The sequence below is a fragment of the Pyrus communis genome, chromosome 17 (genome assembly GCF_041283825.1).
Source record: "Pyrus communis isolate YQ-2024b chromosome 17, ASM4128382v1, whole genome shotgun sequence".
Taxonomy (NCBI): Eukaryota; Viridiplantae; Streptophyta; class Magnoliopsida; order Rosales; family Rosaceae; genus Pyrus; species Pyrus communis.
The window spans coordinates 20,042,224-20,183,520 of record NC_142581.1 but is presented as its reverse complement, the minus strand read 5'-3'; the positions used below and the strand labels follow the sequence as shown (position 1 = coordinate 20,183,520).

Sequence of the window (141,297 nt, the reverse complement as noted above, 5' to 3'; positions counted from 1 at the left end):
TTTTCTTTCTAATTATAGGAAGTTTGGAATGCAAAATAAAATTTTTGGAATGCCAATAAGAAATTCCAAAAATTAATACAACAATTAGTAATCATAAGAATATTCATCATCATCATTTGCTTGACTTGCACCTTAACTTGGGGTATAGGCATGAGATGGTGGACTTAGAATATAGGCATGAGATGGATATCACCTTGAAGGATATTCCTTATTGCATTCTTTCGCATATTTTCCTTTTGATCACAGAAGAACTTCATCCTATTTTGAGTGTATTGGTTGAGGTCCTCCCTCATTATATCAAAATCGAACATTCCTTGCTCCAATTCTCATTGCTTCTCAAAGACCAAGTGCATTCAGACCATCTATTCCTCCCGAGTCTCTCGGCGTTTAGCTAATTTTTCAAATTCGGAAGAAATTGTTACACGAATCGGATTTTGCATCTTCTCTTTTCTTTTGCTTCGTTTTGCTTATCTTCTTTCTAAGGGCTTGTATAAGAAGAAGTTGGGGTCACCGAATTGTTACCTTGATTGCTAACATTTGCGTTTGAGGCTTCATTAGTAAATAATTTTCCCCATTGTTGGTTCGCATCGGTTCCCCACCTTAGACATTCTTTGAGGACATCTCAAGCATGATGCAACTTAAAAGTTTGGTTTTTGGGTGTAGTTCGTCTTGTAAATCATCATTGCTTTGTCACCCAAGGCAAGGAATACATAAATACAATTAGCTACAAAATAAGAGTGTGTAAATGAAAAATAAACTATGAACGGAGAAACTCACCACTTCTACGGCGCTCCTCTAACTAGCCATGTCAACCATGGCTCTCTCCAAGCTTCATTTTCACAAAGTGCACGATTTGTTGATAACTTCCCTTCGATTGGTGTTGGAGTATGAATGAACTTATCAACGATTTTAGCCCAAAAAACTCTTTTAGTTTGATTCATGCCAACGGCATCATCTTCGCTAGTACAAACCTATACTAAGCACAAAGTAACATCTTCCTCATTTAACCAATTACGACTTCTAATATGATCTTTTGCCATCTGGAAAAATTGGGAAATGGGAAGAAATGGTTTTGGAAGATGGTAGAAAGAAAAATTGGAAGAATTGTATGAGAAAAATGAATTTTGTGTGGATGTTGAACAAATACATAGGTATTATAGAGTTTTTGTATAAATTTTGATTTAAATAATTTTTATAATTATTTCAGTCGTTGGATTTAATTTTGAGCCATTAGGTCTATTTTCTACCATTAGATTTAATAATATTACATCACAGCCATTGGATTCAATGAATTTATAAATAAATGAATAAATTAAATAAATTTGAATCTGGACCGTTGGTTCACTCTAGTTAACCATAGTCATTGGATGAAATAAGGAGTTGTTGGGCTCATATGAGGGGCCAACACGCCCACATGTGTGGGACCCATGTCAGCGCCTCGCCATGCAATGCGTTGGGCGAGTGAAGCTTGCATGTCTTGGGAAAAGTTGCGTGTGTCCACTTTAATCTATGGGCTAGCCCACTAACCTAGTAGGGGATCCTGGTTGGAATTGGCCCCAAAATTGAGTTTTGGGTTAAAACTCATTTTTAGCCCAAGGGTTGGAACAAGTTGGGGTGGTTTGAGATGCCAAATCTTGAGTTTTACTCTAAGGATTATAATAGGTCTAATAATCTTATCAAATGCATAAATAATAATTTTTCTTGAAATTTTTAAGATCCAGCAAATATATCAATTGTGGCACACCTAATCATATGATGACTTGTTTTAAATGCCCTGATGCCATTATTAAGGTTATTGATAAGAAAAACATAATGTTTATGTGCGGTGAGGATAATAAGCTATGCCTTGTAACTATGCCCCGAAGGTATAGCCTCCATGCTTCTAGTGTGGTAGTAGCAGAGGCTTTGGCTATTCTCTGGGGATGCGAAATGGGCATCTTTTTGGGTTTTAATTCGGTGATTATAGAGTCCGATTCGTTGGAGTTTATCTCGTCCGAGGGATGGACTGACAAATGAAAGTTGGGAGGCCTTTCTTGCTTTGATCAAAAGCAAGAAACTTGGAGAGTCCCTTCAAGACTATCGCTGGTTTTGGATCCCAAGATTAGCCAACATGACGGCGGACCATCTAGGGTGGCAACAAAGTCGGGAGATGTGCGACTTCACTTGGGTCGATCGGCCCTCACCTTCCTTGTTCATGTGCTTAACAATGATGGGTTTCCCTGCCCTCCTTAATCTTTTGTAATGGTAGTGCAAGGGGTGACGCTTTAGCATTGGTTGCAGCTGTTGAAAATTTAATTAGATATTTCAAAATACAACTCTTCGTTAGTAACTTTAATATTATTCAATTGGTTTAAAAGTCTTTATTTCAGTTTTTTATTTGTACAACTAAAAACTGAAGCATTAACTAATTTATAATTTTTGTGGCTATAATGGCCAACGTTTTAGGCCTTGTTAAATGGCCTTCCTGTATAGCCTATTTGTTAAATGACCTCGTTTTAAAGTCTTTTCTTTCCTTCAACGGACAAACCCCACCTAGTTAAAAACAATCCTATCATCCTCTCCTCTTCTAATCTCTTGTATTATATCAAATGCTATTATAATTTCCACCTCTTATATGTCAAAGGAAAGAATCGAGTTGTTCACTCGATCCAAGTATTGTGAGTGTACGCTTACAAGGATCATAGGTTGTTGTATCCTAAAGAGTAGGGCGTTATAACTTGCTACACCGAGACATTGTCTTGAAGGGACAAAATCTACTCTTAAGGATAGTGACTACACGCCTCAACCTAAAATCTTGTTCTAATCAAGGATCAACGAAGAGCGTTCTCTAACTATAAAGATAAGTATTTTGTTGTTAATATATTAGTTTTATCTATTTTATTATTTCGATGTGACATAATATTTACTAATATTTATATTATGTGATTTGTTGTAGGAGAAGTAGCATCCATATCGCCAATATTTCCAATAGCAGCGTCCTTTCAAATTGTGCCCCCTTGCATTGCCCGGCTTTACTTTTTAGCTAGTATTGGCTTGCCTCTCTGCAGGCTTCATTTGTAAGTTTTTTTGGCATGCCAACCACAATGTGTTGCGGAACTAAGAATTAGGAAAAGTTATCATTGTCTTGCAAAACTTGGATGGAAAGTTCTTACTGTAGATCAAAATTGGTGGTTTCAAATAGCAAAACAAAAGTATTTGAGACAGGAATTTTTTTTTGGAAGCAAAGGTGATTCAAAACCATCCTACTGTTTGGAAGGGGATACGTAATACAAGGAAAATTATTGAAAAAAGCATGAGATAGAATGTGGGAAAGGATCACAACATGTCGTTCTAGACCCATAACTGGATTTTTCCTTTTCCATTTTTCCATCTCATACAGGAAGATCAATAAAGCAGTATAGATTGGAACTTGAAAGTTTGTCATTTTACTTCAATATCTACTTGCATAAATCTCTTATGCTAAATTTTGTCAATATTTATATTGCTAATAAAATTTGTCTTACCATGTTCTCAATGTTTAATATAAATGATTCTATCTGTTGGAGCATGAATGCCAAGTCGATTTACTGTCAAACTTGCAACTTGAATTCAAAATAATGTAACAACAAAAAACATAAAAATAGAGTTAGCTAAATAGAATGTGGAAGTTTAATATTCCTTATGAGATTAGAATTTTTAGTTGGCTTTTGATTTTGGATAGGTTACAAACTAGATATAAACTGCATAAATATGTTAACTCTATCTGTGATGTTTGCCCCATGTGTGATGTAGATATAGAAAAGTAGGATCACCTGTTTATTAGTTGTGTTTTTGCTAGGCAAGTATGGACTACTACTTTAGGATTAAATTGGTTGTCTTCTCTTGATTTCAAGTGATAATGATAACTTATCAAAATTAAGTATTACCCTCCTTATTTGCTGGAAATTTTGGAAGGAAAGAAATCAAGTAGTGTTTCAAAATGTTAAGGCGGTTCCCACCAGAGTTCTTATGCTTGCTATGAATGTGCGTAAAGACTTCTTAAATGCAAATGGTAAGAGTAAGATCACTAGTAAGACGAGTCGTCATATTAGATGGAATCCCCCATGTAGGGGCTTCCAAAAAATACACTTTGATGGATCTATGGTAAACTCTAAAGCAGCAGCTGGCTTCATAATCAAGTATGAGGATGGAGACTCAATTATTGATAGAAGCATATTTATGCGACTTAGTTAGCTTGTTTTCTTACATTTATGTTGCTAGTTCTTAGTTATTTTAGCATTTTAAGATATTTTCGTGTGTTTGTAGGTCCAATTGGTTAATGTGGCAAGAAAGTGCAATTTGGAGCAATTTGGAGCAGTTTTGGGCTTGGAATGGTTAGCACATGCTTGGAGCAAGGTGGATGGAAAAAATTGAAGACCAAAGGAGACTAGGAATCTACTAAAGAGAAGGAAGAAATTAATTCAAGACTTGGAAGAAAAGGAATCAACCACAAAGAAGGAAACATGAGTCAAACTTCCTTGTTTTGACTTAGTCAATCCTAATCTTTTCCTACTTATGTTCCAGCTATCAAAGGGGTTCCTAATCAATTTAGGACACCTAAATATAAGTTCTAGAAGCCTTAATCCTAGCCAAAGAGGGATGCCGCACCTCCTTGCCCTTTCTTCCTTCCTTGCCGTGCAAGGGAAACACATTCCCTTTCCTATTTTCCTTGCCGCAAATCCCTTCCCTTTTCCCTTGGGATTCTGACTTTAATTCTCCTTTTCCTTGTGGATTTGGGGTCCAATTCTTTCCTAAAATAATTAATTAAAGTCATGATCCTTGCCCTAGAATATATACACTTTGCCGCGCCCATACACACATCCATTCAGTCATATACATAATTCAACCATCATTCATCCTTACACACCCCCATCCACAGCCTTCATCACCCTTCCTACACAATTCCGCACCCTATCCTCCATCATACTTCCCTGCCATTCATCAATCCTTCACCATAGCACACCACAACCCAATTTCATACCTTTACACTCTTGTGCCACAGCCTAGCAAGGAAGAAGGAGAGGAGAAGCAACCTTGGACCTTTGTGCATTCAAGTTGGATTGTTGGAGCGTTTTTAGGTGTAATCTATATTTTGTTTTCAATGTTTAATTTAAATTCTCTGTGTTTTGCTGTGAAGATGGCAAGCTAAACTTGTTTTAGCTAGAGGAGACTTTGAAACCATGATTATATTTGCGATATGAATTGATTAATTCCAGTTATGATTTCATAAATTGTGAATGCAATTTACTTAACTGTTTGATTAAGAACTTATTCTTGTATGTTGATCAAGGAGGCCTACTTAGTTTGTATGCATGAATTTGATGCTAGAATATAAGGGAGTTTCACATAATCGTTACAAATTTATATTCACAAGTAGTAAAGGTTGCTTGTCACAATCATGTTAAGTTAAATTCCTAGCATGAGTATCATGATGTCATAGTTACGAATGCTTTGTCAATGCTTATGATTTTCACGAAGCTTAATGATCTTTGACGATGCGTTGTCCATCCAATTCAATGACTTAAGGAAAATCAGAGGGTTAATTAGTGATGTCACGGTTAATCTAGGGTGTTGAGGTTCGTGGTTTATTGAAAAAGCAACTAGAAATCAATTTGTATGCAAGTGTGTCCTGTGTGGAAAATGACCCTTTAGCTAGCTTATCACCCATCCATTCACCCAATTTCATGCCCAACTTTGTTTAAGTCTTTAAGTTACTTTTTTTTACTTTAAATTCGTCAAAAACCCAATCCCCTTTACTTTGTTGTGTCAAATTACCTAGAATCTGTCCACTTTGTGTTTTTAAGTGTTTTGAGTCAAGTTAAAGTTAGAATTTGTCCAAATTAAGTCCTAGTGTCTAATTTGAGTCTCTTTGATTGTTTTGTGCTGTTTGAGTCATTTTAGTTTGTTTTGAGTTCTTTGAATCTAGTTAAGTGTTTTCAAGCCTAGTTTTATGTTTTTGAATCAATTTTAAGTAGATTAGCAATCCCTCCTAATCCCCGGCCTTGAACAATCCCTACTTACATCTATAAGAGGGTTTAATTTGAGTGCTATCTTTTATCACATCAAATTTTTGGCGCCATTGCCGGGGATTAGCAACTTTGCTAATCCCCCGTTGTTTCTTTTTCGTGTGTTTTTGTATTAGTTGCTGACCTTGCTTTCTTTTCTTGTTTTTAGGTACTAGTTTATGACTCGCCTCAACCTGTTCGTGCAAATATCTTGGACTTAGACGACGATTTTGAGCGGACTTTGAGAAGGAAAAGGAAGGAGCCAGAACCTAATCCACCTAGTTCTAGCTTAGAATCTGATTTTGAGGAAGAAGAAGAGGCCACGGCTCAGGTAGAAGGAGAAGCACAAGTCATGGCAATGAATAATTGAACACTTAAAGAACTTTCAGCCTCGGGATTGGATAATGTCGCACCTCTATGCATTCAATATCTTAGGGCAGCTCAAGACAAGACCGATGAGTTCGAATTGAAGTATAGCTTGTTACATCACATTCCTAAGTACCATGGGCTGTCCATGGAGGATCCAAACAAGCATTTGAAGGAATTTGAAGTGGTTTGTTCAAGCATGACTCCAATCAACGTGGATGCCAACATTTTGAAGATGAAAGCTTTTCCATTCTCTATTTTGCAAAAAAGCTAAGGATTGGTTATGTGAATTAGCACCTGGCACTGTCACATCTTGGGAAAGTATGAAGAGAGCATTCTTAGAAAAAAATTTCCCCATGTCAAGAGTCATTATCTTGAGGAAAAAGATTAGTGGAATTCAACAAAATCAAGGGGAGTCATTTCCAGCATATTATGAGCATTTCAAGACTCTTGTTGCATCATGTCCTCAACATCAAATGAAAGAAGAGCTTCTAATTCAATATTTTTACGAAGGACTTTTTCCAATTGAGAGACAAATGCTAGATGCATCAATGGGAGAAGCTTTGGTTGAAAAAACCCCAATTGATGCCAAGACTTTGATTGCAAACCGAGCCTTGAATGCACAACAATATGAAGAAGTTGGATAGAGAGAGATACCACGGTAGCAACATGTGAATGAGGTAAGTGCAATCTCTGAAATTCAATCTCAATTGGCTAATTTCACTCTTCTTGTGTCACAGGTTGTTGAGAACCCCAAAATGCAAGAAAACACAATCTGTGGTGTATGCTCTATCCAAGGACTTCAATCTGAAAAATGCCCTCAATTGATTGAGAATGAAGGATGGGAAAGTGTCAATGCCGTGAGCTATCAAGGACAAAATCAGCCAAGGCATGATCCATACTCCAACATTTACAATCCGGGATGGAGAGATCACCCAAACATGAGGTGGAGGGAGCCTCAACAACCTCAACAACAAAGAGGATTTCGTCCAACACCCCTGGGATATATCAAAAGCCATTCACACCAATGCAACCTCAACCACCTCTGGTTCAACAAAGCTCAGGTACATCTTTGGATAATGATAAAGTTATTCAATTACTTACCTCTTTGACGCATGGGGTACAAAATCAAGCTAAAGAGGTGGATGAATTGAAGAAGCAAATGGGGCAAATGGTAGAATTCATGGGACAGTTTAGAGACCAAGGCAAATTGTCTAGTTCAACCATTATCAACCCGAATGGAGGATTTGAATCTGCCAAAGCCATCACATTGAGAAGTGGCAAAGAAGTTGGAACTAACCCAAGACCATCCAAATCAATTTAAAAAGAGGATAAGAAGCTGCAATTTGAGGAAGAGGGATAAGGCCAAGCTATGGCAAGGGTAGAGACACCCTTGCCGCAGCCACTTAGAGACCCCAATGCATCCAATTCGTCCACTACAGGTAAGTTAGGTCCAAATTCACTTATTTCTAACCCTATTCCACCCAATGTACCTTTCCCTCGCAGATTTATACAATCAAAGAAAGAAGAGAATGACAAGGACATTCTTGAGACATTTAGGAAGGTGCAAGTCAATATTCCACTCCTTGATGCAATCAAACAAGTTCCAAAATATGCCAAGTTCTTGAAAGAGCTTTGCACAACAAGAAAGAGGATTTCGAATAAAGAAGTGGTATGGGTAAGTGAGAATGTTTCAACGGTTTTACAAATGAAATTGTCTCCTAAATGCAAAGATCCAGGTAGTTTCACAATCCTTTGTGTTATTGGCAATGCTAAGTTTGAACATGCCATGTTAGACTTAGGTGTATCCATTAATGTCATGCCATACTCTATTTATGCATCTATGAACTTAGGAGAGCTAAAAAGTGATGATGTTATTATTCAATCAGCCGATCGTTCTAATGCATATCCAAAAGGAGTTTTGGAAGAAGTTTTGGTGCAAGTTAATAATTTGATTTTCCTGGCTGATTTCTATGTGCTTAAGATGGAAGATTCGGACCATTCCACACCCTTGTCGATCTTAGTTGGGAGACCATTCATGAAAACAGCCCGCACCAAGATAGATGTGTTCAAAGGGACATTAACAATGGAATTTGATGGTGAGATTATTGATTTTAACATTTCTAAAACTATGAGATATCCTAGTGGTGATCATTCATGTTTTTCTATTGATATTATTGATTCATTGGCCCAAGAACATCTTGAAAAATTACATGAGGATGCACTTGAAAAGGTAATTACAAGTGGAATGGAACTCAAAAACCAAGAAGCAGCACCAAATCACACCCACGGCACCAATGAGGAATTCCATGTCGTGCCCCATTTTGAAGATGTATCTGAGATGGTGGTTGCTCTAGAGTCATTGCCACGACAAAATGGTAAGTCTCTAATCCCAATTCCAATTCTCGTTTCTACTAATAAGTTGCTTCCTTCAGTGATACAGCCACCTTCCCTTAAGCTTAAACCATTACCAAACCACTTGAAGTATGTTTTCTTGGGAGAACAAGAAACTTTGCCCGTCATTGTGGCTTCCTCATTCTCGACACAAGAAGAAGACAAGTTGGTGAAGGTGCTAAAGGAGTACAAAGCAGCCATTGGATGGACCTTGGCCGACATTAAGGGGATAAGTCCTACAACTTGCATGCATCGAACACTCTTGGAGGAGGGGGCTAAACCATCTCGAGAAGCTCAACACCGACTCAACCCTCCAATGATGGAAGTCGTGAAAAATGAGATTATCAAGCTACTTCATTTGTGGAGTGATCTATCCAATCCCTGATAGTTGTTGGGTTTCACCGGTCCAAGTTGTTCCAAAGAAATCCGGAGTTACTGTGGTGAAGAATGTAGAGAATGAGCTTGTGCCCACACATATCCAAACAGGTTGAAGAATTTGTATCGATTATAGGAAGCTCAACACCACTACAAGGAAAGATCACTTCTCTTGGCCATTCATTGATCAAATGCTTGAAAGGTTAGCCAGTCATTCTTTTTATTGTTTTCTTGATGGTTATTCGGGATATAATCAAATTGTTATAGCTCTAGATGACCAAGAAAATACCACATTCACGTGTCCTTTTGGTACCTTTGCCTATCGTCGAATGCCATTTGGTTTGTGCAATGCACCAACCACATTTCAAAGATGCATGGTGAGAATATTTTCAGATTATGTTGAAAATATCATTAAGGTATTCATGGATGATTTTAGTGTTTTTGGTGATTTGTTTAATGATTGTTTACATAATCTCACTTTAATCTTGAAAATATGCATTAAAACTAACCTTGTTTTAAATTGGGAAAATTGTCATTTCATGGTAAAACAAGGCATAGTTTTGGGTCACATAATCTCTGAAAAAGGAATTGAGGTTGATAAATCAAAAATAGATCTTGTACGCTATTTACCCTCTCCTACTTTGGTGAGAGAGATTCGTTCTTTTCTTGGACATGCAGGATTCTATAGACGATTCATCAAGGACTTTTCAAAGATTGCACAACCTCTTTACCCTCTCCTCCAAAAGGAAGTGTCATTTATGTTCAATGAAGCATGTGAGAAGGCCTTCAAACACCTTAAGGAGATGCTTACCTCGGCCCCAATCATAGTTCCACCAGATTGGAGCATACCTTTTGAACTCATGTGTGATGCCTCAGATTATGCAATAGGGGCTGTTTTAGGCCAAAGGAAGAACAAGCAGCCACATGTCATCTATTATGCATCCTGGAACTTGAATGATGCTCAATTGAACTACTCTACCACTGAAAAAGAACTTCTTGGTGTTGTGTTTGCTTTACATAAGTTTCGTTCTTATTTATTTGGCACTAAAGTTGTTGTTTATTCTGACCATGCAGCGTTAAGTACTTATTCACCAAAAATGAGGCCGAACCAAGGCTAATTCGCTGGATGCTACTCCTCCAAGAGTTCAATATTGAAATTAGAGACAAGAAATGAAGTGAAAACGTGGTGGCTGACCACTTGAGTCGTTTGGTGCACAATGAGGAGTCCTTACCCATCCAAGAGACGTTCCCAGATTAGCAATTGTTGTCCATTGAAATAAGTGAGCCATGGTATGCAGATTTGGTAAATTATTTGGTGTCTAAACAAGTTCCAAGCACCCTAAACAAACACCAACGTGATAAACTCAAAAAGGATGCACGATTTTATGTGTGGGATGACCCATATTTGTGGAAATATTGCTCTAATCAGATTCTTCGTAGGTGTGTGCATGATTCTGAGTTTAATTCAATTTTAACTTTTTGTCACACTTATGCATGTGGGGGACATTTTGGCACACAACAAACAGCCCTTAAGGTGTTAGAATGTGGATTTCATTGGCCTACAATCTTTAAAGATGCTAGAACTTTTTGTATGACTTGTGATCGTTGTCAAAGAATGGGCAACATAGGTGTTAAGGATCAAATGTCGCAGACCCCTATTTTCAATGTTGAAATTTTTGATGTTTGGGGCATTGATTTCATGGGTCTTTTTCCTTCTTCATTTGGTTTCACTTATATTTTGCTTGCAATTGATTATGTCTTGAAATGGGTGGAAGCAAAAGCCACATGTACTAATGATTCTAAAGTGGTTGCAGATTTTATCAAAACTAACATCTTCTCAAGATTTGGGATGCCTAGAGTGCTCATAAGTGATGAAGGGTCTTATTTTTGTAATCGCACCATTGAGGCGCTACTCAAGAAATATAATGTCACACATAAGGTTTCCACACCTTATCACCCTCAAACAAATGGCCAAGTCGAGGTTTCAAATAGAGAAATCAAGCAGATTTTAGAGAAGACCGTTGGGCCAACAAGAAAGGATTGGAGCTTGCGTTTGGAGGATGCACTGTGGCCATATCGTACAGCCTACAAAACACCCATTGGCAAGTCTCCATTTCGGCTTATCTATGGCAAACCATGCCATTTTCCCATGGAATTAGAGCACAAGGTACATTGGGCTGTCAAAACATTCAACATGGACATAGATGCGGTTGGAATGCATAGGAAGCTTCAATTAAATGAACTTGAAGAGATTAGGCATGAAGCTTATGAGAATGCTAGAATTTACAAGGAGAAAACAAAGGCATTCCATGACAAGATGATTCGTAGCAAGACATTCTCCATTGTGCAGAAAGTGTTACTTTTCAACTCTCGCCTACGTTTGTTTCCCGGTAAGTTACGTTCTACATGGATTGGTCCTTTTGTTATTACTAATGTTTTTCCTTATGGTGCAGTCCAAATTCAAAGCTTAAGGAATGGCCAAGAATTCAAGGTGAATGGGCATTATTTGAAGCCATATTATGAGAATGTCGAGGGGCCCCCTCCATGCCGTGGGCTCCAATAGAGGTTAAAAAGCGGTATCGTCTGGCTGGAAGACGTTAAAGTAAGCGCTTCTTGGGAGGCAACCCATGCATTCAAACAAAGAAGACTTAGGCAATCCAACAATCCACAACCAGATTTGCATTCCTACACCTTTCTCTTTATTGCTTTTACTTTGCCATGTTAGTTGTGTTTGTTTGTTGTGTTGTTTGCTTGTTTGAGTGTGAGTCTTTCTTTGAAACATTGAGGACAATGTTTGATTTAAGTGTGGGGTAAACAAAGTGTTTTTCATGAAAACTTCGTCAGATTTTATCACCTATCACATCTAATGTTGTTTCTCACTGTTTTAAGTGTTTTTAGTGTGTTTTGAAGTGTTTTTATGTATCTTAAACAGAAAATACGAAAATTTGAACAAAAATTTGAAAAACAGTTCTGAAAAACCCAAAAAGAGTTGTTTTATAGTTGTTTTTGTGTGTTTGTTTATGTCTTAGGGTACCTTCCAACACAATGATGAGGATTTGGTTTGTAAATGCATGACTATTAAAGGAAGTTACAAACATGGATGGAAGTTTGATTTTTTCTTTGGTTTATGCTTAGTTGTAGTTGTTGTTTACAAATTCACATGTAATCACAAAGAAAAAAAATTAGTTTTTGTAGCATGCTTGAAGGAAGGAACTCAAACTAACGCTACAACCCTGAGAGACTTGAGCCTAAACTTTGTTTGGAGAGTTATAAATTTGTGGATTATTGTTTTCTAAAGTCGTTGCATGATCTTATCGTTTCTTTGCTTGGTTGCTACTTAGAATACGTTTTCATCATTATAGTTCCAAATACTATAACTCTGCCCATTCCATTCAAAGCATGATATTGATTGTATAAAATACAATAAGATGAAGTTGTTTAGTTAAACCAAAGCCAAAAAGCCTTATCCCTTTGCATATGTATTGTAGGTTTAACCCTTTTGAGCCTTATTTAGCCTATTTTCTTTGTTAACCACATTATCCTCATCTAGCCTAGATTAGGACTATCCATACCCTTGTTCTTAAAGAATATTGAAGCATGACTTAAAAGGAATTCCTTTTCATCAACATATTGCAGAAAATAAGTGTGGGGAAATGTAAAAGGGCACGGCAAAAGAAAAGAAAAAAAAAAAGAGAAGAAAAAGTTGTGAAAAGAAAGAAAAAGAGTTGAGAAATAAGTGAGAATGAACTCACAAGTATTAGTTGTTGAAGAAAGGGTCCAAAAGTTTGAATTTGACCCTAAGTTTTGTGTGAATCTTCCTTTGGTGTTTAAAAGTTTATTTCTACATCAAAAGTGAATTCTAAGTGTCAATTTCATTACTTCGCTTCCTATTGCTTAAGAACCTTTGTTTTTCCTTACCTTTCTTTGTTAACCAATACCTTAGCCCCATTACAACCCTTAGACTTCTATCTTGATGTTATGTATTCAATATGTGGAGTTTGAAATTTGTATGAGCATATGAAACCCTTGGTTCTCGTTCTAAGTAGTGACATTTCATTCATGAGATCATATACATGTTCATATTAATAATTCCAGAAAATGCTTTCTTTGTCATAACATATGTGAGTATTAGTCTACATGTTTACATCAATCTTCTCACATATACATAGTGTAGGGAGTCTAGTCAGAAAATCTGTGTGAAAATAAAGAGTACATCTAGTGAGGAGTTGAGGGAATTCTCTAAGGCATGTTACTACATTCAAAATGTTGTTTTAATTGATTAAATGTGAGCTAGTAAGTGGTAATTGTGGTTAAGTGTTTGCTTAAGTGTAAAGAGAGCTAAAATCTGTGGGAGTAGTGTTCTTTAATATGCCATGTTCATTGGAAATCCTTGAGACAATTGTTGAAAGGTCTAGATTGTGTTTTGTTTGTTTTGTTTTGCTCGAGGACTAGCAAAACCTAAGTGTGGGGGAATTTGATAGGAGCATATTTATGCAACTTAGTTAGCTTGTTTTCTTACATTTATGTTGTTAGTTCTTAGTTATTTTAGCATTTTAAGATATTTTTGTATGTTTGTAGGTCCAATTGGTTAATGTGGCAAGAAAGTGCAATTTGGAGCATTTTGGAGCAGTTTTGGGCTTGGAATGGTTAACAAATGCTTGAAGCAAGGTGGATGGACGAAATTGACGACCAAATGAGGCTAGGAATCTGCTAAAGACAAGGAAGAAATTAATTCAAGATTTGGAAGAAAAGGAATCAACCACAAAGAAGGAAACATGAGTCAAACTTCCTTGTTTTGACTTAGTCAATCCTAATCTTTTCCTATTTATGTTCCAGCTATCAAAGGGGTTCCTAATCAATTTAGGACACCTAAATATAAGTTCTAGAAGCCTTAATCCCAGCCAAAGAGGGATGATGCACCTCCTTGCCCTTTCTTCTTTCCTTGCCTTGCAAGGGAAACACATTCCCTTTCCAATTTTCCTTGCCGCAAATCCCTTCCCTTTTCCCTTGGGATTCTAACTTTAATTTTCCATTTCCTTGTGGATTTGGGGTCCAATTCTTTCCTAAAACAATTAATTAAAGTCATGATCCTTGCCCTAGAATATATACACTTTGCCGCACCCATACACATATCCATTCAGTCATATACACAATTCAGCCATCATTCATCCTTACACACTCCCATCCACAGCCTTCATCACCCTTCCTACACAATTCCGCACCCTATCCTCCATCATACTTCCCTGCCACCATTCATTAATCCTTCACTATAACACACAACAACCCAATTTCACACCCTTACACCCATGTGCTGCAGCCTAGCAAGGAAAAAGGAGAGGAGAGGCAACCTTGGACCTTTTTGCATTCAAGTTGGATTGTTGGAGCGTTTTTAGGTGTAATCTATCTTTTGTTTTCAATGTTTAATTTAAATTCTCTTTGTTTTGCTATGAACATGACAGGCTAAACTTGTTTTAGCGAGAGAAGACTTTGAAACCATGATTATATTTGTGATATGAATTGATTAATTCGAGTTGTGATTTCATAAATTGTGAATGCAATTTACTTAACCATTTGATTAAGAACTTATTCTTGTATGTTGATTAAGGAGACCTACTTAGTTTGCATGCATGAATTTGATGCTAGAATATAAGGGAGTTTCACATAATCGTTACAAACTTATATTCACAAGTAGTAAAGGTTGCTTGTCACAATCATGTTAAGTTAAATTCCTGGTATGAGTATCATGATGTCATAGTTACGAATGCTTTGTCAATGCTTATGCTTTTCACGAAGCTTAATGATCTTTGCTTGTGTCTCTATTGTGCAGTTCATGTAGGGAACTTGGGAAGAATAATTTGGTTGCCGATGCGTTGTCCATCCAATTCAATGACTTAAGGAAAATCTGAGGGTTAATTAGTGATGTCACAGTTAATCTGGGGTGTTGAGGTTCATGGTTTATTGAAAAAGCAATTGGAAATCAATTTGTATCCAAGTGTGTCATGTGTGGAAAATGACCCTCTAGCTAGCTTATCACCCATCCATTCACCCAATTTCGTGCCAAACTTTGTTTTAAGTCTTTAAGTTACTTGTTTTTACTTTAAATTCGTCAAAAACCCAATCCGTTTTACTTTGTTGTGTCAAATTACCTAGAATCTGTCCAATTTGTGTTTTTAAGTGTTTTGAGTCAAGTTAAAGTTAGAATTCGTCCAAATTAAGTCCTAGTGTCTAATTTGAGTCTATTTGATTGTTTTGTGTTGTTTTGAGTCTTTTTAGTTTGTTTTGAGTTCTTTGAGTCTAGTTAAGTGTTTTCAAGCCTAGTTTTATGTTTTTGAATCAATTTTAAGTAGATTAGCGATCCCTCCTAATTCCCGGCCTAGAACAATCCCTACTTACATCTTTACTACAATTGTCAATAAGAAGGTTTAATTTGAGTGCTATCTTTTATCACATCAATTATTGCTGGTGCTAGATACTTAGGGGGAAATTCAATAGTTGTTGTTGAATGTCTGCTTTAAGGGATGTACTTTGGATGGCAAGAAGTAGAGGTTTTAAGAAAATTAGTGTGGAGGGAAACTCTAAGCTTGTGATTGATTCAATCTTACGGTCTTGCAATATTCCTTGGATTTTGAAGTTTATCATTGAAGATATCAAAGGCTTAGCTGCCTCCTTTGATTTCGTCTCCTGGGCGCACGTTTATAGAGAAGCAAACTTCCTAACGGATGTTATTACTAGTTCTTGCTTTCAATTTAACGACCTTCATGTTTAGGATAGAACGTTACCTAATGTTGCTTCCAAAGCTTATTTCTTTGGTTGTATGATAACTAGTTGTGACCATGGTCAGTCATACAGGAGTGTGTTTTTCACAATATTTTTTTTACCTAATAGCGCATAAAATTATGTAAACTCGGACATAAATCGAATTGTGCATGCCTCCAAGGGTAAGGACAATTTCGTATTCACAAATAATTTTTTTTTTTTTTTTTTAATGTTTTGTGCCTTATAATGTGTATTTAAAAAGCTTGTTCTTTGAAAATAAACTCCGGGGTAATGTGTAGACACAGTGGGTGTGGGTGGATACAATGGTGGTGGGTGGGGAGGTGTATGATGGGGTATGGGAGTGGTTTTAGGTGGTGGCGTGGTGTTGGCTCACGATGGTGGCTTTAGGTAGTGGGGTGGGTATGGTGGTGGTTTTAGGTGGCATTTATACACCAGAATCCATCCCTAGTATCTGGACCTTGGCCTAAGCTTCCCTCTCTCGAATTTGCGGGCATTTTGATCATTTATGATATGGTCATCTGCAACCTAACCCCTGTTGTTGTTAGACTCATCACCTATTACAAGTTATTAAATCAATGGTACCAGTCAAGCTTTCTAGGGCAAGATCAAATGCCACTTGCATGTAAATCAAACTTTCGTCAATCAAAAAACGACATGTCATCTTGATGAGTCAACTAAACTTCATCAAGCCTCTATAACATTCTATAAATAAACAACACACTAGAATACTTCGGAATACTTTGACTAAAAAGTCTATTTTTTGCAATGCATGCACCACATTTGAAAGACCTTTTTGAAAAAATAGTTGGTACAGCACAACTATTATCTGGATCATTATCATGTTTGGTAGGCGTATTCATCACCGTTCCATCTCTTCATCTGTTGGAGATTCCATTACTCTATCATTTTGAAACACCATCTTCTAGGGCATTCAATTTTGAAAATAACTTGATCTTCTAGAATTATCATCAAAATTTGAAGTAATACATGTATCTTTGCTAAAAAATAATAAACGAACAAAACATAATTAATAAATTATTTACTTTCAATATAATAATAACAGTTGAATATCAGAGTGTGCGACAAATGAGATTAAAAAATAGAATATTATTAAACAAACGAGAATGCCGAAACGGCTACAAAAACTCCAAGAGGCTACATCGTGACTAACGTGTTTCTCAAACTAAGTTACAAACTATATTTATAGAGAACTAAACTTAAGAAACCCTAACTCGGATGGGCTAGGCCCAAATCCTAAACTAACAAGCAAAACCCAAATACTAAAATAAACCTAAACACTAATATTTTCCAACACCCTTCGTCAAACTTATTGCGGTAAACGACATGAGTTTGCCAACAAGTAGATTCGGATGAAAGCTCCATTATGCTAATTTTTTATGCCAATTCCAATATGAAATTTCACCAGTGCAAGTGCAAGTTTCCAATGCCAGTGCTAGTGTAAGGTTTCATGCCAGTGCCAGTGCAAGATTCCATGCCAATACTAGTGCTAGTACAAGATTCCAATGCCAGTGCCAGTGCAAGATTACATACCAATGCCAGTGCAACATTGCTAGTGCAAGATAAATACCAATGCTAGTACAAACTTTCCCAATGCCAATTGTGAGCACTCGAGCAATCGTTGCGATGAGCAACAACAGACAAGCCAAACAACATCAATAAACTCATTGTGGGCCTGCAACTTCAAACAACAAGTAGACCCTAAAGACTTCTAACCAAATTTCTTTTCCTTGCCTGTGTAGGGCTTTTTTTTTTATTTTATTATTTTTTTTCCTTCTTTTCCTCTTCTTCCTCTTTTTCCTTTCTGTGGTTCCTTTTTTCTTTTTTCTTTTCCTTCTTTTCTCCTTCGTCCCTCTTTTCCATTCCGTATCAACAAGGGCAGGAACTCTAGTGCAAAACGCGCGGGGTGCAAAGGGTGCACATTGCAGGAAACGATGTGGTGAGATGGTGGTGGTTTCAAATCAGTGGACAACTGCAGATACGTGTTTATTAAATCTGCTTTGCAGGAACTAGGAGTTCAAGTGGAGACGAACTCGATCCGATTGGTTCTCGGGTCTAGGCTTTTTATACACGTGCGGGTGATCAGGAAAAATACAGACTGCGGGAAAGGAGCAGAAGGCCATCAGATGCAAACTGAACTTTTTCTAAAACAAACTTTTTTTTTTCTCTTTTGCAAACTATAAATCAACTAACAAATCTAAAACAAAAATGTAAACAAAGGAAGATGATGGAAACAAAATTGATACAAACAAATTGGCACCCATCAACCACAGATTAAATCCCGAAGGATCTAACCTACTTTGATACCAAGTTGAATATCAGAGTGCACGACGAATAAGATTACAAAATAGAATATTATTAAACAAATAAGAATGCCAAAACGATTACAAAAACTCCAAGAGACTACATCGCGACTAACTTGTTTCTCAAACTAAATTACAAACTATATTTATAGAGAACTAAACTTAAGAAACCCTAACTCGGATGAGCTAGGTCCAAATCCTAAACTAACAAGCAAAATCCAAATACTAAAATAAACCTAAATACTAATATTTTCCAACAATAACCTGTTTTTTTTTTTTTGGTCAAATGATAGATTCTATTAGATTAGATGTTAGATTTGTTGACGGAATTTGAACTCATGTTGTCCTACAAATGCTCAACATATTTTTACTACTGTGGTAAAAGGCCACTTGCATATAATAATAATCTCTCTAAAATAATAAATTTTCTTAGTCCCAATAGCATTTCCTTTGAATAGAAGAATTGGTACGATTGGCTTTGTGGTCAACACTTTTTGAACCTATTGGGTATGGGGTTCCAACTCTCTCTTCAGTTTGATATAAACTAAAATGATAATACCTCTTGTAATAAAAAGGGAAAAAAAGTTCATGCAACTAAAACCAATTTTAATGCATACTCATAACGGTAAACAACACTAATGCACATGAGAATTGAGTTAGAAACACCTTAAACTCATCGAGCAAATGTTCAATATTCTGTCTTTAAAATAAGTGTGCGCCTCCTACGGTGTTTAGGTTGATCGACACTTGTCTCCCAGGGTACAATGATCATGCTTTTGTAATAGTTACACTCCAAATTACAAGGCTTCTATAAACCACGATTGTGTTGAAAATTCTGCTATGAACTCAATGAGATACTCTATTATTTAGTGGACTATATATAAGATTATATTAATAATGAAAAGTGACTCATGCAAATGAGAGAGAGACATTATAGAAAGACACCGCATCGGGATAGGTAACTTTTGGACTTTGAACTTTATTTAGTGAATTAATATCGGATTTACTTAGCTGATGATCATTGAGCACGATTTCTTGAACTATTCAACATTTGTGTAAACCAAGACAATAATAACTACACAATCGGTCGATTGTATTCATTTCGATAGCGAACATTTTCTGATTTCTCATATATAGTGCTCTAAAGAACAAAGACCTTCAAAAACATTCTCATAGGAACAGCTCTATTCTATTTATTCCTTACTGAACTTAATTTATAACAAATTTTTTTTTTCTATAACTTAGTTTCAAATATAACTCCATAACCCTAATTGTTAATTTGCTAAATTTGTGTCATGTGGATTTTGAGGTGATTTGATACGAAGAAAAATCTTGTTTTTTGTTTTGTTTATGGAGCATGCTCCCAAAAGGTGTACCTCTATGGCGTTTCATATGGATTATGATAAAATTACGAGTAGGATTTAAATAGGGTAGTGTAAATAACACATCTTTTTACTTCTTACACACTTTTGTTAAGTTTTGTCTATTAATCATCTTCAATCATTCAATTTAATAGTTGAAAATTAAGATAGGTGTGAGAGAAAAAATGGATGCATGAATAGCACTACCTTTTGAATATGTCGAATTTTAACAAGTTAAAAATGAAACATTATATTGATAATTAAACAGTCACTTACCTTCGATACGAATAAGTAACTTAAAAGTAGAGTAGTTGCCAACAGATCAGAGTGGCGCAGCGGAAGCGTGGTGGGCCCATAACCCACAGGTCCCAGGATCGAAACCTGGCTCTGATAAGAGAAGGCTTCCTCTGCTCTTTTTTTCTGCTTTTTTCTTTTTTGCATAGTTGGACTCGATGCTTGCTGGACCATTTCCTTACAGTTCACTATTGGGCTTCTTCGGTAGTAATGGGCTGAATATCTATTTGCCCACCTAATGGGGTTGATCCTTGACCACCATAAATTGCTTATCATATTTTGTTTTCCGTTACTTGATGATCGACTCTGCGGGATATAACAAGGAAAATCGATAGATGTTCTTTTAGCAAACCCTAGAATTTACTTTACAGGAGGTTTTGATATAGGTGCCAATAAACGTACTAATCAATATTTTTAACAAATTCAAACGTACCCATTGATAATATACACATAATATGTTGTACCTAATAATAGTTTGTCAAAAACTATAAGTAAAAAAAAAAAAAAAAAAAAAAAAAAAAAGACAAAGGAAAATAGTTTGACAAAAAAATATGAAAAAAATTACAGGGCTTTTTATGTTGGATCACCAACCATTTGGAAAAAAAAAAAAAAGTCAATAAACAAATTATTTGGAAAATGAGATAATATTAATGTTTGTAGAACAAAAAAATTAATTTGATCGAAAAAATATAATTAGAAAAAGATATAATAGAGTTAATAATTAATATCCCACTAATAAAAAAAATTGTTGTGGAAAGGAGTTAAGCCCTTGCATGACGGCGTGAGTTTGAAACCGGTCGGTGACTAATCTAATATTTAATATAACAAAAGCTATCGTTTGACAAAATAATAATAATTAATATCCCACTAATTAAGGGAAAAAACGCATTAAAAACTAAGGGGATAAATTCAAAAATTAGTAATTAACATTCTATTCTAAAGAAGTACAATAATGACATGTAATTTAATTTAATGTTGAGGTGTCGATTGGTGAAAGCACTTTAATCAAATCTTGAAAAGTCACAAATGTTTAGTCTAAAAGATTAAAAAAAAAACAAAAAAAAGTGTTAGGGGATTTCCTCTTTACTAAAAGAAAGAGAGAAAACTCATGCTTATTAAATAATAGTTGAAAATTACAAACATAAAGCCAAGATGAACTATACCTAAAATCCCTCAACCATTAAGTGTCATTCCAAATTGGTCTCAACATTTTTAAACATTTCATATAAGTACCCAACCTATTGAAAATGTCACATCCTTTAAGCCCCAGTTAAAAATCTATGAAATTAACTAGGTTTACTTTGTCTCCAAAATCAATAAAATATCATGGAAGCATAGCCTTCACCAATTAACAGTTACCACCACGCTCATCATGTCATCATCATCAAACCCAACACAAAACCACCAACTCGACTTTACAAATCAAGCTGCTAATATCCAGAAGAAGGTCATGGAGGTTGCTGAAAGGAAATCACAAGGGCAGAGACAAACTCCTTGAAACCCTATTTTATTTTAAGAGATTGCCTTCCTGATGTAATTTCAATTTGGATCCATTTCAATTCAATTCAACTCAATACCTGTTTGATCATTGGGTTCCATATTATATAATTTATGTTTGAAATTTAGATTTTAAGGCAACTAATATTAATATTGTCCATGATATACCCAGTTGGTGGATTTTGAATATAATCTATGTTTGAAAAATTAATTGAGGCTCAACTGATGTAACATTTTTAATAGGTTGGGTACTTGTTTGGAACGTTTAGAAAGGTTGAGACCAATTTGGATTGACACTAAAATGTTGGGGGTTTTAGGTCTTAATCCACCTATTTATAATGTAAATTAACATTGGAACCCTAATAATCCAAATAGGAAAGAATTAGACAAACAACAAATTAAAAAAAAGGCTTAATTGAATTAATAGTCCTTGTGGTGATAGGGTAGTTGGAAGATAACCCATGTGGTAAAAACAATTAGGATTTAAGCCCCTATGGTGAAGTCTGTTAGGATTTAGGCCCAAAATTGAAAGTTTCGTTAACTATCCGTTAATTGTTAGCCCATGAGGCTCACATGTGAGACTAAAAAGATAAAGTTAGCCTCATATGTAAGCCCACGTGCTAACAATTAATAGAAAGTTCCATTTAGCCTAATATGTGTAGCTCACGTGCTAATAGTTAATAGAGAGTTGACGGAATTTTCAATTTTAGGCATAAATCCTAACAGACTTCACCATGGGGGCTTAAACCTAGTTTTTTAACCACATGGGCAATCTTCCAATTATCATATCACCACGAGGACTAATAATCTAATTAGGCCTAAAAAATTCTAAAATATTAAAATCCAAATTAAACATGGTAAACAGTCAATCAATTTCTGACTGACATCGTTGCTCTTACATACCTCGTCGTTCTCTTTGAATCCATACATTACGAGCCCAAAATAGACATACCATATCAAAGTTGTGTCAATTTGAACATGAAAAGTCAAAAACATATACTTTCGGGATATGACAACAAAAAATAACATATTAACACGTGAATTATCAATTCTTTAATCACTTTAATTAATTGCTCACCGTTTCTTTGTTTTAATTTTATTGCATTTGAAATAACCTAATTTTTGTTCTATATCAAATAAGATTCTTTCTTAAAATGTTCCATTGTTTTCTGTTTACATACAATGGTTAGACATAACTTTCGAGCATTATCAACCAAAAGAAAAGTCTCACCTTCTCACGCAATAACAAAGAAACTAGTCTAAACCCTCATTATAAAAGTCTAAAACTAAATATAATATAGGCTATAGCACTATTATTGTAGCAAAATTGAAAATACCGACAACATATCAATATTTTTTGTTGATCCATCTTTCTTTAGAATGCCAAAAAACAAATACATAAAAACAAGAAGATTCACGAGCGACAATATGAATAATGTTGCAGTCATATTTACAATAGGAATGTGATTGTGTAAATCATAGTAAACCTAGGAATATCTCTTATATTCCTATTAGGAGTTGATTACCTATTAAGAGTTGTAATCCTAAAAGGGTAAGGTTTTTACCTATCCTACTACTATAAATAAAGGTACAATGAGGTGATACAACACACACCTCACAATTAAATCTCTCTCTTATCCCTCTTGCTACCGCCGGCCCCTTCTCTCTCTAATCCCTTAGATAGCTCAGTTAAATAGGCCTACAACATGTTATCAGCACGTTCTTGCCAGAAGCTGAGGAATTAACGGATCGTAGGAGGAGGCTATCTTCCACAAAATTCAAAGGCTCTTCCTTGTTTTCTGCTAATTAGGTACGCTTCAAATAAAGGAAGATATTTGAAACGTCCACAAAGCATGAAAACATTCCCTATGATGCATGAACCCCTCTATGTTTATTTTTTCCTTATGATATATATTGTATATGTTTCATATGATTGTCAATATATATATATATATATATATATGTATGTATGTTTCATGCATTACGCAATTAAATTACTATGTGGAATTGTGAGTCAAAGCATATAAATAAAAGCAATTCTAGTTTTTTTTTTTTTTAACCCTAATTCTGTTGGGAAAAAAAAAAAAAGGAAATTTTTTTTGTTGGGCACTGTGTGGCACCACAGCTGCACCCTCACCGTGGTACCATTAGACCATCACTAGCCTGAAGCCCAGTTGTATGGACCACACAACAGCAACTTTTTGGCTTGCTACACTGACCTAAACATCCCAAGGCATTTGGCCTGATTAAACTAATGGGCCTAAAGTCCTTTAGCCCAACCAAAAGCCTGCAGCTTTTTTGCCCGATGTCCCGCGAGTCCTTAGTCCTCTGGGTTGTGCCATAAAGCCCTGGCCCACTCGCCTGCAACCTTTGTTGTTGGGCTTCACTTGCCTTGTTCCGAACCCAACCTCAGCTGGGCCTCCCACGCCAACCCAAAGCCAACGTTCCACTAGGCTTGGCATGTGGCCCCTATTCGGCCTGAAAGCCAGCAGCTGCTGTTGCTAGGCTCACCTATCTCAGCCCGTGGCCTGTAGCCACATATGCATTGCTTTTACAGCCAAACCTAAGCCCATTTACCCCTAGGGCTTTGCCCTACTCTCAGACCCTAGCCCAAACCCGTTTTGGGCTATGCTTTTTCGACCCAATGCTAATTTTCGGCATTATTTTGCTTCCATGATCGACCCTATTTGGTCCCGGTCTATTGAATTAATTAAAAGTGACATGCAGTCCATTAATCTGATAATGAATTCAAAATTATTGACCTGAAGATCACTTTTTGGACATTAATGATTCAATAATTGATTTTTATACTTTGAACCGTTGACATACTTTCATAGTAACGAAGCTCTCACATTTGAGTTCCCGAAGAAACTTAAATCCATTACACTTAAATCAGCATATTGCATTCTGTGCTTCTTGTAGGAACCTCTCCTTTATGAATTAATCGTTCATAAAACTAAATTGAAGTTGTAGTTTCATATTTAGTGCATTTGAAACCTAAAGTTTACATTCAAAACTTACCATATGAAACCTGTAGTTTTCATGCATAAATTAAACTAATACATGTCTATAGAACCTGAATGTTCTACGATATACGTCTATGGATCACCATATGACTAATCACGTTTTTGTTGTACCCTCCATTTTAGGGACATGTCAGCTTGATTTCATCACTTTGGAAGTATTTGAAAGAAACTACCTGAAGTGGGTTCAAGACGTGAAGCTCTATCTTACTGGAAAGGTTATTAGAGCCACCATTGAGACACCTACCGACGACAAAATTGTCAACAAAGCTCAAAAAGCTACTGCAATGATCTTCATTCAAAGACACATCCATGATGCTCTGCAGACCGAGTACCTCGCTAAGGAGGACCCACGCACCCTCTTTCTTTGCTCTACCCAACCGTTTCGATTACTGGAAAGACATATCCTTGCTTGAAGCAAGACACGACTGGCAGCATCTTCGTTTCCAAGACTTTAAGTCAGTGAATGAATACAACTCTAAAGTTTGTAGAATCCAATGACTGCTGAAGTTTTATAAAGTGGAACTAACCAATTCTAGCAGCCACAAACAACGAAAGAATCGTTGTGATCATGGCAATGGGCGGCAAGCCCCACCACGGGCCCACGGTCCACAAAATCAAGGCCTACCCAAATGAGAAAATGTGACCCAGCAGCGTCTACCCTTTGCCTCTAAGGCCTCGAACTTCAAGAACAAAGGAAAAGCTACCGCTCAACCAGTTTCCATTGAAATGGACATGTGCTACCACTGTGGATCAAATGATCATTGGTCATGCGTATGCCGAGCTAACCCCGAGGCTATTGCCAAGTATCATTCCAATCATGAGTCTAACTTTGCATATGTGGATCATTCGGAAGATGCTACTACATCCATGGAGAAATCGGATTTTCAGGAGGCGTCAGAACCAATGGACAAATAAATTAGACATGTTTTTAGGGTTTTTAACCCCTAATGGTCGAACCCACTAGAAGTGGCTAGCCCCTCTCCCCTATTTTTCTTGGTTTATGGTTTAATTTTGAACAATTTAAGTCTTTGGAATAATTTGTTTGGTTTTGGTTTGTTTTGAATTATGGATTGTTATTTGATGGATATTATTTCTCGAATTGCTTAATTGAATGAATGGAATTATATTTATGCATGTGACCAATTCAATCAATTTATTTCTAGGTATGTTTAGTGGGGAAGTTAGTTGTCTGGCTGATAATGCTACCACGCACACCATCTTGCGTGAGCGACACTATTTTACTAACTTTATACCCAAAAAAAGCACCTCTGACAACTCCTTGAGGCCCATCTAACCTGATTGAAGGATACGAAAAGGCTTGTATCATGCGTCCAATAGTATAGTCTTAATCATTAAAGAAGCACTTTATTCTCCACGTTCCGGAAGAACGTTGCTGAGTTTTAGAGATATTCGAGATAATCAATATCATGTTGAAACCAGTGACTTAATGGTTATGAATTTCTTTGTATCACTAATATGGCCAGAAGCGTATTCACGAGAAGTTGTATCACTAATATGGCCAGAAGCGTATTAACCCTCAATTACAAAGATTATTCACAACCCCCCTAAGTTTCTTCAGAGGATTCAAGGGGATATTTGTGGACATATCCAACCAACCTGCAGACCATTTAGATATTTTATGGTGTTAGTTGATGCATCAACCCCGCATACGTCACAATCCCACCTGGGAAGGCCTGACCATCCCCGAAGGTGGGGAGGCCGCACCTTCCACATGGCCCGGTACATTAACGGCTAGCCAATCATCTGCTCTGACCCTGAAGCGTGGCAAACCCCTTGGTTTAAAGGATTTACAACCCCAGAAAAGGAAATCGACACCAACTAGTGACTTTAGTTTGAATCCGAACATCGCTCACTCATCCGTTCCAACGTATGAGGTTATTCTAGATTACGATGATGTTTTAGACCAGACAAACCGACCTCCCGAGAATCGTGAGATTTCAGTTCACAACGCAGTATTGGATGATGTTTGGAATTGGAATAAGATGATCGTCAATGATGCATTTGCGTACATAATAGATATTGACATCATGCTTAATGATGACATTGAACCGCATTCCGTTGATGAATGACAACGTAGAACATATTGGTCAAACTGGAAACAAGCAATCCAAGTCGAACTCGATTCGTTTATGAGACGTAAAGTGTTTGGACCTATTGTTCCTACACCACCACACATAAAGCCTGTTGGCTACAAGTGGGCTTTTGTGATAAAGCATAATGAGAAGAATGAAATAGTGCGATACAAAGAACGCCTCATAGCGTAAGGCTTCTCTCAGCACCCTAGGATTAATTACGAGGAGACGTATTCCCCCATAATGGACGTTATAACGTTTCGTTACCTAATCAGTTTGGTAGTTTCCAAAATGAATATGCAGCTTATGGACGTGGTAATCGCGTATCTCTATAAGGATCTAGATACAAAAATATACATGAAAGCTCCAGAATGACTTTCATTGACTGGTTCAAATAGTTCTAGACCACAGAACACTATCTCAATTAGGTTAAGGAGGTCACTCTACGAATTGAAACAATCTGGGCGGATGTGGTATAACGGTCTGAGTGAATATTTGACAAGTCAAGGTTATATGAACAACGAATTATGATAATGCGTGTTCATAAAGAAGTCACATTGTGGATTTGTAGTCGTTGCAGTTTATGTCGACGACATGAACCTCATTGGAACACCTGCAGAGCCTAAGGAAATTGTTGCTCACTTGAAATCGGAATTTGAGATGAATGATGTGGGGAAAACTCGATATTATCTTGGCCTGCAGATTGAGCATTGTTCGGTTGGAATCCTAGTACATCAATCGAACTACACCCAAAAGGTGTTACGACGTTTTAATAAGGATAAAGCGAAGCCTTCGAGTACACCTATGGTCATTCAGACTCTAGATGCTAAATGAGAATCCTTTCCTTCCAAATAAGGATGAGGAAAAGATTTTGTAACTTAAAGTTCCATACCTAAGTGCAATTAGGGCTTTATTGTACTTGGCTCAATGCACTAGACCTGACATCTTCTTCACTGTTAATCTATTAGCTAGATACAGCAATGCGCCTACACCCAGTCACTGGAATGGTGTTAAAGACATTTTCCGCTACCTCAAGGGTGCGACGGATTTGGGCTTGTTTTATACCCATGAATCTTTGAGTGTTACCACCCTCTATGGTTCTCGAATTAATCCTCACCTTGTTGGTTACGCAAATGTTGAATATCTGTCTGACCCACATAGGGCACGTTCTTAAACGAGCTATGCCTTTACCGTTAGAGACACTGCTAATCTTAGAGGTTTACCAAGCAAAAGCTAGTTGTGACTTCTTAAAACCATGCTGAGATTCTCACCCTACATGAAGTATTGCGTGAGTGCTTTTGGCTGAGAGCAATTATGGAACATATTCAAAGAACTTGTGGTTTTGCTTCCATCGTTGACCTTCTTACGACGATCTTTGAAGACAATGCAACATGTATCGAGCAGTTAAAGAAAAGATACATCAAATGAGTCAATACCAAACACATAGCACTGAAGTTTTTTTACTCTCACCAGCAACAACAGAATCAGAACATTGAAGTCAAGCAAATCCGTTCCCAGGACAACCTGGCCGATCTCTTCACCAAGTCATTGTCCAAGTCTACCTTTCAGAAACTCGTCCAAGGAATCGATATGCGTAAATTATCTTAATTGAATTGCTTTTAGTTTTCTTATTTGGAAGTTATGTCTAACTCAAGGGGAGTATCCATAAGCACACTCGCTTGATCTTAATGTACTCTTTTTCCTACGATTAGGAGCATTTTTCCCACTGGGTTTTTGCTACCTAACGAGGTTTTGATGAGGCACCCATCCTGGGATGATCATACTCTGTCGAGTTCATTACTTTCGTCCTATTTGACGTTTGTTTTAGACATTATGCATACTTCTCACTTTTCTCCTTAGTCTATGGGGTTTTCCCCATGCCTTAGGTTTTACCATATCAAGGTTTTGTGAGTTTTACTACCAATGCATACTTTCCCTAATTTGAGATTTGCATTCACCCATTGTGCTGATGACTTCATCAATTATTCTACCTTATCTGCTGAAGATCTGATGCGATGGTTTGTTTGAGTATTTACACACTCAAGGGGGAGTGTTGCAGTCATATTTAGAATTGGAATGTGATTGTGTAAATCCTAGTAGATCTAGGAATATCTCTTATATTCCTATTAGAAGTTGATTACCTATTAAGAGTTGTAATCCTAAAAGGGTAAGATTTTTACCTATCCTACTACTATAAATAAATGCATAATGGGGTGATACAACACACACCTCACAATTAAATCTCTCTCTTCTCCCCTTATTACCACCGGCCCCCTCTCTCTCTAATCCCTTAGATAGCTTAGTTAAATAAGCCCACAAGAAATAATATATTAATTTGTGTCAAGACTAGTTGAGATTATTTTCTATTAATAAATGAGATTATATCAACAATATCTACTACATATTAAGATGAATATCATTATAATACTCCTAATAAGAATCCTATTTAAAATTATTTTGAAATTTGAAATCACCTCCCTTTCATATTCTTTGCTTCTAGTAACCAGTGAGAATTACCTACTAACTTTCCACTTCTTCATTGCCACTCAACCGTAGCTAGGCCTGGCAATTCTTGACATGACCTGATAACCCGACTGATGCGAAAATTAACTTAACACACAAATTAACCCTCTTTTGACAATTGTAGCATATAAATAAGTAGGGATCGTTCTTAAACCGGGGATTAGGAGGGATTGCTAAACACTTTAAACTGACACAAATAAATAAAACAAAGCTTTTAAACACTTAACTCAACTCAAAAGACTCACAACAAGTTCACAAGACTCAAAATAAGCTAAAAACACTCAAAACTGCCTAAAAAACACAAACTGGGCAGATTTGACTCTAAACACCAAATTGGACGAAAATTAGTTCTAACTTGACCCAAAACACTCAAAAACACAATCTAAAACATATTTTAACTAATTAGGCACTCTAGAATAAATGGGGGTTTGGTTTTGGACGAAAATAAAATAAACAAAACAAGACTTTAAACTAGGCAGATTTGGACGAATTTGATGGAATTAAGTGGATGGTGGGATAGCTAGGAGGTTTTTCTCCACACATGGCATACTTGCATACAAAACAATCTCCAGTTGCTTATTCAATGAATCATGAACCTCAACACCCCAAGTTAATTAGGTATGCTTAAATTAACTCTCAGATTTCCCTTAGGTCATTAAATTGAATGGAATTAGCGCATTGCAATCAAATTATTCCTCAAAAGTTATCTATATGAAAGCGCATAATAGAAAAACAATCAAAGATCATTAGATTCTATGGAAATCATAAGTGTTGACGAGGCATTCGTAACTATGAAAGCGCATGATACTTATGCCAAGAATTTACTTAACATGATTGTGATCAACAATCTTAACTACTCATGGTTATAAGTTCCCAACGATTAGGTGAAGTTTCCTTATACCCTAGCATCAGATTTATGCATGCAAATTAAGTGTGCACTCTCAATTCATATACATAAACAAGTTTTAATTCAAATAGATAAGTAAATTGAATTCACCATTCATGAAATCACAACTGGAAGTAATCAAATCATAATGCAAATATAGCCATGGTTTCGAAATTCCCCCTAGCCAAAAAGGGGATTAGTTCCTCATACTCGCAAAACAAAGATTATTGAATTTAAACATTGAAATCATAAGAAAGATTACACCTAAACGTTTCAGCAATTCCAGGATGAATTTGATGCACGGCTAGGGCTTCTCTTCCTCCTCCTTGCTGCGGCACAAGTTGTAGGTGGTGGATTTGGGGGTTTTGAATGGTGTGTTCTTGTTTAGAGGGATGAAGGATGGCTGATTATGGTGGTAGGGTGCGGCAGGTGGTGTATGGAGTGGATGAAGGATGAGAATGGAGGCTAGGGTGTTGCGGCAACAAGGTTTCTGAATAGCATAAAGGGTCATGCCAATTTGTGGCTGATTTTATGTTTATATAGTCCTAGGGTTACTTAGATTAGGGTTACACTTAACAGATTTAGTGGATTAGGGCCCTAAGGTTCGGCAATAAGTGATCAAATCCACCTAGGAGGGGGTTTGGCCCACTTAGTTTCATATAAGGATTTGTGTAACCTAAATCCATAAGGAATGAGGCCCTAGAAATCAGAATCCAAAAGGGATAGGGCCTAGAAAGGTGCGGCACACATGGATGAAAGGGTGGAATGGCTTGCAAGGTAAGGCAAGGCCTTCTAGAAGGGATTAGGCGCCACCTTTGTAGGGTTTCTAGAAAGAATGAGCTTTGTGGCTGATTTGGGGCTTCTAGAAAAGAATGCTTCTAGAAATAGGTTCTAGAAATATCTACTTAGGTCCCCTTGCAATTAGGATTAAGACATGATAAGGTTAGGATAGGATAAGATGAGATAAGGTTTGGATAATGTTTTGGATAATGTTGGATAAGGTTTTAGATAAGGTTTTGGATAGGGTTTCCTCTTTTGAGCTACTTCCTTATCCACTTTGTCTTGAGCTTAGTTCCTTCCTCTTCTCATCATATTTCTAGCCTCTTGAACTCCAAATTCGTCCATCCATGTTGGCCCATATGCAAGCTATCCATATAGTGTCCAAAATTGCTACAAAATGCACTAAAATGCACTTTCTTGGTACTTTAACCCTTAAGACCTACAAACACACGAAAATGAGTTGAAATACGACATTAACTAAGAAATAATAGCACAAATGCACAAGAATAAGCTAGCTAAGTTGCCTAAATATGCTCCTATCACCGACATGAAATTAACAGGTGTTCGGGTCAACACGATAACGAATCGGGTCGTTATCAGGTAACTCGATAAGCACCTGTTAAGATAACGGGTTGATTCAGGTATACACGTGAGTAACACGATACACGATAAACAAAATATTAATTTTATAATTTTATAACCCTAAAAAACTATTATAACAATTATATATATTAATTTAACAATTTTATACCCCTAAAAACTATAATAATTATATATATATATATATATATATATATTAAATTAAATATTAAAAATTGGTGACCATTGGATCGGCTTAAATATACATACCATTCAATTTCTTAAGTATTATACGTACAAAATAAATAAATTTAAATCTACTTAATAAATAAATAAATACACACACACACACACACACACACCCCATTGAACTTGATGGGATACGAACTCTACGAAACTAATTTCAACGATCCAACTGTCAAACTTGTTTGTATATGCTTTGAGATTGCATCAGCAAAAAATCGCAAAAAAAAAACATTCAAATATCAAGTAATGGGACAAAATTTTTTTACGGTTATCAACGAAAAATCATGATTTAACGGTTATTTTAACTCCGATTTTGATGATTTTTTACAGCTACGCTCATTGACCCAATATGAATGCAATGAATAAACTCGATCTTTAATTTAAAATATTTACACTAGTGGATATCACAAAATCTTATGTTATACTTAATGAAACTATGAATAAACTCTTAAGTGTTAGTGAATCTATTGTTTTGATGGGATACACATTCTAAGAAACTAGTTTCAACGATCCAACCATCAAACATGTTTGTATATACTTCGAGATCGCATATGCCAAAAATTGCAAAAAACAAACATTCATACATCAAGTAACGGAACAAAACTTTTCGACGGTTATCGATGAAAAATCACGATTTAACGGTTATTTTAACTCCGATTGTGATGATTTTTTTACACTCCTTGACCCTATACGAATACAATGAATGAAGTCAATCTTCAATTTAGAATATTTACACTAGTGGATACCACAAAATCTTATGTTATACTTAATGAAAGTATGAATAAATTCTTAAGTGTTAGCGAATCTATTGTTTTGATGAGATACGCATTCTACGAAACTAGTTTCAATTGTCAAACATGTTTGTATATACTTCGAGATCGCATACGCTAGAAATTACAAAAAAAAAAACATTCAGAGATCAAGTAACGGGACAAAACTTTTCGACGGTTATCAACGAAAAATCACGATTTAACGGTTATTGTAACTCTTATTTTAATGATTTTTTACAGCTACACTCCTTGACCTTATATGAATGCAATGAATAAACTCGATCTTCAATTTAAAATATTTACACTAGTGGATACCACAAAATCTTATGTTATACTTAATGAAAGTATGAATAAACTCTTAAGTGTTAGTGAATCTATCGTTTTGATGGGATACACATTCTACGAAACTAATTTCAACGATCCAACCGTCAAACTTGTTTGTATATGCTTCGAGATCGCATATGCTAAAAATCACAAAAAATAAATATTCAGAGATCAAGTAACAGGACAAATCTTTTCAACGGTTAGCAACGAAAAATCACAATTTAACGGTTATTTTAACTCTGATTTTGATGATTTTTTACAGATACACTCATTGACCCTATATGAATACAATGAATGAACTCAATCTTCAATTTAAAATATTTACACTAGTGGATACCACAAAATCTTATGTTATACTTAATGAAAGTATGAATAAATTCTTAAGTGCTAGTAAATCTATTGTTTTGATGGGATACGCACTCTACGAAACTAGTTTCAACAATCCAACCATCAAAAATGTTTGTATATACTTCGAGATCGCATACGCCAAAAATTGAAAAAAACAAACATTCAGAGATCAAGTAATGGGATAAAACTTTTCGATGGTTATCAACGAAATATCACGATTAAACTGTTATTTTAACTCTGATTTTGATGATTTTTACAGCTACACTCCTTGACCCTATATGAATACAATGAATAAATTCGATCTTCAGTTTAAAATATTTACACTAGTGGATACCACAAATGAATCTATCGTTTTGATGGGATACACATTCTAGGAAACTAATTTCAACGATCCAACATTCAAACTTGTTTGTATATGCTTCAAGATCGTATACGCCAAAAATCGCAAAAAACAAACATTCAAAGATCAAGTAACGGGACAAAACTTTTCGACGGTTATCAACTAAAAATCACGATTTAACAGTTATTTTAACTCCGATTTTGATGATTTTTTACAACTACACTCCTTGACCCTATTTGAATACAATGAATGAATTCGATCTTCAATCTAAAATATTTACACTAGTAAATACCACAAAAACTCTTTCATTTTGCATATCCTTGCACATTTAATATTTTGTAATAGACTGGTAGTGTTTGGATGTTTGTTTATTAGGCTCTTATTTTCGAGTGTAGATATAGTACTTAAACAACAAATGTGTTTTAATGTTTTGAAGTAATATTTATGTGGCAATGTGTGGTATGTGCAAATTTAAGAAAAAATATATATTTTTCTTAACAGTTCATAACGGGTTATAACGGGTCGGGTAAAGTATAACGGGTCAGGTCACTTTACCCGTTGGGTAAAGTGACCCGACCTATTAAGGACCCGTTAAGATAACGGATGTGACATGACGTGACCCGTTAAGATAACAGGTGTTACACGAAAACGACACGAACACGACAGACATGACTCGTTTACCAGGCCTACCCGTAGCACTTAACCCAAGTGCCAAAGTGCTTTTTTTTTTTATCAGACGCCAAAGGGTTTCTATTTGGGTCAGTGCGTGGTTCTTTCTCTTCTTATTTTTCGTCCTCTTTTGTTTTTTTTTTTTTTTTTTTTTTTTAACTTTGTGTGGCCCGTAAAGTCATTTGCCTCTTTTTTAGTTTGCGTGGTCCATAAAGTTATCCATCATTTCTGAGCTCGGAGAAACTATGAGAAATTTCATCCTGCCTATGGTCACAGTCAAGTGACTCTCCAGCTCGGAGCATCTTCCTCTTAGTTAGAACATAACAAATTTGTTGTAAGTAAATTTTAGGTACACCAGAAAATGAGAGATCTTTTCAAGTACTCAGTATACAAGCATGTCTCCACGTTTTTAATACAAATGAAGAGAAAATATATTCTTTTGTGTCCCTTCAAATGTATTATGACATGTAAAGTACTAGCTTGTGTACCAAGTAATCTAAAACATTTATCTTAGAAGTGACATTACCGTCGAATGTATAAATGAATTGTTTTCTTCCATTTGATTATCTTGTTGGAGAAGAAAAAAGCACAACCACATTAACTTTAAACGTACAAGTGAATTGTTTTCCTCCATTTAATCATCTTGTTGAAGAAGAAAAAAGCACAATCACATTAACGTTAATTGTACAAGTGAATTGGTTTCTTCCATTTAATTATTATGTTGAAGAAGAAAAAAGCGCAATCACATTAACTTTAAATGTAAGGTGAACTGTTTTCTTCCTTTTGATCATCTTGTTGGAGAAATAAAAAGCACTAGCACTGCAAAAAGAAATGTTAGAAAGTACCTCCACGAACAAAAAGAAATGTTAAATAACAAAAGAAGAAATGTGTAGAATTATGTAAAGTGTGTAATAGTATTGTTATCACAAGGTATATACAAGTCTTTGACTTGGGCTCAAGAAATACAAAATTCATAAGGATAATAAAACCTAACCCAATAGAATCCTAACTGAATTCTCCTACACTAACATTCCCCCCTCCTCCTCGAAACTTGTCTAGCTTTGAAAGACAAGTTTGGACCGAAGTAAACGAAAGCGAGTCTTCAAAAGTCGTTTTGTGAGGAGATCCACAGCTTGATCGACCACGTGCAAAATGATAGTCAAGTTAAATGTGACTAGTGCAAGCATGAAATACTGGTTTGGCAGCCATATATGTTGTACTTAAATTATCACAAAAGAGAACAGTAGGAGGAGGAGCAGGAAACCGAAGCTCACGAAGTACATAAGACAACCAAATAGATTCAGCACACGCATGTGTAAGGACATGGTACTCCGACTTGGCACTAGAACAGTAGGTTGTTTGGGGGAACTTCAAAAAATAAGATTAGGCCCATGAAAGATAAGGTGCCCAGAAGTGGCGAGACGGGTATTCGGACAACCAACTCAATCAACATTAGATAACCTCGAAGCAAGGGTGGGCCAGATGAGCGATGGAACACAATAGCATGATCAATGGAGCCTTTGATGTATCGTAAGATGCGTTTGGCAACAATAAGGTGTGTGTTCGTCGGACGAGTCGGACGAGACATAAGCTAAGCAATATGATCAATAGCCTACGCAATGTCCGAACGTCTTAAATGAGATATTGTAAAAATCCTAAGAGATGCCAAAATTTAGTAGGACCCGCAAATAAGGTACCATCCTAATTAGACAACTAAATACGTGAAGCAATATGAGTAATGCAAGGATTACAGTCAAGCATATTCGTGCGTTTAAGTAAATCACGAGCATACTTGGTGTGAGAGCAATGATGATCATTGGAAATGGGCTGAACTTCAATGCTTAGGAAGTAATAAAGAGGGCTTAAATCCTTAATTTCAAATTCACGTCTCAAAAAAGACATAAATCGCTGAATAGAAGAAATATCAGTACAATCAACACAATATCATCCACATATAGTAACAAGATAAGTGTGCATTTACATAGTGAAAAAATGAAGAAAGAAGGGTTGACTTGCCTTTGCACAAAACCATGACGAATAATAAAGATGCTAGAACGTTGACACCAAGCATAAGGAGCCTTCTTGAGTTCATATAAGGCTTCGTGTAATTTGCACATATGATTCAAACGCTGAGGTCAACAAAGCCTGGTGGTTGTGTCATAAAAATTTCATCTTGCAAGTAACCATTCATAGATACATTTTTTACATCAAGTTGTCAAATAGATCGACCATGAGTGACTGCAAGACCAAGAACCAACCGAATAGTGGTAGGCCTGGCAACAGGACTGAACCTCTCATGAGAATCAAAACCATATTGACGATGAAAGCTCTTAGCAATGAGACGAGCTTTATACCATTCAATAGAGTCATCGGCATAATGCTTAATTTTGAAAACGCATTTGTGACCAACCATATTTTGTGAGGGATAAAGTGAAACAAGAGACCGCATACCATTCTTCAGTAAGGCATTTAACTCCTTTGTAATAGTTACACACCATTCAGGAAGACAATGGGCTTTTGTAAAACATGTTGGTTCAACAAGGGCAGTGATAGATGTCATAAGAACAGCAGGCAACGAGTAATGCACAGCACCATCTGTAAAAAATTTGTGCTGCGGTGTGAGACTAAGTTTGCATAGGATGTTGCAGGTGAATAAGTGATGGAACGAGATCAGGTGGTGAGGCTAGCGGGTAAGGAGAAGGCAACCAACCAGGCCGTGGTGATGGAGGCGTAGATGCAAGCAAATCAGGAGTAGCAATAAGCGGCACAGGTTGGGTCAATGCTGGTGTAGCCACAATAGACTTGGGCTCCAAAAAAGGAGGAACCCAGCAATTAGGAAAGGCATGTGCAGGGGCAGCAGCAATGGCATATGAAAAAGTGTATGTGGAGCCAAAAATAATCAAGAGGCAACACGTGAATTTTAGGATGAAAATGACAAAATTACCCTCGAGGCACATCGGAATTCCTACGCGCGAGCAATGGACAATCATCTCTCAATCAAGTCAAAAGTGCCCAAATAGGTATTTATTTATAACCTATTTCATCCATCCCTTATCATATCTTCTCCACAAGGTAACCCCCAAAACATTCCTTTTAAATTATGTAATTAGCTAATTAATGAATTTATTACCTAATTAACCTATTAATGGCTAATTAAACTACCAATTACACACAAAAAACACACAAGAGGCCGGTCACCTTCTCTCCCAAGGGGGCCGACCATGCCTTATATATTCTACCTGATTTTCTCTAAAAACCTAGGTCTTCACTCTTGCTAAACACTCAAAATTCTCCAAACACTTTTCCTCAAAATTCTAACTTTGGCATCAAAGGTTCTTCAGCCAAAGATCCCCCCACCAAAAATCATCGTGGGTGCATGAGGCTCTTGGCCTTGACCTAAGGTGTTATTTGTTTTGTAGGTGCAATTTTGTCCAAGAACAAGGAAGAAGAAATTTGCATCCACAAATTGGTGTTTTCATTGAGAGTTCAGTCTCACACTCGTAGAAGACTCTTGCATCCAAGGTTTTTCTATTTTCTTGTCCATTTATAGATTTTTCGTATGTTTTTATTATTAGAATTTTTTATTTGTAAAAATTCTTTGATAAAAAGTAAAAGAGAAGTAGAATGGCTAGAAATTTAGAAAATTCAACAAGTGAAAATTCCAATATTCAAGAGATGGGACCGTGGCGATCCATGAGGCTAAATGCGACAATAAGTGGAGTGGCACCACCACCACGAGCTTCCACCATGGGAACCACCATGGTGGCCATGCGCGGCGAGGTCTATGGTGTCACCACCACGTCTCGAGCCGTGCCATCTAAGCAAGCCCAAGCCATGCCATCCAAGGCCTATGACACTAAAGCCACGACCCAAACCATGTCACTCCAAGCCCAACGCAAGCCCAGCCTGCTTCTGCCTAGCAGCCCACTTCCATGGCCTAGCCTGCTTCCGTCGAGTAGCCAACTCCCTTGACCCAGCTTGCTTCCATGGCCCAACTTGCTCCCGCAGCCCAGTCTGCTCCCATGGCCTTCCAAGTAGCCCAAATCGATCCAAGATTAGTTTAACCGTCCCGGCTCCAAATTTCCCAACGATCGAACCAGGAGCATTTTCACCACATTTTCTGTAGATTTGACATTTCCCAACTTAAATCTAGCGCTCGGAGTCTACCACATTTCCACTGCTCAAGGAGACGCATTCCTTTCAACCTATTCCAACCCAAATGGAGAACAACACTTGTCTTAACAAGTCATAGAGTTGATGAGCATTCTCGCATAGCAGACGACTTTGGTGAACCAACTCTTGCAGCGCACCGAGATGTAACGTGCCTCAGACGAGGTGTCCCAAAGTAGGACAAGGGCAGACAAAGAACCTCTTCAGCAGCGTTCTGGAAAGTAACCACTCAACCAGCACGAACCGAGTCTTTAGGCAGTGTACAGTCTTGATTGGGCCCTCGAGATAACATAGACTCTTGTCTTAGCGTGCAGATGACCATGCGCACTAGACTAGGCCCACGAATGAACATACATTCACAGTTGGGGTCACACTCCGATAGTTAACATGAACAATCTTCCAGGCGAAGTGTTCATTCGCGCAAGGAGCATCATCCACCTCACATCGGAATAGGCAGTACGACGGACAGAGAGAAGCGGCCACTCAATCTGGCTCAAGTTCAACCGTTGCCTACGAAGAACTCGCTCACCTGCTATGAATGCACCGCATCCGCGACATAGATGAGCCAAACACATAGAAGAACAACCTAGACCAGTAAGTCACAATTGGGGGTAGCCGAGAACTCCGCTACCCCATCAAAGAAAAATTCAAGAAGAAGTAGAGAGATTCTTGACCAAGCGATTTCGCAATTTCCAACACAACGAGGTCACCGACGATACACTACGATGGAACATGATAAACATAAGCAGGTCACCCTTCACGAACGAGATCAAGCAGGTAAAGCTTCCACGCGAGTTCAGCATGCCATATTTCACATCTTTCAAAAGGGATGAAGACCTTGAAAGACACTTAAAGCACTAACGAAACGTAATGATCCTGTATCGAAAGAACGACGATCTTATGTGCAAGATATTAGCCATCACTCTACAAGGCGAGGTGCAAGATTGGTTTTACACCCTGCTGCCATAATCCATCTGGAGTTTCGACGAACTTTCTTTGGTTTTCACCAAAGAATATTCGTCTTATTGCTCGATCAAGAAAAAGTCCGACCATTTGTTCAACGTCAAGAAGAACCTAAAAGAGTTGTTTTACGACTATATGAAGAGGTTCAAAACAGAGAAGACAAGGATAGTCGGATGCAATGACTCGATAGGTAGAGCAGCATTCCAAAAAAGACTTCCAGCAGACCACCTGCTATTAAAAAAATTGATCATGAAAGAAGATCTAACTCTAGTAGTCTTTTTCGCTCTAGTAAAGAAACATGGACTTTGGGACGAGGCTCGCCGATGCACATTCAAAGACTTGAAGAAGTACCCGACATCACCTCCCTACTACCCAAACCTGAAGCAGCGGATGACTTATTCACATGTTTGATGGTATCTGAAGTAGCAATAAGCTCTACCATCATACGAAAAGAGTTGGAGGCCCGACTACTTGTATTCCACAGTTCAAAAGCTCTTATCGATGCTACCAGAAATTCAAAAGCTAACTTTAACAATAGATGTTACAACCTGGAAGCTCAAGTTTTACCTTAAGACACACGCAGTCATCTTCATGACACACTATTCCACCCAATCCAGACACGCGATGATAAAGGCATAAACACTGGCAGATGAAAAGTTTTTTGATGAACGCAACAACTTGGCCCAAAAGGCGCGCCAAGGGCAGACGAACACTAGAAGGACACACTTGGAAGCAAGTTTTATCCTTATCACCCCAAAAGATTTTACATAGAAGCAACATGTACCAACAGTTGAACACCACTTCCTGCTACGTCACATAGCCCCAGTCGACCCTTGCTCTATAATTCAACTCTAGAGCGGCACAACGATGTCCTAGAGGAAGCCGAGCATGCTTTAGCCACGTTTGCTCCACCCGATGGAGACTTCTGGCATTTACATGTCGACAGCGCATCCAACTATAAAGGTTAGGAAGTATCTGTGGTCCTTGTCACCCCAGACAGTTCAATGCCTAAGCAGTCGATCACTCAAGGCTTCAAAGCATCTAACAAGATGATCCTTGACTGCCTTAAGAAATCCCTCACCGACAAGAAAGGAAAATGGCCAGACAAACTCCCTGGATGTCTATGGGCATATCGCACCACCAAAAGATGAGCAACTGATGATATTCCTTTCTCTTTAGCATTTGGCTCAGAAGCAATTATTCATCCTAATGTCATCAACTCAAGTATCACCACTCTACTGCCAAACATTGAGCAAAATAGTAAAGAGATGGCCACAAGCTTAGATCTGGCAGAGGAGAAACGCGAGCATACCATCACCCACATCACAACCTACCAGCAGCAGCTCCTCTCCAGCCACAACAAAAGGGTTAAGATCTGCCATTTCCAGCCCTGGAGATCTAGTCCTAAAAAGCCTTCATCATTGCCTACAAAGAAGACTCCAAAAAGATGGATCCCATCTGGGAAGGTTCGTACAAGATCAACAAAGTAGGCAACAAGAGTAGCTACACCTCTGCCACCATGAACGACAAAGAGATCGAAAAACAATGGAACGCTTACAATCTAAAGAAGTATTATATGTGACCTCTCATTACATTTAAGCCCGAAGACTCAAGCAACTCGACGGGTACCACTTCATAAGCCGATGACTTATTAGTTGTTATGCAGTTCCTACCTTACAGCTAAGTTCTCATTTGTTTCACTCATTTTTCAATAAGGAATTCAAAAGTAATTTGCAACTTGGCTCGGCTGCATGCTTATGACAATTGATCATTCATGCACTTTAGAAGAAGATTGCACCCTTCTTAGGTACTCATCGTAGGAATTGCACCCCCCGAGGGACCAACCATGCTCTCCAATGTGAAAGGGTAAACCAATTTCCCGATACCCACATGGGTCTGCTCTCCAGTGCGAGAGGATAAACTAATTGCTCTCTAGTGCGATAAGGTAAACCAATGCCCCAACACCCAAATGGGTCTGTTCTCCAAGGCGAGAGGATAAACTTACAATCCGAATATCTAGACATGGATGAGCCGGGCTGCCCTGGTATAACTAGGTACATGATGGCTTGCGTCAGGATTCCTAGAAGTAGCCACAATGGCCTTTTTCAAGGTTTAGCTAGCTGAAGGATTTTGGGTCTCTTGGCCTAATCCGTAGGGAACTGGGCTCCATAGACGGAGGGGACACATTACGCAGTACGTCTTACAGACGGCTACCATGGAACCCTAAAGCTATTACCGAGTGCACTAAGGTAGCCTATGGTTTTTGGAAGACTACCTACGACTTGCCCTTCAAGCACTAAAGCCGCAATAAATTTATACAACTACACATTCTTGTGAAAGGTTAAACAAGCTATTGTGCATATATGAAACTTTATCCATTGTCGACATGCTACGTAGTCAATAAGCTTCACCTCTGCCAAGCGCGGAACAACCTACACCAAGTCTTAAAATGTTGTGATACTTGCTATGCAACCTACGAAATTGGAGAAAGCCAAGGTTAACAGCCTAGTGGTTACGCAGACTTGTCTGCTTCTGTAAATAAGGCATCTGATTGCCAACCCCATGGCTAACAACTTTGTAAAGTTCTACACCAACACCTACGGCTGCATAGGCTACGTGAGCCTGTCTGCTTATAAAAAAGTAGCACGCCTACCACTGGTCTATAAAGTCTAAAGGTTAAGGCATGAATAAAAGAAGTGTAGATAAAGAAAGACGAATGAAGTATGTTTATAAATAATTAGTAAAGGCCGAAAGAGTTTAAGTAAAACAAGAGCTACAAGGAAAAAAAAAGACAATCCTAAAGGCTACCTAAAAGACTACACTTCAGCAGCTTGGATATCCCACGACTACTCAGTCGCCACACCTTCAGCAGGCACGATGCTCTTAGTAGCGGTATCATCCAGCACTTCACCTCCGGCTGCCCCAACCTGGGCACCAACTTTTCCAACTACTTCACCAATGGAAGCCTCAAAAGTAAAAGCAAGCATGTCTTTCGGAGAAATAGAAAAGGTCTCAAAACCTCGAGCACATCATTTTCACCTTTCAGCTGCTCATTCTTCTCGAGCAGACTAATATGGATGCGCTGCAGCTCATCCACTTCTTTCTTCAGACTTTCGTTGATCTTCAGTACACCTTGAAGTTCCAACACTTGAGATTCAAGCCTATTGACAATTCTCTTAAAGTGGATCACTTGATTATAAGCAGCAATCAACTCTTCATCCTTTGCGCAAGTAGCGAAACGAAGCTAAGAAACGGCATGCTTAAGATCTTGAATTTGAGGTATGTGACATCTGATCTCCTTCTCTGCACTTTCATACTTAACTTGGATCGCGTCAAGCCTAGTCATCAAGTCAACGATCTCTTGGCGAGCGGTCTCAAATTGAAGAATAAGCTTCAGCTGCCACAACCCTTGCCACCTCTTTAGCAGCCTTGGTATCATTTTGGTGAAGGAGTATAGACTCGGTTGCCATAATAGTCGTCTTCTGCATCATGGCAAGTATGGCAATCTTCCTATACTCGGTCGTATGCTTCGCAAAGGAACTTGGGCAAACAACCCCTTTAACGCCATCGACAAACTTGGCACAATAGCCTATGTCTTTAAACAGATCTGGTTTCAAAAGCGCACAAATCTCAATAGCTTCCTCAGAATCAGGCATAGTGGATTTCTCACCGCTGTCCACGCAAGAAGTCTCCTCCTTTCCAGCAGGCGAATTAGTCTCAGCAGCAGGGGAAGTAGGCCTTGGCGCCACTTTAGCAGTATAGTCCATCTTATCTCTTTTCATAATAGCAAGCCTCTCCAAATGTGAACCAGACTTACCTCTTAACAAACATTTTGTACAGACTTCGGTATTGGGGGCATGAGAGGACCTCTATGATGAACAATCTTACCAACAGTTGTACTAGCCATTCTCAACATGGCAGGTACCTTAGGCTATATCTAGCAGCCTTATTTTTCTTCCCATTAGAAGAAGTCATGTCAATCACAAGCCTCTATGCAGCAGGCAGACCCTCACAAGTAGCAGAGGAAGTTTTCAGTTTTTTCTCAACCAGCATCTCTTGAGCAGGCGGGGTAGATCTATTCTTTCCACCTTCATTCATAGTAAGCTCTACAACAGCGATCAGACGAGCCAATACATCCGCTGATCTTCTTTACCATCTCTATTGGGAGCAGCCCACCTTTCTCCCAACTAAGAAGGCTAAGCAGACAACGCCATTCATGGTACTCAGTAGGGAAGCTCAACCTGTACTGGCTTTTCCCTCATTTTTTCTCTCAGACTAGCAAGTAGAATACCTATATACCCAGCATTCCAGCAGCCCATGAGGCCCGTGACCTCCTCATCTCTCTTAATCGCCGGCCTGGCCCTCGACAGGTCCAAGAGCCCAAAGGACATGAGCCATGCGTGTCACATCCCAGACCGACTCCACTGTAGCATGATATTGTCTGTTTTGGGCCCCTAAGGGGGGTGGATTGTAACATCTTACATTAACCAACGGATAGGGGGTGATGTGCCTTATATATACATGCCCACCCTTTTTGTTGGTCTATGTGGGATGTTACAATGCGGCTCGCCTAACACTGTGTCTCAGCGCCTCAATCCGCAGACCCAGCCGCGTAAGCTGCCCTTGGCTTTAGCCAAGCTGAGCAGCCCAAACAGTGGTCCCTGCCACAACACCTCATCTGCCCATGCTGAGTTGACTCCTGACCCTTACCAGCCGACATGCCGCACTACCCCGACGGTTACCCCGTGACAACACTATCCAAGAAGAAGACAAGGAAAATTAAAATTTTCTTACCTCGGTGTGGCACGGAGAAGACGAAGAAAGCAACGAAAGACAATCCTTTGCACGGGCAAAATGTAGAAGATTGCTAGAAGAGGGGGAACAAATATCCTCTAAGCTCTCTTTCTTGTAAGGTAGAATAAATCACTCTGCAAAATTGATTTAACAGCCCACTTAAGGTGGATTTAAATAGGCTTTGAGAGAAATTTATTTCCCTTGCCTAGAAGGATTTAATTTCCAATTAAAGAGGGAATTAACATCAAAATAGGAAACAATCCAAAGTTTCCAAAAGCAAGAAAATCTCTACACCCGTTACCCTTTTCTACGAGCAGCCTAACAGATGTGGGGCATTTGTGGAGCCAAAAATAATCATGAGGCGACACATGGATTTTTGGGTGAAAAGGACAAAAGTACCCTCAAGGGTAACCCCAAAACATTCCTTTTAAATTATGTTAATTAGCTAATTAATGGATTTATTACCTAATTAATCTATTAATGGTTAATTAAACTACCAATTACACATAAAAAACACACAAGAGGCCGGTCACCTTCTCTCCCATCTAAAAACCTAGGTCTTCACTCTTGCTAAACACTCAAAATTCTCCAAACATTTTTCCCTCAAAATTCTAACTTTGGCATCAGAGGTTCTTCAACCAAAGCCCCCTCTCGCCCCCCATTAATCGTGGGCACGCGAGGCTCTTGGCTTTGACCTAAGGTATTATTTGTTTTGTAGGTGCAATTTTGTCCAAGAACAAGGAGGAAGAAATTTGCATCCACAATGTCCTCATCAAATTTCACGTGTAGGCAAATATAAACTCAGTTGGTCTTCAAGTTAAGTCACCTGTAACCTTTGTATTTTAAGCTATACCTTACAAAAATACATTCCTTGGAATGAGATCCTAATTTGTTCTAAGTAAAGGGACCTAGGTAAGGGTAGCATGCACAACCAAACATACGGAGGGAGGACAAATCAGGATGACGATCAAAGAGACAAAAATATGGACTAGACCAACCTAGGACATAGGATGGGAGAAGATTAATAAATAAAAAAAGGCCATTAGTATGGCCTTAACCCAGAGAGAAAACGAGGCATTAGCTGTTGTGATAAGAACCCTATTGTCAGTGGAGATATGGCGATGTTTACGTTCCGCCAATCATTTTTGTTGAAGAGTGTGAGGACATGAGACATGGAGAATAATACTATTGGTGTGACAAAATTGAGTAAAAGTATGGACTAACATCATAAGTAAAAAGAACATAATATTTACAGTCATAAACAAAATTATTTTAGACATTCATATGTCATTATGCATTAACTAAATGAAAATGGGCCAATAACTATTTTAAAATTAAACGATAGTTTCTACGACTTAGAAAGTGCACATGTGTTAGAAAACGCCTTATTTAATTTAGATAATGACCCTAGAGATAACTTAGACAAAACTTCAGTGGATGAATGACCTAGACGAGAGTGCCATAGGGTGGAGTGGGCGGCAAGAAGAGTAGATTAACAAGACAGAGACACAGAATAAAGCTAACCCTTACATTGGCCCTGAAACAATGGAGAACCATAATAAAAGTTAGAAATAACATGGCCATAGGGATGAATAGTAACAACAACGAAATTATCTTTTGTAAATTGAGAAGCAAACAAGAGTTTTTTCTTAAGATGAGAAACATGAAGGACATTATTCAAATGAAACTTATGAGAACCTAATAGGAGAGACATATTGTGGATGCAAATTTTTTCCTCCTTGCTCTTGGACAAAATTGCACCTACAAAACAAATAACACCATAGGTTAAGGCCAAGAGCCTCCTGGTGCCCATGATGAATGGAGGGGGGGCTTTGGCTGAAGAACCTCTGATGCCAAAGTTAGAATTTTGAGGGAAAAGTGTTGAGAGAATTTAGAGAGTTTAGCAAGAGAATTAGAATTGAGTTTTGGAGAGAATGAGAGGGCTTATATATGGATGTGGCCACCACCTTGGGAGGAGATAGACTGGCCACTTGGATGGTTTTGTGGGTTAGGTCCTTGATTTGTGGTTAATTAGCTAATTAATGGAATAATTATTTAATTAATTAGCTAATTATTATAATAAAAGATGAGAGATTTAGGGGTTACCTTGTAGAGAAGATATGATGAGGATGGATGAAATAGGTTGTAAATAAATACCTATTTGGGCACTTTTGACTTGATTGAGGGATGATTGTTGACTGCTCACGCATAAGAGTTCCGGTGTGCCTCGAGGGTAATTTTGTCCTTCTTTACCCAAAAATTCATGTGTCGCCTCTTGATTATTTTTTGTTCCACACATACTACCAAGATAAACTATGAAAAGTGCATCGCCATGACCAAGGAGAATAGATTATTTACCGTTACAGAGGCATGGTCTTGAAGAGCATCACCATTATTAGTTGTATAATGAATGACTCCAATATCAAGGTACCAATTAGGATCATAAACAGCATTAGGTGGATAGGGCATAACATGATAGCTCATAAAAAGAGTGGCGGAACGAAGAGGACAAACAGAAACATCATGGCCAGAAGTATTACAATAAGTACACCAAAAATAAGAAGGAGCACCGAGTATACCTTGATTAGAGTTTGAACCCAATTGTTGTTCTGCCAGGCCGCCACTACCTCCGAAACCACTACCACGACTAGCTCCACATCCCCATCCACCATGATTGCGAGAGTTGAAGCCTCCACAGCCTTGGTTGAGCTTGTTGTGTTGTTGTCCATGCAGTGTTCTAAAAATCGGCTTAGGTGCTACACGATGGTCAACCGCCGAGATTAAGCTTAAGTCGGAAGGCACATAAAGAAATTAGGGGGCGCCTATCGGTCTAAGCGGCCACCTAAGGGGTCTAGGCGGGTGCTCAGAAGCTTAGGCAGCCTGGGCGTGATTGAAAGTCGAAGGCATGAGGTTAAAATTATGAATTTTTATTTTGTTTGAATGTGCATAAGGAGGAGCTTCAACGAAGAAGATGATGCAAAAAGCTCATTTTCTCTAGAAAAGGGATCCTCTCCGGATCCCTTCCACCTAATCCTCCTCATCAAACAATCCGGGCCCTTGACTGCCAAAAGCATAGGCCCACTTTAAAAGTTATGATAACTTTAGCCGTTAGATCAAATTTTAAGGGTCCGGATTGTTTGATGAAGAGAATTAGGTGGAAGGGATCCGAAGAAAATCCCTTTCAATTTTCTCTCTCCCATTCCACGTGACAAAGAAACTTTTTCTCTTCTTAATTAGTAAAGGTATCCAATGAGGTTCCGCCACCTATCATCTTAATAAAGGCTTCTGAATTAGGAAGTGGTACTTTTGATAAAAAATAAAAAATAAAAAATTAGGAAGTGGTACTACGTATTGGGAGATGTGGTGCCTCCATAAGTCTAGGTGACTTTTCATATATCTCCATCACCACTCATCCAAAAATTCTAAATTTTTAACACTATTACTTTCAAAAAATATTATATAAATTCATAAAAAATATTTTGTAAGTAATCACTCAATTTTTTTATCTTACACCATAAAATCACTAAGATACTAAAGGAAATTTTCTTATATTTTATAAATATATATGTTGTATGTTGAATGATAAACTTAATTAAAATAATAAACTTATATTAGGCCACTAGTTTGAAAACATCTTCACCACAGAGATTCCTAGCTGGAACATTTATTAACCCCATCCTTCTTCCCTTTAAAGCTTATGGTTCGGACCCCCCCCCCCCCCCCGGTACCACCAAGGTAGACAAATACGTACGAGAACTGGTAGAGACAGTTCCTTTACTTATGTCAAAAATGCAAGTTGCACCATTGAATAACAACCCTAATTCTACCTCCTGGTCAAATACAGGTTCGTGCTGCATAGCTGGGGAGGAACTTTAATCACATGTCGATGCTCTCACTTAGTGGAATTTCATTGAGGTAGTTTTGACCCCTAATGAGGTAACATTTTTAGGTGCCATAGTTTATTGCAACTGAACCCTTGACCTGGTTGCTAATGAAAAAAAATAATAGTTGGAGATATTATTTGCCCGATAGCTGAGATCTCACCAAGCATAGCCTATTTAGTTCTAGCATTGGAAGAGCAAGGAAGACTCAAAATATGATGAAAGATATATTCAAGGAGAATAGAGCACTCATGTTAGTTGAAGGAGTAGGAAGCGCCTTTTAACTGTAAATAGACACTTATTTATATAATATATAATATTTTTTTCTTAAATCCGTCTAATCTGCCTAGGTGCTAGGCCTTGCCCGCCACCCGACTAGTGCCTAGCGTTTTTTAGAATCTTGTGTCGAGGCATGCGGGGTGATCTGGATAATGGGCTTGGTAAGCAACAGACTAAAGTTACTGCTCCTATTGTGGCAAGATTTTATCTGTAACTAGAACTGCAACTGGCTCTAAGCTTGGCAGGAGCATGTGCGGTCGCGGCAAGAAGGGCATAGGCACTGTGTTAGGTTGATTTTAAGCTTTAAAGGAGAGGAACCATGAGCGAAGATCCAGTAACTCCAAAATAAGAGGAAACTTAAGAACAACTATCACAAACATAAAATATTCACTCCCAAGACCTTTGAGCATAGATGTAACTAAATCAAAATTAGAGACAAGTTGGTTAATAATAGCACGAGAATCAATAATTGACTTAGCATGTTAAAGATAATCAGAGATGGGATGAGTCCCTTTGGTGAGAGCAAGCAACTGAAAGCAGAGATTGGTGGCATTGGCAAGAGAAGCTTGAGAAAAGTGTTCATAAAGGCAGTCCCATAGAGCCTTGGAAGATGATTTGCCGACGATAAGAGACAAAATAGCTTCAAGAGAGTGGAGGCAAGGTAACTCACAACTAGTTGATCGGCTTGAAACCAGGTAGCAAACTCCGGATTAGGCTTCTCAAGTTTGTCAGCAATCGTAGGGATGGTATCGATATTGGCCTTAGCAAAACCATCAACATAGCGAAAAAGATTGTGCCCAAGAAGTAAGAGCTTCATTTGACTGAGCCATATGATATAATTGGAATTGGTCTACTTCAGAAAGCAAGTGACGTTAAGGCTAGAGATAGAAGCACCAACTGTTGAAAAGGTAGCAACAAGAGCGGTGGCCATGATAGAAGAGAGAGGGAGATCGACAAGAAAGTTTGGGAAGAAGCAGGCTAGGGTTTCATGACCATGAAAACAAAAAACCTTAACTCGTTGATATCACGTAGAATTATGTAAATTGTGTAGTACTATTGTTATCACAAGGTGCATGTATATACAACTCTTTGACTTGGGGCTCAAGAAATACAAAGTTCACAGGGATTACAAAACTTAGATTAATAGAATCTTAACCCAATTCTCCCACACTGAAAAAATGAATAAAAATAAATAAACACGAACACTAGCCTCCAAATCAAAATTAGGTAGTTTGTAAAATACAAAAAACCCATCAAACGAATAATGTTGTTAGGTTGAGGAGTATCGTTGTCGCATGCCAACATATAATATTATAATATTTACAATTAAGATCAAATAATTACACAATTATATGTAAATAATATAGAGCAATAATAATAGTATGTGTATTGCCGACACTTTTTTTGGTCAATTTACAACTAGTTTTGGCAAAAGAACAAGGTGTGGTACAAAATCATTGGCTCTGCAAATCAAGTGGGGGCACTGCTTCTCGTTGGTCCTTAACAAAAGCTTCACTTACTCTCTCTGCATTCCTTACATACACACAGAGAAACACACTGCTTTGTGGCAGCTTTTGAAATTTTATCAGCATCTCATCTGTTTAACTAGTTTTCTGGTGAAATTTTCTGAAAGGATTTTTCATTCTTTTACTCTTTTCTCTCTCTAGAACTGAATTCTAGTGGTCAATTTGTTCAGTTCCTCACTCTAGCATAGAAACCAGTTCATATCTATCAAAACCTTTTTTCTGGGTACCCAAGAATTTGCTAGAAGTTTCAATCTTTGGTAAATTTCCACTCAAATTGTGTGGGTTTCACTTGGGTGATTTCCAAATTTGTGGAGGAAGTTCTTGGCAGAACGCTTTGACTTGTAAGTTCGTAATTCAAATCCTGCGTTGTTATTACTGATTAGGCAATGATGCATTCAACAAAATCAGAGTCTGATATCACAAGCTCAGCTGGATCATCACCGTCAAGGTCCCCAAAGGCACCTGTGTACTATGTGCAGAGCCCTTCAAGGGACTCGCACGATGGGGACAAGTCCTTGTCAATGCACGCCACTCCAATCTACAACAACAGCCCCATGGAGTCACCCTCACACCCCTCCTTCGGCCGCCACTCGAGGAACTCCTCCTCGAGCAAATTCTCGGGGATTTTCAGGTCCTCTTCAGGTAGGAAAGGCGGTAGTAAGCAGAGGAATGACAAGGGGTGGCCGGAGTGCAAGGTGATTATGGAGGACGGGGCTTATGATGATTTCAACGATAAGTCGCTTTCGCGGCGAGTGCAGGTCTTGATTGCTCTACTTAGCTTTGTGTTGTTGTTCACTGTCTTCTGCTTGATCATATGGGGCGCAAGCAGGCCTTACAAAGCAGAAGTAGTAGTTAAGGTAAGCTAAAAATTTGATGCTGAATTTTTTCTTACTTCTTAGTGTGATGATTTAATTTGGAAATACTGAAAGGGGTGTGGGGGTTCTTCAATTCAAGGAATGTAGTGGGAAAATGGGAATTATGCAGTTGCTAATAGGATGAAATTGTTTCGGTCTAACGGAGCACTTACGATTCTTGCAGAGCTTGGAAATCAGTAACTTCTACATTGGTGAGGGTTCGGACTTCAGTGGAGTTCCATCAAAGATGGTGACAGTGAATGGCTCATTAAGATTGAGTGTGCGCAACTCTGCTTCAATCTTTGGCATTCATGTTACCTCCTCACCTATCGGTCTCCTTTATTCGGAGATTGCGGTAGCAATTGGTCAGGTTGGATTCTCTACCATGACTACCATATTTATCTCTAAGCAAATTTTTTAATAGTATGTAGGATAAGGGTAAATTTACTATTTTGGTTTCTTTGTTCTCACGCTTTGGTGCCTCGAGTTTTAATCTTTCATAGCTCTGTCCAAGTTTTTTTCCGTTTACAATTCAAGTGCCATTGGCAACTTCCAGGGGACCGAAATTAATTTCAGGTCAAAACACAGGAACCAAAATCCTAACTGGACTAGGATATTACATTACCAAACTAGGAAAGTTTGGTCTTGATTCGTAGTCTGGCAACATAATACGTATGTAGGATACTGTTTGGAATCGCTTGATAAGTGTTAAATTTTCTGAACTTTGTCTTTGCAGTTGAAGAAATATTATCAGCCTAGAAAGAGCCTCCGAACGATATCAGTGAACTTGCATGGTACTAAGGTCCCTTTATATGGAGCTGGATCAAGTTTGATGTACACAAAAACTGGTGCATTGGTTCCGATTCCATTGACCTTAAGCTTTGAAATCTGGTCTCGAGCGTATGTTGTAGGGAAGCTAGTGAAAATAAAGCATCGAAAGCAAATCTCATGCCATTTGATTTTGGATCCCACTGTCACCAAACCCATCAAGTTCAAAAAGAGCTCATGCACTTATGACTGATGATATCCTTCTGTGAATGCTTGTGAAAATCCAGTGCAGAATTTACTGCAATTTGAGTGTACTTTTTGGCCAGGGACTGCAATCCGAGTTGAGTTGTTCATTCTGCATATGAAATCCTTTCTCAAGAAATTAAAATACCGAGTTTATTTTTGGCCTTAGTAAATCTTTTACTTTAAGAATTCCTGTAATTCGTTTTTTATTTTGTTTTTGTTAAATTCAAGTCACTGATTTAGTTATGATCATAAATGTAAATAGCTTGGTTTGAAATTATGTGATGCATATCGTATGTATGTTTATAAAGACGAGGGAGTTTTTGACGTGCAGCACAATGTTACGAGTTTATACCATTTGGGAGTTTCAAAGCTATCTGCTATCCTTTTCTATGCGGATATCATAGACCCGCTGGCCTTTTGTTGTACCACAAAGCGAACAAGTTACTAGGGGACTACATACTGATTTTTTTAATTGTAGATCCTTGTACTATCTCTACACGCTTAATCCTAGTATGAGATGAAGCAACTGAGATTTCGACATCAGTAGATGACCGGGAGAATCCCTCTAGTAAACAGACATTATCCTCCCAATTATTGTCGACATTGTGCTCACCGAAGCAAAGAATCGTTTCTCGCAAGCCTCTTCCATGTTTAAGCAAAAACCTTGCAAACATAATCAAATCAAATAATGAATGTTCACCTTTAAGTGACATAGGAAGTCGCTCAAATTCTGCACTTGACTTTCCCAGTATTGCTCTTCAGTGCAACCAACATTGTTCAACAGAATGTTGTGCCATGTACCTTCTCTTCCTCCGAGGGTGCTGCTAGCTACGTAAATACTAAAAGTAAGGATTATAGGAGCGCTCTTGAATTGGCATGCTATACCTGGGAGAACAGGTTTATTCAAACAGCCGATATGAATTTGCAAGATCTCAAGTTCCATAAACGAGTACGGTAGACTGCCATCAAAACAAATGGATGATGAAATCGGGAGACAGCCAAAGCTTATTGCAAAGGGTTTGAACATGCAATGATCCGCAAATCAAATTAATTGCACTAATCTTATTCTTCACAGGCAAGAAATGTAGCCAAATCAGAGACAATGTGAGAAGTGAGGGGAGACCAAAGGAAAAAGGTGAAAGCTTAAACCGTCGTGAGTTGTAGTTGGAATGTATTTGCAAGGCCTAAGCGAGACTCCTCAACGAATCACAATTAAACAAACAGCTAGGCAGAACAAAATCATCACGCAACGAGACATGAAGTGCAAGTTCTTCAACCCTATTGCGCTTCATCACCTGATCAATACAATCATGCAAACATGAAGAACTCAAATAGCCTTTAAACCTAAATACCGTTACATTAGAGTTTTCACGGCGGCGATTCAGAACTCCGCTTAAAATTTCTACTTTTCGGCGTTTTGATGAACGACTTACGTGAAAGAAATCGAGGATAGGAAAGGAATCCCATTTACAACTCAATCTTCGAGATAAAACACTCGTTTGAGCAATGGATCCGATCAGTAAAAAGGAGAATATGTAGTACAATATATCATCCGGAAGACTAGTGATTCAGTCGATACTACTTCGCTAGTCATCAGTGCGTTTCTTTTCTTGCTTTGCAAGCCTTCGCTTCCTGCTGGAAATCCTCCCTTTTGATCAGACTGCAACTGGAAGCCTCCTCCTCTTTGCAGCGCTTGTTTCCATAGAGTTTAGAGCAATCAATTTTCTTCTTTGTATGCTTGGTTGATATATGAGATTTTCCATCTGATTTAACCAAAAAACAAAAATCACTGTCAATTGTTTATATTCTATATAAAAGATGTAATAATCTTTCATCGGTGCATTTAACCCCTTAATACTAATAAGAATTTTGATCCTTTAAGATTTTTAATTTATTTATATTTTTTTATTGGAAAAGATGTTTTATTAAATATTAGATAAAAGCAAAAGGATAGGAAAAACTACCTAAAACTCAAGTGTAAATATCGAAAACTACAGTTGCGTTTTAAAAGACATATTGCCTGATTAAACATCACAACGTGCAAAACAGAATAGCTTACAAAAACTTCCATAAACAAAATAAGCTGGAAGAAAACGCTAATGATGTAACCTCAGTAAAAAATCTTCCCAAAGAAAACCGAAATTCAACAAATACCAACTACTGCAGTAGCCTGAACCACCTTCATCACCCACGCAAGTGTAACGCCAAGAAACGACATCATTGAAAGTACCTCCAAAACTCAGCCATATATTAAAACCATAACAAAAAAAGAAAAAGAAAATAAATTAACAAGCGAAATAACTAAACATAAAATAACAATTAAAAAAACTTAGACAAATACGAGAAAGCGAAACAAAGAGCCAAAAGAATAACCCTTAAAAGATTTTACTAAAACATACTAGTATATGCCACACACAAACTGTGTGAAATTTTTTTTTTTTTTTTTGCTTTTAAAATTGAAGGACAGAGGAAGAGAATGAGAGAAAACATGGGAGTGGAGAGCGAGAAAGAGAGGTTTATTTTTTATATTTTTTTAAATTAGAGATGATAAAATCACATGTAGGTGATGTTTAAACAAAAAGCAACAAAATTTTATTTTGTAAAATTAAGTTACTGTCCTCAACTTTTTTGTTATGATAAAAAACAAATATGTCTTTTCACATTCTTTTAGTTGACAAAGAAAATTTTATTAATATGTAGTTTAAATTAAGACAAAAGCATGAAGTAGACCTATAAAACCAAATTCCTACAAACAAACTAGGAAACCAAACTCCAAACTCCAAACTCTAAATCCAATCCCCACCCCAAAAGACCTTAAACCTGATTTCAAACCCTTACGAACCATTTAATAAAATTGCAAAACCCTCTCTCTCATTTAAACAATCGTGATATGTTAAACTTAATTATAACAAATTAAAGAAAAATCATCAGTCCTCACATCTCTATTTCTCACATCAATGTAAGAGTCAATCTTACATGTAGTATTGTATTATACATTTAAGTTTATCTTACGCTGTATTTTTATTGAATACATGAATACAACGATATTATCTACTTTAGACTAAACATAATAATTTGGTTTGAATTGGTCGAGAATCAAATATAATATCTCTCACTTATAAATCAAAAGTAATACTAAATGATATCTTAATTTGTATTTTATTAATACTAAATCATTATCTCCAGACGCGTTAGGCATAAGTACATGTACCCTAACCACAACCAATATGGTCCGCTCTACCATTCATATTTTGGCAATGAACCTCAACGGTTCCAAACCGACTATGACATGGTCAGACTTAGGGTTGGTTCACTAAGCGATACCAAATTAAAATTAGTATTTCGAATTTCAAACCAAAATTTTTCAGAACGTGAATTTGAAGACCAATCCCAAACCAAAATTTCGGGAATCACAAAATACTTTCGGTATTTTGGGATAAATCGGGATTAAATTTTGATTTTGGGCTATTGGGCTGAAACTTAACATACTAGGCCTTTGGGCTAAAATTTAGCTTTTTAGATTGAAATTTTCAGCCCAATTTCATAAATATCAATATGTCATACAAACAAATATGTCATATATGCGTTTGTGCAATCTATTTTGAGCCACCAATGCAATCTATTTTGAGCCTTTTACTTCATACATACCAATATGTGCAATCATAGATTTATAGCCCTAATTGAAATATGAAATTATGAATTGTTCTTCAAATATATTCTACTATCAAACTATTTAAATTCAACATTCCACATGCATGCAACAAAAATAAATTAAGCAACAAAACCCAAAAGCAAAAAAATTAGTTATAAAAGCCAAAATTTCAAAATAAATTAAGTTACAAACCAAAAGTAAAAAGAAAAGCTTAAAGTTCATGAAGATTGTTGGTCCCTTCGGCCCCTTGATCTTGTTGATGGTTGTGGTTGCTCTTTTACCATGCTTATTGTTGTTGATTGGTATGTATAAAGTATTAAAGTATTACAGACAAATTAGAAAGTTGAAAAGTATATATAAAGAAGCAAAAAATTATGGAGAAAACAGGACTTAAAATCTACACCTTTATAATTCCTATTGTTGCTGCTGCATTCCATTGTGTGATGAAGTTTCTGAGTTTTGACAAAGAAGAGTAACCTACAAATCTGTGTAAATTAAAGCACATACTTCAACCACGGTGCTCCTAACGAGAGGACAACACAAACTTTAAAATCATACTGATAATATACAAGTTAATTGTGACTTCTTCGTGGAATGGAAGTAAACAAAAATGGAGAAACACAACACATTTGAGAGGAGCAGCGCATTACCAAATGCAGGTTTGTCTGCACAACATATATACCTAGCAGGAACCTACGGGCAAGAAAATTATTCACATCTCTGCATTTACTTCAGTTTAACATCAGAAAATTCCAGAACAACCAGAAAGTATAGTCACCAATTGAAAATTTTAAAAGACACAAATCATAGCCAAACTCCTAAAACGAAAAAAACAAAAAATTTATAAACCCGTAAACATAAATATAGAAATTAAATAGGGCTGGAATCATGAACATCCAATCCAAAACATAAATTTCACAAACCCTAATCTAGAATTTGAACCCTAAATTAATTCCAAAATTTACCTTATTTGGGGAAGGATCGGTGCACAATGCACTGGATGAAGAAGACTCTCAAACTTTGAGTGTTTGATAGAGAGAATCGCGAGAGGGAGAGAGAGGGGTTCTTTTTCCTATATATATATATATATATAATAATAATAATAATAAATTAATAATATATATTTTTGGTTCGGTATGTGATTTCCGAAATATTGAGGAGACAATCCTGAATCTCGTACCGAAATTTCAAGATCGGTTCAGGATAGCATCCTGAAAATTTTGGGAATTTTGGTTTGGGACATTTTTGGTTTGGGATTGAGATTTTTTCGTTTCGTTTTTAGGATTTTTGGGAATTTTTTTCCACCCCTTACTCACACAACTAATTTCAATTTTATACCTCTTGGTTCTTAGTGGTTACCACGACAATGAATATATTCATGGATGAACCTAAAAATGCAAAGTGACTAAAATTCCAAACATAAAACGTTATACAACTCCATATTTCAAGCGGCACGTTCTGGATCAGATTTCTGACGCTAGTGAATCGCACAGTGATGGCTAGGGAGACTGAAATGCCACTGTGAGTCTTCATAACCTCCGGAAGGATGGATTGCTATAATTCAATGTATGCACGAGCGCAACAAACAATGATCATATTCATACATGATTCTAAAAAGGAAGAACAACATTAATAAATAACAATTTTAGACATGAGACGTTACATAACTCCATAGTTCACATAAAGTTCAACTATTACTCGGTAATAAAATGCCCACGTTTCTATCATTTTTATGAGTTATTGCCGCCAATCAAGGCAGTGAAAGGCAAATAGTATCAATCAAGCCGAAATTCTCTCACTCCCTTCATTCAGTCCTCTGTAGATCTCACTCAGTTCTCACGGAAGACCCTGTCTTTTCACTCCATAGATCTCACTCACTAAAGATCCACGAGAAACCACTTCCCTCTGCAAAATCCTCCAAAACCATGTCCAGACCAAAACCCACCTCCAGATTCATCCTCTTCACCCTCACCCTCCTCCTCCTACTCCATTTCCCAACCCCCATCAAATCCTCCGAACCCCAAAACCCCGCCGCCGACGAAACCGAAGACGGCGAACTGGAAGAGCTCCTGGCATTGGATGAACAAGTAGAACAAGAAGAAGACCAAGACGGGGGGCCCGCCACAAGGTCTTCGGAGGCCGAGCTTTTATCCAAAGCACAGAGGATTGTTCTGGAGCTTAATCATGACAATACAAAGAGGGTGATTGAAAACAATGACTATGTTCTGGTTCTCGGGTACGCTCCCTGGTGTGCCAGGAGTGCCGAGCTGATGCCTCAGTTTGCTGAGGCTGCCACTGCGCTGAAGGAATTGGGGAGCCCCCTTTTGATGGCCAAGCTTGATGCCGAGCGGCACGCGAAAACCGCGTCGTCTCTCGAGATCAAAGGGTTCCCTACTCTGCTTCTGTTTGTCAATGGCACCTCCCAAGCCTACACTGGTGGATTTTCTGCGTGAGTGGCTCTTAAACTTTGTCAACCTGTTTAATTGGGAATATTTTATGTTAATTTCATTTGGATTAGCTAAGTGAATCATATATTTGGCCAGTTACTTATAAGTTATAATTCAGATTGTGTTTTGTCATTTATGTTATCTGTATGCTTATATGCTTGTTATTGTTCCGTCTTTTTTCATTGCCATAATTAGTATAATCAAGTTGTGTTATTCCACTTAATTTAATTAAAATTTTATAGAAGGTGTAATACCAGTGATTCTGGGGGAAATTTTGAGTTGTGCATTTCCATTAATGTGTTTATGGGGGCAAATTTTGATTCAGGGAAGAAATAGTGATATGGGCGAGGAAGAAAACCGGTGAACCTGTTATTCGGATAAGCTCGGTGACAGAGGCAGCAGAATTTCTCAAGAAGTCCGACATATTTGTTCTTGGCCTGTTTGAAAATTTTGAGGTACGTGCGTATTTGTTGTTTTCAAATTTTTCTTAAAATGCTAGACCTGGGAAATACTGAAAACCTGGAGTTAGAATTAGACAGTGCTTTGATTATATATTTGTTTGTACATTATGGGTTTTTTGGGCTTATTCTGTTTGTTATAAAACCATTCAGGGGCCCGAGCACAAAGAATTTGTAAAAGCAGCGGCAGCTGACAGTGCCATCCAGTTCGTAGAAGTAAGCAACATCGAGGTTGCTGATGTTCTCTTTCCAAATGTAAAACCAACTAATGTTTTCCTTGGAATTGTGAAAAGTGAGCCAGAAAGATACACTGCATATGGTGAGTTGCTTAATTTTTTTACTGAAGGTGATGAAATTTGTTGTTTTCTTGCTTGCTTGTGCAACTTAGCGAGTGTATAAATTTCATTGATCTCTCTCAGTTAAATCAAAGTTTAGATCTGCAAACCAATAAGGAGACTTATGTTTGAGTGCCAACTTGCATATTTGACTGTGATTGTCATTGGTTACATTCCACAAAAAAATTTCCACTCAGTAAGAATTACTAACGTAGTTATTCATAAATGTTTGGGTTTGCAGAAGGGACCTTTAGAGTGGATGAAATACTGCAGTTTCTGGACTATAACAAGTTTCCATTAGTTAACAGACTTACTGAAGCAAATTCTGCAAAAGTGTACTCCAGTCCTATTCAACTTCAGGTTTCTGATTCCGCTGCCGTTTAATGCAACTCAGATATCAGATAATATTTCCGGAATTACATTACCCCTTAAGAATTTCTTAAGCTTGAGTCATATATAAAGAATTGGAATTGGCATGATAATAAGTTCTGCCATTTAATGACTCGCTTTTATTCTTGCGCAGGTTCATGTTTTTGCAGACGCAGATGACTTCAAGAAACTTCTTGAGCCCCTTCAAGATGTTGCTAGACAGTTCAAGTCAAAGGTACTCAAATGGACTATATGTCGAAGCTATTGGGTGAATTGGTTAAATCTACTAATGTTTTCCCTTTTTCATTCTCTTGATCCAGATACTGTTCATATATATAGACATTACAGATGAAAATCTTGCTAAGCCTTACTTAACGGTATATGGGCTTGAAGAATCAAACAGTGCTGTGGTCAGTTTCCCACTCGTGAACTACACATTGACTGTGAATTCTTTCTATCAAGGAATCTTTTGCTAAGGCTATAACTAATCAGGTTTTATCTGTGTTCTGCACAGGTCACTGCTTTTGATATTAGAGGGAACTCTAAATATCTATTAGAATCAAATCCAACACCAAGCAATCTTGAAGTAATAATTTCTCATGTTTTGAAATTTCCTCATCAAGAATATCTACCTAGACTACTAAAATTTCTGAATTGGATTTTGTAGGAGTTCTGCTCAGGCCTATTACATGGTACTGTATCTCCGCACTTCAAATCACAACCAATACCTGATAACGTGAGTCATTTTCCCCTTAAAAGATTTTTGGATCAATTAATCTTGGAATCATATCTTAGTTTTTTTCTTCTATAACTTAAGATAATAGTTGCTTGTTTTGATTCCCCGTGTTACAAAATCCTTAAGCCAAATTTTTTTGTTAGCTGGTGAACAACCAAAACTGTACTGCGGTGTGCTAATTTCAACATAGCTTTGAAGTAGTAAATATGAAAGCACTTCCTGTAATGTTATAGTTCTATCACATTAAATGTAGTTCTAAATCAGCTCACGTTAAAATTGCAGAAGAATGTAACCGTCCAGAGCATTGTAGGAAAGACATTTGATGACTTGGTTTTAAATAGTCACAAGAATGTGGTACTAGAGGTATGTGTGTCTTTCTCTCCTACATCTATTTTAATTCTGCTCACATGATCACATCCAAGTTGAAGTTCCTGAAGTTTGAAAACAAAATAAAGTTTCTGTTGTCTTGCTTATCAACAGAACAAAAAAGTGAATGAGCTGTATCATGCTTGTATTCTTTTATATGCCTTCTATATGAGTATGTACATTGTTCATAATATATTATATATATATATATATATATCGCACACAAAAACTGATAAGAAACTACTACTCAAAGAGCTGTAAAAGTCAAGAAGTAGGTACTAAGAGTTCTAAGATATGCTCCAAAAACCAAGGCCTTTCAAAATAGTACATCAACAACAACAAGAAAACCTTATCCCAATAAGTGGGGTCGGCTATATGAATCCTAGAATGCCATTGCGCTCGGGTTTGTGCCGTGTCTTCTATTAGATCCAAGTAGTCCAAGTCTTCCTAGGTCTTCCTCTACCCCTCAAAATAGTACATTGTATATAAATATTTACATATATAAGTGCATACTACTCTTTCTTTTATATGTCACGTTTGTAGAAAACCTGCCGTCAAGAACTTGGGGTTGATATACCAAGTACAGCTTATGCCTTAGCTTGAGCCTTGTATTTTTAAACTTCACCCTTGAGGAATTTAGGGAGCCACTTAGCAGAATCCTTGGGAATGCGCTTGAGATTGTCTTTGTAATCAATGTAATAAAGCCCAAATCTTGTGGTATAGCCATCAACCCATTCAAAGTCATCAAACAGCGCCCAATAGAAATATCCTTTCACATTTGCACCATTCTTGATTGCCTTGTTGAGCCAGTACAAATGCCGAAGAGTATTTTTAACTCTATGTGGATCCTTGAGTGCCTTATCAAGTCTGCGACTATCGTCCTTTGCCTCGTCGATTCCATTTTCAGTAATGTAGATTTTAGGACTTTGATAGTTTTCCTTCATGAAGTCCATCAGTTTCTGCAGACCTTTTGGATAAATGGAAATGAAACTACTTCCTTCAGCCTTAGGACCAATAGGCTCTCCATGTTTATTTTTTTTGGGTAATTCAGCTAAAGAATCAGTAGAATAGCAGATTGGTTTCTGTGGACTTGGTGGGGAGTTTTTAGCATATATTGAGGTGTAATAATTGATGCCAATAAAGTCAAAGGACCCCTTGATCAAATTCTTCTCTTCCTTGGTAAAACTAGGTAGTCTGTCCCTGACCAAATCTCGCATACTCTTTGGATAATCTCCATAGACTAATGGCTCCACGTACCATCCCAGATTGAAGTCCAGAACTCTCTTCGCTGCAGCTCTGTCTTCTTCCGAATCTGAATAGGGCTCAACATATTGTCCTACAAGACTGATTCCAATTTGTCCTCCTTGGTTTGCTTGGAACTTCTCTTTGTATAGCTTAACAACAGTAGCATGGGCAAGGAGAAGGTTGTGGCTCACAATGTAAGGCTCAGTAGACGAATTACCAGATGTACATACGAATTTTGTACGCAAAGAACATCTGCCTGGTGCAGCAAATCCAAGTTCATACCCTATCTTGGCAATGATAAATGGCTCGTTGATTGTAATCCAGTTTTTGACCCTATCTCCAAATGTTTTGAAACATATTTCGCTATAATCCTTAAAATCGTTCACAAAGGAACGGTTCAAAGGGCCGCCATACTTGTCTTGCAAGGTTTGGGGCGAGTCAAAATGTAAAATGGTCACATAGGGTTTGATGCCGTTCTTGATTAGCTCATCAATTAGGTTGTTGTAATGGTCAATAGCTTCTTGGTTTATTCCACCATTCAATGTTCCATTAGGGAGAATCCTCGTCCAGGGGATGGAAAATCTGTAAGAATCGACACCAAGGTTGTTTATAAGCTTCACATCTTCCTTGTATCGATTATACGAGTCGATGGCAGTGAACATGTTTGAGTGGTCAGAAATTCTCTCTGGGAATTTCACAATAAAGTTGTCCCAAACACTTAGTCCTTTCCCAGAATTTTTCGCTGATCCTTCTATTTGAGCAGCAGCAGTAGAGACCCCAAACACAAAATCAGTAGGGAAGTCAACCCTCTTGACTGCCAATTCTTCTGGGTTTGGATTTGATGCATTGTGATGCAATTTCTCCAAGTCAGCGGCATTCACAACAATCTGTGACGTAAATATTAAACAAGCAATTAAAAACTCGGAACACTCCATCACCTCTCTTCGTCTAAGGTTCTCTCTCTCTCTCTCTCTCTCTCTCTCAAAATAAAATTTACAAACCAACTTTGAGGTTGAAGCCTATCTTATGCAGGAATAGGATGTCGATTTATATAGACATGCACACAAAATGAACTAACTAACAAGAAAGAACAAACTAACAAAAGGGTGATAGTCTGTTAACCACAAATTAGCACATTTAGTTCCAACTGAATCCATAACACTCTTTGATGTAATTTTTCACTTCTGTTTTTCAACAACTCAAACAAAAGAATGGAACATTCAAAATTAAAGAATCTAGAAAAGGTAACACAAACTAAATATTGAACTAGTCAAGAATCTAGAAACCTCAATTGCGAACCCACATTGCACTTCATATGAAAATCACACTAGTAAATCAATAGTAATAGCAACTGCATGAAAAAACGTACTGAAAATTTAAGTTAAAAGTCGTTTATTCAGTTCATCAATATTCCAAAACATATGAAATCAATAAATGAAGAAGAAATGACGTATCTACATGTAAATATATAAAATAATTACATTATTGGTACTAAAACTGGCCTATAAGTTGTTGTGTTGCGTTCGATATTCAAGGTACAACTACTATTTAAGTTTCTAGTTGTATAGCAAGTTGTCGTGGTTTTAGAATTTTTATATGGAGTGATTATTTTGATTATGCGTATAAAAATATCGTCCTTGCTATGGAACAGGTATACACACCATGGTGCATCACCTGTGAGACCACTGCCAAGCATGTAGAGAAGTTGGCTAAGCACTTTAAAAGTGTGGATAATCTACTCTTCGCAAGAATAGATGCATCTGCAAATGAACATCCAAAACTGCAAGTGAGTGTTATTTTCGGCATCATAATTTTGTTTCATGATGTTGGGATGAAAACCTAGCTTTCATGTAATCCATGACCTTGGACATAGGATAAGCTAGAGCATTTACGTTAAGCTCTGCAGGAACATTTTGAAGATCCGCTGGTTGTCTTTTTTGTTCCAAATAGCTTGACGAATCATACACTTCAATCCTTGATGCGATCCTCTGAAAATGGCCCGATACATCATAAATGAAAGAAGAGGGTGTGAATCGCAACCAATTTAACAACCCAGAAACATTATCAATGAAAACCGTCTCTGCCCATGAAAATTTCAGTTGATGAGATGCTATCTCAGTTATTATTGTTTGTTATTCATTTATTTATTTGTTTGGTTACTTGTTACTGCAGGTAAGCGACTATCCAACACTTCTGCTGTACACAGCCAACGATAAAGGCAATCCGGTAATTAGTCATTACAACAAATCTTCTTCTGTTATGATTCATCTGTGCTCTGTAACCATCTTACGCAAGAAATTGTTCACTGTGCAGATCAAACTTTCTACAAAATCGAGCTTGAAGGACGTGGCTACAACTATCAACAAACATTTGAAGGCCAAGGATAACACCGCTAAAGATGAATTATAGAAATATATACTGAATGGTATAGTTTCGAGTTCGAGATAGGATATGATACTGAATACCAAGTGATTTATAACTAGAATACTGAGGAAAACGATAGGCCCAAGGAGTTGGTATATAGATCGTCTTTGGTTAAGGTTTCTAGCTTTTTCTGAAGCATTATATGAAGGATGACATTGATCGACCCAAAAGTTATGAGTTTTGCAACCCGAGGACTAGTTGTGATGAAAACTCTTTATTTATGGATAATACTTGAGCACTCACCGCTCAGTACCTAAATATTACTGACCACTTACATAGACTAATAAAATGAAGGACACGTAACTCTTGTTATTTCATAAACTACAGTATAATGGTATTCTTCCGCTTACAAATGTGATGTCAGAGGTTTGACTTCAATTGGTAATGAGGTCAAAACCAGTTTAGTTTTGATTGTCCTTTGTATAGTTTAACCAAAATTTCTCATCCATGGAGACGGGGTGGGGCCGGTACCTCAGAGGATTACAGCATGTGGCTACGAACCACGGTGTCGGGGATTTGAATCCCTCCTTCGCCCACAACCGGCCGAAAAGGGTACAAATATATCGTTATGGTAAAATTATAAGATCCTTTAAAAACTTAAAACAGAAGAATTTAACAATGAACGAGGAATATCATCAATCAAGCCAAGGATTTCCAATAAAAATGTAGTGATTTCCACTTCAACAATTAACGAGGAGTATCATCAATCAACTGTTTCAACAAGGAGTTTCATTTCCTCAATTCTAGAATCAACGATCCTTTTTCAGATTGACAGAAACAATTATTGTAGGCATTTGTGGCAGTGGATCATCAAGCTATACAACCAATGGTGGTCATGTCCAGATGCTAAAAGCTATTAGACCACTGGTGTCAACAATGGTTTCTTCAAGAAGTGAGCCTCAAGATTCCCAATCACAAGGTCTGCCATGGCACTGCGAGTTTCTACTGTGCCACTTCCGACATGAGGCAAGAGGACCACATTCTCGAGCGCAAACAGCTCTTCAGGTACTTCTGGTTCCTTCTCATAAACGTCGAGCCCTGCCCCACCTAATCGGCCTTCTACCAGAGCAGATACCAGCTCAGGTTCGTCAACATGAGAGCCTCTCCCAATGTTGATGAGAACACCCTTTGGCCCCAAAGCATTAATGACTTGACGATTGATAATGTGGCGGGTCTCTTCAGTTAAGGGGCACGCAACAACTAGAACATCACAGTTGGCGGCCAACTCCACAACACTTGGGTAGTATTTGAACTTCAAATCTGGCTTTTCCGTCCTGGAAAAGTAAGCAATTGGGCAGCTAAAAGCCTCGGCTCTCTTTGCAACTGCTTTGCCAATTCTTCCGAGACCAATGATTCCAACAGTTTTCCCAGTGAACTGAAAATGAAAGGGAAACTAGTACAAAAGAGGAGAAAAAGAGGTGCTATATGGATGAAATTAAATCAATAAATAAAGGTTTTAGACAGACATTTACCTTGCTTGTAGTAAACGACTACACATTTAACTCTATTTCAGGATGAAAAACAGGGAAAGAAAAAGAGGAAAAAAGCTGGTTCTCCTATGAATTCAGGAACCTCACATTTCATACAAACTTCATCAACTTTTAAAAGTTCTAATATCAAATAATCAAAGGAGGTAAAGAAACGAAAAATATCAATGTATCACACGAACATGTCGCAAAATTATTACACTCAAACTGCCCTATAACACACATGTTGACTTGTGAATCTTCGTTTCATACATAGCACATAAGCAGCTACTGTAAGGTGCCTAAACTCCTTGAAAAGTATCTTATGTTGGTTAAAGAATTTTGCAACCGGTGAAAATATTATGCATTCTCTTTTATTAGATACACAAACAATGCAGAATGAACACACTATTTCTTCGTAAACCAATTTTCTGGCAAAGTATTGATAAATTCGAAATTCAGGCGCATCTGCGAGCAGTACAGACAATTAAAAACACCAGAAAGGATGCCTCAGTGCATTTTCAGAAGAACCTATTTAATCAAACAATAGGAACAAACAATCAACACCGACTACCATCTCACCCCCTTTCGATTTTCTGGATTGATGCTATCATAAATACAGCACAGCAACAGAGTTGCTTTCGATGAACTCAACCACGATTGAAGACACTTATCATTGAGAAATGTACTTTGACTGACTCCAAAATTTCTTAAGAACTAGTCCATGCCCTTGTAGACGAAATTGAACAAAGAACATCGATCCAGCCAGGCCTTTAACAACAACCTTTATCATGAATCACCAATTCAACCATTCAATATAAGTATCATTTTGCTCATTCTTTTCCTCCAGAATGGTAAATAACAACACAGCAACACTTAAGAAATTTTTACCATAAACGCACTTCAAAAATTACCCATCAACTCACACTCAAATCACAAGCAGCATAATCAATATCCATTCATACCAATATAAATAAGAAATTCAAACAAAACCCAATAGCAAGTAAGTGAAAATAATAATATCCAATGCAAATTAAGCAAAAAAAACCAAACCTTGGTGGTCAACTTGTACTCGCCCTCCTTCCACTGCCCACTCCTCACATACCGATCACTCTCACACAGCCGTCTCAGCACCGCCAACGTCAGCCCAATAGCAAGGTCCGCCACGTCGTCGGTCAAAACGTCGGGGGTGTTGGTGACCCGAATACCCTTTTCCTTACACGTCTTCAAATCGACCTTATCCATCCCAACGCTGAAACTGGAAACAATCTCCAGCTTAGGCAAAGCGGCGATGAGCTCGGCGTCGGCTCCGGCGGTGGCGTTGCCGACGATGGCACGGATGGACGCGGAGTGGTCCTTGATGAACTGGGTTCTATTGGGGACGGTCCAGAGCTTGAGGAGGTTGAAGCGCTTCTCGAGCTCCTGCTCCAAATAGGAGGACATTGGAATCGGCATGAGGACGGCGATGGACTCCATTGTCGTGGGATTCGGAGAAATTAGGTTTGTTTGGTTCCGGGGTTTGTGTCGTCTCGAAGGGATTGGAGAGCTTGGGATTTGTGAAGGTGACAGAATAACTGGTAGTGATGTGTGGCTTGTTATTTCTGTGGTGAACAAGGGACGACTACCAGCGGAAGAGAAATGAAGGTCAGGCGAAACCACGACGGTTGGTTACTTAAATGACAAAACGGCAAATAGGGATAAAAAATAAAAGAAAATGTTACTTAGTTTTATGATTTAATAATATTTTTTTTGTACTTATAAGTGAAAAGGTTTAAATTCGATTCTCTTTAAAAAATAATTTGAACTACATTATTACTAATCCATCCGATGATATCAGTTTGTGACCAAACGGACGGTGCTAGAACTCAAAATTAAAAGAAACTTAAAGTATGTTGTTTTGTTTTTAGTAATTTGGAATTAGCATAATTTATTAAATTATGCATTTAAAATTAGATTCCTCTTCCTCCTAATATATTCTGCCTTGACATTATTGCTCCTCTCTTTAACAATACAATTTAAAATTATAATATCGTTTGTATTAAAAAAAAATATATATACATATATATAATTTTCTCTACTGTATTTTATGTACTTTTGTTCAAATTATATCACTCTGAGCTTTCATTTAGTTACTTGTTCAACTTCAACATGCACTCTAAATACTAAATCCTAAATCCAATACATTTCAAACTCTCAAACTTAAAATGACACTGTTTAAAATAAACTCTAGGTGTAGCCAAGTTGGCTTAAGATTAGGTTAAAATATCTTTTTTTCTCAAAAGAAAAAGAAAGTCGTAGATGTAAATAAAAGACAAGACAAGCAGATAATCGAAAAGGAGAAAAAGTATAAGCGCCAAAACACATATATGTGTATTATGTTACATAGAGATGTAGGTTGATACATTTAGGCGTTTCTAAGGTTTGCAGCTTGCGTGTGGACGGTTATCTAATGGTTGTGAGCTGACGAGCTCACGCGTAGAACTTGGTCTTTACGACCTGGTGTAATTCATACATTTTTTTGTTCATTGAATGTTTTTCTATCAGAGAGAGGAAGTGTTGAGAGCTGAGGGTTGTACTCACGGGGAACAAGAGGCAACGAGAGGGAAATGGTGAAGGGTGTGAGTGCTCGATTTTAGGTGGATTGAAACTCGGTTTGGACTAGAGTTGACAAGGTGGTAGTCCACAACCTCCCAAGAAACTCAGATTTTGAAGGTCAATTTTGTGGCATTAGTTTATCCCAATCTTACATTTGCGAAGACACCGTGTGGAGAAGCTAAGTGTTGATTAAACTAAATACCACCCCTTTCGATTTTAGCATTACCCAATGATTGAATCGTAAATACCAAATGTTGTGGTTGTAGATGATTGAATTATTAACTAAGTGTCGATTACCGTACTTGTTTTTTTATAGGTAACTCATCAATTGATTTATAAATTTGGTTTTAAAATGTGTTATCTGTAGCATTACTCTCTACAATTATAGTGTGTAGTTATTTCTATACAAAGACCCATGAACTCAACTCAATCCTTACACTAGAAATGTATGTACAATTTAAGCCCAACTAAAAAGATAGTTATGACGTATGAAGAAATTAACAACTATGCTTATAATTATTTTCTGTTTGGTTGGTGAACTGGATGAGAAATTAAGTTGGCTTCAACTCCTTAAAGTCAGCTTCTTTCAATTTCGTTTCCAATTTGATGACTAGATTATTGAATTTGAATCTAAAATTACATATCAACATGAAAAGCAAGATTTAATTGTAGCTAAAATTGCATCTCAACAGTTGCGTGCACTACGTTAAATTTTGCTTTTTATGTTCATATGAATTTTCAGTTTAAATTTAAGAACTTACTCATTAAATTGAAAATTTGGAAATGCAATTGAAAAAAAAGTTGACTTTAACAAATTGAAGTCAGCTTGGTTTCACACCCTAATTCACTAGCCAAACAAAAAATATTTATAAGGATGACTGTTAATTTCCTCATATGTCATAGTTATATTTTTAGTTAGGCTTAAGTTGTAAATACTTTTCTATTTAAAAATTGAGTGAGTTGATGGGTCTCTATGTATAAATGATGACACATGAAGTATAGATTGCATGAATAATGGCATAACGACACATTACACTACAAAATGACATAAATCGTAAATTCAAAAAATACTTTTGAAAATATATTTTGAAATCAATCCATCAACTCAACTCAATTCTTAAATTAGAAAATTATTTACAACTTAAGCCTAACTAAAAAGATAGCTATGATATATGAGGAAATTAACGGTCAATCTCATAAATATTTCTTGTTTGATTGGTGAATTGGGGTGAGAAAACAAATTGGATTCCACTCGTTAAAGTCAACTTATTTCTATTGCATTTCAAAATTCTCAATTTAATCGGTAAGTTCTTGAATTTAAACCTAAAATTGCGTATCGACATGAAAAAGCAAGATTTAATTGTATTTTTATTTTTTAATAATGATTAATTTCAAAATATTGTTTCAAAAGCATTTTTGGTATTTAAGATTCTACCATTTAGTAGTGTGGTGTGCCTTCATGTCATTACTCATGCACCTTTTACTTGCTTGATGTGTCGTCATTTCTACATAGAGACACATAAACTCAACTTAGTACATGAACTAGAAAAATATGTACAATTTAAACCCAACTAAAATGATAACTATGACATATGAGAAAATTAACAGTTATCCTTATTAATATTTTTTTTATGATTGATGAACTGGGGTGAGAAATCAAGCTGGCTTCTACTCGTTAAATCAACTTATTTCAATTGCATTTCAAAATTCTCAATTTAATGAGTATGTTATTCAATTTGAACCTAAAATTGCATATCAACATGAAAAACAAGAATTAATTGCATCTAAAATTGCATGTCAACAGTTGCGTGCACTATAAATGTTTTTCTATGATTAACTTGTATTTTTATTTTTATTTTAGTAATGATTGATTTCAAAATATTCTTTCAAAAGCATTTTTGAATTCTAACATTTAATAGTGTGGTGTGTCTTCATGCACTTTTTACTTGCTTAATGTGTCATGCATAGACTCATCAACTCAACTGAATCCTTAAACTAAAATAGTATGTACAACTTAAGCCCAACTAAAAACATAGCTATGACATAAGAGGAAATTAATAGTTATCTTTATGAATATCTTCTGTTTGGTTGGTGAACTGGGGTGAGAAATCAAACTGGCATCCACTTGTTAAAGTAAACTTATTTCAAATGCATTGAAAAATTCTCAATTTAATAAATAGTTCCTTGAATTTTAACCTAAAATCGCATATTAGTATGAAAAGCTAGATTTAATATTGCATCTAAAATTGCTTGTGAAGAATTGCGTGCACTATAAATGGTTTTTTTAGACTTGTATTTTTTTTTTTTTACTAATGAATGATTTCAAAATATTGTTTAAAAACATTTTTGGTATTTAGGATTCTACCATCTAGTAGTGTGGTGTGTCTTCATGTCATTATTCATGCACCCTTTATTTATTTTTTTTGTCGAAAGGTAGAAACTTTATTGAATTAAATATGAATGGTTACATCTGCATCTTACGCTAAAATATTAAAAAGAAATTCTGGACCTAACTCATCCCAGCCAAATCTCCCACCATGCTTAACGACATGCGCCACCACTAAGTGAGATGTATGATTGCATTGCCGAAGGGTAAAGCAGAACCTCACGAATTGGAACAAGCTCGCCGTCCTCCAAATATCTTGGAGATAGACATCAAGAATGACATCAACCGTGACCTCTTTGTTGAGCATTTGAATCAATCTTTTTGAGTCTGATTCCACCACTAATTGAACTTCGGGGTCCATCACCGCACTACCTAGGAACTCCTTCATTCCCTACCTAATTGACTCCGCCTCCGCCATGATTGCAGCTGCAAACCTCCATCCCCCCACCCCTCCCACAAGCTTCGAAATCCCCGCAAAGTTACGTAACACCCATCCCACCCCACCCACCTTTGAATCTTTCCACCAAGCAGCATCACAATTCAATTTCAATATGCCAAATGGAGGTTTTGCCTAATGAAGCCCCTCGCCCTCCCCCCCGGCCCACCCACCCACTCCTCTCCTCACCATGACCACCCACCCCTAACTCTCTACCTCGTTGTTTTCTCCCTTACCACCACTACAACCTCCCTAAACTCTTCCACTTGCTTCCTCCACAACTCCACTGCAATATGTGGTAGAATTCAGGTCCCATTAAATACAGCTTCATTCCTAAACTTCCAAATCCACCAAACTCACTACAATAAAGAATCATCATCCTCATCCTTCCCTAGTCGCTCCACTAATCTCTGCCAACCCTCTAGAAAATCCACTACCCTATGGCACTGACGTCCCAAACCAGAAAGCACGACTAAACTCACACCCACATAATAGGTAGGCCTTAGTCTCATCTAGTGCCCCATAAAGTTCACACTTGTTCACCACCCAAATTCGTCTCCGCTCCAGATAATGTCTCATAGCAAATGCCTTCCGAATAAAGAACCGGATTTTATTTGGAACCAACCCCAATCTTCCAGCTGAACTCGGCATTCCCGCCCCTCCTTTACGCCCAAATTCACCATTTTTCATCATCTCCATTGCCACATAATGTCCCGAATGCATCAAATACATCTCATTCTTCGTATAATGCCAGATTCGTTTATACCTACAACCCTGCCTACTAATCGGAATAGTTTGAATCAATTCCATGTCATCCCATTCCACCAACGCCCCAACCACCCCCATTTTCCACCCCTGCCTATCTGGAAAAATTAAGTCACACACCTTCATCCCATTCTTCGTATAATGCCAAATTTGTTTAACCCTACAACCCCGCCTACTAATCGAAATAGTCAAAATCAATTCCATGTCATCCCATTCCACCAATGCCCCAACCATCCCCATTTTCCACCTTTGCCTATCTGGAGAAATTAAGTCACACACCTTCACATTAGGGGGCCCCTACCACATCATTGGTTTAAAGGAATGAGGCTTCAAAATCCACGGATCACTCGCCAGCCGAATTGATTCACCATCACCCACCCGCCAATGAAGCCCTTGGTTCAAAACTTGCTGCCCCAACAAGATTCCTTTCCATCCCCAAGACGATTTAGTTTAACACACCCCAACTAGGAATGTCCATTAGGACTTCGAATCGAGTTGTGTGGCTGACACCTGGAAGGTGATGAAACCATAAAGTATAGTGATATGGAAAATGTGAATAAATTTAAACCTAAAAGTACCTAAAGACAAGAGTGCGCTGTGTGCGGGGATGAACCCATTTCACACGCGAAGTCAGAGCATAAGTAAAGTACAGTAGTATGGGTAAGGATCATACCCTCAGAGGTAGTCACCTATACTGAGATTTGCCAAGAATCCTCGTCGATACGAACTTTCAGCAGCTAAAACTTGGAGGGGCGCAAAAACAAGGGTGAGTTGGCCTGAAAATAAAATTTTTAATAAAAACCTTTTGAAAATGTTATAACCTTTTGTCGTAAAACCCGTATAATTTCCCAGAAAATAGTAATACATATGTATATAGAAATCATGCTCAAGAGTAGTGAAAACCAAGTATATGCCATGTCAAGTATCTCAGCAATGAAATAAGTAAGCCAGGTGAAATAAACCAATGTAAAATGATATGCCAGCCAGAGTCACGTAACGTGACCTGTACGGTTGAACCGATAGCTCATTAACCAATTCCTGCACACGAGTCGGAACCACCTACTGTGGTCTGTGCGATAAGGCTGGGTGTAAATAAGTGCGCTTAAGTGCTACGATCACGTGAAGGCCACGAAGTATCGCAAGTCACATATGAGTCGGAACCACCTAATGTGGTATGTACGACAAGGCTATGCACCAAACTTAGATCCAAGGTGAGCGTGCGGTGCAGAAGGTGAACATCATGTGAAGGACTGTGCCTTGGCCACGGTCGGGAACATCATGTGATTTCATAAATTGTGAATGCAATTTACTTAACCGTTTGATGGATAACTTATTCATGTATGTTGATTAGGGAGGTCTACTTAATTTGCATGCTTGAATTTGGTGCTAAAATATAAGGGAGTTTCACATAATCGTTACAAACTTATTTTCACAAATAGTGAAGGTTGTTTTCACAATCATGTTAAGTAAATTCCTAGCATGAGTATCATGATGTCATAGTTACAAGTGCTTTGTCAATACTTATGATTTTCATAGAACATAATGATCTTTGATTGTATCTCTAATATGATGTCATTTAGGGAACTTTTGAAGAATGCTTTGGGTTGTCGAATGATGTCATCCAATCCAATAACTAAAGGAAAATCTGAGGGTTAATTAGTGATGTCACGGTTAATCTGGGGTGTTGAGGTTCGTGGTTTATCGAAAAAGCAACTAGAAATCAATTTGTATTTGAATGTATCATGTGTGGAAAAGAATCTTCTAGCTAGCTAATCATCCATAGTTTTTCCCAAATTCATCCAAATCTTATTTAAGTCTTTTAATTACTTGTTTTTATCTTAAATTCGTCAAAAACCCAATCCGCTTTATTTTGTTGAGTCAAATCTGTCCTATTGTGTGTTTTTGAGTATTTTGAGTCAAAACCAATTCTATTTTCGTCCAAATTAAGTCCTAGAGTCTAGTTTGAGTCTTTTTGATTGTTTTGTGTTGTTTTGAATTTTTGAGTTTGTTTTGAGTCATATAAGTTTAGTTAAGAGTCTTTGAGTTTGGTTAAGTGTTTTTAAGTATATTTTTGTATCTTTGAGTCAGTTCTCATTAGATTAGCAATCTCTCCTAATACCCAGCCTAAAACGATCCCTACTTATATCTATACTACAATTGTCAAAGAGAGGGTTTAATTTGAGTGCTATTATTTATCACATCAGGGGAGGCACTAGAGATTGATCATGTGGCACCCCAGTACTTGGCAAAACACCAGAAAAGGAAGGCATCAGTTGCCTTCGAAATCTAGCAACGAACCTTTGGTGATCACTTTGAATCTGACTTTCGGATTCCTGTAACTGGTCGAGCTTTCTTTTCATGTTTGTCGAGTAATTATTTGCAAGCACATGTAACATTCTATGCTCGTGCCTGAGCCCTCTGATCTCTTGTTTAAGGCTTGCCACTGTGAACACGGAAAAATTCCTGACGACGAGGAACAAGAATATGTGTACAAAATAATATTTTTGTGTTTAATGATTTTTGGGGTTACGATCTCTCTTAAATTTGGTCATCTGATTCTATCTCCGTAAGATGTAGATTTGTTGATCCAAGGGCCGTCGAGGCTTGATCCTGGATGAACAGTTGTAAGTTTCTTCAAGGGAATTCGGGGCTTGATCTTGAATGTTGATGGATGAGCGAATCTTCAAGGGCTTTTGGGCTTGATGTTGAAGAACGGTTGGTTTTCTTCAAGGGCCGTCGAGGCTTGATCTTGAATGAACAGTTGGTTTTCTTCAAGGGCTTTTTTGGGCTTGATCTTGAAGAATAGATATGTGGATTTGTTTGTTGATCCAAGGGCCGTCGGGGCTTAATCTTGGATGAACAGTTGTTGAACGGATCTTCAAGGGGCGTTGGGCTTGATCTTGAAGAATGGGTGTATGAGTTTGTTGAGGTTGTTGATCCAAAGGGCCGTTGGGGCTTGATCTTAGGATGAACGGATGATGAATGATGAACACTTTTTCAAGGGGCCGTCGGGGCTTGATCTTGAGTTGGTGGGAGTTCTTCAAGGGCCGTTGGGGCTTGATCTTGAAGGAGGATTTGACGAAGAACGAAGAGTGCTTTCTTGATCCTTCGGAATTCTTGGGAATTTGGATGCTTGAGAGCTTTGGAGTTTCAAAGCTTCAAGGATTTGGGGAATTCTCTTCCAATTTAGGAGTAGAGAAATGTATTTGTGAATTCCTTGATGATATTCCTCTTGATAGAGAAGCCTATTTATGGGTTTTGAGAATGAATCACCACCATTCATTTTTTTGGTGAAGTGAGTGTAGGTTGTAGGTGAAGTGGGTGGAGGATGGAAGTTGTAGGTGAAGTGGGTGGAGGTTGGAGGTTGTAGGTGAAGTAAGTGTGTGAGGTTGGTGAAGTAAGTGAAGGTTGTAGATGAAGTAAGTGGATGTTGTGGGTGAAGTAAGTGTGTGAGGTTGGTGAAGTAAATAAATGTTGTAATTTTAATACATTGGTTAACATTTATTTTACTGAAATTTCGATGTCTACAGCCACCTCAGCCATCAATGATTCAACTTGGTGAGTTCGAGCAATTAGGCGTTGGCCCATATTGGATACAGAGCCCGCACATTGAACATTGAGAGCCAAGAAGTCTTGAATGGCTGACTTATCAGACCGTTTTGAAATGATTCTGTTATCCTTTGGAGTGAGAAGATTCCTAGCTACTACTGTAGCGGTAATGTTATTCTTCATCACAAAGTCCCCAACCGTAAGAGGACCATTAGAAGATAAGAAGGACAGGCGCCATATATTATCTTGACGTTGCTCATCTGTATCACTCCTAAGACTCAAATATAAGCAAATGTTAGATAGGCAAGCCATTTTCAGAAATGATGAAGGAAAAAGGAGGTCAAATAATATCTCAGAAGTGCAAGAAAGGGAAAATTTCTACAGGCAGCAACTTTTGGAGCATACTCTTGAACACAATTGATGTCTCTATAAAAAAGAGGCAACAGAGCCACTTGTTCAGAGATCGAAGAGGCACCGCTCTCCGAATTTCAAAAGCCAGATTTTCCTGAATAAAGTTCGTTGGCATTTTTCAAACGCAATCTTAGCTTTTTTGGATATCGCATGCAACTTTGTCAAAGATCTCTGATAAAGTTGAAAACGCGTAAATCTTACTGTTCTAATTACACCACAGTTGCTGACAACAGTAAAGGCACAGCACCACTACTTGCTATTGAAAAATCTCTATATATGTCGACCTTCGTTCTCCATAACAAGACAGACTTGCAAGAATACCTAACTTTTCCTCATCTTCGAGAATGCATCTTCAACAAAGCATCTTGAAAGACCCAGTTTTCTTCCTCTCCGTAAATACCTCTTCAAAACCAGTCACACCAGAGCAAGATTATCTCATATCATCAGGGATGAGGGCAAGAGTATCTCATATCATGCAATCTCCCTATCCTTTCTTTTGTCCTTGTTCTTACCTGTATGACAAGGATAAAAGAAAGCAATATATCGAAACCTCCACTCAAACTTTCGGTAAGGAACTGACTGCCTAGAACCTTTCTTGATTGCTTACATAGAATTTCTCTCGAGTACTCATCTTCAACTGTTGATGGAGATGGGTCTCAAGTCATCAACACCGCAGAATAATTGGCCCATTGTTGACTTTTTACACTGAAGCTGCCATGCATGGATGAGTCACCAAGAAGTGAAGGACCATTCAAATGCAAGGTTTGCATTCCACTCCTGCATCAGAGGACAAATACTACAAGAGAATATGCCAAACCTGCATAGGGAAAATACCACTTATACAAGGGGAACAGATAAGGCAAGTAAAAATGATACATTGAAACATGTGGAGACAAGCATAACAAAACACGTGTCAATTCATCCCCGACAAAGCCTAAGATCACTTGTCACATGAAGCTCTTCATGGTCCATTTTCATTCAAGATCAAGCCTAGACGACCCTTGAAGAAATCACAAGTCCGATTCAAGATCAAGTGTCCACCACCCTTGAATGAAATTCAACTCTAGATAAAAGGAGTAAATTCAAACCTTTGGAGGAAATCAGAAGACCTTCCAGCCCAGTTCAAGGGCAAGCCTGTAGAAAGTTAACAAGTAAAGCACCTCTTTTGGCAACTGTTCTTGCTAAGAGACTGAAGCAGAATAATCAACGATCAACCTAAATGATTTGAAATCAGGGGGAGATACTCATTAGGGGGAGCATCCACAACAGATCAAGATTTTAACGAGTCAATCGAAGACTTGTGGCCATTTAAAGGGGAGTATTGTGAATAATATGTGAATGGCCCACATAAATAGTTTGTTACTATTTATGCACAATATTTTCACTATTCATTTGTGGAAAATTTGTAAAATGAATAGTGTTCTCTTTGCTTATAAAACGAATAAGGAGATAGAAGCCACAAGGCTTATAGAAGAGGAAGTGAGAAAAGAGAAGAAGAGGGAAGAGAAAAGAGAAGAAGAGGAGAGGGGATAATAGAGAGAGTTATTTTGTACTCTTATTATTTTAAATTATAATGGAAGCACCACTGTTGCTCCCATGACGTACTCCAATCACACTGACTGTAGAGGAACCTCGTAAATTTTGTGTCTTGTTTCTTTTATTCTACTGCACACACCATCGATTTAACAACATAATTCACCTTTATTTGTTAAGAAAATTAAATTAATGACACATCTAGTATTATACCATTTTTTTGTCATTTCACACAGTCACAATTGTTTTACATAAAAATTTATCAAATAATATAATACTATTTTTTTTCCAAAAACACTTTTATAAAAACAAATTTACCAAACACTCTACTGCTTTATTTTATAACTAATTATTCTGACAATACAATACAACAGAAGCAATGTTTTTTTCAAAACACAGCAATACCAAACCAGCTATTCTTCCACCCCCACTCCTCACACACCGATCAGGCTCACACATCGCAAGGTTCGCCACGTCGCCGGTCAAAACGTCAGGCGTGTTGGTGCCTCGAATACCCTTTTCCTTGCACATCTTTAAATCGACCTTAACGATTTCGACGCTGAAGCTGGCGACGATCTCCAGCTTCAGCAGCGACTCGACGAGCCCTGTGTCGTCTCCGTTCCCCTGCATTGCCGATGACGGCTCGGATGGCGCTGGAAACGTCTTTCAGGAACTCTGATTTTTCAGGGGCGGTCCAGAGCTTGAGGAGGTTGAAGCGCCTCTCGAGTTCTTGCTCTAAGTACGGGGATATTGGGGCTGGCATCAGCGGGCCAATGGACTCCATTGATGGATTTGGAGAAATGGGGTTTGATTGGTTGTAGGTTTTGTGGGTACCCCAGATATCAAAACGTTTGGAGAGGTTGGGATTTGGTGAACTGGTGGTGGTTATAGAGTGACTAGTCTGAATGGCAGTGGCCGGTGGGTGGCGCATCTCTGACTCTCTGGTGGTCAACAGGAGGACAAGTAAGATGATGATGTTTGGTTGGATGGAGGTAAATTGCAAAATGAGACATGATAAAAGTCAAATTACAAAGTGCAACATAATAAAATTTAAATTACATTTATCGCACCCACCATTTTTTGAGATTTTTACTTTCCTCCATCTAGCATAAAGTTTTCAGAATATTTCTTTGTAGCTAAATGCAATTGTATGCACATAGTGCTATTGATCCAAGCCGTGGAATTCACTATTTCAACTAATTTTAAGAGAGATTATTTAGTAGGAGAGTTATCTCACAAACCATATGGTCTGATATTCTAGCAAATTGGATGTTGGGTTTTTATTCATGTGTTTCGAGTTTGAAACTCTTCTCTCTCTTAAATTATATAATAATTTCGAATTCTCCCATTTTCTTTAATAATAGTAATATTTTTTAAAAGAAAAAGTTATCTCACAACACACCCCTATATGAGACGTGTTATACAAAGGCAACTCTATTCAACAATTTGTACTTCATGTGAGGAGTATATAATGCTTCCGATTCTCGTACTTAGTTTAGAATACGCTTAAAATTAAGATTCATTTGAGAGTTGAAAGGATTATCAAAATCATCCTGCAAAATATATGCCTGCGGGTAAAATGAGCTCAACCATTCAATCCAGCTAAACCAAGCACTATTTGAGTAGTGTTTTTTTTCTTGTAAATATATGCAAGCAATTGGTTCAAGTTTTCAACTTGAAGTGTAAATTTAGACCAACTAGAAACAAGTTACAACTACTTCGATTCATATAGTTATATTAAAAGTCGCATAATCGAACCAAATCGTCTTTATCTACGTTTCACATTTGGAAATTTTATTCTTTGTTATCATAATTTAGTATAACATTTCGTAATATAAACTGCTTTAAACCTATTCCCCCTTCCAATTTGACACTATATCTCTATCAAATTTCTTCGTCTTTAAAAGTAAAAGCTTCCTCAACCATTGGTTATTTATTTGTTTTTAACAATCGATATTATCTAGCCTAAGAGAGAAAATGAGTTTAGTCTCACAATGGTTTAACAATATTGTGGTTCAAATTCACCTTGGCGATAATCCATCCTAAGACCTTTCATTATAAGTAAAAAAAAAAAATCACTAGACCGTAATACCAAGTTACGATGAAATGGATATCTCAACATATGGCTTTGTCAGTTTTGTCAGAGTAATTTGACATAAGGTGAGAAAAGGACAAAAAGCTCTAATAAAGTTGAGTGAATACAGGCGCTCATTTCCAGCCGTAGGATCAAAATAACAAAAGGCCTATCTAAAGGAAGATACTAGACAACGACAGAGGGAGAGAGATAACGAAGCGGGGTCTCTCACACTCATTTATTTTGTCTCACCATCGATGTGGATACAATCTCAGAAATTTCGGTATATCTTCGCCTTCTTAAGGTTAGGGTTTGCCTTTACACTATATAATTATACACATATATATATTTGTTGATTTTTATGAATCTGAAGTCGCAGTGTTGTTTTTGTTGTTCAAGTGCTGAATTTCCTGCTGCAAATGAGGCTAGTTATATATTTTTTTAATTTTAAATTATTGATTTTTTAGCTGATTAAGGCCTGATCTTGGATATAATTTTGTTAACTATTTTGGTATTTTTAATATGGAATTACTGATTGTTTAGATTCAACCAATGATCATCCTGAAATGGATGGATTGGATTCGACTCGAATTCGTTTTTGGAGTATTTGAATTGGGTGATTGGAGCATTTAGGGAATAAATTGATTTGAAAAAATCGATTATCCAAATATATTTATTTTGTTTTACAAAAGGATTATTATCTGAGTGAGACTATTTGTTGACCTGATTATTTCTGATCTTGGTTATTAATTTGTTTATCTTTTTGGTATTTTAATCATTGAATTACTCAACCAATGATCAACCTGAAATAGATGGATGCAATTCGAATCGAATTGGGATTTTGGAGTATCTGAATTGGGTAATTGTAATTGTTTAGGAAATAAATTGGATTTTATTTATTGGTTTCAGAAATACATTGGATTTACGAAAGCACTTTACATAAAGATTCTAATAAATATCTTTGCAATCTGATTTTTATTTTTTTATTCCTGTGTATGTAGTATGGATAGCAGTTTCAATTCCTTTATGCGAACTGTCAAATTCAAACTTGTTTGTGTCCAGACTGTATCTTAATGATTTTGAATTTGAAATAGGTGGCTTGACCTTAATTTGTCATCTCCGTGTGTCACTGTGCTCAGATGATGATTAAATATTGAGGCATTCGGGGGCGAGACTTGTTGTATGTACTCATAAGTTTTTGGAAGAGGAGAGGATGTCAAGTGGCCGAAACACCCACTGGTGTTACAATTGCAGGCAGCCAGTTCAGCTGAGAGGGCGAGATGCAGTTTGCCCAGGCTGCGATGGAGGATTTGTTCAAGAACTTGATGATATGGTTCATATCAGCCCAATGGATTTCTTTGGGCTGGACAATGATGATGATCCTGACAGGAGGTTTGGGATCATGGAAGCTTTCTCAGCATTGCACCAATTGACAGACAGAAGGCCTAATGATAGCATTAGGGGAAGACCAGATTTAGTTCCAGAGCGTAACCCGGCGTTTGCTCCTCTATTGATTTTTGGTGGCCAAATTCCTTTTCGACTGTCTGGAAACGGTGCTTTTGAAGCTCTTTTCAATGGGTCGCCTGGAATTGGTGTGACACGGGGTAATGTTGGGGATTATTTTGTAGGTCCTGGCTTAGAAGAACTATTTGAGCAGCTTTCAGCTAATGACCGGCGAGGCCCTGCCCCAGCCTCCAGAGGTTCAATTGATGCAATGCCTACTGTTAAGATCACAAATAGGCATCTCCGTTCTGATGCGCACTGTCCTGTTTGCAAGGACAAATTTGAGCTGGGATCTGAAGCAAAGCAAATGCCTTGTGACCATCTGTACCACACTGATTGTATCGTACCATGGCTAGTCCAACACAATTCGTGCCCTGTTTGCCGCCAAGAACTGCCTCCACAAGGTCCGCAAGGAGCGGGAAGCAGTCGTAGCTCAAATAGTCGAAGTAGAAGCAGTAGTTTTGGTAGTAATACCAGTGCAAGGGAGAGTGCTAGAGAAAACCAAGGGAGGCGAAACCGTTTCTCATCTCTGTGGCCGTTTCGCTCATCTAGTTCCAGCTCTAGCTCAAGCACTAGTCATAACCCAACAACTGAAAGTAGCCCATCAACTATGCGGGAACATAATAACGAGATGGAGTATTCAGGATGGCCATTCGACTACTAGGGTTATGGTGTTCACGTAATTGCTAGCTTTCTTTCGCTGGGATCAGAATCTGGAGCTGTCAGTTGAACTAAGCAAATTGCTAGTGGTGAGTATGGGTTTGAGACCCTTTATCTGTATTACTGTATGTTGTTGAAAGGTGCTTTTGGTGTTTAATATGCCTCTTTCCATGTAAATGACTGTTTCCCTTCTATGTTGGATTATTATTTGTGCTTCTATGTTGTTCTTGACTTTCCATTTTATTATTTGTGCTCCATTGAGATAATTACAGGTTTTTGTGTAGGTAATTGGATATTAAGTTTGATTAAGTATTGAATGGTATGTTAAGCATGATCAAGTGGCTCAAGACTTGTTATGAATCCGAAGTAATTTCTGCACACCACTGTTTATTTTTGGTGTCCGTGTTAAATAATTTCAAGGAAAATCAACATGCATGCACAAATACACAGGTGCGCGCGGAAGGAGAAGTTCGGAATTGGAATTTTTCCACTGTTTCAACGAAAATCAAATTACATCATTCCTTTTTATTTTTATATGAATTTTGTTCGATATTTTTGGACTCGCTATGAAAAATTAGGAAATTGTTGATCAATTTAGATGGGAATCAAAATTTGCAATCCACTTCTATTGTAATGCTCGAAGGTCTGAGTGTGTTGCATCGTGAGCAAACAACACCGTCAAATAATAATCACGATTCACATACAAATAATGCTTTTTGTAAGTTATAAAGTAGAGAGAAATACTGTTAGACAACCGTCGTGATTGGCATAAAAATTGATAATGAAGTTCTGAAGTTGTTGGAGTAGAGAAGTTGTTGGAACTACACACACACTCTCTCACATTTACATATAATGAAATGGAATGTTCTAGGGAGGAGCTGGAGCTGCTGCCTGTTTTGGTGCGTTGGTTGGGATAGATTGTGATCAATTACAATAGACTTAAGTCCAATTCGTTGTTTATTGTGTCAAAATGTGAGATGAACATGATAGACCGGGTTATTTAACATATCCTTATGCATGAGTTACAAGTTTCTACCAATCCAATATTATTCTTAAGGTCCAATCTCATCCGGAGAGAGGTGGTAAATTAGAAAAGCACCTCTGTCTTTACCGGGATTTTAGCTGCTCTGTGACCTCCACCATCAAAACCTCAACCATCCAGTTCATTCATTCCTCAAAAAAGCCGAAAACCAAAACCTCCCCAAAACAACAACTTTAACAAAACAAAAACCACAAGGAAAAAAAATTATCAAAAAACATTTGTGTTTGCGTGCTAATTTCTCAAAACATGCACCCCACGTTCCTCCAACCCAACCGAAAACTATCAAAAAAAGAAAACAAAATTAACTAACCCATCAAATCTTCCCAATCATTCCCCTCCACATTTTTGTCAAAACTAACCATTTCCTCAGAAAAAGGAAGAAGAAGAAGAAACAACAAGAACAGCAACAAAAAAACAACAAGAACAAGTCTTGTTTCTTAAGTCATTTGGATTTGGAAGCTCTCTTCCCTCTCCAGCAAGAAATCGCGTAACCGACAAAATAGATCCCTCTCGCCCTCCTCTCCCTTCTCCCAATAGGTTGAACAGCAGTCATGCCTTGTTCTCCGTTGTTCATTCTATAAAAGTCTTCCTCAAAAAGCTGAGAATGGTTCGGGCGCTCGAAGAAGAAGAAGAGGATTACAAGTCTAGATTGTATCATTTCAAAGGAATGCATGAAAATGCCGGAAGGCATACAAAGAGCTTGAGCATCGAGAGTGCTACCGTGTTAGAGTTTCAGGACGATGATAAGAAGGCTTCATCGAGAAGTAGTAATGGAGCTCAAGGCTCTAAATCGCAGTTGAGCAAAGACGAAGCTGCTGCTAGAGAAGCGAGGGAAAAGCAACAGCAAACAGGTGACGATTTGTAACGTATACATTTTTTTTTTTTTTTTTTGAGTTATGAATTATTTATCGCTTGTTGGGTTTGATTCAGATATGGAACAGATGAAGGAGAGGTTCGCGAAATTGCTTCTGGGTGAAGATATGTCCGGTGGAGGTAAGGGTGTTTCGTCAGCGTTGGCATTGTCGAATGCTATTACAAATCTTGCCGGTATGTATACAATCAATATGGTTTGTATTAGTGCAAAGGCTAGCATTTTTTTTTTTTTTTTTATTAATTTTTGGATTGCATCACTCACCATTCCTTTCCGAACGCAATGCAGCTTCTGTTTTTGGGGAACAAACTCGCCTAGAACCCATGTCCACCGAGAGGAAAAAGAGGTGGAGAAAAGAAATAGATTGGTTCTTGTGTGTCAGTGATTACATAGTTGAATTTGTTGCTTCGCAACAGAAGGGCAAGGATGGAACTAACATGGAGGTACAATCTCCTCTTTTGTTCCTTGTCACATACGCGTTTGCACTCGCATTTCACATTCTGTTAAGAACTTGTGTGTTTTGATCTAACAGATAATGGTGACTCAGCAACGAACAGATCTTCACATGAACATCCCTGCCTTGCGTAAGCTCGATGCAATGCTTATCGTAAGTCTTGTTAACATTTTTTTTTAAGAAAACTCGGATTAATGGATTATTTTTCTGTAACAAAACTTCTAACGGATTATGCAGGATTGTCTAGATAACTTCCAAGAAAAGCAAGAGTTCTATTATGTATCCAAAGATGCTGATGAGAAAGAGAAAGGATCTGCAAAGAGAAAAGATGACAAATGGTGGCTACCTACTCCTAAAGTTCCACCAAATGGTTTATCAGACGCGGCACGAAAGTTCATACAATATCAAAAGGATTGCGTCAACCAAGTGCTTAAAGCAGCTATGGCCATCAATGCTCAAGTTTTAACAGAAATGGAGATCCCCGAAAACTACATTGAATCCCTCCCCAAGGTAAAGAAAGCCTTACATTACATGAGGCTTGATGAGTTCTATAACCGCGTTCTGATATTGGGTTTGGTTTGTCGATTTTTGCAGAATGGGAGGGCAAGTCTTGGTGACACAATCTACCGAAGCATTACAGTTGAATTCTTTGATCCTGACCAATTTCTTTGCAGCATGGACTTATCATCAGAGCACAAAATTCTAGACCTCAAGAACAAAATGGAGGCCTCCATGGTGATATGGAAGCGAAAGATGAACCAAAAAGATGGGAAATCGGGTTGGGGCTCTGCAGTAAGCTTGGAGAAAAGAGAACTTTTTGAAGAGAGAGCAGAGACAATCTTACTCCTCCTCAAGCAGAGGTTCCCTGGAATCCCTCAATCGTCACTCGACGTTAGTAAAATCGAATACAATGCGGTAAGAACATAATTTATCCCTAGATTTTGAGTACTAGTGCACATTTTCACACAAAAAATACTGCAGAAAAAAAGAAAATCACTTATAAAGTATTTGATCGTGTTTATGAACTTATGCATATGCTTGTTCTTTGGTTTTACAGGATGTTGGACAGGCTATTCTGGAAAGCTATTCAAGAATACTAGAAAGCTTGGCCTTCACAGTTTTGTCGCGGATCGAAGATGTGCTTTATGCTGATTTTGCTACTCAGAATCCATCACATGTAGCCTGTAAACGGCCCTATTTAGAAGACACTACAATTGCAACTTCTCCGGATAGGTCTTCTAAAGAAGAAAATGCCGGTGGGGAGACACCCTGTTCAATGACACTGTCGGATTTCATGGGTTGGGGCGCAGATCAATCTGAGACCGAGCCAAAAAAGGACCCGGATGCTGCGGATGAGGACAATTGTGAGGTTAAGCATCCACATATGCAGAAGATTGCAAACATAGTGACCAACAAGAAGATTTCCTATCTAGAGAACTTAGGTGGATTGAGAAGTCCAACGGCACGCCACTAACAGTGTCAACAGAGGAAAATCGGAGAAGAAGGAGCGAAAAAATGAGGAACTAAACGAGACGGATCCAGAAATGTAAAGGAGCAAGAAAGCCTAAGACTTCAAATGTAAATTTCACAGCACTCATTGGCATCCTTGGAGTTGTGTGATGTTCATTCTATTCCTTCCTTTCGTGTACATAGGGAAGAAGGAGGAGGAAAACAAATGAGGGTTTGTAGACCGACTGAAAAAATATAATTTTGATGACTTCTCTTAGACGTATCTTAATTTTGTTCCTCCCCTATTTGTACTCCAGATTCTTCAAACTGTCTGCAATATTTTTTCACCGATTTTCGTCATGATATGTAGATTTCAAACTTTACCAAAAGCACGAGGACAAACGTCCATCCGTATCCACTTTGTCGAAAGAGGTTCTAAGTTGAAATCTTACAGACGAACAGCAATATAGTAAAACACGAATGGCAGTTCCCAAATTGCACCAGAAAAAATACCTTTGACGTATTGCCAAACTTAGGGGTTTTAATTCTGCATTACACGTGCTTTACAAGTACAAAATAGAGAAACAATTACACACACATGATGAAAAGCTTGAGAAAATGAGGATTAAATCCCAAATAAAATTTAGATCTTGCCACGTGGGCCCAACTTGGGTGGAAGTTGTGGGCCCTTCTTGATTGGCAGAAGGTCGTCGGAGGCAGTGGCACTAAGGTAGGCAATGGTGGAAGCTCCTCCCAATATCAAGAACTTGAGGAGTAAGCCTCTCTTGGTGAATGGAGCGGCAAATGTCTCAAAGAACTTGCTCTGCACTCAGATTCAACAACTTAATTAACTCAAACAATGCTTGGATAAGGTTCAAGAAGTCAAATTTCCCTTAATCAGTATAGAATGTAGGAAATTTTTTAGCAATGCCTCATGAACTGAATGTCAAGACTTGGCTCTTGAATTTTTAATTCGGTATCAAACACCTAATCGTTTAAAAAGTGTCAATTTGTCCGCTATCATCACATTTGTTAAATTGAGGGTTATTTTTATCTGTTCAAGTAGAGTAAATGAACATTAAATGTGAAAATTTGACGGTGAAGGCAAACTGGCACGTTCTAAATATTAGAAGGTGGTTCCATAACTGATTATAAACGAAAAAAAGATCTTAAGTTCAAGAAACATCGATACAAATTTCTCCCTGAAAAGCTAATGTGAGATTATTATTCCAAAGCCATCGTTAGCAAGATTAAATCAGATGAGCAAACTAGATATTAATTAATGATTAATTTATTAACTATGGAGGGAACTTTTGGAACAACATTTTTCTAGAGTGTGATAAGTAATGTAATATCTGAGATTTTCCAGCAAAGGCTTTCATAGCTCAGTTGGTTAGAGCACCCGTTTAGTAAGCGGGAGGTCTTGAGTTCAACTCTCAATGAAAGCATTTTGTGTTTTTTTTTTTTTTTGCATTTTTTTTAATTGATAAACACATGAAAGAAATTCTAATTTAGTCGCATTTTTTTTAATTGATAAACACATGAAAGAAATTCTAATTTAGTCTCAGAACCTGAAGAGGGTTGTAAGGTGAGGGGGCATCTGAACCGTACAAGTCCCACTTCCCGGTGGTGTTGCCCAGATCCTCAAGGTCAAAGTAGACGCTCTTGTCTCCGTACTTGGCCACCACAGCACCACTCCTAAACCACCGCAGACCACACCAGTAATATTACTCAACGCACCCATCACAATGCATAAAGAACAAGAAACAACAAGCATTTGCTATTTTTAAATATTTATGTTGCAGTACCTGATGTTTTTTGTTCTGATGCTCTGGCGAGTGGGCTTCACAACGAGCTTTGTTCCGGTGAGGGAGCTTCCGCCGAGGCCGTTAATGGTGACCGGTTGAACGGCTGCTAGGGTTGCCAGAGATGCCATGGCCTTACAATAATACTGGTCTACTGCTACTCTTTCAGTATCTGGACTTACCTTTCTTTTTCTCTTCTGTTTCTCGGTTGCATTAAGGGGCGTGGGGAACTCAGCGTGATTGGGTTTTTGATCTTTTGCATGGATCTTAGCTTGACACGTGGCGAGATGAGTTTTGTTTAGAGGATATGAACTTCACTTAAAGGCTGCCACCTGGAGTGGAAGCTGGATAAGCCTATCCTTGTTGGATCGTATTCACAACTCTACTCCATATTTTATTAGTTATGATCTATGACTTTCTTTAATCAGTATAATGATGATCAAATCGTATGTTTACTTTAAAATATTATATATATATCATATCGGGGATTTTTTAGCTATTCGTTCATATGGTGTTTGTACAATCTTATCTATAAATTCAAATTATTGCCTGAAACGAAAAATTATGTTTTAGATAAAATTTAAAATTAGTCTGAAAGACTCTCTAAATTCTCTCTGTGTTGCTGCAGAAACTCAACCCTAGACATGAGTTTTAGCCGTTGCTTCTTTTTCTTGCTCGGGGTCAACAGCAACTCCACTACTGCCTCCCTTTTTTCCTCCTCCCTGCCTCCCTTCTCCATTGTCCTTCCCTCATTTCCTCCGCTCTCATCTCCTCTGCCCCTTCCCCTACACAATGTCCCACCCTCTCTTTCTTCCCTCTTTCAAGTCTTCTTCCTTCACTATTACAATATGGGCTATCACCGGCGAACCAAAAACCGACAAGAAGTCCAATTTCTATCGGAAATTTGACACAAATCCGACATAAAACAATATAATGTCGGATTGGAATAGCGGCACCAATGCCAACGTCACGAAAAGGCTTCAGTGTCGGTTTGTTCTCTTAATCCACCACTACTCAGTGTTGGTTAAAAGCGACACTGATGTTGACGTTGGATTAAAGTGACGTATACTTCAACATTACTTCGGTTTAAAGCGACGTGCACTAGCAATTTAACTATAAAATATCCAATCTACTATCTGTCACATCCCCGCCCGGGTGGGACTACTTCCCGGGCCCGACTCCACTACCGTAGCACGATATTGTCTGCTTTGGGCTTACCATTCCCTCACGGTTTTGTTTTTGGGAACTCACGAGCAACTTCCCAGCGGGTCACCCATCATGGGATTGCTCTAGCCCCCTTCTCGCTTAACTTCGGAGTTCCTACGGAACCCGAAGCCAATGAGCTCCCAAAAGGCCTCGTGCTAGGTTTAAGGATCACTCCCCTGGACGATGTGGGATGTCACACTATCGGTTTTAACCGACATCATGATAAAATTAAACAAATAAAATATCCCTTAACCGATGTTAAATAAAAATTAAATAAATAAAATATACAAACTAGTAACGGTCTTAACCGACACCACCTTTGTTAATAATAATAAAAATATGTAAAAATATGTCTCTGCATTTGTTTTCAATTAATTGTAACTAAAAAACATTATATAACCTCCTCTCCCCCCCACCCCCCCAAAAAAAAAAAACCCATTATATAACCAAAATAATAAATTTCAAGTATAGGCCAAAACAAACATTAATAAAAATAATTAATAATAAAAATAATGCCAAAATATACAAATATTTTACATCTAACATTCCACATAATATACAAATAACACATATATAGGAGCTATTAGAGAACCGGTTGCAAGATGAAGATAAAAAAAACTAACAATTACATATAATACTAATCAGAGCTCCATGCTTGCATTTAATACTAGCAGCTGCCATGATGCTTTCCCATGCTTGCCTTTGTCGAAGACCACAGATTCTGTAGCTCCATGCTTTCCAGTGTCCTTACTCTTCAAATCCAAAATGAACATGCATGAATTTTTATATGGATTTTCGAATTGTTGATCTTACTGAACAAGAACATAAAAGAGGAGCTCAGTGGAGATTATACCTTTAAATGACAGATCTAGAATGGAGACAACTCTGTGGTGGTTTTTCCTTAAGATGCGATTTGGGGCTATACCAGTGGTTGCATTGTGTTTTTATTTGTATTCTTATTTTTTTATACAGATCTCAGGTCCTTGCAAAAGAAACAACACAAGCATGAGGGGTTGAATATTTTTTTTTTCTTGTATGGTATATTTCAATCGATGAACCTGAGTGCATGAATCGGCAAGGGAGGGTGAGAAGTTTACCTCTGAGTGCGTCAACACCAAGATCGATGCTGCTGCCCTTCTGGTGATGCAATAAATCCATGGTTGTGAGGTCTTATGGGTTGATGATGGAAGATTAAGGTTTGGTTTGCAGAAACGGAGGTTAGGGTTTGAGAAAATGTGGAGAGATGAGCTGCGGTTTTAGGGTGTGCTTGGAAGAAGGGAGAGATAAATTAGGAGGTTAGCCTCTGGGCTTGAGGTGAAGCCTCTTGAAATGAACTAGTGAACTTTCTGACACTCTTTATTGGAAATCACAGCGTCGGTTTGAAATAATGTTGGTGTCGGTCTTAACCAACATCAACTTTTGACACACTTTTTGAAATTCACGTAGCGTTGGTTTAATGAAACTCGCATTGAATTAAAAGATGATAGCGTCAGTTAAAACCAACACCAACTTCTGACACACTTTTTGAAATTCACGTAGCGTCAGGTTAATGAAACTCGCGTCGAATTAAAAGATGATAGCGTCGGCTAAACCCGACACCAACTTTTGACACACTTTTGAAATTCACATAGCGTCGGTTTAATGAAACTCGCGTCAAATGAAAAAAATGATAGCATCGGTTAAAACCAACACTAAGTCTCTCCATCCATTTCCTCATGCAGAACAAGCGGGAAATTTCCCGCCTAATATTTCAAATTATCCGACCAATGTCGTCGGCTAAAAGCGACAACATACTAGTTTAAAAAAAAAATGTTTAACCCAAAGAAAAAAAATAACCACCTCTTTTTTTTTTTTTTTTTTGTTATCTCATATAACATTTTAAGATTTTAATAAATAAAATACGTAATAAAAAATAGAAATATAATTTTATTATATAATATCATCACATTATAATTGAAACATAGTCTAATTAATACTTAAAATACATAAAATAATTAATATACTTTAACTTCGATTTTGATTATTTTTTATAGCTACACTCCTTGATCCTATATGAATATAATGAATGAATTCGATCTTTAATTTAAAATATTTACACTAGTAGATACCACAAAATCTTATGTTATACTTAATGAAAGTATAAATAAACTCTAAGTGTTAGTGAATCTATCGTTTTGATGGGATACGCAGCCTACGAAACTAATTTCAATGATCCAACCATTAAACTTGTTTGTATATGCATCGAGATCGCAAACGCCAAAACTTGGAAAACAAACATTCATAGATCGATTAACAGGACAAAATGATTCGACGATTATAAACGAAAAATCACGATTTAACGGTTATTTTAACTTCGATTTTGATGATTTTTTATAGTTACACTCCTTAACCCTATATGAATACAATTAATGAATTCGATCTTCAATTTAAAATATTTACACTAGTGGATACCACAAAATCTTATGTTATACTTAATGAAATTATAAATAAACTCTAAGTGTTAGTGAATCTATCGTTTTGATGGAATACGCATCCTACGAAACTAATTTCAATAATCCAACCGTCAAACTTGTTTGTATATGCTTGGAGACCGCATAGACCAAAAATCGCAAAAAACAAACATTCAGAGGTCAAGTAACGGGACAAAACTTTTTTACGGTTATAAACGAAAAATCACGATTTAACGGTTATTTTAACTATGATTTTGATAATTTTTTAACAGCTATACTCCTTAACCCTATATGAATACAATGAATGAATTCAATCTTCAATTTAAAATATTTACACTAGTAGATTCCACAAAATCTTATGTTATAGTTAATGAAAATATAAATAAACTCTTAAGTGTTAGTGAATCTATTGTTTTGATGGGATACACATTCTACGAAACTAATTTCAACAATCCAACTATCAAACTTGTTTATATATGCTTCAAGATCGCATACGCCAAAAATTGCAAAAAACAAACATTTAGAGATCAAGTAATTGGACAAAACTGTTTTACGGTTATCAACAAAAAATCATGATTTAACGGTGATTTTATCTCCGATTTTGATGATTTTTTACAGCTACACTCCTAGACCTTATATGAATATAATGAATGAACTTGATCTTCAATTTAAAATATTTACACTAGTGGATACCACAAATCTTATGTTATACTTAATGAAAGTACGAATAAACTCTTAGGTGTTAGTGAATCTATTGTTTTGATGTGATACACATTCTACTAAACTAGTTTCAACAATCCAACCGTCAAAAATGTTTGTATATACTTCGAGATTGCATGCGCCAAAAATCGCAAAAAACAAACATTCAGAGATCAAGTAACGAGACAAAACTTTTCGACTATTATAATAGAAAAATCACGATTTAACGGTTATTTTAACTCCGATTTTGATGATATTTTACAGCTACACTCTTTGATCCTATATGAATACAATGAACTAATTTGATCGTTAATTTAAAATATTTATAGAAGTGGATATCACAAAATCTTATGTAATGATGATCGATTAAAATTGAGGATTTTGTAAAATGAATAACATGCAAGTTTTAAGTTCCATTGGCAAGGTTTAAACTTTTGAGAAATGCTTCACAACCTTGAAAACAAAAACTTTTTCATTTTGCATATCCTTGCACATTTAACATTTTGTAATAGACTAGTAGTGTATGGATGTGTGTTTATTCGGCTCTTATTTTTTATTGTAGATGTAGTACTTAAACGACAAATTTATTTTAATGTTTTGAAGTAATATTTATGTGGCAATGTATGGTATGTGCAAATTTAAGAAAAAAAAATATTTTTTTCTTAACGGGTGTTACACGAAAACGACAGACACGACCCGTTTGCCAGGCCTAGTTGCGTGCCACATCATAAACTCATCCTTAAGAAAGATGCAAGAGAGGAAGAAGAAAGCACAGGGGAGAGTACCATCAATCTGTTGCTTACAACCGACACCGAGTTTCAAAATATTAAAAAAAAAAGTAATACTATTCATACCATATTTTTATACTACATTTCTATACCATCTTAGATGGCATCTGATGTGGACAGTCACATCATTTGAAAAAATTGCAAAACCCAAGGAAAGGAAAGAGAAATATCCCTCGTATACCACAATCACCATTTAATTAACTAGTTTTTCTTAATTATTAGTTTATTAAATAATGAATTAAATTAAAAAATCTGATTAATTCAAATGATGTGGTTGGTATGAAAATGTAGTACAAAAACATGGTATGAATAACATTACTCTAAAAAACTAAAATCTGTGTCACTCAGAACCAACGCAGGCTTTAAAATATTTAAAAAAAAATAATTAGTGTCAGCTAGAAGCGACACTAATACTTTATGTCACTTAAAAGTGACACTATTTTTTTTTAAGTGATACCATTATTTAAAAATTATTAAAATGTATGTCGGTTATAAGTGACATTAAATGTTTATGTCAGTTAAAAGTGACATAGACAATTTATGACGCTTACAAGTGACAGTAAATCCGACATCATGTTCAATAGGTGTCGCAAATGTCTTGTCCGCCACTATATTATATTAAACCGACATTACCCACTGACACTATAAGGCCTTTTTGTAGTAGTGCTTCTTCTTTTATTTTGGTTCTTCTCTGAGTTTTATCTTAGTTTTCTCTGAGTTTGGTCTCAATTATCCCTGAGTATATCTTATACTTGGGCTTCATGCCCCTTATCCAGCGTTTTCGCCTGCATTTAGTGCTTTCTATTATTTACTTTTCCTTCCCCTTCCTCCTTAGCCGTGATATTCCGTCCCCACCCCCATCATATGCTTAGATATGTGGACTTTAGTCCGAGATTAGATATCAGATCTGCTTCCCTCCCCTAACTGAGTCTGATCCTCATTGAGGCCAAATGTTATGCAGGCTCGGCCACAATATGGGTATTTGATATACTCCCTTAGCCTCACTTTCTATCCATAAGCTACTTTGTTTGTATATATTTGCAGGGGGTCATGAAGGAGATTTGGATATGATGTCTACTTTTTCAGTTTGGAGGCTGGCGTCTTCTGAGAATGTGACGATGATGTCGGTTTGGTTTATACTGTTTGAGATTAGTTTTTTTGTTGTCTGTTTTTTGCTGCCTTTGGGCCTAAGTTTATGTCAGCCTCTTGTTTGTATATATTTGCAGGGGGTCATGAAGGAGATTTGGATATGATGTCTACTTTTTCAGTTTGGAGGCTGGCGTCTTCTGAGAATGTGACGATGATGTCGGTTTGGTTTATACTGTTTGAGATTAGTTTTTTTGTTGTCTGTTTTTTGCTGCCTTTGGGCCTAAGTTTATGTCAGCCTCTCGTTATATCTTAGGTTGCAACTTTCCTTTTATTTGGGCCATTTATTTTTACTAATGTTGTTAAGCAGATATTTTTAGTTTTCTTTGGCCTTATACTAATTTTTAATGGAAGTAATATTGTTTGACAAAAAATAAAAATAAAAATAAAAAAGTTTAAAACGAAAATATGTATGAGTCAAGGGCTTGACAATTACTTGTTTAGCCAATTGGTGGCATGTCTTCCTGTCCTTTTTGTTTCATAAAAATGGTTCAATATTGAAACCTAAAAACTAAACTATTTTGACACTAAAAGTTATGTTTTTCTTTCCTTTTTGTTTCAAAGAAGGACATCCTTACTATAAAATGTCCCTTGATTACTAAAGTCTCATGCCATCATTTAGTCACTGATATCTAGTTTTACTTTTCATTTTGTGGGCCTTTTCTTATACATTTCTTCTACATTTATCCTAATATTGTTCCTTTACTCTTCTGTGTAACTCCTTTCTCACGTGTTTCTCCCTTATTTCTAACACAAAAATTAAAATTAAAAACTAGATGGTCATCAAACCTAACTTAGAATTTTACTAGAATTTGTAATTATTATCCAGTTAATATGAGGAAGGTGTTAATGTTATTGCCACCCATAAAAGCCATAAGGGAGAGAGAAGTATTATAATGATTTTTTGGAATGCTAATATCAATTCACAAGATTACCATGTGAAGTCAATATTAATATGCAATTGGTAGCTTGGGTTAAAGAGTTAAAAAAAAAAGAGATGTATAATTGAAGATTAATACCGGAAAGTGAATTCACAACATAATTTCAGTTACCATAATAAGGAATCTAGGGTGCGTTTGTTGCACCAGATTATCTCAGATTGGACTAGCTTTAAATACTAGATTGGACTGGCTTAGACTAGACTAAGCTAGACTAATTTAGTGAAGCGTTTGGAGTAGTGTTAGACAAGAAACGAAGGGGCCTAAACTAACAATAAATTATTATTATTATATTTCAATTTATTTTCTATTAAAATATTAAAATGAATATATGGAAAAATAAAAGGGCATAGCCCTCTGCTTCTTCTTCCTCACAAATTGCCCATGCTCCTCTGCAACTTGAAGAATTATTGAATTTTCAATATCAAAGCTAACCCCCAATCAAAACCCAAAAAACAAAGATCTAAATTTCCAATAACAAAGAGAAAATTTTGATTATTACAAAAAAAAAACCCTAAAAAGACCCAACTAATTGCTAGTGCTTCTTTCCAAGCTTGGGGGTTGTTGAATCCAATCTGAAACCCAAATCCAAATTCCAATCTTGTTTGCAACTTAAAAAATGAGATGGAGAAGATGCTCGACCGCAAATCCGCGTCGTACTTGACCAAAATCAAGGCCTCCAACAATTAATTTCAAAGTGTGTTCAAGCTGAATCGGTAATTTTGAATTAAAAACCTTTGTAGGTTGAGGTCGTTCTGGGCTGTTTCAATTTACAGAGGTTCATATCATCTGTGAAGAATAGTGGGACGAAGGAGGTGCAATCAAAGTTTCAGAGAGAGGGGTAAATTTCCATGACTAAGGGAGAAGTGAGAAGAGAGAGAGAGAAATGGGGAAAAGAGATTATTCAGTAGTCCAAGCTAATCCTCTACTTCAACAGGGGACTATCTAAGGCTAGTTAAGGAGGTCTATTGTCTGAGCGAGTCTAGGTTGATCCCATTTATTATAATCCTAGATGCACCAAACGTAGGACATTAGTCCGATTTAAGCCAATCCTAGCTAATGAGTTCAATCAAAAGCACCCTAAAGTCCAGTGACTAGAAAGCCAATGTAAATAACATGTAAAATCAAGTGTTATCCCAATATATATATTGATTGATCCATACTTACGAATGAGTCTATAAAAGTTTTAGGAGTATTCAATCATGATTTTAACAATTCTAATTTTTTTTTCATGAGATGTTAAGAGAATCCACTCAAAGTTCACATAAAATCTATGAAATTTGCATTAAAATTCCATCAAACTTCATAATTTATAACTCCATTAAAAAAATTTAAAATCTCAATTAAATACGAACTCTTCGTTGATCAATAATTTGTTTATCCAAAATATGAACATGATGCCATTTAAGGCGTGTTTACGTGTCCGTAATCGGAAACAAAAGTCGGAGTGTGATTATGATTACGGATTATTCTTGTGTTTACTAAAATTTGGAGGAATCAAAATGGGTGGGGTCCACTCAAAAGATAGGAATTGAATTCCTGACTTTGGAGGAATTGGACTCCTAGGTACTATAAAGCAATCTCAAACCAATGAGATGTAAGAATTGCTCATTTACTAATTTATAAACTAATAAGCAAAATGAGAGAAATTAAATTGAGAAAGGTCTCTTGGCCAATGGTGTCACATCCCGACCCGGGCCCCCACCACATCCCGGGCTCGACTCCATCCTAGCATGATATTGTCCACTTTAGGTCTCGACCATGCCCTCACGATTTTGTTTTTAGGAACTCACATGAGAACTTCCCAGTGGGTCACTCATCCTAGGATTTCTCTCGTGTGAACTCGCTTAACTTCGGAGTTCCTACGGAACCTGAAGCCAATGAGCTCCCAAAAGGCCTCGTGCTAGGTAGAGATGGGAATATACATATAAGGCTTACATGATCCACTCCCTCGGGTGATGTGGGATGTTACAATCCACCCCTTTTAGGGGCTCGACGTCCTCCTCAGCACACTTCCGGCTAGGGATTGGCTCTGATACCAAACTGACACACCCCGACCCAGAATGTCAACTAGGACTTCGAATTGAGCTGTGTTGGCTGCCACCTAGAAGGTGGCGAAGCCATAAAGTGTAGTGATGTGGAAAATTTGAATAAATTTAAACCTAAAAGTGCCTAAATACAAGAGTGCGCTGTGAGCGGAAATGAACCCATTTCACACGTGACGTCAGAGCATAAGTAAAGTACAGTAGAGTGGATTGAAAATCATACCATCAAAGGTAATCTCCAATACCAAGATTTGCCACGAATCCTCGTCCATACGAAAACTCTGCTACTAGAACCTGGAGGGATAAAAAAAAAAAAACAAGAGTGAATGGGCCTAAAAATAATGCTTTAATAAAGACCTTCTAAATGTTATAATCCCTCGCTGTAATACTTGTATAGTTTCCAGGAAATTATACTACGTATAAGTATGAAATCAAATGTAAATCAATAGTAAATCTAGGAATATTTCAAATCACTACATATCGGCAACAATATAAAAAAAAAAAAGAAATCAGGTGCTCATTAATCTATGATAACACACGAGTCGGAGTTGCCTAACGTAACATGTATGACTCATAAATCAATCTATGAAAACACATGAGTCGGAGTTGTCTAATGCAACCTGTACGACGGTGTCGGAGTTGCCTAGTATTGCAACCTGTACAACAATGTCGAAGTTGCCTACTATTGCAACCTGTACAACGATGTCGGAGTTGCCTACTATTGCAACCCGTACGACGGTGTCGGAGTTGCCTATTATTGCAACATGTACGACATTGTCAGAGTTGCCTATCGCAACTTGTACGACAGTGTCGGAGTTGCATAAAACATAAATATAGTCAAGCCATAACTCAATCATTTCAAATAACACCATAAACTCACCTATACTTACCTGCACGTCCCACGTTCACCTTAGCACTTCCAAGCATTCACAACAATTATATGCAGGTAATATGCATATGGATATGCCATGATGCAATCTAAAACTCAACCATATCATAGTATTTTAAAATATATATTAACATGGCATAAAATGCATAAATCAATTTAAAAGCATTTGTGGAACTATCAATCATATATATACTATAAAAATGAAAAGACCCACTCACCTGAGGTCAACACAACAACTCCCTAGCACGAATATCGAGGCATCACGAACGATCGTTGCCTAGAACAAATATTTAGTCACGTCTCAAAATAATTATTGATATAACAAGTAACTTACATAAAACACATCCCCAAGGACGTTCTAGAATGATTTGAGACATTTTGACCAAAAATCAATCGTCGGTCAAATATCAACGGTAGGGTCCACAACCCTACTTAACTCAATATGGAAGATCCACATCTTGGATTTCCGATCCGTAACTTCTAAAGATCCACATTATACTTTTAGAACATCATACTAAAGTTTCATTACAATCCAACGGTTAGATCTCCGTCAATTGCAAAATTCAAGTGGCAGTCAATGTTTTATTTTACGAACTTACAAATCAAATTCGGGAAGATCCCTACGTTAGATTCCCAATGCGTAAGTTTCTATTATCCTCAAATATTACGTACTATAATGTATTAAGGTTTGGTGACGATTCAACGGTCGGATTGTCAATTTCACATAATGTTCAAGTAGCGGTCTTTATCAAAACTATGTTCAAACAATGGGATTTCATCAATCGGACTTCACCTATGGAATTGGTGTGTCAAACTTAGATTAGGAAGGTCAGGGGGTGACTCGGCTTATGCGCCACCGCACACGGCAGTCGGCCACCCCGATTCGCCTAAAAATTCAACTATCTCCACAAATTCTCAAATTTTATAGAAATGAAGATCCCAAAGAGTGAGCAAGTTTTATACCTATGACCAAGTCCAATTTGGCCGGGAAAGGCTCAAATTTCACTCAAACCCATCGGAACCCTAGAATGGGTGAACTTCGATTCTCCTTCCTCGGTGTTCAAACGTCTCTACCACTAGTTGGGTCTTGTTCCTAGGTCCAAGGGAAGTTGATTAAAGGTAGTTGTGGGTGGTAGAACTCGTCGGTTGGAAGGAATCATCGTCGAGCACCTCCGGTGCTCAGGTGAGGTTCTACATAGTTTTGGACCTAAAACCCTTTGAATTTGGGTGGAGATGGTAAATGGAAGGTTGTAGAAGAGTTTGCAGGTGATGGATGGTTGAGTTTCACCTAAAAAATGGATGAGATTGGTCGGAATTCACACCAGTTCGAAACTGGGTTGCGGAGCATAAACGGGTCAATGGGAAACGGTGGTTCTTTCTCACCCTTCCTGATTGGTCCCTCCTTCCCCCTCCCCCCAAAATCTCTGATTGGTCCTAAAAAAATAATATGATTGGGCCGGTCCTCAACCTTGATTGGTTACAATTCCCACATGGTGGGAGTTTTAATCAATCTAAAATTCATAGCTTAGTAAAACGACTTCAAATGTTCGTAACTATAGCGTTAAAACTCAGACTCGCAAATGACCTTCACCTATGCTTTCGCAGCTTCGATATCTATTCAAAGACATTAATTGTGACTTTGAACGGTCAACGAAAGTCAAGCATCTTCACCTCTAAGGGCATTTTCGTAAAATCACTACTTTAAAATTTATAAAACTTAAAATTAGGGATGAGTTCTCACAAATGGGTAGTTGGTTGATTTTGGAAGAAATTATATTATTGGACCAAGAATATGTGCAATTTTGGGTGAACAAAATTTTTTTTTTGTTCGATTGGTGCACTCAATATATGAAAAAATATATGAATTAGTGAATCTATTATTTTGATGGGATACGCATTCCAAGAAACTAGTTTCAATGATCTAACCGTTAAACATGTTTGTATATACTTTGAGACCGCATACGCCAAAAATTGCAAAAAACAAACATTTAGAGAATGCAAGGAATATTCCGTCAACCTTGACGATACTGACGACGTCAGGTAACTCTGTTAGTTTTTAAACGGAATATTCTAATGTTTAATGGAATATTCCCTAACGCTGTTAGGGATTCTGTTAGCGTGCCAAGCACGTGCCTGCTAATGGTCGGCACATGTGGCCGTGCTTTGGCCGGCACGTAGGACATTAGAAATTTTTTCTAAAAATATAAGGATGTTCCTGGTGTTGAGTAAGTCACGATGGTATATTCAAACACCCAAATTGAGCAACGTATGAGAAGTTATTACACGGTTTGGTTATGTGCTTAAAATTAACATTGAATTAGTTGTTTCACATATAGGTGAGACGTTTCCGGAAGATGAGTGTAACCAGGCGATGCTTGGAGGCTACGACCCTGCTACATACCAATGAGTGGGCTTTTGGTTTTCTATATATACGTATATGTGCTTTACATTTTCCTAGAAACTGTTTCAAATGAGCGTATTCTTCTAAATGCCATGTCATGATTGTGCTCTATTTTATTATATGCATTAGCATGTGTATGCATAACATTGTATGATGTTGCGGAGGCTAGCTAAGTTTCAGGTGAGTACTATGTGATGATAGTGGTTGCATTGTTTATGATTATGCGTAGATGCATTTAGAGCTCATTATCCTGCACCTCGATGTTAGTGCTCCCACTCATGGCCAGGGCACAGTCCTTCACGTGATGTTTATCTCATGCACCACACGCTCACCTTGGATCCAAGTTTGGTGCACAGCCCTGTCGTACAGACCACATTAGGTGGTTCCGACTCGTAGGTGACCCGCGATTATTCGTACAACCTTTACGTGATCGTAGCACTTGAGTGTACTTATTTACACCCAACCCTATCGTACAAACCACAATAGGTGGTTTTGACTCGTGTGCAAGAATTGCTTTATAAGCTATAGGTTCAGTCATACAGGTCATGTTAGGTGACTCCGGCTGGCATATCATTTTATATTGATTCACATCACTTGACTTACATATTTGTTACTAAGATACTTGGCATGGTATATATTTTGGTTTTCATTGCGCTCAAGCATGATTTTTATATACATGTATTATTATTTTCTAGGAAATTACACAGGTTTTACAGTGAGGGGTTATTATTTTTGGAAAGAGAAATAGTTTTAAAAAGCTTTGTTTTTGCCCACTCACGTTTTTTGTTTTGCGCCCCTCCAGGTTCTAGTTAGACGTTCGTGTTAGTGGCTTACGAGGACTCTACGGCAGTTCTGACAAACTTCAACTAATGTAGGAATTTCTCTCTTGTCTTGTATAATTAATATTTAGCCGGTTGGACTGCATTTAGGTTACCTACGCTCTGAGTACTTGTATTACTACTTTAAACATCTCTGCATCCTTTTTATGGTTATCTTAGTGTAAATTAGTTAGTTTTGGTTTTTAAGTACTCACATTTTCATATCGTTGTCACTTCCGCACTACGCTCATGGCTACGTCACCTGCATGTGATGGCCAGCATGCCTCGATTCCGGTTGGGGTGTGTCAAGTTTAGTAATCAAATGGTTTTGATTCCGATTCAAAAGTGAATTGGCAAAAAACTTGTATGAAACCAACATCATTCCTATTCTGTTTCCTAACAATTTGGTAAACACCTTTCATAGGAATCTGATTTTGATTCCTCCCCAATCTAATTCTTCCTCAATTCAATTCCCCTCATTTTGATTGCGGATTAGTAAACGAGCCATTAGCACTATAGTCCAATGATATTCCTCTTCACTTGTAAGTGAGAGGTTTTAAGTTCGATTTTCGCCAAAGACAAATTTGAACTATATTATTGCTAGCCCATTGTAAAACTTAGTCCAACTCCGTACCCTTTAGTGTGAATAATATCATTTATTAAATATATACATATATATGCAATTGATGTCATATGGTAAATTATGTGTCCAAACACCATTTTAGTTTTTTTCCAAAGAAAAATTTCAACATAGAGAGAGCCGAAACTCCAAAAATCCCAACCCAAAGGATAGAGTAGACAGACCTCATCCCATATCCCTTATCCCCCATACCCTTTATACCCAAAACTGCAAACTCAAACGTCAAACCAAAGCAAAAATGTCACTCACGGCTTCACTCCTCCACCCCTCTCCCAAGCTCTCCACTCCTTTCCTCCATGGCTCCTCCACCTCCTTCTCCCCCCTCTCCAAACCCACTTCCTCCCTCGCCTTCCCCACCCCACAACGCCTCACTTTCCTCCCGCCCATCAGAGCCCTGAAGTACCTCCAAGGCCGCGTCGTCTGCGCCACCAGCGACAAGACCGTCGCCGTCGAAGTCACCCGCCTCGCCCCGCACCCCAAGTACAAGAGGCGGGTCAGGAAGCAGAAGAAGTACCAGGCCCACGACCCAGATAACCAGTTCCAGGTTGGGGACATTGTCCAGCTTGAAAAATGCAGACCCATTAGCAAGACCAAGACTTTTCTTGCTGTGCCGGTTCCTACCAAGAAATCGAAGAGCAAGTCCGGTGAAGGCGACGCGCCGAATGAGCTCGGGATTCCCTTGGAGTCTCTGCAGGTTTAGTCTATGCTGTTGTTTTGATTGTGCATTTGTGAGTTGGGCTGTTTTAATGAGAATGTTTTGAATTTAGAGTTATTGGGTGAAAATTAATGAAATCTTGAGCTTTCTTTGGCTGAAATTAATGTAACCTCAATCTCAATGGGTTTTTGATGATGTGCCTTATCACTTAATTTCATTGAATTTTCAAATATTGGTGTTGGGGATTGTGGTTATGGGCATTTTGATGACCGCATTGTGTGGATTTTGTTTGAATTTCCATATTTTGTCGATGATTCGACGAGTGCTTCTTAATGCATTTGGATTAATAGATACTAGAGGTGGAGTCGAGTAACAAATGGGATGAATGTAAATAAAAGAATGACAAAATGTGACGATTTCTGGGTTTACAATTCGCTGGAAAATATGAAAGAATATTGCGTGCTTGCTGATTAATGGGAAAAATTGGTACTTTTGTAGGTTTAGAACTCTTGTGTTTAACAAGATGGATTTTTAGTGATGTATGCTTTTGGGGAAAGTTGTAAAGTTAGAATGCTCATGTGAGCAAGTGCTTTTGCCTGGAGTTGTTCTGCTTCTGCTACATTTGAGTTTTGAGTAATTACTCTTCCCGTCACCACTATTTGGAATTTATCAAAATTGCAGTTCTTGAATGTATATTGCTGCAAGTCAATATGTGGAAAAAAAAATATTGTGCTAAATTCATAGCAGTAAGAAAAGTGTCTCCAGTCTCTCATCTTTCTGAGGACTGCTACATCTTCCGGGACAGCATGTTGTAGGTGGCCGGTTTGTCGGTAATCATTCTGTGGCCGGCAGTGTCTGTTTCTCTTGAGGTGAAAAGGCCTTCTAGTTAAATTTAGATGATCAGTTTTGTTTCACTTTGCAGATTCGAGCGTATCCAAGTTGTCCATGGCAATGCCCCATTCCCATTTGTATTCAAGTTTGAATCTGCCTCTCTGTAGCTTAGGCTAGAGTAGAATATCGCTTAAATAATAAGAAACTGAGCCGTTTCAAGAACGCAAATAGAAATTAAATTAACCAAATTTTGGCATTGATAAATTGTTATTTACAAGGAAACTTGTAAAATTATAAAGATTATAAATCAAATCTTGCCAATATAATTGTTTAGAGACTTTGCCTTCAGTCCCAAGTCCTCCATTCCAACCAAAACGAATAAACAAAGTCACAAATGACTCATCTTCTAAAACCACTGGTAATTAAAAAAAAAAAAAAAAAGAAATAAAAATATATTAAAACCCTAATTTTTTAACTTAACTATGGCTAAACCTAATTAATTTACTCTGATCAGCCATCCTCACACTGCAAGCTTGTTTTAATATTTCTCAAAGTGCATGATATTAGAGTGTTGACAGACTCCACAGACTCCATTGTTAGCTTGGCTGTGGGGGAGGAATTTGTCAAGACTTGAAATGCTGCTGTCAGCAGAGTTCCTCCTTCACTGCTCCTGTCTTCTTGGCTGGATGTGAGGACCATCGGTCTCGACTCCAGCCCATCAGGAAGAATCGAGAACCCTGAAGGCAATATGGCGATGTTGTTCGCGTCGCATCCGGTCATCACCGACTGCATTCCGGTGATATCCACTGGAGCGTAGACCACCATTGACTCGTAAGAGTTTATGCAGGTATCTTGCAGTATCCACATGCTGTTTTCTTTTGATTTCATGCTCTGAAAGATTGGAATGCCAAATATATGTTAGCAGAGATTATAAAGATTTCGGGTTAACAATACGAGGGTCGTTAACTTGTGTATCAAGAAAGAGAACCCACTTGGATTGTAACAGCATTGCCACGATCTTGTCCTTTGGATAGGTTTGCAATTGTTTGAGCGGGTCCTCCATTTAACATTATATCCCACTAGCAATTAGGGAACAAGAAAATTTAGTTAACGTTTATGACGGGCTATTAAGATGATTAATTACAGATTAGTAGAGTTGTTTCACATTTACTAACCTCATTCCTTCGAGTCTCGTCTCTTAAGAAATCGAAGAGCAGATAAGGAGAGACGGGCAGCCATACTGAAGAAACAGCGCACAAAATCACACCGAGAGGCTCTCCTGGGTCGTTCAAGTTCTTTCTGGAGGCAATCCTTATGTCGTCCCCTGTTTTGCTTGAGATCTTGGTCCAGGTATGGTAGCTTGATGCTCCGATTGCACGACAAAAGCTGGCTGTCATTCTTTGTGCCAATTTTAGAATGCTTTTTCTCCCAGCAAGGGTGGCCACACCTAATTTTCAGTAATCAATTCCAAGCATTTAATTCCGACTATTACCCTCATTTAGCCATTGTAACTAGATGCATTTTTAAGTCTGTTTAACTTGGACATACCAGTTGAATCCTTCATGGGAACATTGGTTGCCATGAAGAAAACAAGCCGTTCGCATTGCAGTTGCAGCGTTGCTACCCAATGTCTTGCTCCAAATGCTAGACCGCTGTTGACAATGGTGCGGTACATGGTCTGAATTGTGCTCCTCTGGCATTCTAGGTGCTCCACCCAGATCACCTGCAGGCCATTATTAGATCATTTAACCTGGCTTGCACCGTCACAAATCTATGCATGATTCTATCATTTTCACCTCTGTGTTTCAGTTTTCATTTTCGTGTTGTTTTCCATTCCCTGGCCAAAGTCAATTGTCAAAAGCAATACTCATATCGGTACTCACTGCTCATGTAAAATTCTGATATCCAAATTTTCGCACTCGGGGGTGTCTAGGTGTTTGAAATCTCATTAAACGAGAGGGATGTGATGTTGTGTTCTATCCATAAGATTATAATTAAGTATGCAATTAAATTTGGAAACACATTTGCGTACCTTGCAGTGGCCATTTGTTTTGTCCTCGATGATGCATCCAGAGGGACGCTTCCTGCATTTCACCAAGGATGCATCTATGTTATCTTCGACTTTGTCAATCGAAACATCAACTATAGCCCATTGTTCAGGACTCAATTGCTTGCAACATCGAACGAAGTACACTTCTCTAGTGGGAACCAAGGGTGTAAGCATTTGCAGCTCTGCAAACATCTGCAACCAAACTCAACTTTGAGTTTTCTTATATGAAATCAAACATCTGCAGAATATTCTGATCCATGCTGCAGACAGGTTGATCTGCGTATTCACGTTGAAAAGGAAATTTTGCAGCTTACCAATTGTACTGCACCATTTCTGTTGTCTCCTTCACCATTGTTAATAACATCAACAGTTGCCGCCTTTGAGATCATGCATGGAAACATTTCCTTCCATTGATTCTGCATACAACATAATACCAGAGGCGGTTAGCTTACAATTCTTGCAAGAAAAAAGCAATAAGACTTGTATATTGCAGCTTCTTGAAAGGGCTAGTGCGTACCACATCCATGAAACTTTGAACTAGTCGCGGAAGGTCAACAAACACCAACCCAGTCTCTCTGGAGGCCTCGATGGATCTCTTTGGCCGCCCATTCCCAGGAACTTCAATGTTGAACTCTTTGATGTACTCATCGTAATTAAGTATTTCACGGCCAGTCTCCACACTCCGAACCCAAAGTGGTTCGCCTGCTGTAGCCATCTTCTTAAGCTCCTCCATTGCTTGATTCACTATCTCCATAATCCTCGACTCCTCAAGACCGAAGATTCCAGTGTAGAAGTCCAAAGAGCTTCTATTCTCCTGGTCGTGACCAGCGGAGCAGGAAGGAGAGGATGTCCCGGGAGGGTATTTTACAAGAGCTGCTCTGAGTTTTTCGACCTACAGACGTATATTGAAACATAGTTCATTAGTCCAAAGTATGTGACAAATAATATTTGATCGATCATTTTCTTTGGGCTTCATGTTGTTGAAGAAATAGTTCTAACTTCTGACCTCGGATTTGAGTCTGGCATTTTCGATTCGTAGTTGTTGCTCCTCGGTGGTGAGGGTGGCATCCCGGCTAGTGGTTGCAGTGCCACAGTTGGGGCAGCATGCTTTGTTTATCTGCTCTCTCATTGCCTTATTTTCATCGCGGAGTTTCTCCATTTCACCTTTCAACAGAGAGTTTTCGTGGCGTTCTTGTATAGCCTGTGTAAAATAGACCAATAAGTATCCAAGTTTTTCGTTACCAATAATCCCACAGCTGGTGTGAAAGCGATCACAATTATCAGAAGATTAATTAAATCGAGTACCTTGATTTGGGTTCGACGATTCTGAAACCAGAACTTGACCTGCCTTGGAGCAAGGCCTAATTGCTTGCTCAGTTGCTGCCTCTGCTTCTCATCAGGATGTGGTGATTCTTTGAACAACCTGCAGATTAGTAACATTCTCAATTGATTAACACAATCTGGTTAAAACATTAAAATTTAGATCAGTATTTTTAAAATTAAATCACTGCAATTAGGAAACTAATCAGTATTTTTAAATTGTATGTAAAACAAAGAGCCAAAACACTTTTCAATGTTTGTATGTTTTCTTTTGTGATGAGCAAATTTATGTTACCAACTCTCTTTGAACCTTTACATCGTACATGGTAAAGTAATCTTGTTTTCAAAAAAGCTGCATGCAAGTTAAAAGAGATTAAACCGACCAATTACAAAAGCATGTGCTTTGTTCAAATTCCAAAATCCTAACTAATCCAACTTCCTTTTTTTTTTCTTTTTTTTTTTTTTGAACTGATAATCCAACTTCCATTAAAACATGGTATTTTACACAAGAAAATCGGCATTTTTTTGTCACGGAAGTGAACGAATTAACGAACAGAAATGTGTAAAAGAACAGAAGAGATGTGCGAAAATTATTTTATTTTTGCAAGAATAACTCATTGTTTCAAGTGTTCCAATGAAGATGTGACTAGGCCATATCTGTTCCTAGTCATAACACATTAAACCGTCTTAAATTTCGCTTGTACTAGGGGAAAAAAAATATAAAGAGAGGGAATGTGTACTTACGCTTCCATTTCTCGGATTTGCTCGGTGGTGTGCCTATGGTACTTTTTCCTCTTCTTCTTCTTGTTCTTGTTGTCTCCATCAACATCATCTTCGTCATGCTCTCCTTCTCCGTCAAATTCATCTTCCGATCTCGACCTCCCAGGGCCCGAGTTCTCGCTGCTAATCTCCGTCGTGTCTTCTCTCCGGCGGACACTGCCTACAGCTGCACTTGCGCCTCCACCGCTGCCCTCATCTCCTTCCTCCACCTCCCTGCTTGCCGCCGCCCCAGCATCACGAAAAATCCCAGCCTTCAAAACCCAAATACAAAAAACATTATTAAGCACAACCCAAAAGAGGATTTATCTTTACTAGTGATAAAGCTAAGATTAAAAAGGTTAACTAGTTGAAATGAAATGGATGAGGGTTGGTGAAGAAGTACATACGAGGGAGAGGGAGAGGGCCGGGGAAGCAAAGAAGTCCTTGGTTCGAGAAGTTGGTGGATTGTTAGACATGTCGACGCCCATGGCAAGCTTAGTGCATGTTCTTGGTATTATTAAGGAGAGAGTGGCCAATAGGCTTGTTTTATGGGATGGCAATGGTCGCTCTACCTAGCTAGCTCTGCACAAAGAGAGAGAGAGAGAGAGAGAGAGAGAGAGAGAGAGAGAGGTGGGCGGATGTAGTTGATTAAGGATATAAAACAAAATGAACTGAAAGAGTTGCTCTTTTCTATTTTTTTGCTGTTGGAATGAAGGGTTCGATTTGATGAGAGAGAGAGAGAGAGAGAGAGAGAGAGAGAGAGAGGGGGGGGGGGGGGGGGCTGGGCTTGGGGGCTGGTAGGGGTTGACTGTTAGATATTCTTCTGTAAATGGAATGTGAGAGAATTGACCTCAACTAACTTGACAAGGAAGCAGTTGAATATATATCTAACGCCTCAACGGTATTTTCTGTTTTCCTCCTTATTCCAAATTTTACAGGCTAATGGCTAGCCAGCTTATTGGCTAGGCTTTGGTGGCTGGCTCATACACCACTAATTAAATTAATTTGTTACTTAGGATTAGGGTTTATACATGTATGTAATGTATATAGATAGATGTGTTTATATTTTCCCTCCATGACGCAAAAATGACAACAATCTCCACCCTTCCTCTTTGATGGCACAACAAAGCAATTAGGAATAAATCATGAAGGGGTTTTAGATTGGATCCCACTAGCTCTAAACAATATTGATAAAAGAAGTAATGTAGATATGTTGAATGATTGTGGTTTTGGGATTCATATTTCTCCTCTTTTTAGGTCTCTTTGCTCAAATATTTTTCTTTGAATAACTACTCATTTTTGTCATTTTAAGCATAATAATACCCAAAAAGGAAGTATGGAAGTGATAGATGCTATGTGGAGTTTGTTACTCTCATTTCTTCTTTTTTTAGGAGAAATTTTAGTGTCCGTCTGTCTCACTAGTAAGATGATCCCACCACATTCACACAAATATGATGCTGCGAGATGTATATATTAGTTAAGTTCTAAATAGTTTCTTTGTCCCACATCAGTGAAATACTTGTAAAATAACTCATGTAATTCCTATATTTATATATCTATATATCTATATATCTCTAATTGGAGAATAATAAAATTATTCATATTTTTCCTAAACATAATTTAACTTGGCATCAAAGCAATTCGCTCTTGGTATTAATTTGTGTGCCCTAACCTCGTGCCCAGTTTTCCCTGTGTGTCGTGCCCTAGTTGTTCAAAAAAGGTTTGTGTTGCAGTTCCCTAATTTCTTGAATTAGGGTTTTGCTTGTTTTCGTACCCAACTGTTCAGATCCACCTCGACGGCTCCCCTTAACATCACTGACCGCTGCTTTACATTTGGATACTTTACTTTTTATAGGTAAAAGTAAAGAAACTAAAAGTGGTACCAAGGTCAATTACAAAAGTTGAGTTTTATGGTATGTCACATTGTGTTTGTGAGTTGTTGTGGTTGAAGAAATTATTTAGGAGACCTTGGGTTAGACCTAAGGAAGCTTTGAATTTATATTTTGATAATATGTTAGCGATATATATTTTCCATAATCTAGTGCAGCAACATGATTGTACTAAATATGTTGAGATTGGTCGACGCATCATCAAGGAAATTTATTTATGTTGGAATCATTTCCTTGCCATTTGTAGGAACTGAAGATCAACTTGCTAATGTGCTTACTAAGGCTATGTCTCAATTTGTTCGACATGTTGGGCATACGTGACATCTTTACTCTAACTAAAGAGGAAGTGTTTCCAGTTGTATATATTGATTAAGTTGTAAATAGTTCCCTTGTTCTGCATCCGTGAAATACTTGTAAAAATAACTCTTGTAATTCATATATATATATATATATATATATATATATATGTATATGTACACACGCACACCTTGAATTGATTAATAATGAAATTATTCAGAATTTTCCTAAGTACAATCTGAGGGTTCCTGTTTACTTGTTGCTTATGTGCCCATTCGTCCTACACAAGATTCTCTCATTTTAAGTGTCAAAATGTTAAATCTCTCTTTCCCTTAATAATTAAACCCATATGTCATTTAGCATCAGAATTCCATGTTAAAACTTTGAAAACATTAGGTTTTTAAAAGCTTAGCTCAAGAACAATGCAGTAGAACGAGATTGACAATAGAATGCAGATTCAATTTTTATCTACTAAAATAAGAAAAAGTGCAATTCAATCTTCTATAAAACTTTATAGATTCCAAAGAGTTTGTTATAATAAAAATTTGAGAAGCTTTAAACTTTACAAGGCGATACTCTAAATTACTTAAAACCAGAAGAATGAGTCAAATTTGGACGCAATCATGTAAAGAATTGACACATTACCTTTAGGCAACTAACCTAACTCACATCTGGAACCATGCTTTTAAAAGGTTTAACTTGAAAGAATGAGATCACATGTCGTTGTGGGATCTTATTATTTATTTCAAAGAGGGTATTTTACCTTTCCTTGTGGGGTCTTTATTTTGTAAGGTTCAACTCGAATGGTTGTCCTACAAGATTCTCAAATATTATAAAGATGATCGTCTTATTTATTACGGTAACTAGCACCTAATGGTCATAATCTTCACTACTCAGCAAGTTGTTTTGGATTCAATTCAATTAACATCAACCAGCACGACTATTCCTTTCTTAATACCATATATATACTAATGACAACCCTCTTTCTTCTCTACCTTATAATTAATTAGTTAAATTCGTATTTGATGGAAATTAATAAATTAGATAGTTGTGCTAATTAATAAACCTTTAACACAACTTTAGGACGATGTTAATATACATCTCAACGATCTTTTCCTAATCCGACATGGCATTCTCACATTTCTACTTATGCAATGTATGATGTACATATGAAACCTTTTTCCTATTTCGGATTTGCGAAACTTTCAATGTGTAATTTTCTTTCAACCGACTATTGTATCTTTTAAACTACATTAAGAATTTTTCGATAGACAAACACGACATTGTTGGACCAAACTAGTTTTATTACAATGTAGAAGTTAGACATGACAAATGATTACACAACGAGTTTAATTAATGACCTATTTAGCCCGTTTATTTTGATATCCCACTAATAAGGTGGTGATTGTGGGTATTGGTAGTTTTGATGGTGTTGTTGGTATTAGTGATGATATCAAAATAAATGGGATAATTGAGTCACGCATTAAACTCAAGGAGTGATAAATTGTCAGGTCCAATTGAAGCTATTACGATTTATTCTTTAACTAGATATAAATTATTAATATATAGAATATCACTATATAGATGCTTTTTACTTTATATATTATGTTGTGAGACTCTCAAACTATGTGATTGATCAGTTAGTTAGATGAGAGCTAAGACTAATGAGCTTTGGCTTAGGGTTAGCCAAGCCATATAGTAAGAAGACAAGAGGAAGCTGGGGAGGAGGGAGCTAACAAATAGTTTAACGGGAAGGAGGAAAGGAAGGTCAAAACATACAGTCATAGGTCACGAACAACCAGCACATGCTGATGGAAGTACCTGGTGTGAGTGTGAGTGACTTCTTTTGTGGATTTATTAGTATTTTTCTTTGTTTGTGTCCTTTTGTCATTTAAAAGGTTGAAAAGAGTGAATGCAATTAATGAATTTGGCTCCAAGCTTTTCGAATTATTTATTAATAATTTACCAAAAAACACACTCAAACTAAGCTCGGCTGCATCTGCATCTGCATCTTCATATGCATCTGCAGTGCATGGACATTTGTCCATACATTTTCTTTCTCTGGGTCAAATACCTAATCCTCTTACTATGTTGTGGACTTGATAGGAAATAGACAAGAGCCTCACATGCTGAGGCACGCAATTCTTTGTCCTTAAAACTAATTTTTCTAATAAACATTTGCACCTCAATTATCATTTTCTTTTCGAGAAAATTGTAGCAATGGTCATTTAACTCAATTGGAGTAATAGTTCCTAATTAAACATTTGTGATTACTGGTCCCTTAATTCATCAAAACGTCAGTTATGATCATTTTCGTCAACTCCGTTAGAACTTGCGTTAAAATGAGTCACATGCCACGCACCCAAGGCTAAATGAATGAGCAAATATGGAAAACCAAATAAGAAAAATTGTAGCAATGATCCATCAACTTTAACTCAATTAGAGAAATGGTCTCTCAACTTTAACTTAACTAGAGCAATGGTCCATCAACTTTAACTCTTGTAGCATTCCCTCAAAAAAATAAAAAATAAAAAATAAATAAGAAAACTCAATTGTAGCAATGGTCCTTCCAACATGACTCATTTTGACATAGGTTCTAACGAAGTTGACGAAAAGAATCATAACTGCACGTTTTGATGAGTTAAGGAATCAATGGTTACGGATTTTTAGTTGTGAAACTATTACTCCAATTGAGTTAAAATTGAGGGACATTTGCTATAATTTTCTCTTTCTTTTCTAATAGGACACCTAATAATTATTGATATTAATATGAAAATAGAAGAAGGGTTTATTTGAAAGTGATAATTGCTTTTAGTTTTTTTTTTTTTTAATTGAAATAAACAAAGGAAAAAAAAAGAGGTTTCTCCTCCTTCTATCCCTACAACTTTTGAAGGAGGACAAAAGGAAAGGAAAGTGAAGTTAAGGGAAAACCCAAATTACTAAGCAAGAACGTAGCATGGACCTTGGGGACCTACACCCTCTAGTTTAATATTGGATCGTACTGTTAGTAAAGGATTAGGGTTACAAAGAAATTTTTTCGTTTGGAAAGAATGGCACGTTAAAATGGAAGTATTCCAAACTAATCACGCGAAATTAACTGAACAAACTAAAATACATGACAACATGTAAAAGGTTTAGATTACTACTACATTTGCACTCTAGTTGCATATAAGCTCCTCTTGAAGAATGAGTGGTTAATTAAGCCGCACCTACAATTTTAAAGGTAAAGTATTATTTTGTTTATGCATCAATTTACGAGTAGTATTTTGAGTTTATGATTGAGTTAACTACATTTTACCTTTCTCCACGTTTGAGGTGATTTTCTAAATGGTTCATGAAGTTTCAATTTTGTCACATTGCATCCTGAGGTTTGAAATGTACGTTTCTCTCTATTTGAGCGTATTATCCTTTATCATATTGATGTAAAACCCGTTTCTAGGCAATGCAGAAACCTTACTTACTATATTCCCGCCAAACAGTATGATTGTTTGTCATATTGGAATACGCAATATTGATCAAGGAGAAGCCGAAACTCCATAATCACTAGTTCAAGTCTATGCGATGCAAGTGTGGTTTCCAAATCAATTTATAAATAAATTACACATGTTTATCACGTTATTAATTTGTTGAATGACTATACAGTCAAACATATACAAATACCTAATTGATCTCGAAAACTCAATAATATAATATGTGAAAATTAAAACCCCATGAGCCATTTTAAAAATATTAGGTGACATGCAGATTGAAGTAGCTGGTCTAGTGGTCCATTGATTCCTTACCTTTTTTCCGGAAACCCTGGTCCTTCTAGCTGTCAGACGGCACAACATCGATCCAACAACATTGATCTAATTCACAATGTGAGCTTGTAATTTTTTGTTACTTTCCCATCAAATCTTCCATCAACACACCTATACCTTTGACCTTTGGTTGTACATAAGATTCAAAACTCCATGCCATTTAGTATCACGGTCAGTGATATTCTTCTTCATTTGTAAGTAAAACGTCTTAGGTTCGATTTTCATGAAAAATAAATTTAAACCACATTATTATAGCTCGTCCATTGTGAGACTTAACCTACTCCTCCATCCCTTTAGTGTAGATAATTTCACTTGTTCAAATAAAATAAAATTAAAAAATTAAAAAAATAAATAAATAAACGCCATGCAATTTTATTTTTATTTATAAATAAAAATAAAATAAAGTGACCAGCATCATCATGAGCCATCACCATCCTTAATTATAGTTTTGGTGGCATACGGGTTATGATTAATTTCATCTGCAATTCAAATCATCAAATTATAATGTTGTTTCATCATGTCCTCCTTTGTGCTTCCTCCTCCAACATCTGGTAGTTTGGAACGGTAGATAGTTTGTAACAATCACATAATTCTTATAAAAAAAAAAACCAATTAAAATATTCAAATTTATTGTCCTGAGGTTCCTTTTGGATAAATAAGATCCTCTCCGGATCCTCTTTATGGAGATTCGGATGATCAATCAATCATATTTGTTCATCGTATATTGTACGGTTAGAAATTATTTAAAATTTTTAATTTAAAATTGAATATAAATAATACCAAATGAAAATTAGCCGCACAATGTATAGACACGATTGATTGATTCCCAGATCCCCACAGAGAGGATCCGGAGAGGATCCTTGTCCCTTTTGGAGGATGTTCCGGATCCTCGGATCTTCACATTCTATTTGTTCATCGTACATTGTGCGATCAATTTTTGTAAGGTACTATTTATGCTAGTTTTAAATAAAAAAATTTAAAATGATTTTTAATCGCACAATGTACGATAAATGGATAGGATGTAATGATCCTAAAGATTTAAATCCCCTTTTGGGATCTCTCTCTCTCCTCTCTCCATCACTCTCTGCTTTCTCTCTGTCCTTTTTGACATCCATTAAGGAAAGCAAATAAAAAGAGAAACCAGAAAAACCCACAAGAAAGGGGCATCTTTGCTTTGGTTTGCTTTATTTCCACCTTTGTTTTCAAGTAGTTTCAGCTTTCTTGTGGAACAAGTTTTGGAGTGACAACATTAATTGAAAATATTCCAATTTGGAAAGAAAGAAAGAAAGAAAAGGCAAAGTTTTGAAGGGCTGGGTAAATTTGAGGTGGGAAAACCTGAAATGATGTAATCTACAAAAGGACTCAAAAGAAAGAAGAATTAAAGAAAAAGATTTCAAAGTTGGGAATATTAAACTTGCTAAGAGGGAAGTTAACAACCTGGGAAGATATGCAAATGAACAGAAATATTTGAATGTCCTGTATCAAGTTTTGAGTCTTACCTCTTCCAAATCACTGTTTCCTTCAACTTTGGGTACTTGTTTCTTGTACAAACATCTCATTCATACCGAATTACAATATCTATTAAATATTCTCTTTCGTGTCGTGCGTAAACATCGTTATCTGATTCACTTTATGGAAATTCATGAATGCAAAATACACTAGTTTTATCATTCAATCAGTCTGCACATAGATAAATATATGAAAGATAGGAAGACATGCTGCCAAGCAGCCATTCCATGTAGTCACACTTGAAAGCATATTCAACATCGGGGTTCAATTTCATTAAACAATCACAACTTGGTTTAATCCCGATATAAGCCATCGCAGGAAATGTACATACATTCTAGTAAAAATCAAATAGATACAGCTGAATACCTACCTCTCACTATCACATGGAATTCTATGGTCTAATCGAACAATCCTTAGGCTGTCAAGTTTTTCGTTCATCAGAAAGAACCTGCTCAGGACATCAATGAACATCTACGAGTAATAAAATGCGGGAGATGTTATTAATTAGCACTCCAAAGATTCAACCTGCACTCCAAAGATTCATCCTGCACTCCTCTCTTGTAGCAACATAAGGTAAGAAACTGCATTCCGAGGAGTGCAGGATGACCATTTTGGATTGCCAATCACAACTCCTAATGATATTTAGTTATAAATTCCCAATCACCAAGCAAACAAAGACGACACGTAATCCACATGGCGGCAGACTCGGGCCCCATGAAACGTAAAAATAGACTGCCCACCTTGGGACGCGGCAGTCAAATAAGGATACCACACCATTCAATTTCTAGCCTTGACATGAAGCTCATAAGATCCTGCACATAAAGCAGACTTCCTATCCAACCTTGAGAGGCAGTTAGCTATTGAAGAGTAGATGGAATGGTGGTCATGGAAGTCAGGTGAAAAGCTACCAGCAAATAGTGCCAAGAAAAATGAATAGATTATACAGAAATGAAATAAATGCAATGGATATTTTTGTGAAATATGCAGTCTGAACAATGTTATGCAACTCATTAATGAACGCACGAGTATATATCATTGAGGCAATTCAAATGAAAAAATAGATTCACCACCATGATTTGTCCCTTATTAGTAATTGAACTACTAAATAAATTTAGACTCATGCATGCATAACAGGAGGTTAGGTGAGCAAAAACGATTGGCAGAAACTATAAAAGCTACACTAAATTGCATATCCTTGTCACTCCCTGCAATGTAAAATCATTATCACTAAACTTACAAATCATATCAAATTGAAACTTTAAACAACAATTTTGAATTTTTATCATTTTTCTCCATTTAAAACTACAGTTTCGAATTTTACGCTAAGCCTCCATCAACCAACCATTCTAAAGTATTAGCATTCAATCAAATCCCAAAGTATGCCTTTCTTTCAGCAAACCCTTATCTATTTCGTCAAGGTAATGTCTAAAATATGGGCCAACTAATTCTAGATTAGTTTTTAACTTTTCAACGAACTAAAATACGTTAGCTGAATACCAACAAATAGATAGATCAGTCATGCTAGGTCTTCCTAAACTCCACATAATCTAATATAGTCAGATTAATCATTTCAAGCAGGCTAAATGTTATGCAAAACCCTCACACTATCCAGACAACTCCATTAGTAGATGCAAAGAATTTGATCTGAAATGAATGTCATCATCATTGTCGAATGGTTGGATATTGTTTTTTTTTTTTAAATGGCCTTTTTCCCTAACAATTTGATGCTTCATATCAGTCAAAACAAGGGGATGAAATCAACTACCAGTCTACAACTAACTCAAATGCTGATCCAACTAATGCCAATTTTTCACAAGCTCCGACATAAAGTTAATGGAGCCATATACATTTATAATCATCAATTAAACTCGGGATGCACATTTTCCAAAATTGGATGATCACCAATGATTTTATTCAATACATTGTTCTTCAAGAAAACTAAACTCAAAGAATAATGCAAACATAGACCCATTGCAAATTTATTCAAGGAAAACTCTAAATCCTTGGCCAAGGAAGATACGATTGATAATGAAAGTCGTCATACAATAGGAAAGATTACCTAGAATCAAATTGTATAAGAAAAATCTTAGCACTTGTAAGTTGTAATGTTTCAAAATCAAAACAGAACTCACTTAAAAAACCCCATGAACCATGAAACATGGTTTATCTCTATTCTTTTGAGGTGAGAAAAAAAAAGGTTTTACTCATATGATATAATTATAGATACAAGCATGGTCACAAGCTATCCACTAAAAAAAGATAAAGGCCTCTAACCAACCAACTCCTATAATGTCCAATAGTATCTCAAATCAGCATGGCAAACCATCTATCTAAATAAGAAAGGACCTTTAACTCGAGTATCACTTCTAGGCCATGTTTGGATGAGAGAATTGCACTTCCCAAAGGATTGAGGCCAAGTTAGCACGGAATGGATCACAAAATGTTAGATAGGAGGGGTTAAAAATGCACCGCATGAACACTACAAAGGCATTTGGGAGGAATTTGCATATGACCACTTGGAACGAGTCATTTACAAATCCCGCTTGCATACCTTTGTGACAATCATGTATTGCATTTATAATCCTCCTATCTAATGTTTTAGAGTTTGAGTGACGGACTTCTAAATTCCAAGGGATTTAGGCCAAGTGATGAAGAAATAGATCACAAAAAGTTAGATAACAGGCCACGTGAGAATTGCAAATCCATTCTAAATTCCAACTAGTCAGTTGCAAATCCCTCTCCCATGCTTTTGCAATTCTCATGTGGCCTGTTATCTAACTTTTTGTGATCCATTTCTTCATCACTTTGCCTAAATCCCTTGGAATTTAGAAGTCCCTCACCCAAACATTCGTCACTTGGCCTAAACCCCTTGAGATTTGGAAGTCCCACACCCAAACATAACCTTAGGTAATTGATGATGTGCTGGCCCACCATTTACAATTGGACCAACATATAGAAGCAGATTCCACTTGAATGCCCACTCTATGCACTAACTGGTACTGCCACACGAAAACCATGTTTTTTTTCATAAGCCTTACAGCTCTATCTACCAGTGGTATGGCATGAAACATGCAGTCTGGTGGGTAAACAGGTTTTGTAACCCTCATAGTTCTATCTACCAGTATTCCCTAACACTTAATACCAATTCCAGAAAAGCTTCGGAGCCAATCTCTGATATTTCGGAACGCAGCTTTTATCAGGATCGCCACTTGAACAAGAGCAGCAAAAAGATCAATACACAGAGGTTTAAAATTGCCAAAATTATTCTGCCTGCGTCTATAAAAGGGGAGAGTAGAAAGAAGAAATGTAAATATATTAACCAATAGAGTATGTAGTTTTGACACTGCCATCCTACTTGCGGAAGAATAAAGCTTAACACACGATTGCGTGGAAGTTAAGTTCTTCAAATTCAAAAGATATACCTTACTTATTTAGAAAGAAATGCATTATTTCAACAGCCGCAGGACACTGACATCGCACTTACAACAGAACAGGGTGATTTGCTTCTTGAGAACGTATACATGACACTTTAAGATCTCCTTTACCATACCATTAGATTTTCTCTGCAGCATAGAGTGGAGTTTGTTTACTAGGGAAGATAAATACTAACAAACTATCCCATGTTACCCCTTGTTGGTTGTTTTAAAATGGTAGCTAGTAGCCAATATAAACTATACATTCGTAGACAACAATGTTTTGAGAAATAACCCAAAATTATAAACAAAACATGTAAAGATATGGCCTAATTTTATCATTTCACTTCCAATCTTCTACGTAAACAGTCTATGGAAAGCCTAAATGGTAACTTACGAGCTCTTTCGAACACAGTTAAATGTTTCATATGAAGTTTGCACAACCTCCAACTAACAGATGCATCTAACGCTTTGATGCTTCATTTGTCCCAAAAATACGTGTTACTACATATACGAAAAGCCTTACCTTCGGTTGTTGACCTCGAATTCGACATTGTTGCCGATTTCCTTCCACCATAAAAGAAAGGACTTTCAATTGGGTCTTTCTAACCAAATCCTCTTGGAAGAACAGTTACCTAGCAGGAGACACTGTTTACAAAAATTAAGATAATAATCATTAAAAAAATAGCATTTATCCTTTGACGAATCGAACAAAGGAGTTCAAGAAAATGCCTACCTCTTTGCGTGAGAAGCTAGATTTTACACATCATGTCGGAAAACAGACAACATTGTGAAGTGGATCTGTTTGGTTAGTGAGAAAATGCAGGAAATGAAAAGGCAAAACTTCGAACTCCAACTAATCTCAACTAATATCAACCGATCTAAGCCTTCGGTGATGGAAAGTTTTTGAAACTGTTGATACATTCGGGCGATAGATTAGGGTTTTTTCTTACATATCCGTTGGTAGAACAGGGGAAGATGGTAGTGTGGTACCGTTGAGAACGAATGCTTTGGGCTTTAGTCCAATCTTTTGGGTCTCCATATGACCCATGGGCCTTACACCCACTTTTGCTTCCCACTCTCCTAAAATGTTAAAGATTTTTGTTTTGTTTTGTTTTTATCCTTTAACCAGTCGTGCACCCATCCGATACACGTGTGTAATTAAATTTGTCCATTATTTGTTAAAAAAATTTATATAATATTTTTTAAATAAATCAATAAAAAAAAAAAGGAAATAAAATTGGGCGTGGAACTTGGAAGAAGGGGGTTTTTTTTTTTTTTTTTTGAAGTGGGAGACGTGGGGTTAAAAAAAACTTCTCAATTTTTAGTGTGTATTATGTTTATTAGGCTGTGAGATTTGTGTAAAAAACAATAAAATTTTTGTGGCATGTAATTACCAAATTGCCGATGTTTTTTTTTTGTTTAGTTTTGATAAGAGGGTTAGAATAGTACTTTTAGAGTTTTGGTTGACAAACAGAATTCTATAAAAATGTAGTTTAGATAAAGCTAATAATTACAAAGTCCAACCCTAACGCTTGAGGAAGGACTTACTATTTTCATAATGTTACCATTGTACCTCGGTGCAATAATAAAATATCATATATTACATTATTAGTCTAAAACATCATAATGACGTCTCAAAAGAGTACATATAAGAATATTTCTTAATAAGATTTGAGGAAGGAGAAGAAGTTTCCTCATTCCGAGATTGGCAGCAATAACAGGAGCATTTGCTCCACTACATAGGAAAGAGGAAGAAGTTCGTATGGAGCAAAGAGTGTTTTGAGGCCTACAATGATTGCAGTAGTTGATCACCAACCTTTCTACTATGAAGGCACCAAACCCAAGAATCATGCTCAAGCTCTACTTAGCCATGACAAACACCGGAGTAGGGGCTTTGCTTCCCTAAAACAAACCCGATGGAGAAGAAACACCAATCTACTATGTTAGCAAACAACTAAAAGGATCGAAAACCCGTTATCGTAAAACGGAGAGCCTCTGCCTTGCCTTTGTCTATGCATCACAATGATTGCACCACTACCTTCTTACTCACAAGTTGCACCTCATAGTGAAATCCAACTTTTAAGGTACTTACTCACTAGACCTACATTTTCTGGTCATTTAGCTTGTTGATTACTCCAACTTTCTGAATTCGATATTATGTGTGTAAAGCCAAAAGCGATCAAAGGTCAAGTTGTGATAGATATATTAGCACTATTCGCCGAGGAAGAAAAGGCGACTCTTTCCAAGGAGATCTATTCAAGGTACGAGTCATAAGATGGCTAAAGAGGTCTTAGAGATGCCTTTTTCCAATTGATGAGGACAAGGATGTGTTCATTTGGGAAACATCTCCATTTGGATCTTTTTATATTTTCTAATGGTTATGAAATTATTTGTCATCGGTTTCCTATTAAGAGTTGGGCTTATATTATTTGGCGTCCTTTCATTCCACCTCGCTGCTCTATTAAGTTTGGAGGATTCTTTTCAATAAGCTCCCAACAGAGAATCAACTTCAACGACGATGCATTCCTCGATTCCAATATGCCAACTATGTTATAGTAATTCTGAATATATTGAGCATTTGTTTGTAGTTGTGAATTTACACAACATGATTGGTTTTGGCTTTCTACTCAATTTGGCACTATTCTACTCACTTTGTGTCAAAACAGTTTTCTCCAACACTTTACAATATCTGTCTAGCATCAGGGTTATTCGTATTAATAGCTATTTGGAAGATGCATAATAAAGTGAAGTTTGAAAGTAAGCTTCATCCCTTTCCACACCTTTGTCATTCTACTTTAGCCTAGATTAGGCAGGTTGGAGTTTTCACTCTTGGTCATAAGCGTGGTATTTTGGATAAGAAACTTTTAGTCTTTCTTGGAATATCGGATAAGTCCTGTAAAGCTAGTCCTATAGTTCCTATTTTTTGGCATCCTCTCCATTTCCTTGGGTCAGAGTGAATATAGATAACCTTGCTGGGTAAACGGGGTCCTACAACTTGTGGTAGGGTTTTTCGAGATTCTACGAGTTATTTTCGTGGTGATCTCTCCTTGAGCTTGGGATATCATACTTCTTTCTATGCGAAGCTTCATGCTATCATCCTTACTTTGGAGTTTGCCCATGCCTAGGGTTGACAAAATTTATGGCTTGAACGTGACTCATCTAGCTTGTTAACTTGCTTTGTTTATGGTTCTTTTTGTCCTCTTTGGTTGCTCCATACTCATTGGAAAAAACTTTATTTCCCGGTTGCAATACATGGTATTCCGTTGATCTCATACATTTTGAGAAGTGAATGTAGTTGCTAACAAATTAGCTAAGGCTTTCCTTATCTTCACTTGCTTGGCATGCCACTTCTCTTATAGAGATTATTCCTTTTCAGCATTCAGATTTATTGGGCATGCCAACCTACATGTTTATTTCCCCTTCTTGATGTGTGATTTTCTTTTTTACCTAATCTTTTGGAGTTTCCTTTTTGTTTTGCAGCTTGTCTTGTATGGCTCTTACCTTTTAGGTTTTATTTAGAGGGGTTTGATTCTATGTTCCCCCCTCCCCCTCTTTTTCTTGTATTTTTTTTTTTCAAGAGGGGTACGGTTTATGTCTCACCCTCTTTTTCTTGTATTTTCTTTTACAAAAAGGATACGGTATATGTCCCCCTTCTTTTCTTGTATTTTGTTTCTTACTTTACGAGGGGTAAGGTTTATATCTCCCTCTGACTAGGGGTAACTTCTCTTTTTTCATATCAATAATTTTTCCTCGTACTGCCGAGGTTCACCCAAAAAAAAAAGAAAAAAAAGAAACAGCCTTGGATCTTGTCACCATGAGGTTGTATTAATAGGAGCTGCTGCAACTAGATTGGGATTCTAGAATGCAGGCAGCTGTTAAATGGGTGAGTCTCTAGCTAAATCTCATTGTGACTTGCATCCACTCCCGTAGTTATTGCACTTGCTGCAATAGGAAACGAATCACTGCCAAAAGCACTATAATTTGCTTAAGTAGAGGTATATGGTTGATTGGTTGCTTGTGCCTCAAATCTTGGCGAAATACAAGAAACTCTAAACATAGTAAGAGGAGTCACATAGAAATATTCAAATGAAACCTGTGACTGGATGCCTATCTTGTGCCTTAACATGTTCAAATAGAAAGATGCCCTCATAAAAAATCAACCAAAATTTGAGTGGTAAGAAGCTGTAGACAACAAGCAATTATAGTTTCTATAAGATGGCGATATTTCCTTTTAGCCATCCTATTCTGTTGCGAAGTGTATCGACATGATTTATAATGTTGTATGCTTTTGGCAGCTAGGCTTGGCAAAGAAGGTAGTACTATAAGCATGAAACTTAACAAAATATATAGCATGTATATCAAATTTATTAACAAGGGGATAAATCTATGTATATCTTGTGAAGTCATCAATGAAAACTACATAATAACGATAAGCATAAATGGCAACATGTTGACTAGGCCACCATACATCAGAGTGCACCTTATTAGAGGGCTCACTAGCTCTATTAGCAGAAGAAAGAAATGGTAAACGAGATATTTCAAGCAAAATCAATAGGAAGTCTTAAACTAGGGCTCTTCGGTTCGAACTGGTTTGGCTTTTTGCCAAAACCGAAACCGAATTGAAATTTTGGTTCGGTTTTTTTTTTTTTTTTTCCTTCAATAGCAAAAAGCTCCTAAGAAAACAAAGCTTGCAGCCATTTTGCTTGCTAACGCTTGAGCGGCCTAGGGGGCAACATAGCACCTTTTTTTTACCATGACGATTTACCCGAGGGTCAAATTTCTGAAACTCAAGCTTCTCTTGCACCCTACTCAGCTTCTTCTTGACATAGAAAAATCCAATCCCAGCTATTGAGATTAGTCAGATGAACAAGGTAGCCTTCTTCTTTTCACCCATTCCTTAATTCAAACAACAGAAGAGAAAGTCAATCAAAAGTGACAGAAAACGCATGTTTCACTACACAAACAAGGAAACATGTGCACAACTAAAGTTGTGCATCTGCAGTAAAAAATGAAATTCCTACATGGCCTTAAACATCACCCCACCACCCCCACCCCCCCCCCCCCCCCCCCAACAAAAAGGAGAAATTAATCAAGAGGAACAACAACTATCTGTAATTCAAATCAATTAAAGTAATTCTCAGAACAGAAAATCCCATCAAAACGCACAGGGGGAGAGGTAGGCATAACATCAATAAAGCCTTTGCACAAGCAAGTTTACATCTTGACATGGCCGAGAATTTGAGATTCATTTTCCCAAGCACACAAACAAGTGTATAGGAACCCAACTAAAATTACCCAAATTTTATAGGAACCCCAGTTGAATTCTAAGTCAGATTAGGAAAAATATTAACTGGGTTTGGAGAATCCAAGTGGGTTTTGAACTGGGTCGGATCGGTTTGGTTCTGGGTCTGATTCTATCTTCCACCAAATCACGGAAATACAACAATGGTTTAATCCCTCTATCTTCCATAACTCCTACAACCATTCCCATTTTAGGAAAAAATAAAAAAATAAAAAAAAATCAGTAAGAAAAACATAAAACATTCCTAAGAAAAAGAAAAGCAGAAAGATGGAGCATTTGTACCCAGAAATGATGAGAAGAATTTCGAACTTACTGTTCAACTTTTGTAAGCTGCAATCGCCTGAGAAGTGAGAGGTGCAAAAGCCAAAAACAGGTGCAGCATAACCCAATTAGAACCAATTTGCCCAAAAAAATGTACATTGCACACAGATACATCATAACCCAATCAGAACCAATTTAAACAGATAATAGAACAAAAATTAAACACAGAGAAGTGAGAGTGTGGGACTAACCTTTTGCGACAGAGAGACATAGAGTTTGAGAGAGTAAGAGACAGAGACTTTGAGAGTGATTGAAGACCGAGAGAGAGATGAGGCTCAGAGGCTGCGTGAACTGGGAAAATGGGAGAGACTCTGCGTAGGGTACTAAGGGCAGGGTTACTCTTCGGGTAAAAGGATGCCGTTTTAGAATAGGATTATTATTTAATAAAATAATTAACTTCGGTTTGGTTTGGTTCGGTTCAGTTTTGAACCTCAGAAATCGAAACCAAACCAACCAAATTCGATTCAGTTCGGTTTGACAGTTTCAGTTTGGTTTTTTTTCGGTTCGGTTTTTTTCGGCCTCAGTCTGGTTGGTTTTCGGTTTTCAGTTTTTTGAACCCACCCCTATCTTAAACAAACCCATATTCTAACCAGAATCAATAAGGAGGTCTTCGACAGTCCATTCTAGTATTTCATCGGATGGGGGACGGTCACGGTAGCAAACCCTTTGAATTAACTTAAAATTGTGTCTTTCCAATATATAATAACACTTGAAATTGGTACCAAGTGGATTACCCTACAATAAAAACTTTGAAACCAACTATACTGACTAGTTAAACGTGCTAGTCAACTGAGTACAGATTGTTAGGTGCTCACAAGTATAAACCAAGCAAACTTACAAAGCTAAAACAAGGCAGTGTAATCGTCAGTTACATTTTAGCCTTAATTTTTGAGTTATGTTTGCTTGGTTAACAAAGTGTCAATACTAGCAAACCCTAAAATATTTACCTCTAACAATGGTTAATTGGTCATAAAGGATGTTTTGTAAAGTATTGAACACAATGAAATTTTTTGCCAGAAAAACCCACCTCTAGGTTAAAAAACCGAGGACTCTCCACTGAGTCCAATCCACTAGTGTAAACAAAGTTCATACAATGACCACACAAGCTCAATTACTAGATCCCTATCTATGGAGCAACTTTACCTTTGTATAACCTTATCTTAAACGAGATGAACTCCTTCGGTCTTCACGAAGTGACAACTCCTCATGAGCTCTTTACCTTGTGGCACCGAGATCAACACAATCAATGATTGATATTATGATATGTTTATGAAATCTGGATTCAAATGACCAATCAGATTCTCCACTTAAACTGTTGAAGGAAGAATCTAACTTGAATCCAAAAGCTTAGTCTATGAAGCATATGAAACTTAAAGTATAGACCAACAACTTAATGTAAAACCATAAAAACAATGCAACCCTAATATTCAATGATTGGGTGTTTGTGCATGAGATGGTTTTGTGGCTAGGGTTTCGGTTTGGAAGCTTAAGAGGTAGCTCTAGGTTAAATGCACTCTTTCTCTTGAAATGTGAATAACCAAGCCCAGCACAAATGAAACCTTGAAAACCCTTTTAATGGAAGAGATGGATGTTTCAGACAAGGGGAATAAGGAGACACGTGTTACAAGCCAAAGAGACCTTTCCAGATCGAGGGTAAGAGATCCACACACGGAAAAATGTGTCAGTTGGCCCATGTGGGCTGTCTTAATTTGTATGCCTAAATAGTTGGACAACAAAAGGAATTTCTAATTAAACAACTACACTAAACAAAATGAATCTGAAAAAAAAAAAAAAAAAAAAAAAAAAAGCTTGACATGCATATGCAAATGTATGATTCAAACCTTTTGTAGTGAAGATAGTGCTTTGACAAGTTCAATCCCAGTAGTAATTCCATATCAGCATTGTACCCTAACTCTAAATTATGAGCATGTGTGGCAATATTTACAAATTTTGACAAAGGAAGCCAAACAAAAACCCAGTACTTAACAACACTAATTTTGAATTAACTTAAAATTGTGTCCTTCCAAAAGTTGCGGTACATATAATCCTACAATAAAAATTCTGGTAAATACATTGTCTTATTGAAGAAATGCCTATCATTCATGTACTGTATTAATTTTCAGTCTGCTATATAAAGGGACGTGACCATACCAACATACTATAAGCCTGAACTCTTTTGAAAATGGCAAAGAACATTCTAATTGTGCTATGCATTATGCAACCCTTGTCTGGGCTTCAATAGCCACACCAGGAATTGCTACTTACTACACAAGCTATATTCGTAAGTTTGCTTTCCTCTTTTGCCTTTCTTTTTTCGTTAAAGCACTATATTGAGTTTCTGAAAATTGGTCAATCAGTACTACAATCTGGTGGTATTCTTCTTTATTTGGAAGTGAGAGATCTTAAATTCGAATCTCGTGGATGTTGAATTCGATACCAAATTAGGCTGCTCATTGTGTGCCTTAGCCGAACTCTCCCTCCTCTTAATGTAAAAATATTAATGTACTCCCAAAAAAAAAAAAAAAAAAAAAAAAAAAAAAAAAAAAAACCGAAGTTCTGGAGATGAAGAAAATATTGTATATAAATTATGATATAACTCAAATTGAATACTATTGCTCCTCTTTTCCACTAATTTTGTTGTTTATAACTAAATATTATTAATGTCCTTTTCATAAATTGTATTTAGTTGTAACCAACAAAATTTTGACGTTTTAAAGAAAAACCGATCAAAGGTGGAGATCCTTTTCGTTATTACAGCCTCGGCATGCTACGGGAATACACCATAAGGCATTTGGATTTGCTACTGCAGGCGATGTCATAGGTACCGTTTGGTACATGGGACGGGATGGAATGGAGTGAGAAGAGACGTTTCATTCCATGTTTGGTGCGTCTAAAACGATTGGAACGCACTGTCCGGCGGGACGAATTTTGGTTCCGCCTCCCCCTGGAGCGACTCGTTCCACATCCGTGGAATACAAAATTATAACATTTTAAAACAAAAATATCCCTTATCTTTTTCAATATTTACACCATCCAAAATACAAACCCTAAAATTCTATCTTCTTCGTCCCATGTGGAAAGTTTTACCATGTTAAATGCACTGGACCTCGAAACCCAGTTCCACATCCATGCGCCAACTCGACAGTTAGAGTGAAGATCGTGGATCATTGTCCAGGAGGCCAATCCACACTTGACCTTTCTCAACCGGCTTTTGCCAAAATATAGAGAACTATATATATATTTGCACATATATAGTACTACAAATACGTTCAAAATTTACCTACATGCAAATTTATGATAAGAAAATAACATATATTTTGTAGGTAATTTTGAATCTAGTAACATTTCTTTATTTTGTAGGTAATTTATTTTCCATGTATTATTACACATATTGAGCATATTTTATTATTATAAGATATATGTAAAAATAATAGGTAAATTAATAACATTCTTTTATTAGGTATGTAATTTGTTTTGTATGTATCATCACATATATTGAGCATATTTTATTATATATGTACAAATAAATAACAGGTTAATTATTATTGGATTGGGTAAATTGTTTTGCTTTTTTTTTTTAACCATTCTAATATTTTAAAGTTCAAATAGTAGGTGAACTCTATGTGGGAGTGAAAATTTACTGAAAATATGACTTTAATCCCTAGAATTTAACTTTACACATAAAAAACCCAACGTGACTTTTTTACTCTAAAAAAACTCAGTGACTAGGATCACATAAGTGATTTCATTAATTATATTCAACTTGAAACATTTTACATATTTTGGATGCCGAAAATACCCCTATTGTATGTTTGATTTATAAAAATTAATTACATGCAAATTATATGGGAGAGTTAATGACTTTGAGAAATTAAAATAATAATAAATCAAAAGACATTAATGTACGAAATTATGGAGATGAAAGCACAAGACGCGAAATTAATGTGTATCTAGATATAGCCGAATCAATGGTGCATTTACACTAATTACATATTAATATGGAATATGAGAATGAATGTCTTAAAAGCTATACGATTTTTGAATTGTTTTATGTATTGAATGACTTTATTAATTTAAATGACTATATTAAATCTTGAATATTTATGCATATTTTTTCTCAATTTCAATAATAACGAAATTAAAGAATCAGATATTTAAATCTTGAATGTTTATGCATATTTTTCTCATAATATATCATGTTGGAAACTAACATAATAGTTGGAATACATTTTATTTACCGTTTCCAAACTCCATATAAGGAGTGTTTTGACATAAATGTAGGACTTGAATATTTATGCATATTTCTGAATTCATTGTCTATATTTTTAAATTTGCATAAAATTAGGCATTTTATTTCAATTTTTTATCTTCTTACCAAATTTAAAATATGAAAAGGCACTAATTTTTGTTTTTTTGCTTTTATTGCATGTGTTTATCCTGAAATTAGTGTAGTTCTAGTTCTATATAAATTCGAAAGTTTATCAGGTTGGTCTCACATTGGGTTTTTTCTATATTTTTATCATTTATACTTGAGTCCAGTGCGGTACGTAAATTGTGCAGTTCGTAACATAGAAAATAAAATAAAAAACAAAAAAAAAAGGGCCCGTAGTACTCAATACATAAGGATGAAAATACTGAATCTAATATGGGTGCAGCATAAATTTATTTTTTTTTTTAATTTTTTTTTTCCGGTGTATATTGAAATTATTTATTTTGCCTACACATTTATTTCTGCCAATCCTTTTCCAATTATATTGCCTTCAAATTGACGCCAAAAAAGGGATATATAGATCAGCAGTTATTTGGATACATTAACCTTTTGACATAAATGTAGGATTGGATCAAGCTTGTAATTTACCTACAAGCATATGAAAAGGCACTAATTTTGGTTTTTTTGCTTTTATTGCATGTGTTTGTACTGAAATTAGTGTAGTTCTAGTTCTATATAAATTCGAAAGTATATCAGGTTGGTCTCACATTGGGTTTTTTTTCTATATTTTTATCATTTATACTTGAGTCCAGTGCGGTTTTTGAGTGATTGTGTTATCAAAATACGGATCAGGCAGAAAAAAGAAACAAGGTATTTGTATCCTTTGTTTTTATCTATGTTCATTTTGTTTTCTTCATATTGTTTGTTAATTAACCTACCATATATTTCACCAACTGACATATATTTCATTGTTGTTTTACTTTTAGGAGTAAAATGGAGGGTGCCATCATTGCAAGATGTGTTTTCAAAAACACATCAGCGGCAATTCCAATATATGCCGACACCTCTTTCGTGGGATTGTACTCTGAAGTGTGTTCATGGTTTGATGAGCTCATAGTTGGGGAATTCCAAATGAATTATGTTGTCCATGACCATCCTCCCTGCTTGTTAAAATCTGATTTAGATGTGCGTGTGTTACATTTGTCATGTTATAATAACAAGCAAAATCCAGTGACTATTATTGTTAACGAGTGTCAATCACCATGTGAAGGTAATAGTGGTGTTAATGGGAATGGAGTTTCCTTCAACGTTTGGGATGGTGCTACACCTAGTAACACCAATGATTTCATTGGAAAATATGTTGCACCACTGCCACAAACTTATCTATCTCACCCATGGAAAACCTATATTAATCACGTTGGGCAAAGGTTTATTGGGGGGGGGGGGGGGTCTCTGAGTTTAGAGACAAACTTCGTAAGTATTCCATCGAGAAAGGGTTTAGGATAGCTTTTTTAAAAAATGAAAAGGAGAGAGTGACAGCTGAGTGTTCTAAAAAACTGTTTGAAGGTTGTATGTGGCGGGTGCACGCCACTTTGTGTCACGCCAATGGTTTTTTTTTATATTCGTACATTGAACAACACACACACTTGCAGGGGGTTGATTCGTGAATGGAAAGGTGGCATGATGTCGTCCAAAGTGGTCTCATCTGTTCTCGTGGAGCAAGCATCTTCCAAGCCAATGTTGAAGCCTACTGAGATCGTAAAGGATTTTAAGAAATATTATGGATTGGATATTTCGTACTATAATGCGTGGTACGGGAAGGAATCAACCAAAAAAATGATGCATGGTGACGAATCGTTGTCATACAATCACTTGGCTTGGTACGTCAGAGCAATTGAAAGTTCAAATCCTGGCTCACATTGTGTGTTGGAGTGCGAATCGGAATCTTCCCGATTTAAAAGGATATTCGTATCTTTCCATGGTTGCATAGGGGATTTGCGTTTTGTAGGTAAATTATAATTGTGACAGTATTTGTGTAAAATGAGAAATGATGTTAAAAAAATACTGTCACAATTATAATTTACCTACAAAACGCAAATCCCCCTATGCAACCATGGAAAGATACAAATATCCTTTTAAATCGGGAAGATTCCGATTTGCACTCCAACACACAATGTGAGCCAAGATTTGAACTTTCAATTGCTCTGACGTACCAAGCCAAGTGATTGTATGACAACGATTCGTCACCATGCATCATTTTTTTGGCTGATTCCTTCCCGTACCACGCATTATAGTACGAAATATCCAATCCATAATATTTCTTAAAATCCTTTACGATCTCAGTAGGCTTCAACATTGGCTTGGAAGATGCTTGCTCCACGAGAACAGATGAGACCACTTTGGACTACATCATGCCACATTTCCGTTCACGAATCAACCCGCTGCAAGTGTGTGTGTTGTTCAATGTACGAATATAAAAAAAACCATTGGCCTGACACAAAGTGGCGTGCACCCGCCACATACAACCTTCAGACAGTTTTTTAGAACACTTAGCTGTCACTTGCCCAACGTGATTAATATAGGTTTTCCATGGGTGAGATAGATAAGTTTGTGGCAGTGGTGCAACATATTTTCCAATGAAATCATTGGTGTTACTAGGTGTAGCACCATCCCAAACGTTGAAGGAAACTTCATTCCCATTAACACCACTATTACCTTCACATGGTGATTGACACTCGTTAACAATAATAGTCACTGAATTTTGCTTGTTATTATAACATGACAAATGTAACACATGCACATCTAAATCAGATTTTAACAAGCAGGGAGGATGGTCAGGGACAACATAATTCATTTGGAATTCCCCAACTATGAGCTCATCAAACCGTGAACACACTTCAGAGCACAATCCCACGAAAGAGGTGTCGGCATATATTGGATGTCACGCCCCAATCCCAACATACGTCCAGAATTGACACGTGACGTCACCAAAAATCTGTATCTATCATATCCCACCTTCGGGATATGGGTAAGCATAACCCAAAAATCGAATCGCATAGTTATTTTTCGTATGTTTTATGGCTGCATCTAACCTCCCCGTTAGACTGCCTACGTACCCTTAACAGGGATCAAGCCATTCGTAGTTCGTCATGCACAATAATTGACATATAACACAGTCCGATTAAGTCGAAAGGTATAACATTTCTCCATCAATCAAAAGAACTTGACAAGCATGAAAATACTAGACTCAGGGTTACATAACAAACCCATCTGAAAAACATGATTTCCCCTCCAACTATATATAAATCATTATGTCGCAACATGATACCTCAATTCACAACATATATCACTTCAAAGAACCAACGAAGCACAATACCATTCTCTAGCCACATTTATCACAAGTCTAATCATAACAATAACCATGATATCCAACATAATAATCCCACATGACGATTAACCTTTCCACTTCATCCATCACGTAATTCATCACGTTTTCCACATAAAATCGCATTTCATAGTGTGTAACATAGTTAAGAATTAACAAAGTACACATGATTCTCTAGAAATATTAATCAACTAAAATATTCATGATAACCACACTCATATCCAACGTCATTCCATAATCACATCAATCAATAATGTCAACCATCACATCATCAATAACACATACAACAAGTTGAAACACAAGGCTAGAGCAACACAATTCAGTTGAAGACTACATCTTTGGAAAAAGGGGATTTTGGACCACCCAACGGACCAAGGCTCCAAAGGGGATTCCGGACCATCACTCAACGGAATCCAAACAAAACTCAGTTCCAGACCACCCAACCGAATTGAACGGAAGTCCAAGAAACATAACAACAGCTCGAAGGAACAAGACATGATTCAAGTTACTCAATTCCCAAAAACTCAACGAAACGAAACAATATCGAGCACCAAATCCACATCACAATGGCTTATCGATCCATTACTAGACCTCACATCTCCCAAGCAATTCAATATGCATTTCAATCACATGTCTCAACCATTTCCAATACACAAGTCAAATCACATTTCACTTCATCATACCAATCACTATACTTCCAACATTATATCTCAATACATAGCTTGTAACATATCAAGGAATCATGAAGCACAATATTAATATTTACTTACGTTAATCAGTCAATGAGATAACATATCATTTCACGAATTTAATTAAAGAACTCTACATAATTCCCAATTTGGGTTAAGAATAATAACATGTTAATTCTAATTTATTTTCACAATATTTATTGGGGTAATTCCCATCTACTCGAATTTAGGATTCTAAGATCACCTTATGGAATGAACAAGAGCAAGGATTCCGGACCACTCAACGGAATCCAACAACATCGGGTTCCGGACCACTCAATGGAACCAAAATATCAAGCGGTTTCTCATAATCTACCCAGACCTGTCATATGTAAAGTCAATGCCAATATTATGGAATTGGTGCACTGGCAAATCAGGCACCCAGACAAGCTGAGAGGCTCGGGTGAGAGACAATAAAATAAGCACGTGATACAATAATAAAACTAGCCATCAATCATAATTTATAAACCTTGAATGTAAATCTTTCATAAGAAATCAATACCCTACTTTTGAAAACTCCGAGGGAGTCACCCAGACATCTAAAAGTTCATTTCAAACAACTATAACATCTCACACCCATATTCACATACACACAATGAAAGTAGAATTAGGGCGACACTGTTCATCCAAAGCCTACACCTTTGTAACCATCTCAAATTAAACTCAATGAACTAATGTGGATACAATCCCGGACCATCACTCAATGGGATCGTGGAGTAAGAGGGATTTCGGACCATCACTCAACGGAACCCAAACCAAGATACGATTCCTGACCATCACTCAACGGAATCGCAGAGTGGAGTAGGAAGGATTCCGGACCATCACTCAACGGAATCCAAACCAGGATACGATTCCGAACCATCACTCAACGGAATCGCGGAATAAATTGCATAACCACCAATCAATGAAACAACACATGAATCAAGTTGCTCAAGTTATAAAGGCTCAACAAAACAAGAAATGAAATAATGAAACGAGCACTGACACATGTTTCAAAGCAACAAACCCCATGACAATGGGTTAACGGTCCACCGCTAGCCCTCACCTTCATCAAATCAAGCCAATCAAACAAAACAATCCATATTTCCAATATGCACGTCAAATCCCACTTCATATAACAATATCATTGGCTAAATATGAAAATTAACAATTTATAGGAAAAATGATTATAAAACCATTTCATATTCACATATATTAAAGTCACTCACATTTCATCATAACATACTATCTATGTACATCAAACACCTTTCAAATATGCACGTCAATTCACATACCATGATCATCATCAGTACACAAGCCAAATCATGTTTGATAAACATAGGTCTATGGCTAAATATATATATATATATATATATATATATATATATATATATATATATATATAATCACATTTCAATAGAATCACATTATAAGACCAAGTCAAATTCACAGATGATACCAATATAAGAAATAAAGGTAATAACCATATCACATACGTTCAAGTCACTCTCTAACCAATGTAGGCCCATTAGACTTCAATTAAGTCTCCCATAGTACTAATTTTATTATTTAGAACATTCCGAGACATGTTGACCATAAATCAATTTTCGGTCAACGATGGGGTCCACAACAATCTGCAAATCAAATTTATGATCCATAACTTCCTAAAGTCCACATTATGCTTCAAGGATAACATACTAAAGTTTCATTTTGATCCAATGGTCGAATTGTCGTCAATCACACAAACAAGTCGCAGTCCAAATTGATCACCACACCAAACAATTGAATCTTTGGAAACCAAGCTAGACATAGGTTCACATGGTCACTAGAAGGTATTTGGAACCTAGACAACACTCGTGAACGATCCCACGCACCACCACACGCGGTGGAAGTCAAGATGGAGGGTTTACAAACCCCGAATTTCAACATTAACTAGATGAGCTCAAATTTACGTGGTAGCTAGAGCTCAACAAGGGAAACACTTTTCACAACTAGGCCGACGATAAATTCTAACCGAAAACCGTCCAATTTCACTGGAGAAAACCAGATTTCTAAGGTTCTAAACACCCAACTCTAAAATGAATACGAAAGCACAAACTAAGCATACCCACTTGAAGATTATGAAGAGTAGATGAAGTTTCATACCTCACTCGAAGGAAATCGTTGCCGGAATCGCCGGAAAAATGATAAAACCGCCGGAAAAGTCGTGGACTTTGCGACCTCGAACTGCAAAGATAGAAAAGAAATGGAAAAATCTAACATCACAGAGATGTAGGACTCGTCAAGAGCTTTCCATGGACACCAAGATCATCCAAAACGGAGCTCGGATGAAAAAGATACAAGCGGGTCAAGTTTGATGGGTTTATGGGTCAAAATCTCCCTAAAACGGGTTAGTAACAGCTTTTTTTCCCATTTTCAAAAACCTCCCGTTTTCTGGAGGTTTCCCTCCCATTTATAGCATTTTGGTACTATTACCAAAATGCCACCAACTTTAAACGACTCTAACTTCTCCGTTCGGACTCGGAAATAAGATCTGTTTACGCCTACGCGCTCATAGAATCAAACTCTACCTAACCAATTCAAGAGTTGACCAAAAAGGTCGAGAAAATTGGAAATGACTAAAGTAACCCTCACTTCGTTTTTCTCAAATTTGGAGAAATAAAGAATTAGTTCTAATCAAATTTTTGAAATACGTCAAGAATAAAATAAAATAAAATAATAATTTTAGGAACGGGATATCACATTGGAATTGCTGCTGATGTGTTTTTGAAAACACATCTTGCAATGATGGCACCCTCCATTTTACTCCTAAAAGTAAAACAACAATGAAATATATGTTAGTTGGTGAAATATATGGTAGGTTAATTAACAAACAATATGAAGAAAACAAAATGAACATAGATAAAAACAAAGGATACAAATACCTTGTTTCTTTTTTCTGCCTGATCCGTATTTTGATAACACAATCACTCAAAAACCGCACTGGACTCAAGTATAAATGATAAAAATATAGAAAAAAACCCAATGTGAGACCAACCTGATATACTTTCGAATTTATATAGAACTAGAACTACACTAATTTCAGGACAAACACATGCAAAAAAACCAAAATTAGTGCCTTTTCATATGCTTGTAGGTAAATTACAAGCTTGATCCAATCCTACATTTATGTCAAAAGGTTAATGTATCCAAATAACTGCTGATCTATATATCCCTTTTTTGGCGTCAATTTGAAGGCAATATAATTGGAAAAGGATTGGCAGAAATAAATGTGTAGGCAAAATAAATAATTTCAATATACACCGGAAAAAAAAAATTAAAAAAAAAAAAAATTTATGCTGCACCCATATTAGAGCAACTCCACCCCTATCCACTTTGCGCCAGCACCCAACCCATTTATCCACTTAATTGAACAGTAATAGACTCAATGAACAGTAATAGGCCAAAGCATCTCCACCCCAAAAAAAATGTGCTGGCACCTAGTCTAAAAATGCGCTGGCACAAACGATCTCCACCCCTACAAAATGCGCTGGCACCCAGTCCATTTAAAATATTAAATAATTTTTTTATAAAATAATAAATAAAAAAATAGTTTTAATTTCGGATAGGATTTTTAACCAATCTCGTCACGCCACGTGTCATTATCCGAACGTACTATTTTTTGAATAGATTTCCGCTAAGATTTTCAACCAATCACGTAGTGCCACGTGGCATTGTCCAGAACCTCATCTTCTTTTTTTTTGTCCATATAAACCCTACATCCCTACATCCATCCTCACACTAAACTCTTACAATGTCTTCTTCAAGGAGAGCGTATAAACAGTTGCAAGAGCATCAGAAAAGGTTGTTGGCACAACAGGAAGAATTGGTCAATCTTGACCAAGGTGGAGGTGGAGATGAGGCCTTCGCAATGGAGGAGGATGAGGATGATCACCATAGAAGGCGGAGGGCCTCACATTCCCGCCGTATCATGGAAGCTATGGGTCAGATAGCCAAACCCGGACATGCGGCAAACATCGATAGAAGAAGGGAAAGACGAGGTAAAGATCTCTTGGAAGATTATTTTATTCCCAACAGCGTTTACCCTGATCATGTTTTTAGACGTCGTTTTAGAATGCAACGAAGTTTGTTCGCTAAAATCATGAGTGATGTTTGCAACCATGATCCATATTTTGTGCAAAACGAGGATGTTTTTCATGTTCTAGGTCTTCTTCCTGAGCAAAAAATTACGGCTGCCTTGCGAATGCTTGCATATGGAGCATCTGCAGATCAAGTGGATGAGATCGCAAGGATGGGAAAAACAATAGTTCTGGAGTCCCTGATGCGGTTTTGCTCTGCAATTGAAGCCCTTTACACCAATGAGTACCTTCGGCAACCCACGACAAGGGACATGCGAAGGCTTTTGAGGAAGGGTGAGATGCGAGGCTTCCCTGGCATGATTGGAAGCATCGACTGCATGCACTAGACATGGAAAAATTGTCCAAGTGCATGGCAAGGAGCTTATGGTGACAGAAAAGGAGCCAAAAGCATCATTCTGGAAGCGATGGCTTCTTTTGATACATGGATTTGGCATGCTTTTTTTGGTGTTCTAGGAGCTCAGAATGACCTAAACGTCCTTGCCCAATCTCCAGTGTTTGACGAACTGCTACAAGGGCATGGGCCGAGATGCACATATTGGGTTAATGGTAATAAGTACGAGGGACCATACTACCTTGCAGATGGTATTTACCCAAGGTGGTCAACATTTGTCAAAACAGTGCCACACCCGCAGAGTGAAAAAGAGAAACACTTCGCAAAGTGTCAAGAAGGGTGTAGGAAGGATGTCGAGCGTTGTTTTGGTATCTTGCAAGCTCGTTGGGCCATTGTCAGGGCTGCAGCTAGAATGTTTGATGTCGAGGCTCTTCGATCCATCATGATGACGTGTATTATTCTCCACAACATGATTGTTGAAGACGAGTATGATTATGATGCCGTCGATGAATATGAGCCGGATCCGATGAACAACTCAAGAACACAAATCTACTATGCTCATGACGGGACCGAAGATCCCGTGCAACACAAGCCGTTGGAACGGGATAGACGTTACAATGAATTGATCGTTCAACGATACACTTCATTGCAAGAGCCATACTGGCACATAGCCCGCCAGAATGACTTGATTGACCATCAGTGGAGATTGCACGAAGGCGAAGATAATTAAAATAAGGCTTGTGGTTGAAGAATAAAGTGTATTGTTTTTTAAGTAATCTTATTTAGTGTGTTTGCTTTTTTTTTTAAGTTTAAATGGTGAGGTTATGTAATTTTATTTGGTGTTTTAATTTTAAATGGTGAGGTTATGTAATTTTAAGTTTAAATGGTGTTTTATGTAATTTTATTTGGTGTTTTAAGTTTACATAAGAAATTAAATAAAGTTCTAAAAGTAAATAAGAAATTACATAAGAAATTAAATAAAGTTCTAAAAATAAATAAGAAATTACATAAGAAATTAAATAAAGTCTGTGGAGTTAGGATATGTGGTGCTAGGATCTTGGTTGCTAGGATTTCTGTAGCTGGAACCCCCTTGACTTGTTTCGGCATCTCTTGCACGCCTCCTTCGCACGACATCTCTTTTTTCTGAAGTCCAAAAATATTTTGAATTCGGAGACAGTCCTACTAGAGACTTGTTCATAGTGTCACGATCTGTTTGAGCCATCCTTTCTTCTCTAAGCATCTCATTCTCTTGATGAAGTGCTTCTCTAATCATCTCGTTCTCTCGATTAACTATTTCTCTTTGTCTCTTAGCCGCCGCATCACGAGCCTCAGTAGCTGCAATAATTGCTGCCATATCTCTAGCTTTTTCCTCATCTCTAGCCTTTTCCCATGCCATGTTCAGTTCACCTTGACGAGTAAGTTCCTCCATATATTTAGTGTAGTCATTTTTGGAAGAACTACCTTTTTTCTTTGATGCCTTTTTACCTTGAGGCCTGGACTGACGAGTCGGTTGGGTCTCTGGCACTTGTTCAGGCATCCCTTCCGTGTCTTCAAATGTGTTGGCTTCTTGTTCGGCTGTGTCTGCTTCTGGCGAACTATGTAGACCCATACCGTGCATGACAACTTCTGGACCGGTTGCCACAATTTGGTATTTAGGGCAATCTTTGACAATTTGCCAACATTCCCATTTGTTGAATGATTTGTTATGGTTCTTTGCATTGTAGAATGCTTGTGCTTGTAGTGTCTATAAAAATTACATAAAAATTACATAAGAATTGTGGAATGCATAAAAATTATATAAAAATTACATAAAAATTACATAAGTATTGTGGAATGCATATTACATAAAAATTACATAAGAAATTAAATAAATTAAAATATTGATGTGGGTGGAATGCATATAAATAAATAAAAATATTGTTACCTCATCCGCTAAACTTGTCCCACTACGCAAATTACCAGAAGCATGAGAGAGGGCGTTTTTCCAACAAGTAAAGGATGCGTTGAGTTTTTTTCAACGACCTTGAAGACCTTGACTAGATCTGGTATCTTTTCCATGTACATCTCTTCCATGTACATTGTTGAACGATTTCGTAATTTTACTCCACATTTCTCGCTTATCCATCTCATTACCCGTAATCGGGTCATGAGTAGTGCGAACCCAACATTCACACAACGTAACATCTTCACTGAGCTTCCACGAAGTCATTTTTTTCTCTCAAAGTGTACAAAATATTCAAATGTAGAAAGTGTAGAAAATATTGAAATGTAGTGTAAGGTGGAAGATGAGGGTTAGGTATTTATAGAAAAAAAAAAATTAATTTTTTAAAATTTTTCTGTATTTTTTAAAAAAATTTTGACATTTTTTAATTAATTTTTAATAAATTTTAATGTTGTAATTAATCTAGATCGTTGGATTTGAAAAATAATCAAATCCAACAGCCAACACGATGCCACGTGGCCAACGGTCAAATTTCTGACCGTTGGGCCTTTTTTTTTTTTTTTTTTTAAATTTTTGGTGAAATAAACGTGGACCGTTGATCTGTGATCGGACGGTCCAATTTAAAATTTAAATTTAAATTTTTTTTACCGTTGGAAATCCAACGGCCTACAAAAACTAGCCGTTGGAAATCAAACGGCTCTGAGGAAGGCCACGTAGGCCTCACCCGGATGACTGCAAGTGGACCTGCACGTGGGCCCCAGCGCCTGCAAAGCCTGTCGGCTACTCGCCTGGGCACCCGCGTGTGTTGCACGCGCCAAGCAATTGACCGGCTCCTGGGTCTGTCCATTTTGGGCTGGGCTGTTGACTGACACGGGCTGGGTGCCAGTCAATTGTGCGGGCTGGAGCTCAAAAATGCCATGCCGGGCTATTTTCTTCACTGGGTGCCAGTCAAATGTGCTGGGCTGGACTTGCTCTTAGATTCAGTATTTTCATCCTTATGTATTGAGTACTGCGGGCCCTTTTTTTTTTGTTTTTTATTTTATTTTCTATGTTACGAACTGCACAATTTACGTACCGCACTGGACTCAAGTATAAATGATAAAAATATAGAAAAAAAACCCAATGTGAGACCAACCTGATATACTTTCGAATTTATATAGAACTAGAACTACACTAATTTCAGGACAAACACATGCAATAAAAGCAAAAAAACAAAATTAGTGCCTTTTCATATGCTTGTAGGTAAATTACAAGCTTGATCCAATCCTACATTTATGTCAAAAGGTTAATGTATCCAAATAACTGCTGATCTATATATCCCTTTTTTGGCGTCAATTTGAAGGCAATATAATTGGAAAAGGATTGGCAGAAATAAATGTGTAGGCAAAATAAATAATTTCAATATACACCGGAAAAAAAAAATTAAAAAAAAAAAAAAAAAATTTATGCTGCACCCATATTAGATTCAGTATTTTCATCCTTATGTATTGAGTACTGCGGGCCCTTTTTTTTTTGTTTTTTTTTTATTTTCTATGTTACGTACTGCACAATTTACGTACCGCACTGGACTCAAGTATAAATGATAAAAATATAGAAAAAAAAACCCAATGTGAGACCAACCTGATAAACTTTCGAATTTATATAGAACTAGAACGACACTAATTCCAAGATAAACACATGCAATAAAAGCAAAAAAAAACCAAAATTAGTGCCTTTTCATATTTTAAATTTGGTAAGAAGATAAAAAATTGAAATAAAATGCCTAATTTTATGCAAATTTAAAAATATAGACAATGAATTCAGAAATATGCATAAATATTCAAGTCCTACATTTATGTCAAAACACTCCTTATATGGAGTTTGGAAACGGTAAATAAAATGTATTCCAACTATTATGTTAGTTTCCAACATGATATATTATGAGAAAAATATGCATAAACATTCAAGATTTAAATATCTGATTCTTTAATTTCGTTATTATTGAAATTGAGAAAAATATGCATAAATATTCAAGATTTAATATAGTCATTTAAATTAATAAAGTCATTCAATACATAAAACAATTCAAAAATCGTATAGCTTTTAAGACATTCATTCTCATATTCCATATTAATATGTAATTAGTTTAAATGCACCATTGATTCGGCTATATCTAGATACACATTAATTTCGCCTCTTGTGCTTTCATCTCCATAATTTCGTACATTAATGTCTTTTGATTTATTATTTTTTTTATTTCTCAAAGTCATTAACTCTCCCATATAATTTGCATGTAATTAATTTTTATAAATCAAACATACAATAGGGGTATTTTCGGCATCCAAAATATGTAAAATGTGTCAAGTTGAATGTAATTAATGAAATCGCTTATGTGGATCCTAGTCACTGGGTTTTTCTAGAGTAAAAAAGACTAAAGTCATATTTTCAGTAAAATAAATTAAGTATCCTCTATCAGGAGTTCATAAATTACATCAAACGGTTCCTCGAACCAACCTCGTCTTTGAACGAGAGTAGATCCCAACTGCACCGATATGTGAGCAACCTCGTTCGACCCTCTCCGCGTATGCTTGATTATGGCTTGTGGAATGAAGTGAAGGTAATAACGTGTCTCCTAAATTATAGTTCCCCACAAAGACAAATCATCATCCTTTTGAAGAGAGAGCGCATCAATAACCAGGGCTGCATCTCCCTCTAATTCGAGCTGATTTGTGCCCAACTCTCGAGCCAACATAACTGCAGCACGTGCTGCCTCCAGTTCTGTTACCAATGGAGCTGCAACTTCTTCCCATTTCATTGCCATTGCCGCCATAAAATGCCCCGCTTCATCTCTGATCACCACCCCAATCACCCCCCCCCCCTTCTTTTTTTTTTCTTGTTCCTTCCAAGACCCATCAAAGTTGCATTTTAACCACCGTACTGTTGGTTTTTTCCATCGTTCCACTGCCCCAAACTGTTGGTTATGCTTTATCCGTCTTCCATGCCACTTTTTATATTCTAACAGCCACGCTTGTGACATGTAATGGATATCAATTGAACTTGACGAGCCTTGCCAAATAAGCACATTACAGTCCTTCCAAATATTCCATATAAAAAGCAGCACAAGATCGAAACTTTCTTTTGCCAAAGACTTTGCTAAATTGGCAATCCACTCCACCCAGCCAATATTCCCTGCGTCATAAACTCTGAAACCCAACAGGCTGGAGAACCATATCCTAGCTAACTTCGAGCAGTCTCTCAAGACGTGCTCGACCATTTCCACACCTTCACTGCAAAATGCACAAAAGTTTTCCTGAATGACTCTTCTTTTGAGCAGATTTTCTTTTGTTGGCAACTCATTCAAACAACTTCTCCACACGCAAATTTTTACTTTTCCAGGCACACACGCCCTCCATAATGTTTCCATACCCCCTGGACTTCGTTTCCCAATGACGATCCACTCGAAACTCGTTCGTTCTCCTCACCACAAGTACGTGCTAACTGATACGCACTTTTTGTGGAGAACATACCATTCTTTTCAACATGCCAAATTTGAAGATCCGGTGGTTTAAGACGGCTTATAGGAATACTAAGGATTAGTTGTGCTTGCTCAGCACAAAAAATCGCATTTACAAGCTCTTTGTTCCATGAAAGACCTCCTTCATCAAACAAATGTCTCATAGAAAAAGAAGTATCTAACCCCAGAAGAATGGGACTAGTAACCTTGAAAAAGTTTTTTCTCGGAATCCAACTATCACCCCATACTTGTATATTCATTCCATCCTCAACACGCCAAATCGCCCTCTTTCTTACAATCCTTCGAGCCTCCGAGATAATCCTCCAGTAAACTGAAGCATTCTTCTTAATAGGAGCCTCCATAAAGTCAAGAGTTGGATAATACTTGGCTTTAAATAACTGAGCCACGAGAGAATCC

General features: G+C 37.2%; 8 protein-coding genes, 3 long non-coding RNA genes, 2 other non-coding genes and 1 pseudogene across 19 annotated transcripts; 7 read left to right on the top strand and 7 right to left on the bottom strand.

The window, feature by feature from the left end:
- Window positions 1-19,938: 19,938 nt before the first annotated feature.
- Window positions 19,939-20,010, top strand: TRNAM-CAU (transfer RNA methionine (anticodon CAU)). The gene has a single exon. It is a non-coding gene; the product is annotated as a tRNA-Met (tRNA).
- A 29,475-nt stretch (window positions 20,011-49,485) lies between these two features.
- LOC137709400 (uncharacterized) lies at window positions 49,486-51,803 on the top strand. Its single transcript, XM_068448493.2, has 3 exons — window positions 49,486-50,462; window positions 50,644-50,829; window positions 51,196-51,803. The coding sequence occupies exons 1-3, from the start codon at window positions 49,992-49,994 to the stop codon at window positions 51,478-51,480; spliced, it is 942 nt and encodes a 313-aa protein (XP_068304594.1). The 5' UTR covers window positions 49,486-49,991; the 3' UTR covers window positions 51,481-51,803.
- A 3,350-nt stretch (window positions 51,804-55,153) lies between these two features.
- On the bottom strand, window positions 55,154-56,179 carry LOC148689581 (uncharacterized). Its single transcript, XR_015958374.1, has 3 exons — window positions 56,091-56,179; window positions 55,776-55,818; window positions 55,154-55,610 (listed from the first exon to the last, which is right to left on the bottom strand). It is a non-coding gene; the product is annotated as an uncharacterized LOC148689581 (long non-coding RNA).
- A 609-nt stretch (window positions 56,180-56,788) lies between these two features.
- On the top strand, window positions 56,789-63,763 carry LOC137709501 (protein disulfide isomerase-like 1-6). 2 transcript variants are annotated; one of them, XM_068448588.2, is made up of 12 exons: window positions 56,789-57,574; window positions 57,898-58,027; window positions 58,184-58,349; window positions 58,607-58,725; window positions 58,889-58,969; window positions 59,055-59,144; window positions 59,249-59,320; window positions 59,402-59,470; window positions 59,753-59,833; window positions 62,733-62,867; window positions 63,254-63,307; window positions 63,395-63,763. In XM_068448588.2, exons 1-12 carry the CDS (start codon window positions 57,051-57,053, stop codon window positions 63,488-63,490), a joined length of 1,617 nt encoding a protein of 538 aa, XP_068304689.2. In that variant the 5' UTR covers window positions 56,789-57,050; the 3' UTR covers window positions 63,491-63,763. The 2 variants fall into 2 exon arrangements, with proteins under 2 accessions (XP_068304689.2, XP_088544660.1); XM_088688534.1 differs by lacking the exons at window positions 62,733-62,867; window positions 63,254-63,307; window positions 63,395-63,763 and adding an exon at window positions 61,026-61,400 and having other exon boundaries at window positions 56,866-57,574.
- LOC137749217 (beta-glucosidase 24 pseudogene) lies at window positions 59,833-62,493 on the bottom strand (annotated as a pseudogene). The gene has a single exon (XR_015958159.1). The product of XR_015958159.1 is annotated as a beta-glucosidase 24 pseudogene (transcript).
- A 393-nt stretch (window positions 63,764-64,156) lies between the features above and the next one.
- On the bottom strand, window positions 64,157-66,647 carry LOC137709502 (glyoxylate/hydroxypyruvate/pyruvate reductase 2KGR). The gene is made up of 2 exons (XM_068448589.2): window positions 66,025-66,647; window positions 64,157-64,880 (listed from the first exon to the last, which is right to left on the bottom strand). Exons 1-2 carry the CDS (start codon window positions 66,445-66,447, stop codon window positions 64,362-64,364), a joined length of 942 nt encoding a protein of 313 aa, XP_068304690.1. The 5' UTR covers window positions 66,448-66,647; the 3' UTR covers window positions 64,157-64,361.
- A 12,237-nt stretch (window positions 66,648-78,884) lies between these two features.
- On the top strand, window positions 78,885-81,102 carry LOC137707447 (putative E3 ubiquitin-protein ligase RHC1A). Of its 5 annotated transcripts, none has more exons than XM_068446317.2 (2): window positions 78,885-79,024; window positions 79,860-81,102. In XM_068446317.2, the coding sequence occupies exon 2, from the start codon at window positions 79,934-79,936 to the stop codon at window positions 80,885-80,887; it is 954 nt and encodes a 317-aa protein (XP_068302418.1). In that variant the 5' UTR covers window positions 78,885-79,024; window positions 79,860-79,933; the 3' UTR covers window positions 80,888-81,102. The 5 variants fall into 5 exon arrangements, with proteins under 5 accessions (XP_068302418.1, XP_068302416.1, XP_088545722.1 ...); XM_068446315.2 differs by having other exon boundaries at window positions 78,901-79,024; window positions 79,815-81,102; XM_088689596.1 differs by having other exon boundaries at window positions 78,976-79,003; window positions 79,815-81,102.
- Window positions 81,103-82,293: 1,191 nt separating this feature from the next.
- Window positions 82,294-85,004, top strand: LOC137749347 (rop guanine nucleotide exchange factor 12-like). Its single transcript, XM_068489446.2, has 7 exons — window positions 82,294-82,776; window positions 82,856-82,972; window positions 83,085-83,239; window positions 83,329-83,403; window positions 83,488-83,760; window positions 83,845-84,165; window positions 84,308-85,004. Exons 1-7 carry the CDS (start codon window positions 82,530-82,532, stop codon window positions 84,722-84,724), a joined length of 1,605 nt encoding a protein of 534 aa, XP_068345547.1. The 5' UTR covers window positions 82,294-82,529; the 3' UTR covers window positions 84,725-85,004.
- A 190-nt stretch (window positions 85,005-85,194) lies between these two features.
- Window positions 85,195-86,733, bottom strand: LOC137749346 (photosystem I reaction center subunit VI-2, chloroplastic). Its single transcript, XM_068489445.2, has 3 exons — window positions 86,508-86,733; window positions 86,271-86,397; window positions 85,195-85,522 (listed from the first exon to the last, which is right to left on the bottom strand). Exons 1-3 carry the CDS (start codon window positions 86,633-86,635, stop codon window positions 85,343-85,345), a joined length of 435 nt encoding a protein of 144 aa, XP_068345546.2. The 5' UTR covers window positions 86,636-86,733; the 3' UTR covers window positions 85,195-85,342.
- TRNAT-AGU (transfer RNA threonine (anticodon AGU)) lies at window positions 86,074-86,147 on the top strand. Its single transcript has one exon. It is a non-coding gene; the product is annotated as a tRNA-Thr (tRNA).
- Window positions 86,734-100,643: 13,910 nt separating the features above from the next.
- LOC137707813 (small ribosomal subunit protein uS17c) lies at window positions 100,644-101,409 on the top strand. The gene has a single exon (XM_068446728.2). The coding sequence runs from the start codon at window positions 100,763-100,765 to the stop codon at window positions 101,222-101,224; it is 462 nt and encodes a 153-aa protein (XP_068302829.2). The 5' UTR covers window positions 100,644-100,762; the 3' UTR covers window positions 101,225-101,409.
- Window positions 101,410-102,244: 835 nt separating this feature from the next.
- LOC137707812 (homeobox-leucine zipper protein GLABRA 2) lies at window positions 102,245-106,833 on the bottom strand. Its single transcript, XM_068446727.2, has 11 exons — window positions 106,547-106,833; window positions 106,125-106,411; window positions 105,366-105,483; window positions 105,067-105,261; window positions 104,578-104,952; window positions 104,375-104,476; window positions 104,043-104,252; window positions 103,559-103,733; window positions 103,186-103,457; window positions 103,003-103,089; window positions 102,245-102,901 (listed from the first exon to the last, which is right to left on the bottom strand). The coding sequence occupies exons 1-11, from the start codon at window positions 106,625-106,627 to the stop codon at window positions 102,521-102,523; spliced, it is 2,283 nt and encodes a 760-aa protein (XP_068302828.1). The 5' UTR covers window positions 106,628-106,833; the 3' UTR covers window positions 102,245-102,520.
- A 7,049-nt stretch (window positions 106,834-113,882) lies between these two features.
- LOC148689580 (uncharacterized) lies at window positions 113,883-118,022 on the bottom strand. The gene is made up of 2 exons (XR_015958110.1): window positions 117,784-118,022; window positions 113,883-117,695 (listed from the first exon to the last, which is right to left on the bottom strand). It is a non-coding gene; the product is annotated as an uncharacterized LOC148689580 (long non-coding RNA).
- Window positions 118,023-121,395: 3,373 nt separating this feature from the next.
- On the bottom strand, window positions 121,396-122,858 carry LOC148689579 (uncharacterized). Its single transcript, XR_015958368.1, has 2 exons — window positions 122,666-122,858; window positions 121,396-121,946 (listed from the first exon to the last, which is right to left on the bottom strand). It is a non-coding gene; the product is annotated as an uncharacterized LOC148689579 (long non-coding RNA).
- Window positions 122,859-141,297: the final 18,439 nt, after the last annotated feature.

Excerpts from the sequence above, each read along its gene's own strand:
- LOC137709400 (XM_068448493.2), top strand. The coding sequence starts at position 49,992 with ATGATGCATTCAACAAAATCAGAGTCTGATATCACAAGCTCAGCTGGA. Across the intron at positions 50,463-50,643 it reads AAGCAGAAGTAGTAGTTAAG|AGCTTGGAAATCAGTAACTT; the intron begins GTAAGCTAAAAA and ends CGATTCTTGCAG. Across the intron at positions 50,830-51,195 it reads TTGCGGTAGCAATTGGTCAG|TTGAAGAAATATTATCAGCC; the intron begins GTTGGATTCTCT and ends TTGTCTTTGCAG.
- LOC137709501 (XM_068448588.2), top strand. The coding sequence starts at position 57,051 with ATGTCCAGACCAAAACCCACCTCCAGATTCATCCTCTTCACCCTCACC. Across the intron at positions 57,575-57,897 it reads TACACTGGTGGATTTTCTGC|GGAAGAAATAGTGATATGGG; the intron begins GTGAGTGGCTCT and ends ATTTTGATTCAG. Across the intron at positions 58,726-58,888 it reads CCAGTCCTATTCAACTTCAG|GTTCATGTTTTTGCAGACGC; the intron begins GTTTCTGATTCC and ends ATTCTTGCGCAG.
- LOC137709502 (XM_068448589.2), bottom strand. The coding sequence starts at position 66,447 with ATGGAGTCCATCGCCGTCCTCATGCCGATTCCAATGTCCTCCTATTTG. Across the intron at positions 64,881-66,024 it reads AGTACAAGTTGACCACCAAG|TTCACTGGGAAAACTGTTGG; the intron begins GTTTGGTTTTTT and ends TTTCATTTTCAG.
- LOC137707447 (XM_068446317.2), top strand. The coding sequence starts at position 79,934 with ATGTCAAGTGGCCGAAACACCCACTGGTGTTACAATTGCAGGCAGCCA.
- LOC137749347 (XM_068489446.2), top strand. The coding sequence starts at position 82,530 with ATGGTTCGGGCGCTCGAAGAAGAAGAAGAGGATTACAAGTCTAGATTG. Across the intron at positions 82,973-83,084 it reads TGCTATTACAAATCTTGCCG|CTTCTGTTTTTGGGGAACAA; the intron begins GTATGTATACAA and ends AACGCAATGCAG. Across the intron at positions 83,761-83,844 it reads ACATTGAATCCCTCCCCAAG|AATGGGAGGGCAAGTCTTGG; the intron begins GTAAAGAAAGCC and ends CGATTTTTGCAG.
- LOC137749346 (XM_068489445.2), bottom strand. The coding sequence starts at position 86,635 with ATGGCATCTCTGGCAACCCTAGCAGCCGTTCAACCGGTCACCATTAAC. Across the intron at positions 86,398-86,507 it reads ATCAGAACAAAAAACATCAG|GAGTGGTGCTGTGGTGGCCA; the intron begins GTACTGCAACAT and ends GCGGTGGTTTAG. Across the intron at positions 85,523-86,270 it reads CACCTTACAACCCTCTTCAG|AGCAAGTTCTTTGAGACATT; the intron begins GTTCTGAGACTA and ends ATCTGAGTGCAG.
- LOC137707813 (XM_068446728.2), top strand. The coding sequence starts at position 100,763 with ATGTCACTCACGGCTTCACTCCTCCACCCCTCTCCCAAGCTCTCCACT.
- LOC137707812 (XM_068446727.2), bottom strand. The coding sequence starts at position 106,627 with ATGGGCGTCGACATGTCTAACAATCCACCAACTTCTCGAACCAAGGAC. Across the intron at positions 105,484-106,124 it reads CAAATCCGAGAAATGGAAGC|GTTGTTCAAAGAATCACCAC; the intron begins GTAAGTACACAT and ends ACTAATCTGCAG. Across the intron at positions 104,477-104,577 it reads TTCAAAGTTTCATGGATGTG|AATCAATGGAAGGAAATGTT; the intron begins GTACGCACTAGC and ends TGTTGTATGCAG.